General features: G+C 47.2%; 13 protein-coding genes across 15 annotated transcripts in view; 5 read left to right on the forward strand and 8 right to left on the reverse strand.

Moving 5' to 3' along the window:
• Positions 1-3,150: 3,150 nt before the first annotated feature.
• ret (ret proto-oncogene receptor tyrosine kinase) lies at positions 3,151-22,630 on the forward strand. Its single transcript, XM_068741765.1, has 20 exons — positions 3,151-3,214; positions 13,028-13,264; positions 13,480-13,773; positions 14,006-14,244; positions 14,355-14,550; positions 14,644-14,843; positions 15,913-16,195; positions 16,399-16,527; positions 16,881-16,991; positions 17,103-17,216; positions 17,356-17,600; positions 17,684-17,831; positions 17,913-18,020; positions 18,097-18,311; positions 18,694-18,816; positions 18,905-18,975; positions 20,531-20,668; positions 20,789-20,888; positions 21,440-21,587; positions 22,473-22,630. The coding sequence occupies exons 1-20, from the start codon at positions 3,151-3,153 to the stop codon at positions 22,628-22,630; spliced, it is 3,321 nt and encodes a 1,106-aa protein (XP_068597866.1).
• An 8,133-nt stretch (positions 22,631-30,763) lies between these two features.
• Positions 30,764-38,815, forward strand: csgalnact2 (chondroitin sulfate N-acetylgalactosaminyltransferase 2). 2 transcript variants are annotated; one of them, XM_068740934.1, is made up of 9 exons: positions 30,764-30,814; positions 32,879-32,941; positions 34,457-35,283; positions 35,378-35,594; positions 35,678-35,779; positions 35,876-36,054; positions 36,147-36,241; positions 37,567-37,648; positions 37,722-38,815. In XM_068740934.1, the coding sequence occupies exons 3-9, from the start codon at positions 34,629-34,631 to the stop codon at positions 38,012-38,014; spliced, it is 1,623 nt and encodes a 540-aa protein (XP_068597035.1). In that variant the 5' UTR covers positions 30,764-30,814; positions 32,879-32,941; positions 34,457-34,628; the 3' UTR covers positions 38,015-38,815. The 2 variants fall into 2 exon arrangements, with proteins under 2 accessions (XP_068597035.1, XP_068597036.1); XM_068740935.1 differs by lacking the exon at positions 30,764-30,814 and having other exon boundaries at positions 32,824-32,941.
• A 26-nt stretch (positions 38,816-38,841) lies between these two features.
• sec23ip (SEC23 interacting protein) lies at positions 38,842-47,797 on the reverse strand. Its single transcript, XM_068740933.1, has 19 exons — positions 47,665-47,797; positions 46,447-46,931; positions 46,153-46,360; positions 45,087-45,280; positions 44,904-44,993; positions 44,700-44,820; positions 43,351-43,440; positions 43,139-43,280; positions 42,565-42,773; positions 42,381-42,478; positions 42,112-42,264; positions 41,935-42,030; positions 41,604-41,774; positions 41,371-41,526; positions 41,011-41,113; positions 40,744-40,926; positions 40,216-40,378; positions 39,667-39,757; positions 38,842-38,981 (listed from the first exon to the last, which is right to left on the reverse strand). The coding sequence occupies exons 1-18, from the start codon at positions 47,795-47,797 to the stop codon at positions 39,676-39,678; spliced, it is 2,877 nt and encodes a 958-aa protein (XP_068597034.1). The 3' UTR covers positions 38,842-38,981; positions 39,667-39,675.
• Positions 47,798-48,265: 468 nt separating this feature from the next.
• On the forward strand, positions 48,266-53,886 carry mcmbp (minichromosome maintenance complex binding protein). Its single transcript, XM_068741267.1, has 16 exons — positions 48,266-48,447; positions 48,915-49,006; positions 49,098-49,238; positions 49,328-49,369; positions 49,438-49,527; positions 49,950-50,088; positions 50,183-50,328; positions 51,029-51,126; positions 51,203-51,369; positions 51,484-51,607; positions 51,691-51,808; positions 51,886-52,051; positions 52,270-52,403; positions 52,980-53,147; positions 53,250-53,338; positions 53,709-53,886. Exons 1-16 carry the CDS (start codon positions 48,390-48,392, stop codon positions 53,836-53,838), a joined length of 1,902 nt encoding a protein of 633 aa, XP_068597368.1. The 5' UTR covers positions 48,266-48,389; the 3' UTR covers positions 53,839-53,886.
• A 402-nt stretch (positions 53,887-54,288) lies between these two features.
• On the reverse strand, positions 54,289-66,016 carry inpp5f (inositol polyphosphate-5-phosphatase F). Its single transcript, XM_068741275.1, has 20 exons — positions 65,920-66,016; positions 64,570-64,650; positions 63,640-63,776; positions 62,714-62,842; positions 62,424-62,591; positions 62,274-62,330; positions 60,822-61,020; positions 60,564-60,743; positions 60,335-60,402; positions 59,999-60,123; positions 59,793-59,870; positions 59,424-59,544; positions 58,109-58,237; positions 57,913-58,030; positions 57,634-57,832; positions 57,494-57,565; positions 57,344-57,417; positions 57,091-57,219; positions 56,908-57,001; positions 54,289-56,761 (listed from the first exon to the last, which is right to left on the reverse strand). The coding sequence occupies exons 1-20, from the start codon at positions 66,014-66,016 to the stop codon at positions 55,636-55,638; spliced, it is 3,381 nt and encodes a 1,126-aa protein (XP_068597376.1). The 3' UTR covers positions 54,289-55,635.
• Positions 66,017-68,124: 2,108 nt separating this feature from the next.
• bag3 (BCL2 associated athanogene 3) lies at positions 68,125-74,943 on the reverse strand. Its single transcript, XM_068741150.1, has 4 exons — positions 74,764-74,943; positions 70,543-70,869; positions 70,063-70,431; positions 68,125-69,986 (listed from the first exon to the last, which is right to left on the reverse strand). The coding sequence occupies exons 1-4, from the start codon at positions 74,941-74,943 to the stop codon at positions 69,216-69,218; spliced, it is 1,647 nt and encodes a 548-aa protein (XP_068597251.1). The 3' UTR covers positions 68,125-69,215.
• Positions 74,944-79,968: 5,025 nt separating this feature from the next.
• Positions 79,969-87,806, forward strand: tial1 (TIA1 cytotoxic granule-associated RNA binding protein-like 1). Its single transcript, XM_068740959.1, has 12 exons — positions 79,969-80,141; positions 80,577-80,672; positions 80,915-81,020; positions 81,403-81,457; positions 81,571-81,658; positions 84,366-84,441; positions 84,683-84,791; positions 85,281-85,376; positions 85,450-85,534; positions 86,257-86,380; positions 86,602-86,777; positions 87,614-87,806. Exons 1-12 carry the CDS (start codon positions 80,113-80,115, stop codon positions 87,735-87,737), a joined length of 1,164 nt encoding a protein of 387 aa, XP_068597060.1. The 5' UTR covers positions 79,969-80,112; the 3' UTR covers positions 87,738-87,806.
• Positions 87,807-93,594: 5,788 nt separating this feature from the next.
• pkd2l1 (polycystic kidney disease 2-like 1) lies at positions 93,595-98,224 on the reverse strand. Its single transcript, XM_068741557.1, has 15 exons — positions 97,966-98,224; positions 97,477-97,590; positions 96,662-96,789; positions 96,315-96,568; positions 96,009-96,233; positions 95,692-95,920; positions 95,434-95,604; positions 95,181-95,362; positions 94,962-95,082; positions 94,784-94,882; positions 94,586-94,707; positions 94,385-94,502; positions 94,100-94,233; positions 93,872-94,013; positions 93,595-93,714 (listed from the first exon to the last, which is right to left on the reverse strand). The coding sequence occupies exons 1-15, from the start codon at positions 98,222-98,224 to the stop codon at positions 93,595-93,597; spliced, it is 2,418 nt and encodes an 805-aa protein (XP_068597658.1).
• Positions 98,225-100,763: 2,539 nt separating this feature from the next.
• On the reverse strand, positions 100,764-101,195 carry atoh7 (atonal bHLH transcription factor 7). Its single transcript, XM_068741558.1, has one exon. The coding sequence runs from the start codon at positions 101,193-101,195 to the stop codon at positions 100,764-100,766; it is 432 nt and encodes a 143-aa protein (XP_068597659.1).
• A 4,824-nt stretch (positions 101,196-106,019) lies between these two features.
• mypn (myopalladin) lies at positions 106,020-124,181 on the reverse strand. The gene is made up of 21 exons (XM_068741559.1): positions 124,167-124,181; positions 121,498-122,502; positions 117,014-117,189; positions 116,614-116,665; positions 116,197-116,520; positions 116,045-116,132; positions 115,827-115,968; positions 115,698-115,721; positions 115,252-115,368; positions 114,635-115,175; positions 111,534-112,538; positions 111,319-111,442; positions 109,695-109,772; positions 108,573-108,794; positions 108,345-108,494; positions 108,170-108,249; positions 107,933-108,059; positions 107,635-107,842; positions 107,384-107,549; positions 107,170-107,303; positions 106,020-107,087 (listed from the first exon to the last, which is right to left on the reverse strand). The coding sequence occupies exons 2-21, from the start codon at positions 122,499-122,501 to the stop codon at positions 106,924-106,926; spliced, it is 4,926 nt and encodes a 1,641-aa protein (XP_068597660.1). The 5' UTR covers position 122,502; positions 124,167-124,181; the 3' UTR covers positions 106,020-106,923.
• Positions 124,182-126,423: 2,242 nt separating this feature from the next.
• On the reverse strand, positions 126,424-129,798 carry cacul1 (CDK2 associated cullin domain 1). The gene is made up of 8 exons (XM_068741400.1): positions 129,353-129,798; positions 129,106-129,232; positions 128,852-128,954; positions 127,634-127,729; positions 127,431-127,533; positions 127,113-127,202; positions 126,905-127,043; positions 126,424-126,818 (listed from the first exon to the last, which is right to left on the reverse strand). Exons 1-8 carry the CDS (start codon positions 129,585-129,587, stop codon positions 126,779-126,781), a joined length of 933 nt encoding a protein of 310 aa, XP_068597501.1. The 5' UTR covers positions 129,588-129,798; the 3' UTR covers positions 126,424-126,778.
• A 401-nt stretch (positions 129,799-130,199) lies between these two features.
• Positions 130,200-135,439, reverse strand: sirt1 (sirtuin 1). Its single transcript, XM_068741562.1, is given in 10 exon segments — positions 130,200-131,444; positions 131,543-132,037; positions 132,121-132,304; positions 133,193-133,272; positions 133,353-133,500; positions 133,574-133,726; positions 133,804-134,039; positions 134,107-134,226; positions 134,543-134,935; positions 135,418-135,439. Coding segments are annotated over 10 exon segments (2,157 nt in total). The 3' UTR covers positions 130,200-131,118.
• Positions 135,440-135,445: 6 nt separating this feature from the next.
• dnajc12 (DnaJ (Hsp40) homolog, subfamily C, member 12) overlaps positions 135,446-137,728 on the forward strand; it is a 3,264-nt gene continuing 981 nt past the window's right edge. Inside the window, exons 1-5 of one of the 2 annotated variants that reach the window (XM_068740939.1) lie at positions 135,446-135,646; positions 135,985-136,063; positions 136,329-136,468; positions 136,548-136,683; positions 137,688-137,728. The exon at positions 137,688-137,728 is cut by the window's right edge and continues 981 nt beyond it. In XM_068740939.1, the coding sequence (XP_068597040.1) occupies positions 135,569-135,646; positions 135,985-136,063; positions 136,329-136,468; positions 136,548-136,683; positions 137,688-137,728 (474 nt within the window). In that variant the 5' untranslated portion in view covers positions 135,446-135,568. The remainder of the gene's footprint in view (positions 135,647-135,984; positions 136,064-136,328; positions 136,469-136,547; positions 136,684-137,687) is intronic. The other variant, XM_068740940.1, reaches the window with a different exon arrangement.

Genomic DNA, 137,728 nt, shown 5'->3' on the forward strand with positions numbered 1-137,728 from the left:
AGTCAGTTGCCATGGCCACTCCTTCGTTTCCTGTGCGTGTGTGTGTGTGTGTGTGTGCGTGCGTGTGGGCCGATAGCATCTGCTGTCCGGGTGGCAGTACTTTAATAGGGGTCAAGACGCACAGCTCACAAAGGAGTGTCATTAATGGGACGGACACCTCCTGCACTCACCGTAATAGCAACTCAGGGAAACAACAGGAATGCAGTTTATCAGGGAACAGCGCTGAGCTAGCTAGCCTGGCCACGCTTTGCACGTCGCATTTCATGCACGACGCTGCCTAAACTTCCCGAGAGGGGGCATTTCCAAAAAAAAAAAATGTCAAAGTGGCCCAACAGGTCAGCTGAAGATATTCATGGGAGCTACACGACAGTGTTGAGCACGCTCCGGAATGAAACGACCACTTAGTTAACGAAATGAAACCGCTCGTCTCCTCCCACGGTGGGATCGCACCACGCTCTCGTTACAGGCCGTGATGCTGCTGCTAACAGGGCGTCGCGTCTTTAGGAATGCGAGCGAGCAGCGTTTGCCGTTTGAATCCCTGCATGCATCCCAAACGACTGGGGGGGGGGGACGACACATCTCTATTCTGTATATTCTTATAATGAAATCAAGACAAAGGTCTAAAGATACATTCTGACTCGGTACAGGAACGGTACTGAAGCCATTACCCGTCACAAAGCAGGATGTCCGGGTGACGGGGGGGTGCGGGGGGGGGGGGCGGTTTCTGCTGCCTGTACTGTCAGGCAAAGCCCAGAAGACACCGTTGCGGTTCCTCACACCACGCCCGCATCGCCACATTTCCTTTGGCTTTATTGATTGTCATTGAGCGAATGTCTCCGGATACCGATGCTCTGTCATGTGGAAATTCTATCCCTGATAAGATGTTCCCTCCAGACTGCTCGGATTCTCTCTCTCGCCCTCGAGGCGGCGTTTATCCTCCTAATGTAGCGTGTGTGAATACTTGAGTATTCTGTTAATGTACTACCATCATTACAGCCTGAAGAAATTCTTTACAGACATGCATTCGAGCCGTAACTTCATTTTTTTGAGAGTGCGTGAGGTTTACGTTGGCTGCTCTGTGGAGTGATGAAGAGGGAGGCTGCTCTGTGGAGTGATGAAGAGGGAGGCTGCTCTGTGGAGTGATGAAGAGGGACGCTGCTCTGTGGAGTGATGAAGAGGGAGGCTGCTCTGTGGAGTGATGAAGAGGGAGGCTGCTCTGTGGCGTGATGAAGAGGGACGCTGCTCTGTGGAGTGATGAAGAGGGAGGCTGCTCTGTGGAGTGATGAAGAGGGTGGCTGCTCTGTGGAGTGATGAAGAGGGAGGCTGCTCTGTGGAGTGATGAAGAGGGATGCTGCTCTGTGGAGTGATGAAGAGGGAGGCTGCTCTGTGGAGTGATGAAGAGGGACGCTGCTCTGTGGAGTGATGAAGAGGGACGCTGCTCTGTGGAGTGATGAAGAGGGAGGCTGCTCTGTGGAGTGATGAAGAGGGACGCTGCTCTGTGGAGTGATGAAGAGGGAGGCTGCTCTGTGGAGTGATGAAGAGGGTGGCTGCTCTGTGGAGTGATGAAGAGGGAGGCTGCTCTGTGGAGTGATGAAGAGGGTGGCTGCTCTGTGGAGTGATGAAGAGGGACGCTGCTCTGTGGAGTGATGAAGAGGGACGCTGCTCTGTGGAGTGATGAAGAGGGAGGCTGCTCTGTGGAGTGATGAAGAGGGAGGCTGCTCTGTGGAGTGATGAAGAGGGATGCTGCTCTGTGGAGTGATGAAGAGGGACGCTGCTCTGTGGAGTGATGAAGAGGGAGGCTGCTCTGTGGAGTGATGAAGAGGGAGGCTGCTCTGTGGAGTGATGAAGAGGGATGCTGCTCTGTGGAGTGAGGAAGAGGGACGCTGCTCTGTGGAGTGATGAAGAGGGAGGCTGCTCTGTGGAGTGATGAAGAGGGAGGCTGCTCTGTGGAGTGATGAAGAGGGATGCTGCTCTGTGGAGTGATGAAGAGGGAGGCTGCTCTGTGGAGTGATGAAGAGGGTGGCTGCTCTGTGGAGTGATGAAGAGGGACGCTGCTCTGTGGAGTGATGAAGAGGGAGGCTGCTCTGTGGAGTGATGAAGAGGGATGCTGCTCTGTGGAGTGAGGAAGAGGGATGCTGCTCTGTGGAGCAAACAGTGTCTGACCGGATCAGTGGAATGTCTGGAGGAGGAAGAATGGTGACTCTGCTCTGCTTCCTCAATCACATCGAAACTTGCAGCGTGTGAAGGGTACTACAATACACAACACTACAGTACTACAAAATACTACACAACATACAGTACTACAAAATACTACACAACACTACAGTGCTACAAATACTACACAACACTACAGTACTACAAACTACTACACAACATACAGTACTACAAATACTAGACAACACTACAGTGCTACAAATACTACACAACATACAGTACTACCAATACTACACAACACGCCAAGACTGCATAACATTACAGTACTTCAAAAATACTACACAGAACTACAGCAGTACAAAATACTACTGTAAATTCACAACATTATAATATAAACTGCCGTAGAACAATCCTTTTATTTATCCCATTATTTGTTTGTTTGTTGTTGTTCTTGTTTTCATTAAATCGTTTTTTCCAGTGACCCGAACGTAGAACGGGAGTCGAATCATTTTGCTTTCAACTCCACGAACTAAACTGCTGCTGCGGGACAGTTACGTGAACTTATTTCAAAATAAAATGCATGCTTTTTGAAATAACGCAGCGGTGATTAAAGTGAACGCACCTGGTGCCGCTTCCACAATCAGCGCCTGCACCTTTAAAAAAAAAACACCATTACGCATTTAATGATAGTTGCTCACTCCCCCCCCCCCCCCCCCCCCCCTGCAGAGTGTTAATGAGATGGCTGACCCGCTGTTGAATTATGCTCTTACATTTCCTGATGATGCTGCCCCCCCCCGACCCCCCCCGGACATGCAGCCAGTCATCCCAGCAGCAGCCGCTGGAGCCGCTCAGAGCTGCGCGTCTGCGGGACACTGAGGACTGCGTGCGGCTCCTGCCTTAACCGGCTCAATCGCTTTGATCGGCATCATCCGACGGTCAAAGGAACTTTTTGGAAGCTCGATTTCCTTCACAAACGTTCACTTATGATTGGAGAACATGGGCTCAAGCTGTGGTTTCCGTCGCGGAGCCGTCGCGCTGCTGCTGCTGCTGCTGCTGGACGGTATGATCATCCTTTCATCTTTATCATTGGACTTCAGGGCGCGCACGATGACGTCGGAAATAATTCGGAAAATATATGTTTGTGGGAAAAAAAAATGTGTCCAATCATCAAACATAATCAGGAGAATCGATCTGTTTGGTTTAGTTTTGAAAGCTTCTTCTCCGACTCTTCTTTCAGACCGAAATTCAATTCTTATTTGTTAACTTTTCAATTATACGTTTCAACCCTGCGAAACTGGCAACCGTGGATTTAAAAGGGGGGAAACACGTGACCGGAGTTATTGGCTTCAAACGGAACACATGCGCGCGAAGCTGAAGCTGAATTGGATGAAGTATTTTTCTTTATCTTGAGATGGCGTGAGCGCAGCCCCCGACAGTTTAACTTGCATTGCATGGAACGACACCCTGGAACAGAGTCAGACGAGCGCAGCCATATATCATAATATTATAATCCCGTTCGCAATCCCACAGCCCAACTGTACCAACACTGCGGTTCTATATTTAAAGTGTCCCTCATAGCTCAGGGGGGCACAGAGGTGATGCTCCAACAAAAATAGGACAGACAGGAACTCATCGGGGATGAAAGTAAAAAAAAAAAGGATTGTGGTGAGAACCAGGGTTATTTCATTCATGCAAAAACTTAAAAGGAACAGTGTCCTTTTAAGTGTGTGTGTGGGGGGGGGGGGGGGGGTAGTTGCATGATCTGCGTTCAGTGTGAGTTTTCAGGTGCACATCGGCTGCAGCATGTGTGACTGAAGCAGCCCTTTCTTTCCCCTGACGCTTGGATTAGTCCAATTTCATGTGTCAAGGACGTGCTGGTAATTAAACGGGTGCTGAAATCTGCCCCCCCCCCCCCCCCCCTGCACCTCTCACCTGCCCGCTTGTCGCCACAAAAGGCCTCCAGCGAGCCGCGGGCAGGCGTGCAGCGGCTGCTCCTATCGCTGGGCAAACACTGCATGTTTGCTTTCTCCAAGAAAATATCGCCTGTTATTGCATCCGACGTTAAACGGCTCACAAAACGGCCCATCAGATTCTCTGTTCATGCTCGAGCAGGTGAGGATGAGGATGAGGAGGATGAGGATGAGGACATTCTGACTGCTGACCACTGAAATACAAAATAAAGTTCCTCTTTAACGCCAGAATTACCCAATTGGGTTTTCTAAACGCCAGTCCTCGTACTCCCGGTTCCTGTTGTGATGCAGTTTTTGTGTTTTTGTATTTTTGTTGTTTGAAGCCGCTCACGCGTTTGGCTGCTCCGTAATTTGCATCATCAGCGTTACGGGTTACTGATTAGTTCAGAGTTTCTGGCCGAGGTAATGAAACAAAGGAAATTGGCAATCGGAGCTCCCTGCGAGGGTAATGAGCTTCTTTTTTTTTTTTTTTACGTGGCTTCACTCGCCAGCAGAGTGAAGCAGAAAAGGCAAATTAAAGGGTTCAAGACGCACATCAGAGTGAATTAGGAGCCGCGACTCATTTCTAAACTCACAGACATGGCGTCGAGGCCCCGACGCTCCTCCACAGACGCGTTCTGCTTTTGACGAGTCAATGCATTTAGTCTTGCAAACGCAAAACGTGCACAATCGGACACGCGCAACAGCAAATTGCAAAATGCGTCACACAGAATAAAAAGAAATGGCATAGCTGACAAAAAACAGAGCATTTGGTGAAGTACGACGTAAATGGGAGGTTGTCTGTTCAAAAGCTCAGCTGTCAATCACCATAACCCCGCCCCAACACGTGACGTGGGCGGGACAAAGCCGCCGTTCTGGTTCAGAAGAACTCTCTATATGTTTTATCTGTTAAGGAGTGAACTTCTAATAACGACTAATTAACTAAAAATGATCCGTGTGTTTTTTGCGGCTTTAATTCGCACACATTTGGCTGATATTTCCGGGCATTTAAAGATATGTTTGCACCTGCGGGACGTCCTGTATTTGTCTCCGAGGCAGGACATGAGACGCGTCCTTTGTGTTGTTTGACAGGCACGTTCTGCGCTTCTGAAACGAGCTGCGTGCGCCGCTAACAGTGTTTGCGCAGCAGGCCGAGTCAGAGCAGCGTTAGCGTTGTGTTTGCTCAGATCTTTCCGTTTGTCGTTCATTAAAGTTCCATTTTGTTCTAATGTTTTCTTGCACTTGAAGAATACTTGAAAACATGGAAGTCACACAATCATGACTCATGTCTGGACTTAAACATGTATCTAAGGAACTTCTTGAAAGTATGTTGTTGTTTTTTAATGGACGCTGACTGATGACATCGCAGGATTTATGCCCATTTTAGGGCAACAATGAAATGGTTCCTGTTGAGACCAGCCTTGTGAAACACTTGAACCAAATCCTCCTAACAGATACTGTACTTTTGTCGAATCTATCGCTTCCCCACAAATAACCACAGATGTTGATCCGTTTTTTCTTGCTATTGTAGCTCGGACTCTATTTTGACCTCTGACCTTGACCTTAAGCGAGAGGTCATCTCCAGTGACCCCACCGTACCAGAGCAGCCTCCTCAGCTGCTCCTTGTCCTCCTGGCATTATTCATCAGCACCTCCTGCTTGGAGAAGGACCAGACCAATAAATGCTATCTGTAGCACGCTGCTATTTGATTTAGCTCCTTATTGAGGGAAGCTTCTGTGCTGCCTGGATGCATATTTAATCCTGTCAGTTTTCCAACTCTTGCTGTCACTATGTCTGTTTCAGTCACGTTTAGAAACGATAATGAAACGTCTTCATGTGTTTTATTAAATTTTGTGAGATAATTATCTTTCTGTCAAAGGTGCTACGAGCCAAAATAAATCGTTTAATTTATTTTGGCTCTTCAAGAAAAAAAAAGATTTATGTTTTCTGGGTAACAAGCAAAAAGAAATAATTTGCTTCATGGAAATGCTTTTGTTCTTTGGTTATTTTCAGTTTATAGATTTTTTTTTTTTTAATGAATTGCACATACAGCACATCTTACCAAGCGATACAAAACCATCTGGCCTCATCTTTCCTCCCCCCTCCCCCTTAGTCCCTAAATCAACTCTAGGCTAAGAGAGGCCAGTGCTATGAGTTATTAGCATTACCATTAAAATTGCAATTCACTTTGAAAACTAATTAGCATTGGTGCATCTGCCAAAAGATTGGGCAACTGTTGGGACGAGCCTTAAAGGTTCAATATATTTTTCATTCAGATTGGAGAAGCAATGTCACATTTTTGACATTTTGACATTCAGTTCCATCTTTTTGCCAGGTTTAACTATTTCTAGTCGTCAGCAGGTCTCAATCAAACGCTTACTAGCATTGCGTTACATTTTAACGTAACTTACCGGTAACCTTTTATTGCCAAACGTTTCTGATGTCCTTTTAGGATTTTGGGACTTCAGAAGTTTGTTTGTCCCCGAAAAAGCTGATAGATACAAGCCAACACATGCATCTTGCAAAAGTTAAATAAATAATAAACATTATTTCCTGAAAATCAGTGTTCTGACGATCTCTTCATGGTGCGGGCGTTAAAGGGTTAATTAACCAGTGCTATATTTTGACAATATGTTGTCCCAAATCAGATCATAATCCAGTTCCTGCTGATCAGACAGGTGTAAATGGTCCGATCAGAATTTGTGTGTTTTTCGTCTAACGCTCACATCAAAGGTCAGCGAGGACAGACGAACAGGAGACAGCAGGTTGTAAATTTAAGAGATAAAAGGAGAGACGTCTTCTCCGACGTCAGTCTGGAGCGCCGACACGCCGGCGGCTCGCAGCCCGTTTAACGCCCCACTGCTTTATTTACTGCGATGTCTCACTCTGTTGAGATGTGACTTCCATACAAAGATGAAAGAGGACAGTCAAAGTCCCAAGATCAGAAAACAAACCGGCAGCCCATCCTCGGGTCGCCCTCGGCGGCGGCGGGAGCGTATCCTGCGTCCCGCCCGCCGAGCCTGTGCCGCTGGCGGCGGCTGCTCCTACCTGTCAGAGCGCTCTGCCTGATCCTCTAGTCAGTTCGGGGTCGCGCGTCGCTCCTACGCATCGCTGTGGAATCTAATTTGCGGTGGTGAAAGAACAGGGAGACACGGCCCTCGGGGCGTTTGGTCGTTTCCCTTCACTCGGGTCTCGACGAGTTCTTTTCCAGTCGCCGAGCCGCGCATGCCGCGCACACCGTGTTTAGCAAAGAAGGAACAAAGGGGCCCGGGCTCATTTGACGCCACACGGCCATGTGACACCGATGGACTGGAATGCGGGCGAATGTTGTGTTGCTCAAGTTGTTGGCTGTGCCCATCTCTGAACTCGCACGCAGACTGTCTGCAGCCCAAAGCCCTGAAACAACCGTCAGAATGTGGATTCTAGAAGCAGCCCAGCGCTGAGATGCAGGCAAAGTGAAACACACAGTACAGCAGGAAGCTTTTCTCGTGTGCTCGTAGAAAAATACCACAGAAATAATCCCTTTAAACCCTCCGGAGTCCAAGCTGGACGGGGAAAGGGAGCGAGCGCTGGTGTGATTCAGCTTCTAATGCAAGACCAATAGCAGGCCAGCACCTGCTCAGGTGCTGGCCTGTAGAGCCACAGTGCAGCCGCAGTCTGGCTTCAGGAAGCTGCGGCTTTGGGTCTAAATACTTTTTTTTGGGGGGGGGGGGGTGGTTGGATTTATTTATTTTTCAGGAGGGTGAAACGGAAAGATAAGTGATTGAAACAGTGACCCTATTCTGGGGGCTTTTCACCGCTGCTGCAATGAGAATGAGAATGTCCGCCCGCTGCGCCCCGGCCCCCCGCATGGAGCTCTGTGACGAACCGTGTTTTCAATTTCTGATTGCAATTTCATTCCCACAAGAATTCCTAAAATGAATTTGTGCCTGCAGCTAATCCCCGAGGAGACGTCCCATTCGGTTTCCTGATGACTGATGAGCATGGTTCATTGCATCTCGGCTCTCCTGCTCTCGGAAGGCTAATTGGATTACACCGCAGAGTAATTGATTATTATGTTACGGTATGCATCACGGTGAACTGAGTGATCTACCTGGAGCCCCCCCCCCCAAACTGATGTCAGATATAATCAAAGCTGTGTCATCATGACCGGAAATGACTTTCTGCCCTTTATTATTAGCTCTCATTGTTGAGCGATCGAAAGCGCCATAATCACAGCTACAATAAATCCTGGAACCAGTGCGATATGCGGGAGAAGACGTACATGCTGGCAGAGCAAACCCAGGTGGAGACATTTAAAACGGCTGCGATCAATAACAGGCGTCATAAGTGGCGTTACGGCTCAATGCGCCGGTTTTTAGCTCATTGAACCTTTTTTAAAAGGTAAGAATTCACCTCGCTTTTACATCTCTGCAGAGTTATCGGGCGCCGCTTCAGAATGACTGAAATGCTCCCGAACCGGTTCGTAAACCGGTTCCTCTCAGATCCGGGTACTGATGGTGACGGCGCTGTGAAATCGAACCCCCCCCTGCTGATGTTTCTGCAGCCGAAACAGCGGGATCCATGATGAGCGACGCAGATTATAGCTCGCAGTATCCAGCCCCCCCCCTGCCTCCCATCGGTGAAAAACAATCAGCACCGCTGTTGATTAGCACGGCTATTGATTGATCTGCAGCCGGATACAAAGCCCCTCCAAAGGGTCGTCGTCAGGCAACGGTGACCTTGAGGGAAAGGTCATCGGGCTGAGCTCTCAGCCGCGAGGAGCTCCAGTCTATGAGGAGGATTAGTGAGGGAGTAAATCACACCGCTTCCGTACCGGCTCACTTTTTCCGTGCTGCTGGTGAGGATGCGCGGCGACGTCCACGACGTTTCGTCTCCTTTAATGCGGGACATGAGCTCACGGCTGGTAAATCTTTCATCCGAGGCACGCGTTGAGCTAATCGAGTTCTTTGTCTTTGTCTGGGACGGCGCAGAGGGCGTCCTGACCTCCCAGCTCAGACCAGTCGCAGACGACACGCTGAGGTCTGTGACTGACTGAGCGCTCGTGTCCTTTCTGTCCTTCCTCAGTTAAAATACGAGAGACAACAGACGCAGGACGCGAAAGAAAACTGTTGCCATCCAAGAAGAGCAAAGGTGGAAGATGACGAAAAGCCCCCCCCCCTGCTGTTGTTTTAGTTTCGCCAAACAGTCCATGTGTGAGTTCAGATTTGCCGTCCACTCAGCTGGACATGATGTCTTCTGTAAACAGCAAATGTCCCCCGGTTCAAACATGGGATTTGTTTGCAAAATTACTTTGGCTTTTCAAGATAAAATATTGTGTGCGGCAGCTCGGCGTCAGTTTTATAGGTGTTTGAAGGCTGTAAAATGTCAGCTTATGCGTACATTCGGTGACTTATGTGGGGGGGGGGGGGGCGGGGTCACAGAAATAGTTTGTTGCTAATGTCAATATTAGACGATGAAAAGAACATTAGTCGCCGTGAATAAAAGCTGCGTCTGTCATTTTAAAAACCCTTCTCCACGCAGCCATAAGAGATGAAATGTTACTCATGTCTGGATTTCCATCACTCCACATCATTTAGAAAAGTTGATGAGTCATGCTTTGAGAAAGACTGAATCATGCTTTCACAAATCAAATATGCCATTTGCCCAAGAGAGGCCGGCACGATCCATTCGATTAATTCCTTTTGATATAAACTGCTTACTTTCTGTTGGCCTCAGTCCTGGAAAGAAATTGCATTCTGAATGAAATCAACAAATTGTGTAGCATAAGGTCCACCATCATAACTTTGAGCCTGGTTAATGTATGCAGCCCCCCCCCCCCCCCCCCCCCCCTGCTGCCGTTTGATTCATGATGGTGTCTCGGAAGTTGATTTGGACGATAAAGGGATTTACGATGTTGGACTATTTTTCAAAAGGGTTTGAATACTATATAGTTAGTATATAATATATACAGTCATGTGTTTTGATGTCTGCCACCGCCCGCCGGTTTTGTTCCTGTCATTTAAGTAATGGCTCCCTCTAGTGGCCATTCTGTGGACACTGATTACGCCATGCATGGATGTGTTGCGTTCTCTGACACAAAAACAATCATTCTGTTATTTTGCGCTCGCAAATGTATCCTATTTTTGATCACCAACAGAACATGTGTTGTAGGACAGATACATACGAAGTTTTATATTTACATTTATCAGTTACTTGAGGATGCTGTATTATTAATAATAATAATAATATTAGCCCATATTTAATGTTTTGTTTCAGAGCTCTACAGTTTGGTAAAATGAAAACAATTAAGTTAATTAAATCAGCAAAAATAGAATATTTTGAGTATTCAGAGGTGTAGTGTCAACTGTGTAAAATGTCTTCATCTCGTCTCTGGTACTAACTACAAACAGTAAAGTGAAATAGACTGGGCATGATGAAAGAACGCAATAGATTAGATTTGGGCAATCCTGCTTGCAAACAAACAAATAAATAAACTAAATAACTAAAACTAACAATTTAATTTAATAATATATGGTACATATGATAATGATTTTTTTTTAAACAGAATTTTCTTCTGAATTGATTTCCAGATTTTCCAAAAACTGTTAAGTTGCTGAGAACTAAAAGATCCAGACAAATGTAAATACTTTATAATTTTTAGAAAAAAAAAAAAAAAATAGTCTAATTATACAGAAAAATGAAATCATGATTGATTTGTAAAGAAAGCCCTTGTGGAGTATATGAGCCAGAACATTACTGAAACATGGTGAACAGAAATATATCTTCAGACAAAGTTATTTATTTGTTTATTTCCATTCTAACCAAAAAAAATTCAATTACTTTCTTTTTTACGCAAATTGTGACACATTCACATCCTCTGGGAAAATTCTGTACCTTTTCTATCAAGATGAAACAGATCTGTGTCCAACTGTTGCGTCTCAGGGGAGGTGTGTGCTCTGCTCTCTGTAGTTTATAGATTAGCCCTACAGAAGATCACATCCACAGGAAATTAAAGCGAGTAGTTGTTGTTGTTTTTTGACAGCAATAAGAACTGATTTTGATTTATTTAAATAAATGCGCGCAAACCACAAACTGAAGAAAAATATATATTCAAACGTACTAAATAAGGCTTGAGGCCGTTTTCAGCGATTCCCCTGCTGGTTCTAAGCGGCTTATAATGGGCTAAAGGAGATGGAAAGTCTTACCGAAAACGTGAGTCATGAGACGGATTCTTGCCAACCCAGCAGGGTTAATATACAAGCAGCCTGCTGTGTGTTTACGTCTGGAGAACACTTTTAATAAAAAGCGTTCCAGCCTCCCTAAGCACCTCTGCATCCTTCAGGAAGGAAGGCTACGCTTTATCCATCATCTCGGCCTCCTGTCATCCAACCCCCGCAAAATTAAATCAATGTCTGAAACCAGAGCCGAGGCCTCGACTGCACCAACAGAAATAGAAAATCCAGTTGTGCTGTCTGCTAATGACATTAGTGCATTCCCTAAATGGTCGCCCACCATCGTCAAAGGGGAACCTGACAGGGATATAATTACAGTGGAAACACTCACGTCTCCACTTTCCTGTAAAACACGCAGCCTGCTATTGTTCTTTATGGATTATCGCCACACACGCGCACACACACACACACACACACCACACTCCCGTCTGACAGGTAATGATGTATTTTTCTAGCATATCATGTTATCCCTTGTAATTAAACTTCTCAAGGTGAACCCGAGGAACATCGGAAACCACGTTATTGACCAGATGAGAAAATCATTAAAAGAGCAGCAAAGTGTCATTTGAGCCCTCCTTTCAATTTCTGCTAATGTGATGGAAGACTTATTAGAAAAGAGCCTGTCATATTTAGGGTCGCAAAGGGGCGGAGCATTTCCATGGCAAGTTAAGCTGGGAAATGTTGGAAATATTGAGGCCTTGGGGATTTCTTTTTTTTTTTTTGCACTTTGCAATATGCTGCTGCGTTTTTGTGACATTCTTCACGCACGTCTGATCACAATATTTACACACATACACAGACTTTCCTTGAACATTAACCTGGTGTGAAATGTCTTCACGCATTGGATAGTGGCATTTTTCTGTAAAGTCAGACAACAGCCTGTAAGAATACTAACGTAAAGGCATGAACAGATGTATAAATAGTGAGGCGAGCTGAACAACTGGACTGATCTTCACAACATCTGCAGGAGGCAGAACACAGCATCACATTTGAGTAGCTAGCATCTTTATAAGATATATATATATAAGTGATGCTAGCTATGGCTAATTTAGCATCTAGCTTATCAGCTAGCTCTCTAATAACTAGATGAATACATTTGTACTTGATATTTGCAATTTAAATATTAAATAAATATATTTTCCCATACTATCCTCAAAACTTTCTTCACTTGTCGTTCACCGGCTCAAATGTGTGGCTTCAACAGTCTTTGCTTTGGGCTTAAAAGTGTGTTCCAGTTTCTAGAAATCATCTGTGCACGTGATGGAGGAATGCACAGTGCATGTAGGGGGCGTGGTCTCAATAGCCATGCAGTAAGCAGTGTGCTACGTGCACGTGATGGAGGAATGGCATGGATATTCAAGCGTGTCTGTTCTTTTTAGTCAAGATTATGCTAAAATATACTTTCCCCAACTATATTTAAGTTCACTGAGTAGTAAAATTCCCATTTATTCCCATATATTCCCCTTTATTCCCTTAAATTCCTGTTCATTCCAATGACAATTTTCCATCTTTTAAAATTCCCAGATTTTTGCAACCCAAGTCATATTCCACGTGTTTCAATTTCCACTCAGTGCCCAGATAGCATTGGCAGAGGGTCGCGTTGTCTGAAGAGCTCCTCTGTAATCGGGTTTCGTCAGTTGTCAATGAGGTTTACCTTAATGGGGATTTCTACCTGCTTATTGTTAACACCCACTTCTGTCCTTCTTACAGGAGCGCTAGGTTTGTACTTCCCTCAGAACGAGTACATTGAGACAGTGTACGTCGGCCAGCCTGCTGGGACGCCAGTCCTCCAGGTCCACGCCATGCAGGACAGTGAATCCGAGCAGCCGTATTTTTACCTGTGCTGGATCAGACGCCCGGCGTACAGCTCCTGGTTCACCATGGATATCAACACTGGGATCGTTTCCCTGAACAAAACCCTGGAGGAGAGTGACTTCGCTTTGCTATGTGAGTTGCATAAAGATGCTCTAATGGTAATGTACGTTCCCATTTCAGTGCCAGCCGTCCTATAAACATATAATGGAAAATCCATTTGGTGATGGCTGCCGTTGGCATACTAATGAGGCTCCTGCCTTCAGGAGGATAATGTAATAGCATAGAGACCAAAAAGAGCTCGGTCATCAAAAAACAGCACTGTCTGAAAAAAAATGTTATCTCCTCAGATCAGAAGTCGTGGTCTGTGAAGAAGTTGTTCCTGCAGGCCATGGTGCTGCCAAACCTTTCCAGGAATTCCCAGTGCATGAGCAGAAATGCTCCACGGATCACGCTGGACTTTGTTAATGCCACCATGCCTCGGTGTGCGCAGACAGACATGAAGGAGCTGTGCTTCCCACACCGAGACACCTCCAACCCGCATGTCATGGAGAACAGGTTCCCGGGGGCCCTGCGCCAACTCCGCCGTCTCACCAGGATCAACGTGTGCCCCAACTATACCATCTCCTACCATGTGGAATCAGGTTGGACATATTTGAGTGACTCTTTGCAAGATGAATTCCTCCATTGACAAACGGGTGCTTACTTTGGTCAATGTGAGCTTTTGCTCACGAACTATTGGTGTAAGTTAGCGTAACTCCATGGCTTAGCATTTTGTCTATAAATGCTATCGCTCCCTGACCGTTGTGCATGCAAAGCTTAGCCCAGGCTGCACTTTCTGCAGACGACAACTTCTGCAATCGCTTCTGTCTGCAGACACGACGGCACCGTTCGCTGTAAATGAGAGCACGGCGGAGCTGGAGGTCACCGCCCCATTGGACCGCGAGGAGAGTGAACGTTACAGGCTCCTGCTGGTTTGCACGGTCCGGACAGAAACCCTCATCACCAAGGTGGAAACGTCGCTCGATGTCTTTGTCAACGACGAGGACGATAACGCTCCGTACGTGAACGGGACAGACACGGCGGATATCGTGATCGGCTTCAACCGGACTAGGGTGCGAAGACTTGCGTCGCACCGATCGTATCAAACTCAATAGTTCGTTCGTTCAGTTCATCGTCTTTTACGTCAGGATTCAAATGGCCCGCCTTCCTCTTTCTTTTCCAGGGTGGCTCCTTCGGCACGCTGTTTGTCTTTGACCGGGATCTGACCCCCATCTATCCGATAGACCAGAGTCACAACAAGTATGTGGGGACTTTGCTCAGCAGTGATCCATGGATAAGGGAAACGTTTGACATTAAAGGCACATTCAGCGAAAAGAAGGCAGCTCACGGAGGCATTCGAGAGAGCGTGCACATGTACCGTAAGTACGGGACGTGCCGATATTCCGGAAATGCTTGTGAATTCTGCACTTTTTTTCTGCGATACATTCTCATGGCGTGCCCTTTGATTCTAGAGCTCGTCCTGAAAAGGAACCTCGATGTGACAGAGAATACCACCCTGCAGCTGAAATACCTGTTGAACGACACCACCTACCCCGGCCAACAGGGGGCAGTGTTGCTGCACTTCAATGTCACCATCTTACCAGTCCACATCCGATTCAACAATGTCACGCACGTGTTCCCGGTGACGCGCAGAGCATCTGTTTACGCACAGGTATTCATGGCTTTTTAACAAAAAGCGTATTTACGCTCTGTCCGCTGCAAAGGGGCACAAAGTTGCAACACGGGGATCATTTCTAGAAAGGTAGCTACGCCCTTTAACCCTGGAGAATCGTTAGAGCGACGCACTGGCGATGCATCCGAGGTGTGCCCCGCCTCTCGCCCGTCGCAAGCTGGGATAGGCTCCAGCAACTTTCCTGGTTCTCACAGGGAACAACAATTGGTTCAATGAATCTTTTCCTCTTCGTCAATGTTCCGAGAACAGCACAGCAGTACCTTGACTTACGAGTGTAATTCGTTCCTGGACTGAGTTCGTATGTCAAATACATATTTTCCCATATGAAATAACTGAAATTGGGTTTTTTTGCCGTTCCGGCCATATAAAAACTCCCAAATCAACGCTAATAACAATGAAACACAAAAAGGCTGGAAATATTATTTAAATGTTTCTGCTTCATTTCCTCTGTGTCCTGTAATGAATGGAGGTCAGTGTCTCAAGCAGAGACATCGGATAATTATTCACTAGAATGACATTCTCTCCCAATACGCCATCCTTGTTTTTTGCTTCAGCATTGTTTTAGTTTTACCAACACAGATCTTTGTCAATTTGAATTAGAGATTAAGGGGTACAAAATATGTGTTCTCCTGTTCAGGAATAACTGAAGCTTCGACTCCTAAACAAGCCATGGAGGAATATCTGAGAGTTAGAGGCTCTGTCAATCACAGTTCATTGTGTTGCGTTGGATATAATTTTTAACGGGCAGGGGGGGGGGGTGTAGAAAAGGAGAAAATGAGTCAGAGCGGTTGCAGCCCATCTTCCCATTGTGTTCAACTTAATAAAAAAAAAAGGTCGTATGCTCTGGAACACGCTATTGCAAAAATAAATCTCTTGTCTTAAAATAAGTCATCCTAAACAAAGTAAAGGTAATTTTGCTGATAAGAAAAATAGTCAAAACTCAGAAACGGAAGAAAAGTTTCAATTCAGGTAAAGTTAGACTTCATTCTATTGACACAACGGGTAATGCTGACTCACTGTCAAGTTAAACTTCTGATGCGCCTCTAAGGTTGGCAGAGTCTGCGTGGAAAACTGCCAGCAGTTTGATGGCTTCAGTGTCACGTACCGCCTCGAGGTGCCAGACAGGAACGTTTCTGCTGACGTGCAGTCCTGCTACGCGGCCGTAAGCATCACTCAGGCCCACGGCGAGATGTGGGGGCTGCTCTACGTGAACGACACGGGGGCGCTCCGCAGGCCCGGGTGCCGGAACCTGCAGTACGCCGTGGTAGCGCAGGAGGAGCACACGCAGCTCGAGGCCAGCACGCTGATCCAGATCATCCTGGACTCTGTAGGTGAGACAATGTGTACTTCACAGCACCAAAGACAGACGGGATACGTCCCCGCACCTCGTCCAGATCTACGTGTCTGTCCAGAGATCAGATTTCTGTTCTGCACCACCGTGGGCCACACATGAACTCTTTTTACTGTTTCAAATGTTTCAATGGAAGGTTTGGGATGTTTTTTTTGGTGTGTTTTTTGTCCTGTTATTTAGCAGACAAGACCATTCAAGAGAACCAGCAGCTCCTGTCCTGTGCAGAGAACAGACTAAGAACAGACTGTGAGTCCGCGCGAGGCGTGGGAGCGACGGCTGGGAAATGCCAGTGGAGGCAAAACACTGAGGAAGGTATCGTTGCATTATGATCGTCACTAAACCCGTTAGACAGGCAAGCTATGTGCATTTAAATAAATCCCTGATGGCATTAGCGGATTATCTTTCCATGAGACAAGTGCTGCATACCGGGCTGTTAAATGGAACGGGAGAAGTCGCTCTACTTCATTTCATACCCACAAACACACCTACGACGAATTAGGAATAGAAATGACACCCCTTTGCCTTCGTTCCTCAGACAGTCAGACAGACAACAACCTAAATCGCTTGCTTGAGTCCAACTCGGCTCATGGATTTTAAAACGAGTTCTTCAGATCATTTTACGTGAATCCCTTCATTTCCGGCTTTCCTTTCTGTTTGCCTTTCAGTGATATCTGAGAATTACTCGACCTGCTCCCCCGACTTACGGACATGCCCGGATAGCTTTTGCGACGCAGTTGAAAGCAAAAACACATCGATATGCCCGCAAGACTGCACAAGTAAGAAACGCAAATGCTTTGGTTGTCGGTACACAGACAAAACCCAAAAAAAAAAAAAAAAAACAAGACCGCTCTACCTGTTCCATTTACCACGTTCATCTGTCCCCATAGAGGCATCCGTGACTGGAGGTCATGAACGGGGCTTGAGGAACGGCATCCAGGCGGGCTATGGAACGTGCTACTGCTACACGGAGAAATGTTTCTGTGAGAAAGACAACATTGAAGGTTACTTTTAATAAATCAATAACATTACGTGAACTACTGTCCCCAAAAGGCCGTATAACGTGTCCCATCAAGAGTCAAGCAGATATGGGTGGCTGCCATGGTGATGAGTGACACTGTTGTCCACCACGCTCTCCTTCAGAGGCAATATGTGACGACATGTGCAAGACCATCATCGCGACAGCTCTTCTCCTCTCCTTCATCGTCTCCATCCTCTTGTCTTCGTACTTCATCCACCGGTACCACAAGAGCTCGCCCAAGCCCCCGATCGCCTCTGCCGAGATGACGTTCCGAAGGCCAGCCCAGGCTTACCCGATCAGCTTCCCTGCTAACAATCTGCGCCGGGGGTCGCAGGACTCCATTGAGACAGACGCCTTCAAGATACCCGTAAGCTGCTTCCTCCGGCAGGCGGCGGGGCTCATCGCCAGCATCGCATGTTGAACTGGTGAAATGCGTGTGTTTTTGAACAGGAGGACCCAAAGTGGGAGTTTCCTCGCAAAAATCTTGTACTTGGCAAGACTTTAGGCGAAGGCGAGTTTGGAAAAGTCGTTAAGGCAACAGCCTTCAGGCTGAAAGGGAAAGCCGGTTACACCACGGTGGCCGTGAAAATGCTTAAAGGTAAGACAAGTCGGAAAAGTTGAGAAAGTAATTGAGGAAAGGGTGTTTGATGACACGAATGGTTCTTTTTCTACTTGGCAGAAAATGCCTCCCACAGCGAGCTGCGTGACCTGCTCTCCGAATTTACCTTACTGAAGCAAGTCAACCACCCCCACGTCATCAAGATGTTCGGAGCGTGCAGCCAAGACGGTAAGACCTCAGGCCTCTCTCGGGACACGGTGCGCGCCTCACACACGGAGTCTCAGTGCAGCACTCCTTTGAATAGGCCCGTTGTATCTGATCGTGGAGTACGCCAAGTTTGGTTCGCTCCGCAACTTCCTGCGTGAGAGTCGGAAAGTTGGCCCGAGCTACATGGGAAGGGATGCCAACCGAAACTCCAGCTACCTGGAGAACCCTGACGACAGGGCCCTCACGATGGGCGACCTCATCTCATTTGCCTGGCAGATCTCTAGAGGGATGCAATACCTGGCTGAAATGAAGGTATTCCTAATCTCTGTCATTTTTACAATTAACATTTATAAATACAGAGAAAACTGCAAAAACAAAAAACGGAACAAACGGAAATAGCTCAAAAAGTGGCCGTGCCGAAAGAAGTTCTATTTCAAGTTCGATGAATGAATAAAATGTGAAGTTCAAACATCATTCAAAATGTTAGTTTGGAGCTTCGGTCCAAGACGTTAAATTATCTGTTTTCTTCAAACAAATAGATTAATTAATTCTAATAGAAATCGATATTGAAGTGATCGAGAAACAACTTAATTTAGCTGACTGAAAGTATCAGCTACAATTGTGTGATCTAAGGATATTGGTATGTTGGCATCACACCTGAAAGGCGTGTTAAATGAGCCGTTTGATCTGATAGCTTGTTCACAGAGACCTCGCGGCACGAAACGTCCTCGTAGCCGAAGGGCGAAAGATGAAGATCTCAGACTTTGGCCTTTCCAGGGATGTGTACGAAGAGGACTCGTACGTCAAACGGAGCAAGGTAAAGAGGCGGAAACGAGCACATTTGTGTGTTTATACAACAATAGCGTGGCTCAAGTTTAACAAGTACCGCCTCTTGTGTTTTTCAGGGCCGCATTCCGGTTAAATGGATGGCGATAGAGTCCTTGTTTGACCACATTTACACAACACAAAGTGACGTGTGAGGACACATCATTCAATCGTTTCTCATGACAGGACATGCACATATTTGTTTTCTTGGAGAAGATTGACGGGACAACCAGCAGCCTGTTAGCTTAGCATAAAAGTTGTTGTGAAGTAGCTAGTCGATTATACAAAGGTAATTGAGGGATGCTGGTTCCACGCCATGGAAATCCTTGAACGTTGAATCTGACGTCTGTTTAGGGTTCAAAGACATTAAACCTATTCTAAATAACCAGCGGCAAGTACAGTGGAGCGTCGGTTCTCGATCAGAATTAGTTCCGTAATATAGTTTGAAAAGCGATTTGTTCAAAAACCAAAACTATATTTCCCATAGGAAATAATGTGAAGTAGATAAATGCCCATTTATATGTCTGCAGTCGTATTAATGTGTAACTGCGTGTCTCTAAACAGATAACACATAAAAGTGTAAATAGTACGGAAAACAACATAATAAAAGTTAATTTAACTCAATTCTGCATGATTTACAAATCGTTTTGGCTGCGCTGTTGGGATCGAGGGGGAGGGACAGAAGGAAGGGGGCGGGGTTATTCCTTTTAAAATACTGGGTAACTGCCCTTCTGGGTTTTTTCCCTTTTCTTTCTTTTTAGCCTAGCTTTCTCATGAAAAGTTGAATCGTTGATTTCTCCACACTGCAGCAAGACACGCGACGCCATTTTCATATTTGTTCCCGCTGCTTTCCTTTCCTTTTCCAGGCGCCTTGCTGCTGCCCGTTTCGATCCATGACTAAGAGCTCAAAAGAATAAATCCGAAACAAAACGCACACGAAGCGAAAAAGGCGCTACGGCAGATCTACTCGCATGAACCGACTCGGTTAGGCTCTTCGGTGCGCCTCGGCTCCTCTCGTGTGTTAGAATCCCAAAAATCTGTTTGACTTCCGAAGCATTTTAGACGCCTTTTTTTTGTTTTGTTGCAAAACAGTTATTCGAGAACCGAGGTTCTGAGTGGAGTCCCGGATTAAACTTCCAAAGGTTGAGGAATGATCTCATCAGCAGCTCTAATTGTTCTGTCTCGGCTCATGTTGAATATTAATAGGAATTGTTACTCCCTCAGAGTTCAATCAAGGATCCACGTCGTTCTTTGGTTTTTAACAGCCATTTATTTGGACAACAGGTCTTGAGCTTGTCCCAATAATGTCACAAGATGTCCAAACAATGCCGTCAGAACTAAAACAAGATAAAATATAAAGACATAAATTAACTTGCGGATTAGAACTGACATAAAATGACATATAAATGCGCATTAAACAAATAAGCACAAATATAAAATCACAGGCTTAACGATTGGCTTCACATGGCATCACATGAACACTAAATACAGGGATTAAATTAACCTTTTACACTTCTTCATTATGATTTAACAAATTAGACACAACTATTGATAACTTGGCTTTAAAAGTTGATTTTCTCATTTGGCTCAAGAAAGCAAATAAGCGTGTTCCTAAAATGTTGCCCTAATCCTTTCAAGAATGACACCGATTATCAAATTGTCTTTTTTATTGAAATATCCTCATGAACTCATGTGTTATCTTCCAGTTGGTCCTTTGGTGTACTGTTATGGGAGATTGTGACCTTGGGGGGAAATCCATACCCAGGTATTGCTCCTGAACGCCTCTTTAACCTGCTCAAGACCGGCTACCGGATGGAGAGGCCAGAGAACTGCTCTGAAGAAATGTGAGCTCCACTCCACTCGCGTCTCATTCTTGCTGAGTTCTGTAACTCTCCTGTGCCACATTAAGGTCACTCATCTTACTGTAGCGATTAAATTAACTGATTTCACTCATTCATCTGCAGGTATAACCTCATGGTTCGATGCTGGAAGCAAGAATCGGACAAGAGGCCGATCTTCTCAGACATCAGCAAGGAGCTGGAGAAGATGATGGTGAAAAGTCGGGTATGGGGAAGCTATACGTAAAAAGTTTATATCCTTCCACGGGAAAGATGCTCCAAGTAGCTATCAGACTATTTCCGTGCATTAGTGGTAAACACCCAAACAGAACTACGGCGAAGTGAACATTGACATCTGTCATCAGACAGTTTTTTTAAACTTTCCACTCCTTTTCTTGATCTTCAATCTTGAATCTTTTAGATTTGCAGCTGGACCAACAGGAACCCCCGCTGCTAGTCGACAGGGCTTATCTGTCAGTATTGCACAATGCTTCAGAGGCCAGAAGTGCAGTTTAAAAGCAAAGCTAAGGTCCGGCCTTGAGCAGCGTAATCAGACAGTCAAGTAGCTGAATGTACTTTATTGGGCTGCAGGCCTGTCCGATTACAGCAAGCAAGTCCCTCAAACTAATGAATATATATCTGCCAATCTCGTTGGGATATTTATCGGGAGACGTCACGGTACTGCATGTCTCTGGCCTTTAGCACACTCAGTCTGAGCATGGCGACCCCCCCGCTCCTCAGTAATCAGCTTAATCCACCTTCATCTGCTCCCATCAGGATTACCTGGACCTGGCAGCGTCCACGCCAGCGGACGCGCTCCTATACGACGACGCCCTCTCTGAAGAGGACACCCCACTAGTGGACTGTAATAACGCCCCTCTCCCTCGAACCCTCCCCTCCACATGGATTGAAAACAAGCTCTATGGTAGAATCTCCCATGCATTTACTAGATTTTAGAAACAGGAAATGCAACACAAGCTCTTTTTTTTTTTTTTGGCAAGCTTTTCTGTAGTCAAGTGTGTGTGTGTGTGTGTGTGTGTGTGTGTGTCCGTGATCTAGGCATGACCTTCGCCGATTTGTGCTGATTTATCTCCCATTTCATCGTAAATGAGAGGCTCAGTGGGAGAAAAAACCAAAACCAGATCTCGTGTCTTGACCTCTGGGTTGTGTGGACCTGCTTCTAATGTACATGAGTGCTGACCAAAAACCCTTCATCGTTTAATACTGGATGCAACCTTCATTCCGAGTTACTTCATTCATGTTTCATCTGCATTTTTATTTGTTAATGTCCATTATTTCATTTTTTATTTTTTTTGGTCATCATTTCATGATGTCTTTGCATTGGAAGGAACAGCGTGTGACATTTGAAACAGGTCCCTTTCCCGATCAGTCGCTCGGTGTTGTCTTTTTTTTAGTCCCGATTGTCTTCGATCTCCTGTCTGTCCACTGTGTACTGTGTATTAGCTATTCATCCATGATGATTTCACAATGCTGAAAAGAGGAACAGTAAGGCTTTCTAAAGGAACTCTCTGGTGAGATGGAGGGATCGCAAACGATATATTGGAGCAGTGATTTGTTTGCGCTTCTTCGCAACAGAACATTTAAAGTTTACGAGTAGCAATATGGACTTGATGCGTTACCCAAAGCAACTATGAACGATAAATGGCGTTTCGCTTTGAGGCCATGCTTACACACTGCTAAGAGTCAAATCAGAGAGGCAGAAAGTGCAGAGTTTGTTTCGGAAGCCTTACTGTCGGCACGCTGTTAATCTTTTTCTGAGTGCAGAACAATGACATGTTCTCATTTTTAGGCATGTCATACCCGAACTGGCCCGAGAAGAGCCCGGTACCGCTCAACAGACACGATGCCACTAATCCAGTCTTTACAAGATATGCCAATGATAGTGTTTATGCAAACTGGATGGCTTTGCCTTCTCCCGCAAAAGCCGTGGACAAGCTTGATAGCTAAAAACAAACCAACACTGTAAAAAAAAAAAAAAAAAAAGGATGACGAATTGGGAGATATGTATATTTCTAAAATACTGTACATATACAATCTGATGCTGAAGTTGGTTCCCTTTTATTTCTGTTGCACTGGTGTTTATCATTTAAAACTCGGGTGCTTTTTGGCAGATGGATAAATATAGATATGCTTCATTCAGATATTCAATATGTTAGTTATTACCTCATGATGGCCGAGTTGTACCACTGCATGACTATTGTACCAGACTGTATGCCAGTGTCGGTGTCTTTTAAGTGCCTGTGTCTGCAATATTCTCAAATGATTCAAGTGCGACTGTGACGATCCCGTTCCAGCCCAGGAATTTAAGGGGGAGGCCTTCACGCATCGCCTGTTGTAGAAAGCTGGGATTGAGAGGACGCTGAAAAACAAGATGCGTTTACTTTTGATGATTTTGCCTCTAAAACTGTATAAAGGCCCCTTTGTGTTGCTCCCACAAGACGTCTCAAAGCTTGCCAAAGAAAAGTAACTCGGACATGTTTAGTGAACGGTTGTCTTACTTCTGTTTTAGTGTGAGTGTGTGTGGGGGGGGGGGGGGGGGTTGTGTCTGTTTTTTACATGAAAAATAGCAACTCATGAGTGATGCTCCCGGGTAACAGACATGAGACTTCATGTAGTTCGTGGCCATGTCTTCTGTCAGACTACAGTTGATTCACTGTAATTGCAGTCTTTGTGGGAAAATTATATTTTCCACAAAAATCCATAATTATTTAAACCGATGAGTGTTATGTTATTGGATTATGTTCTGATTAATAATAAACATCAAAAATGTGCAGTATGTCTTCTCAGCCGTCCAATATATAAAGTAAGATGTCTGGTTCCTTACACTATACACTATATAGTTTTTTTATAATGCCCAAAATAATAATAATAATAATGTTGGTTAATCAACAAGTTAAGTCTCCACGGCTTGCATGGAGAGCTCCAGCGTTAGACGCCGACTTGAGTCGACTGTTGCCAACAGTACCTCGTGGATTTCTGCACCCACATGCCAATCAATCAACCAATAGGCAAGCAGTTCAACCCAAGACACACTTAAGACCGCCCCCTCATTTGAATAACATTTTTGTTATTGTTCCAGACGCGTTTCAGGAGGTGATTACAGACCGACCCAAACTACGAAGGGTTGACTGGATGGTTTGTTTTGCTGTTTTTGGGTTGATAAGGACCCAAAATCACCGGAATAATGTAGAAACATGGGAAAAGTGTGTTTTTCATCATATGGGACCTTTAAACAAAAGAGCCAGAGGCTCAGACTCCAGCGCTGCGTTTCAGTCCCAGTCCGCCCCTGCGCTGCAACCATCCACTATTATTCATAATCCTTTTTTTGAGTTGGTCACCTAGATCTTGATTTGTGAGAACATTATTATAGCTTCTTCTTTTTTTGTCCTTTCAACACTATTTAGTCAGAACTACTTATAATGACATTGGAGTCAGTCTAACCCAGGCATGGGCAAACCCAGGCCCGGGGGCCATATGCGGCCCGTTGGTCTTTTTAATCCAGCCCGCCAAACTTGTCCAAATTATATCATTAAATAAAATTGTATTATAATTAAACCTCATTCATTTTCCCTTTTCCCTGTAATGCTACCTGTAAAAGGCCAAATCCTTTTATGCAATAGCTTTCATTTGTCATTTATATTAGCTCACACAAATACTCCATCCATCCCATCTGTTCTTGGTCCGGCCCCTCTGTCAAATTTTAGAACCTAATGTGGCCCGCGAGTCAAAAAGTTTGCCCACCACTGGTCTAACCCATGCACCAACATGTCTCACTGAGATATCAATGTGTGTGTGATGTGTTGTTGTGTAGCAATCATCTCTGCAGAGGACTGTATTGTTTGTTTTCACTGCTTTTGGTTATTCTTCCGGTCTTTGATGAGAGCAGACGTTCTTTTTTTCCCTCTCTGCTCCTTTCGTCCCAGCTTGCATTCTTTGTCTCGTCTCGTCTGTCTGCTTTCCAGGACCCGCTGCGTGCTGAGCTCTGGTTTACTAAATCATGGAATTTATTAACTGGTCACTTAGTGCAATTGATCACATTTTTTCACCCAAGCATGGGACTCCGGGGGAGCCCACCTGTCCAGACGGGACCCACGCAGCAGGCTACACCATGGACCCCTGGGAGAAATAGAGAGTGGTTTGTCTCACGATCCTATCTGTAGAGGATGTGGAAGATATTTGGCTGTTTGGCTTTATTGGTGAGGGGGCATCTGCTAATTGGAACGGGAGTTGCGCTGGTGTACCGGAAAGTCTCCAAGACGGCGGCTTTCAAAGTTCTGGATAAATTGACCATGGAGCTAAAAGTGCTCTTCGGTGCTTTGGGGGACCGTGTGGTGGCTCGAATCGAGGACCTGGGCAAAAAGCTCAGGGATTGATCTGGGGTGGACCGGCAGAAACTGGATCCTGATACAAACCCTCGAGGTAGTAGTTTTGCCATCACTGTAGCACCTGTTGAAAGGAGAGTGGAGTCTGTGAACAGAAGAGAAAAGAACTTACCTGAAAGGGCGTGCTTGTATTGTGGTGCTGGACATAATTTGGATGTTTGCGTTCAGCTGGATAAAAGGCCGCAAGAAGAAAAGATGTCTCTTTTGAAGAGAAACAGGATGTGTTTTGGCTGTCTGTGCATTGGGCACATGAGCAGAGATTGCAGAAAACGTTTGACGTGTGAAATATGCAATCTGAAACACCCCACATTGTTGCATGTCCAGTCCAAACCAATGCAAACAAGTTCTACGCAGACTAATGGTGGCTACAAAGGGGCCAGAGTAGGTGCCGGGGTGTCTGTTCAGTCCAGTGGCTTAACTGGGGCCGGCAAACAGGACTGCGCATATACTGTATACTGCCTGTGCAGGTGAAGAGCAAGAGAGGACATGAGACTCTGGTCACTTATGCGTTCTTGGATCCGGGAAGTACTGCTTTGTTTTGCACTGAACGTCTCATGAACCGGCTTAACCTCCCCGGAAGGAAGACCGAGATTCTCCTCAAAACAATGGGGCAAGAGGGAGTTGTGGACAGCAACATGTTGATGGATTTGGAAGTAGCCGACCTGGAATCCAACCACTGTTGTGATTTGCCTGAGATCTTCACACAGAAGATCATACCTGTGCACCGGGGAAATTTTCCGCAAGAAAAAGACCTCCAACGCTGGCCACATCTGAGGCACGTACGACCTGCAGAGGTCAAAGCGGATGTTGATCTGCTTATTGGCACCAACGTACCTCAGGCGCTGGAGCCCTGGGAGGTGGTCCGTGGAGTGAATGGAGGCCCTTACGCTACTAGGACCATCCTGGGATTGACGGTGAATGGTCCACTCAGAGGGGATTACAAGAGCGACAGAAATGGAACGGTGCTCAAAGGGACTTCGTTCCCGAGGACGTCATAATACTTGTGGATAAATGGCACCACGTACTTCATGGATTACAGGAAGAGTTCTGGATGCCGTATGGACATTTCTATTGACTGGACTCTGACAGCCTTATTATGGGTCACTTTGTCCATCCATCCATCCATTGTCTTCCGCTTATCCGGGGCCGGGTTGCGGGGGCAGCAGCCTAAGCAGAGAAACCCAGACTTCCCTCTCCCCGGCCACTTCCTCTAGCTCTTCCGGGGGGATCCCGAGGCGTTCCCAGGCCAGCTGAGAGACATAGTCTCTCCAGCGTGTCCTGGGTCTTCCCCGTGGTCTCCTCCCGGTGGGACGTGCCCTGAACACCTCACCAGGGAGGCGTTCAGGAGGCATCCTAAATAGGTGTCCAAGTCACCTCATCTGGCCCCTCTCAACGCGGAGGAGCAGCGGCTCTACTCCGAGCTCCTCCCGGATGACTGAGCTTCTCACCCTATCTCTAAGGGAGAGCCCAGCCACCCTACGGAGGAAGCTCATTTCAGCCGCTTGTACCCGGGATCTCGTTCTTTCGGTCACTACCCAAAGCTCGTGGCCATAGGTGAGGGTAGGAACGAAGATCGACCGGTAAATCGAGAGCTTCGCCTTTCGACTCAGCTCTCTCTTCACCATGACGGATCTGTGCAGGGTCCGCATCACTGCAGACGCTGCACCAATCCATCTGTCGATCTCTCGCTCCATTCTTCCCTCACTCGTGAACAAGACCCCGAGGTACTTGAACTCCTCCACTTGGGGCAGGATCTCCTCCACGACCTGGAGGGTGCACTCTACCCTTTTCCGGCTGAGAACCATGGCCTCAGATTTGGAGGTGCTGATTCTCATCCCGGCCACTTCACATGCGGCTGCGAACCGATCCAGTGAGAGCTGGAGGGCACGGCCTGATGAAGCCAACAGGATCACATCATCTGAAAAAGCAGCGACCCAATCCTGAGGTCACCAAACCGAACCCCCTCAATGCCCTGGCTGCACCTAGAAATTCTGTCCATAAAGGTTATGAACAGAATCGGTGACAAAGGGCAGCCCTGGCGGAGTCCAACCCGCACTGGAAATAGGTCCGACTTATTGCCGGCAATGCGGACCAAGCTCTGGCACCGGTCATATAGGGAGCGGACACCCCGTATGAGGGGGTCCGACACCCCATACTCCCGGAGCACCCCCCACAGAACTCCCCGAGGGACACGGTCGAATGCCTTCTCGAAATCCACAAAACACATGTGGACTTGTTGGGCAAACTCCCATGCACCCTCAAGGACCCTGCCGAGGGTGTAGAGCTGGTCCACAGTTCCACGGCCAGGACGAAAACCACATTGCTCCTCCTGAATCCGAGGTTTGACTATCCGGCGGACCCTCCTCTCCAGTACCCCTGAATAGACCTTACCGGGGAGGCTGAGGAGTGTGATCCCTCTGTAGTTGGAACACACCCTCCGGTCCCCCTTCTTATAAAGATGGACGAAGTCGATCATCGAACTGCGGCCTAGGGTGTCCTGGTGCCAAGTGCACGTATGGACACCCTTATGCTTGAACATGGTGTTTGTTATGGACAATCTGTGACAAGCACAGAAGTCCAATAACAAAACACCACTCGGATTCCGATCAGGGGGGCCATTCCTCCCAATCACACCCCTCCAGGTCTCACTGTCATTGCCAACATGGGCGTTGAAGTCCCCCAACAGAACGAGGGAATCCCCAGAAGGACCACTCTCCAGTACCCCCTCCAAGGACTCCAAAAAGGGCGGATACTCTGAACTGCTGTTTGGACCATAGGCACAAACGACAGTCAGGATCCGTCCCCCCACCCGAAGGCGGAGGGAGGCTACCCTCTCGTTTATTGGAGTAAACTCCAACATACAGGCACTGAGCCGGGGGGCAATAAGTATTCCCACCCCTGCCCGGCGCCTCTCAGCAGTGGCAACTCCAGAGTGGAAAAGAGTCCAACCCCTCTCAAGAAGAGTGGTTCCGGAGCCCTTGCTGTGTGTCGAGGTGAGGCCATCTATATCCAGTCGGAACTTCTCAACCTCGCACACCAGCTCAGGCTCCTTCCCCGCCAGAGAGGTGACGTTCCACGTCCCTAGAGCTAGTTTCTGGAGCCGAGGGTCGGACCGCCAAGGTCCCCGCCTTCGGCTGCCACCCAGCTCACATTGCACTCGACCCCTCTGGTCCCTCCAATGGGTGGTGAGCCCACGGGAAGAAGGTCCCACGTTGCTTCTTCGGGCTATGCCCGACCGGGCTCCATGGGTGAAGACCCGGCCACCAGGCGCTCGCCATCGTGCCCCGCCCCCAGGCCTGGCTCCAGGAGGGGGCCCCGGTGACCCGCGTCCGGGCGAGGGAAGCCCAGGACCATTTATTGTGTTCATCATAAGGGTTTTTCGAGCCACCCTTTGTCTGGTCCCTCCCCTAGGACCTGTTTGCCATGGGTGACCCTACCAGGGGCATATAGCCCCCGACAACTAAGCTCCTAGAATCATTGGGACACTCAACCCCCTCCACCACGATAAGGTGGCAGCTCAGGGAGGGGACTTTGTGCCCTTGGTATATGTTTTTTCTTTATCCTATAAGTTAATGGTGATGGGTAATTATTATCACTCAATAATTAGGGGGCCAGAATGTAAGAACCAATGTGTGCGCTCACCTGTGCGGTGTCAGTGTGTGTGGCCTTGTTTTGCTGGTGGGGTGAGCGTGGGGAGAAACTTTTTGTTGACCGCATGATCATAAACGCAGGATATGCAGGATAGATGTGACGGAAACAACAACAGATTGCACTGGCGCAATGAGGTATTTACTGCCAACCATTACAACCGCCAAAGTGAGTCCTCAACCTGTTCTCTCTGCGAGCTGCGTGTGCGTCTTTAATGTTTTAACCCCTTTGACTTAGCCCACCGTGGCGTTTGGATTAATTTTGATTTATACGCCACAATAAATGTAAAATAATAATTGTTAAAATTATGTGGAGATATTTACGTATCTCACAGGCTATTATATTGCTAATTTTAATCATGTTAAATTATAAATCAAATGCTGACGTACATATTTGGGTGCGCATCATCGATCTTGTTTCGTTGTCGCGCTGCACTTGATGTCATGTTCTTATTCTGTCGTCATGACAATGACAATAAAGGCATTCCATTCCATTTCAGCACACTGACAACTAGAAGAAAAGAGCAAAAAAAGAGCAGAGCAACACAGAGCTGGTCCCGCTTGGGTGGACATTTGTCGAGGGTGAAAACGCGATTTCATTGTGTGTGTCGGCAGATGATGATTAATAAAAAGCATTTCATTTCATTTCTGGTGTGAATATAATTGACAAAACATAATAATAATAATAATAATACATTTTATTTAAAAGGCGCCTTTCTCGGCACTCAAGGACAACGTACAACACATGTCAAGAATAACATATCTAAAATAAGAATGCAACAGAATATAAAATAAAATAGTAACTTCAAAATAAATTTAACGGAAATAAATTAAGATAGTGATATGGTAATGAGAAATAAAAATAAAAAAATTAACAGTTGGCATCATATAGAGTATGCAGTTTTAAACAGATGTGTTTTGAGTTGTGCTCTGAAATGGTGGAAAGAATCAATGTTTCGGAGTTGGGGAGGTAATGAGTTCCAAAGACGGGGAGCATGCAGAGCGGCTTGAATGCTCTGCTCCCCACCGTGATCAGATGGGCGGAGGGGACAAACAGGTGTATGGAGGAAGAGGATCTCAGGGTGCAGGAAGGAGTGGGGACACAAAGAAGGTCGGACAGATATCGAGGGGCGATGTTGTGGGTGGTCTTGAAGGTTAGCAGAAGGATTTTAAACTGGATAGGAAGCCAGTGAAGTTGTTGGAGGACAGGAGTGATGTGATGGCTGAAAGGGGTTCCGGTGATGATACGAGCAGCTGAATTCTGGACTAGTGGAAGTTTATGGAGGGATTTGTGAGGGAGGCCAGAGAGAAGAAAATTACAATAGTCCAGACAGGGAGGTGACAAGACTGTGGACAAGAATGGCAGTAGTGTGGGGGGGGGGGTGAGGGAGGGGCGCAGACGATTGATCTTCCGAAGATGGAAATAGGCAGTCCGGTTGATGCTATTGATGTGCGATTGGAAAGATAACGTGCTGTCAAGGATGACGCCCAGACTCTTAACCTGAGGGAGGGGTGAGACGGAGGAGTTATCAATTGTTAGGGAGAAGCTGTCTGATTTGGATAGAGTGGATTTGGTGCCAATGAGGAGAACCTCCGTTTTATTACTGTTTAAAACATGACAGTAAGATCAAGATACAGTATAGTCGAATACAAATCCAGTCATCATTGATCATTAAGGGAGTTGAAATCTGATGAGTTGCGGAGTGGATTTGTAATTATTGATAGTTATGCGCTCAGTAATTAAAGTGTACTCTAAATTCTTGAATGAAATAAACCCTATTAAAAATGGAAAATAAAGTGCTACATTTATCAATATTAACACACCTCGATGTGCACGTGCAAGATTACTATTTGTAAAAGTTAGCCTTTGGTTTTGTTTGAGACGCAACATTTGAAAGGAGAAAATCACGGTCTGCGTGAACGCCGCGTCGTCGCGCGCGTCCTTGAGCGGACCCTGAAGGCGACGCGCGTACGTTCCGACGCTCTGATTGGTCGGTTTTGGCCCGGAAGTAGACCAGGACCCAGACCCACTCCTCTCGTCTGCTCCGTGGCATGCTACAAAACAAGCCGCCTTGCGACGGAATGAGCCGCCGTGGAAACCGGTAAGCGCTGGTTTTACTCGCTCTGCCGGTGTTTAGTCAGTGGACTCTCGGGAAGACGTCAAATGACGTTCACGGCTCCGGACGTCTCCGAGCGAGCTGCGCAGCGCTTTGGAAGACCGGTTGTTGTTTTTCCAAGTAACTGTTTGCCTTCCGCAACGGAGGAGGGGCAACGGAGGATAAAATGGTGTTAGCTTCCGGACGCAAGCGGAGCGTGATGTCGGACTCGGATTAAACGGCGCATTCGATGAAGAGTAGCCGCAAACAGGGAGCTGGAATGTGGCGCCGAAGCGTCGCGACTGACTTGTGTTTGCGTAGAGTAGAAGAGAGTAGAAGAGAGTAGAATAGAGGAGAGTAGAATAGAGGAGAGTAGAATAGAGGAGAGTAGAGTAGAAGAGAGTAGAATAGAGTAGAGTAGGAAGGTAGAATAGAGTAAAATAGAATAGAGTAGAAGAGAGTAGAAGAGAGTAGAATAGAGGAGAGTAGAATAGAGGAGAGTAGAGGAGAGTAGAATAGAGGAGAGTAGAGTAGAGGAGAGTAGAGTAGAAGAGAGTAGAATAGAGTAGAGTAGGAAGGTAGAATAGAGTAAAATAGAATAGAGTAGAAGAGAGTAGAATAGAGGAGAGTAGAATAGCACTTTGTTGTCATTCCACACGGTGACGCAATGAAGTTAAGCAGGCTCTGCTCGGTGCAAAGACAGTAAAGGTGCAAAAGTACAAAGGACAATCGATCAATCAATCAAATCTTTATTGCAGACACAATGGTCCAATTAAAAAGCACACTTAACATTTACAACGTTTACACAGTAAACACAGTAATCCTATAATAACATCAGGTACCAATGACACCAAATACCTGAGTTAAACTTCACAGCACTTAGGCTTGGCTGAGTCAGTGTTCTGATGATGTCATTCCCTGAGTCATGCAGCCGACATATAAACCTGCATGCAGGTGCCTCAGCTGAGCATTAAGGGTGTTAACCCCGACACCACAGAACATCTCACTGGCGCTGGACCATCTGGGCTTCCTGAGAAGTATCCTCATGCAGCCATTGTATGCCACCCTCAACTTCTGCATGCTGGCCTGTTTGTACTTGATCCACAAGGGGGCGGTATAGAGTGGCGTACAAAAGGCCCTGAAGAGGGTGACTTTGACCGCTTCAGAGCAAAAACTAAATTTCTTCTTCAGCATGTTGGCCTGCGCATACAGCATCCGCCGCTGTCTATACATGTCATCATCATCATCATCATCATCATCATCTCCCAGCTGGTCGTTGATGATGTCATCATCATCTCCCAGCTGGTCGTTGATGATGTGGCCCAGATATTTAGTTCTGCTGCAGACAGACAGCACTTGCCCTGACAGATAAAAGTTTGGGAAGTCCAAACCCTTATCCTCTCTGGTTCTGCAGACCATGACGGCACTCTTCTTGGCATTATACTTTACATCAAACCTGATGTAAAACCTGGGTGGGTGGGTAGGTAGGTAGGAGGGAAGGTGGGTAGGTAGGTAGGAAGGAAGGTGGGTAGTTAGGTGGGAAGGAAGGTGGGTAGTTAGGTAGGAAGGAAGGTGGGTAGTTAGGTAGGAAGGTGGGTAGGTAGGTAGGAAGGAAGGTGGGTAGGAAGGTAGGAAGAAAGGTGGGTAGGTAGGTAGGAAGGAAGGTGGGTAGTTAGGTAGGAAGGTGGGTAGGTAGGTAGGAAGGAAGGTGGGTAGTTAGGTTGGTCAGAAACGGATGTCCAGATATTCTCCTCCAGGATGTTTCTGCTGGAGAGCAGAATTCACGGTCTCATCAGTTCTGGAATGTCGTCCAGGTCGTGGACGTGCACCTGGAGTAGGTTTTGGTAGGCTGAACTCTCCCAGTAAAGTTTGCTCCCTTTGTTGATGGATGGGTGGGTGGAGCCTAATAAGGGGCGTTGTGATCCTGCCTATACCAATAGATGCCGATGAGTCCTCTCCTAGCTCTTGGACTCCTATAGATCGTTGCATGATTACGTTGCTCTCTGAGAACTCTTCCGGCCTCTTCCCTTGGTCAGACGGCTCCGTTAAAGGCATTTCTTGATTCCACAGGTCTGGCGGCGTTCGGGTCTCTTGAACTTGCACTGGAGTCGAACAGAGAGGACAACGGGTCAGGTATGTTTGTGTAGCGCTTTCCCCTTTTTCTCTTTACTCTGGTTATTAGTTCCAAATATTAAAATTCATTTGTCCTTCTGAAACGTTTGTACGAGGTGTGTTAAGTTTGCGTTTTTGCAAGTTAACAATAAACTGGAGGATTTATTTTCCATTTTGACCCACAAGTGAAAGAGGGGTCTGTACCATTAGCCAGAAAAGTGCAGTGTTCAGGACAGAAATGCAAATGTTCACTGTTGAGCAACAAAAGTAATTTAAGAATCACCAATTGTTTTTTCTTTTTATACATGAGAACAGGACTTTCCGGCTGTCCAACTTGTTTTCGCTGGTTGTTATTAAAAGCCAGCAGGTGAGGAATGTTCGCGTTACGCTTGAAAAACTTCCGTTGCTTTACAATCTGAGTGCTGCTTGATTCTAGTTTGACCTGGAGAGACATTTGCTCCTGGTATGTAGTGGGAGAGAGAGCGATAATTAAGAAAAAACAAACTATTTAGATTTCGTGCCAGACACACATGTCTGTCCACAACACAGATCTCATCAGCTAGAGCAGACCTGGGCATTGTACGGCCCCAGGGCCGCATGTGGCCCTTTGGTTGACTCTGACCGGCCCGTGTAAGGTTAATTGGAACACATTTTCTAATTTTCCCTCATGCATGGACTAAAGCTGCATTCAGTGACAGTTTACTATGATGTATCTTTCCTAATGAGCTCAAAGACAATATTGTGAAGTCTTTAGGATGCTGAGAACATTTATATATACCTTTATAATATACCTTTCCAGTATATTAAACTCAAAATGTGTTTTAGAGTGAATGTGAGTGAAAATGTTCACTAATACGAGTCACAAATGGTAAAACGTTCACATTTATTTTACCATTGTTTTGAGAAATGTAATTGAATAAATACACTTTCTTGTAAGGCCACCTCAATTGTTAATTGCTTAATTATAACATTCTTACAAGCTTGTCATAACGATACTATTTACTGCCTAAAAAGTACAATTAATATAATGCAGGAATGGAGTTCAGCCTTTTGGCCCGGCCCTCCAGAATATTTCCTGTTTCTCATGTGGCCCCATGGAAATAATAATTACCCCCCCTGAGCTAGATGGATAAATTAGATCGATAGATTAGATTGATTCCTTTCTACCTACCTATGTGATTTCCCAATCAGGACAGAATATCAATTTCTCAGAAGGATGCGGTCGCCTCATATTTGTTTCCTGGTTTACTGCAAAAATTCCTCTTGGTCACCAGATTTTGAAGAATTGTCTTTTATTTTGAAAGGTAATCCGTCAAACAGGAAGTGGGTCATGGTTAGCTTGCTTCTACCTTATGTCTGCCAGCAGTTGGTCACTGCTGTTGCTTTGCTGAGTGCTAGCTGCTGCGGGTGTAGCTAAATCCCTTTGATCTCTTGAAGATAGACAGAAACGGCTTTTGCTCATTACCTGGCTTGATATATATATGATCAGTGAAATGGTGTTTTGTCTTTTTGTGTCTGTCTGTGGTTGTCCCCTAGATGATCATCGCATCGATTTGTAACGGGCCGATGCATGAAGACACGGATCATTTTGGGCCGAGGAATGACACCTGCAGAGTGAAATGACAAACGTGCTTCATTAAATTTAAACTAAATGCAAATGTGAGAGGAAAAGAAATGTAGACTCGACAGGAATAGCTTTTACGCGAGTATGCCGACCAGGCGGGGGTTGACGTTCCAGAGCCGGCTCCGTTGGCTCTTTCTAAGCTTCCTTCTATTGCTGGTGCTTCTGCTGTTTGCATACCTTCATGAGTGCAACCCTGCAGCAGACATCAACCCGGTTCTACCTGGCCAAGCGGGGGAGGGCTATGGGAAGGAGTACTACCAGGCCCTCCTGCAGGAACAGGAGGAACGCCACCTTAATCGTGCCACCAGTCTCAAGCACCAGATCGCCCAGCTCAAGCAAGAGCTCCAGGAAATGAGCGAGAAGCTGAAGCTATTGCAGGACAAGCAGGAGCTTCCCGGTGCGCAGGGCGTGGCCGAAACGAAGGACCAAGAGCCAGGAGACTTGCTGGAGTATCTTCATTCTCAAATCCGCAAGGCCGAGGTCAATGCGGGGGCACGCTACGCCAGCGAGTATGCCCTGATCCCGTTTGAGAGTTTCACCTCATCCAAGGTGTATCAGCTGGAGATGGGGCTGACGCGCCACCCGGAGGAGAGACCTGTCCGCAAGGACCGCAGGGATGAGCTGGTGGAGGTCCTGGAGGCTGCGCTGGACATCATCAACAACCCCGACGAGGAGGACGGTGTGGAGGAAGACGTGCCGATGCAGAGACAAACCTACACAGAGGATCACTTTGCTGAAGGTGGGACAGACAGACGGACCACACAAGGACGACGGCCGTCTCAAATGTGTTTGCTCAGCGCAAAGTCTTGTTTTTTTATATTCTTGTCTCTCAGGACTGTACAGGACCGAGCGAGACAAAGGGACACTTTACGAGCTCTTCTTTGCCAAAGAGGATTCCAGCAGCTTCCGCCATGTCACGCTCTTCAGGCCCTTTGGGCCCTTAATGAAAGTCAGGAGCACGTCGGTAGAGATGATGGGAATGATTATCAACATCATCGTGCCGCTGGCAGGCAGGGTGGAAACATTCCTGCAGTTTTTAAAAAGCTTCAGGTATGCATTGTTCACCTCCAGTGTCTTTTATTTTTTTTGTTGTAATTGTCTAACACTTTCAATGAATAAAATCCTCTTTTCAGGGAGGTGTGCATTCGGCGGGACAGACGCGTCCATCTGACCGTGGTCTATTTTGGGCAGGAAGGTCTGCAGGAGGTTAAGTCTTCTTTGGAAAAAATGTCAAGGTCTGTCATTTCATTGAGGAAACAAACCGCTATTGACATTTCCTGTTCTCGTTTTACAGGTGGATTTTAAATCTCCTGCATTTGTTGTTTTCCCAGGGAGGAGAGCTTCTCCAATTTCACTCTGATGCCAGTGGACGAGGAGTTTTCGCGAGGGCGCGGTCTGGACATTGGAGCCCACGCCTGGAAGAAAGGCGACGTGTTGATGTTCTTTTGTGATGTTGACGTTCGTTTTACTCATGAGTTCCTTAACTCCTGTCGCCTCCACGCCACTCCCAGTACATTTCTACTGTTATTGGTCATATATACTGACATATATATATATATATGTCAGCTGTACCTTTAACTTTATGTACTCTTTCTTTTATAGAAAAAAGAGTCTTCTATCCAGTGGTGTTCAGTCTGTACAATCCTGCCATAGTATATGGAAATTTAGAGCTGGCTCCTGCCATTGAACTCCAACTGGTGAGTGGGAGGAGCTTATGTTGTAGTCCAGGTCTGTTTAGATGTCGTCCCTAATCATGGAAAACCACTGAGCTTCTCAGAGCGTGTGCTGCGGAGGACGGACTCGAGTTGTATACAGTAGTCCCTCATTTTCCGCGGGGGTTACGTTCTAAAAAAATCTTTTTTACAATTATTATACATGTACATATATATTTTAAGGCTGTAAAACCCCTCACCACACACTTTATACACTTTTAACAGTCAGGCATTAATCTGCATAGATTGTTTCAGTATTATAGAATCAAAACCTGTTTTCAGAACTAAACATTTGTTTGAGGAATAAAAATATACTGTACAATAAATGTTTTCCTATTAATAAATATGATAGCTTTTAGAAATAACAAATTTAATTTTAGTGATCAACCTACGAGGTTGAACACATAAGAAGTTATTAATAGCGTCTCGTGCGTATTTCACAGTCCCCCCCCGACCGCGCCTCTTCGTCCTTGCGCCGCTCCGCTGTTCCGCTTTGAAGCTTTTGTACGGATGATGTTGGTCCAGCATAATGTTCTTTTTCCTGCAGTCACTGATCCACAAAGCTAAAGCAGACTCCGTCCTCACGATGTTCTTGTTGCGGGCAGTTACAACCCTTTTTGCTTCCTTGTTAAAACACATTGCTGCTGTCTTCCTTGTGTTATCTTCCTCCTTTTTTATGTAACGGACCGAAGACTCGTTTATTTCGCAATGGCGCCCTACAGCCACGTAACTTTTACCTTCCTTTAGCATGTCCAGAAGTACAACTTTTTGTGCGATGGTTAGCGTCTTCCTCTGCCTTTTGGATGCGACCGCAGGCGCCTTTGTTTCGTCGGCTTTGTGGTTCGTGCAAATACTGTATACATACACTGTGTACAGTATACAGTACTCTACTTCAGAGTCACACTGCTGATGTCAATTTGGCTAGTTGAGCGCATTCCGTACTGTACAAGAGACGCAAGGAGATTGATTGACAGTGGCACAGTACAGTCCCTTAGCCAATCAGGACGCAGAACACGTACAATGCGCGTTCAAGTGCAGAAAAAAACATGCAAAATTGCATTAAAAAAGTCTGCAAAGCAGCGAGGTCGCGGAGGATGAACCGCGTTCTATCGAGGGACTACTGTACTGGTTGGCTTCTGAACCGTCTCGTTCGTTCACATTTTCAACTCCGATTGAACCTTCAGCAGATGAATGGGAACAGCTCATGGCTGTCCTTTAAATTAATTCCTAATCTCATTGTATATCCACTATGCAATGACAATAAAGGCTTTCTATAATTGTAATTCAATATTTGCTTCTTTTTTTTCTAGATTCACAAAAAAGATACTGGATTCTGGAGAGATTTTGGCTTTGGAATGACGTGTCAGTATCGCTCAGATTTCCTAAATATCGGTAAGAACGGATGAAGGGGTTTCTTCCCACTGCGACTTCCCGTTTTACAACGCAACCGATTTTTATTCCCCAGGCGGCTTCGATCTCGAAGTGAAAGGCTGGGGCGTGGAGGATGTCCACCTCTACAGGAAGTATCTCCGGAGTGACCTGATAGTGATTCGGACACCAGTGTCCAGTCTCTTCCACCTGTGGCACGAGAAGCGGTGTGCCGACGAGCTGACCCCAGAGCAGTACCGCATGTGCATCCAGTCCAAAGCCATGAACGAGGCCTCTCACTCCCACCTGGGCATGCTGGTGTTCCGTGAGGAGATCGAGGCTCATCTACGCAAGCAGGCCTTCAAGAGTCACGGCAAAACCGGAAACTGAGCTGGCCTCCGCGCAGCCGGCGGCATTCTGATGCCACGACTGTAAGATGCTGGCGTTGGACAAAAGACGGCAAAGACATGTTTACATGGAGCTCATTTTGCCGCAGCTGTAGACGCATGAATGTACAGAAAGGTTGTGTATAATTTATAGGAGTGGTCAGAGCGGGACCTTTGTGTTTGGACGCTCGTCCTTGGCTGGCGATGTAAGCGATCAGTTCAATATAGGAGCCAGAATGATGCCCAGTGAAAATCCCTCGCAGCACTGATCCCTAATGCTGGACTGTCGGTCTTGTAAATAGTTTTCTAATACTTTGTGTATGGGCTTGCGTATTGTTAACAGTTTCTACTGCAATCATGGCTTCTCGTAAGACGCGGTTCCCAGCAGAAGTTCTGCATCTTCCGCTCAGCGACACGCAGCAATTCAGCCAGAAACTGTGCAAGGACACATTTTATTTTCACTTTATGACCGTGAACTGAGACTTACAGTTGGATTAACTGCCTATTTTATTTCTGCAATCAGCTTTGAAGAATAGTTTTAAGGAAAACTGGACCAGTTCTATAATTTATACTATAAAAGTCATCAAACCTGCCATGAAGCTCATTTGTTTGCCTCTTAATTTAAGACAAATTGAATAATACAATGGTATTAATCATTCGCATACAATGAAGTACAACAGAAAATAAAAGAGCAGAAGAAACACCCCAGAGTAACAAATACCTTTTGTGTTTAGGTAGAGGCCTCCGTCTTACTACCCCAAGGACATGGACTAATAAATACATTTAACCTAACGAGGAAGTTCTAACCTAGAGGCAGTGAACTCACCAAGAGGAGGGTGGAGAGAGAGGGAGGTAGAGAGAGAGAGAGGGAGAGAGAGCTTCTGTAGAATATGCTAAAGAAATGGTATGTAGGAGAACGGGAACCGGTGAATGAGGCTGAACGGCCGCAGGACTGGAAGATCTTCTGGTGACTGGAAATAAACGGAACAGAAAAAACATCAACCCTCACACACACATGCGTAGGGAGTACATCACACACCCAACGAGAATATGTACGCACGGCCGTTTGCACTTACAACGAAACGCTACGTCACGGGCCGCTAGTGAAGCCCTAATGCACACGGGGAATAGAATCTGCCATGACGTTATCGCTACATAGACCAGGGACGGAGCTGGCTAGACCCCCACAGAGACCAGGGACGGAGCTGGCTAGACCCCCACAGAGACCAGGGACGGAGCTGGCTAGACCCCCACAGAGACCAGGGACGGAGCTGGCTAGACCCCCACAGAGACCAGGGACGGAGCTGGCTAGACCCCCACAGAGACCAGGGACGGAGCTGGCTAGACCCCCACAGAGACCAGGGACGGAGCTGGCTAGACCCCCACAGAGACCAGGGGCGGAGCTGGCTAGACCCCCACACAGAACAGGGACAGAGCTTGCTAGACCCCCCCAGGGAGCTCAAAATACTGGAAGCCATGTGAGAACACAGGCTCCGGCTCCTGAACAGAACGAGATGCATAGCCAGTAACGGCTACGCAAGGAAGTAGCAAGAACCTAAACTTAAAAGAAAAAAAAGCAGAACAGAAAGACACCGCCCATCTCTCACGCTCACTCAGACGTAGGGAATACATAACAGGCATTTTCATTTCGTGTACTTCATCGTTTTAATGTGCGACCGGCTCCGGGTGGATCCCTTTGGACTTGTAGATCTCTTTGAGAAGCAGCAGAGCCGTGTCTTCAGACTCCCTACGAAGATAACAGAAGCATTGATACGAAGTCGATTGGGTAAAATAAAAGATCCACAGAACAGGCAAACATGTCCAGCAACAAACCCGACGGACAGACGGACACATTTCAGCTCGCAGCCTTCGTCGGGGTCATCGTTTTACAACAGTTTGAAAAAAGCGTTTGAAAAAGGACTGAAATTCTACTCCGCGTCCCGGAACAGGGGAGGAAACGGGATCAAGTGTTTTGCTGGGTAAAAGTTAAGCAGGCTTTCTAATGATCGAACCGACTTCTGAGAACCTTTCTAAGAACCAGAATGCGAGCTGCACACCTGCACACCTGCAACGCCACAGATTTTAATGAATGGCTCCTGCTACGCTAACCCTTCGGCCACCTAGACAGGTCTATAAATCCTGCGTGTTTGACTGGATCGTTTCCGTTGACCAATGGCAGGCCAGAGCGTCGAGCTTTAACTGTACCAGTAGCAGAGATGACTCTGGAAGGCGAACAGGTACTCGTTGAAACTCTCGATGGGCTTCTCCTGCAGGACGTAGTCGATGCGATTCCCTCCATTCAGCATCCCCACTTTCACCTGAGGCTCCTCTTCTTTCGGCAACTCTGGGAGCTCTGGGATCTTGTGCTCTGTGACAAAGCGATATAAAAAAAACAGAAAACGCACTGTGCAGGCTTTCTAGGCAGAGTAAGTTCGCTAGAGGTGAGCAAAGAGGGGGAAAATCCAAATCAATATCTGGGGGCCACGCCCTCACTCAGAGGGTTCCTGACATTGGCTGAAAGTTAGAGGTCATTGACCCGCAGAATAAATCTAGAGCCAATCAGACGGCTCCCTGGTGGGACTGTGCAAGGAATATTTATCTGCCTGTATGGGTCATCACCGAGAACATTAATCTGACCGTATCTGCAGATTGTGGTCAGATTAACGGTTGTTTTCTTCTATGAAAACAGCCTTTTGCCCAGCACGATTTACGGGGGGGGGGGTCAGAGCTCACCCTCCTCCGCCTGCTTCTCCTGCTCTTCAATCTGATTGGCTACGATGGCCAGCTCAGCCTGAAGCTGGGCCGATGCGGTGTGCGCTCGGGCAAAGTCGTTCAGCGTTTGCCACGCCGTCCTCAGGGAGCTGATGAAGCCCTGCTTCAGGTCAGAGCCCATCCTGGTCAGACTCTCCTTCAGCTCTGAAACACAAACGCGAGCGAGCGAGAGCACAAATCATCCGGCTGTTTGTGGTTGTGCGAGCAAGACTTCGGTGAGCGGCGTACCGAGATGAAGCCTCTTCCTTCCTTTGTGATGTGGAATCAGAACCGGCTTCAAGTCCAAGTCCGGGAGTATCATGGGCTCAATCCTGTATGCCACTGGGTCCAGCTGAAAGGGGGGAGGGGGGGATCCGTGATGAAGCCATCGCGAGGAGCCAATCAGCTCTCCTGCTGTCCAGTTTGTATCCCTTTTGTTTCTTATAAATGTAGCTGGTTTGGGCCCCCAAGTTTGAACTTAAGCATTAGAAATGTGATGAACTCCTTTTAAGAATTTAAGTGTGGCTGAATGAAACACACTAAAATCGTGTTTACAGATTTATAATTAAAGTGCTTTTATATCTGGCTAACGCGGACCAAGCCTCATACCGGATGGTAAATGTTGAAGAACCCCTTGCATGTGGGCAGCTGGTAGGACTCCTCGATCTTCTCCAGTCCCCTGACTGTCAGGAACATCCCGATGGGAGAACCCAGGGCAAAGAAATTCACCGGCTCAAAGTCCAGATTGTGGTAGACAACCGACACCTGCAGGACAGCGATGTAATAGCGGTTAGGAAATGACACGCCCGAGCGCGTCGCCGTCAGCCGTCAGCCGCGCCTACCTGCCCGGTGCCGACTTCAAAGTAATTGTAGTTGACGTGGATGGAGGAGACGGCGTTGCCAGCTGGGAGGCTCTTCAAGGGACCAGGAGGAACTTGGGCTGCCGGTGGAGGAGGAGGAGCACTTTGACTGACCTCTTTGACCCCCGACTGATCAGCTGCCTGATGCTCAACCTGCAAACATTAGACAAAGGAAGACTTGAAAAGGTTTGGGCACCTCGCTGAGGCTGCATCATAATTTACCGAGGCGAGATCCAAAGTGCCGCTCCGCTGAAACAGATCCTAGCCAGGCTAGCCCGGCTGCCGGATCCAGGTCCACCTCTAACGCACTCACCCGCTCATGCACTCGTTCCTTGACGAACCTGGCGATCTTTTTGCGGGGGCCCAGTGGGATGCCCATCTCTTTCAGGTCCTCCGTCGTGCACATGAGCTGAAAGAAGGACCGAGTCTCACCTCACGTGAGAATAAGACGAAAAGCCTCTCTATGAATCGACCGGTTTATGCGTCTTACGAAAGATTCAATATCAATCGCCTCATCGTCAAAAGTGCTCTGGTACTCGGACAGGCCCAGATGTTCCAGCACAGCGGAAAGAGCCTCGAACTCCTCCCCGTCTTCTTTGGGCTCCTCTTCCACAGCTGGGTGGTGCAGAGCCGGCGCGGCCACCTTATGTGGAATAGAAATGACTGTTAGTTGCCACTTCGTTTAGTCTGGGATCAGTCTTCACGTCTGTGTATTAACGGATCATTATTATTTTTTCAGCAGCGGGACATTGTTCTGACCTGTTTGGCGTCTCCATTCGGGGCGGGTGTGTCTGACGGGGACAACGCTGGACCGCCCTTCGTCTGGTTTGACAGCAAGTCAAAGAGGATCAGGGAACCTGATGGAACGGAAGGAGAGCCGTCACAGCAGGGCGCAGCCGGCGGCGCAGCCGGCGGCGCAGCCGCTCAGGGGCAGAACTCGTACCCAAGCTGTGTCCGCAGACGGACGTGGCTCCTCTGTAGTCTGGGTTCCGCTTCGAGAACAGGACGTAAAGCCTGTTGATCTCCAGGGCAACCGTGTCCATGATGGTCTGGCAGTAAGTGGGGCTGTTGTAGAAAAGCACATCTAGGAGAGTCTCATTCGCAAAGTGGCGTAAACGGCCAGTGCTGGGCAAGGTTATCTTCTTTATCCGCCTAGAAAGGAAAAAGAAAGAGATTCGGCCATTTTTAAGTCCATTTAGTTACAATTCTGGTGATTCTCACTTTTTTTTCTTATTATTGTTAATAAGCACTATGAAGAGACTGAAAGTTTTATCTTCTGACAAACGGCCTGTTCAGACCCGCTGTTATTATTAGAACATAAACGGACTGCGCTACATGAAATAATGGCGCCAGCTGCAGCTCGCCTTGATTCTAAAGGGAAACGAACAACACCGATTGGCTTAATTCTTACGTTAAACAAAACAACTATGACAAACGAAAGAACTGAATACACGTCTGCATCTCGCATCGTACCCAGATGGGTATTAGACTTTATGCACTCTCATCGGTTGAACTACCTGTCCACGCCGGTGGTGTCCCCGTGCAGGGCCGTGTGCCACCGGACCGGGAGGAACTCCACCCTGCTGATCGAGTGCTCGTCCAGCGTCCGCCCGAAGTGACTGTGCAGCAGCTTCAGAGACACGCTGCGGAAATCGTCCACTGAGAGATCGAGGAGATAAATACTGAATAAATAGCATCGCCGTGGAGAGCCCGACTGTACGACGCTCACCGCACTCAACCATGCTCCGAAACCTCAGGTCACAAACGGGACCGATTCCATGAACCATGAAGACCAGATGGTCCACCTTCGGGAGTTCACCTGAAAACGGAGAACGGAACTGTACTTTAATCCTCACGGTCTGCTGTCGCCGACGGCAACACGCCGCAGCATGTAGCTAATGATAAATATACATTATATTAACAACCACAGATTAAAATATAGTCCCAGTTACATCCGATCTTATTTCCCGTACTACAAAGATTATAACTGCTGGCAGCTTCTCTATTGAAATTAATGACTTAGCTCACCTTAATAATCCCAACCAGCAAAGGGCACTGAACGCCCCCCCCCCACACACACACACACACACTTAAAATCTCAGTTTACAAAAACTAGAAAAGCACTCGGAAAGCTCAGACTGCTCAGCTCAGCTCCTTATATTGTGATTTAAACAAAATATAACGGCCCTACATTTATTTTCTTTATATTTTCAGATTCATTAACAATATAAACAAACCTTTAGCAACCGGATTCACATTGGTAGCATTATTATCTTAGACGTTATTCACTGAAAGCACGCTTTCAGTGATGGTGGATTCTTCTGGATCTCGATCCAGAGCTTTTGAAGACGCAACAAATCCGTTTGTCCACCACTAAACCCACAGTGTCTCCAGAAACTGAACCTCCTTTGTGGAGCTAGAGAGACATTATTGAAAGGGTCCGAAGTGTGAAAATCTACCCCGATTTCAACTGGGTCTGTCTCCTCAGGATTTAGAGATAGAACTAATCCGTCGAGCTGCTCCGATGTGGAATCGACTCAGCTAGAAGACGACGCTTGTTAGAAATGTCTGTCTCTAATATTTAATGCAATGTAGGCCGAAAATGCAATTGTACCCCACATTTTTCCAAAGATCTTGATAATACCTGCAATCCGGATCCGATCCGGATGAAATTCGGAGGCGAGATAAGAGGTCGTCGTTCCATAAGCATTGTAATCAAGAAGTAATCGACCAAGAGATTGAGGAACAGATCCCAACGTAAATGTCAAAGTGATCCAGAATCCAGGATCAGGATCAGATTCTCTTTCCTGGTGACATTCCCAACACATCCTGAAACTTTCGTCGAGATCCCGCTGCAACCTTTTTGAGCTACGTTGCTAACAGACGGACAAACGGCGGCATAAACAAGCAAACAGCTTTAGAGCCACGTCAAAGCACACCAGAGGCCTTCGAGAAGATGTGGACAGACCCCCCCCCCCCCCCCCCCGTAGGTACAGCGGATCGACGATCGTTACTCTCATTTCTATCTGGATCATGTGTTTGAATAGCTGCGTTCTATACAGCAGAGACGTCGACTACCATCAGGCACTTCATCATGGTCATCGTCGACCCCCCTCTTGACCACTCTGGGCCGGGTCTGGCCTTCCTGAGTCGCGCCCCACTCATCCGGCATCGAGGGCGGCTGAAACTGCACGATCACCTGCGGAGTCAAACGGAACACACCGTGTGGGATCGCCATCGTAACGGCGTCCATCGCTCGACGCGGAGGAGGCGAGCGCTCACCTTCGGGTTGTGCATGACGATGGTCTCCCCCGACGAGAACTCCAGCCGGCGGTGCCACTGGTTCGTAGACACGGCTTTCTTGTATTCGGTCTGGAGTTAGAGACGCGACGCAGAACGTTTCACAGCGCAGGAACCGACGCGGAAGCGTCAAGACGCGTTCTCTCCGGTCAGAGCGGCACGAACCTCCAGCTTGTCGCTGAACTCCTCCGAGTAAGGAATGAAGCGACTGTCTGCGTCCCCTTTGTAGAACCAAGTGCAGCGCCGCACCTCCGTAGGCTCCTCCTCCCAGTAGACGGCGGTCCGGACGCGATCGTAGAGCTGCACGTCGTAGCGGCCTCCGTCAGTTCGAACAATCACATTTTCAGGGTCCGGCTGAACTGCAAGGACACACATTCACCGTGACGATCGGTCCAAAATGGCGTGGAGGAAAATGCATTTAAATAAAACATAAAAACTTTTATCTTAAATAAACACACAGTAAACGCCGAACCAAATACGAGGACATTCGTTGTGTTTCCATCATCAGGGATGGCAACAAGAAAAGAACTACGAATGCTGAAACGATGACGAGAGCTTTTCAGCAATTTATACCTGATTTAGAGGGAAATTATTGATAAGAAGAAACTAATATTTCAAGAAAAGTTTACTTATTTTGAAAATATATACTGTCGGCGTTTTCCGTCAATGCTTTGCAGCTCAGTTACAAATCACATCACGCATCTTCTCCCAGGCCGACCTCTAACCCTGGCAGTTCCCTCAGCGTCCTTCTCCCCGTCTTAGGATACACTTCTGCACTTCCTGGTTCCACCACCAGGTGGAGACGCTGAGCCATCCATTGACAAATGAGCTAAAGTTTTCTCTGTTCATGGTAAATGCATCCTGCCGTCCATCTGTTTTTCCACGCAAAGAAACAAAACAGACAAAGTAAAAAAGGTTGCATTTTTTTTTAGCATTATTTATTTAACCAGGTCAGTCAATTAAGAACCAATTCTCATTTCCAACAACGACCTGGACCTAAGTCGCATGTTTTTGGTGCTGAGAGGAAGCTGGAGAACCCGGAGAGAACCCACGAAGACCCGGGCAGAACACGCAGACTCCTCACAGTAAGGCCCCGTGCTGGATTCGAACCTGTGACCTTCTTGCTGTGAGGCCACAGCGCTACCCGCTGTGTCAGCGTGCTGAGAATAATTTAAACGTTCTATATTCATGGCTGCGCTCCAGTCAGAATAGCGTTACCACGGTTACATACCCGAGTTAAAGGTCTCCTCCAGCTGGAGGGAGTCGATGATGCTGAAGGGAAGCCACACCCTCTTTGACTCCACTTGCTTGCGGTAGAACCAGTGAGGCTGGACGGGCTCATACACGTTGTAGTGGTGTGGCATCGCGGGCCCGGCGGGAACCATCGCTCCACCGGTGCCGGCTGGGGGTGGGGGGGCGTGAACCTGCGTGGGAGGGGGCTGAGGAGACGAGACACGAGAACCCGATTCATTAACGTCACGCTTCATTAAGCCACCGAAGTGTCGGACATTTAGCGGGCGCCGACCTTTGTGAACGTGGGTCCCGACATCGGCGGCACCTGCGGGGGGGCGGCGCCGAGGCAGTAGGGGTTCTGCTGAGGCGTGTGTGTCGACGGCAGCATCTCTGGCGCTGGGATGTAAGGGCTCGCCCTGCTGCTGGTGGGGGTGTGTCGGTACGGGTTGTGGGTCTGCGGCTGCGCCTGGGGAGGAGGCGGGGCCACGGCGGCGGGTGGAGGAGTGCGACGGCCGAGGGGGTTCTGGTAAAGCGCACTGCCAAACGCTGGAGGAGCGGCGTTCACCTGCGAGGCGGGAGCCGTGGCGACGCTGCTGGGAAACGTAGGCGGGCCGGCTGCGGGCGGCGCTGCCGGCAGGGCTGGCGGCTGGCCGATGGACGCGAACGGGTCGCTACTGGTTACGGGGTTGGAGAAGTAGTTGAACATTGAAGGCGCCGGCCCGTTCCCAGAGATCTGACCTAAAAAGCTGTCTTCTTCTCCAACGTCAGTGGAATCGTCTGCCAGAAGGAAAGAGCAGAGCGGTTAGACGGGAAGACGGGAAGACGGCGAACCCGCCAGGGAAAGACTGAAAGAACATCTGGAGGGAGAAACATTCAACATTTGGTTTGATGGCGTCGTCGATTTATCAGCTGTTTGCGAGGACCAAGTTTAAAACCGCTCGATGCACGTTTCAAAACATCCGGGAGAAGCTCCGCATCGAGCGGAACCGGCCGAGGTGGTCCAGGCATCTGGTCCGGATGCTCCCCGGGCGCCTTCCGAGGGACGTGTCCCGGGCGTGTCCATCCGGGACAAGACCCAGAGGCAGACCCAGAGGCAGACCCGGGTCCCGCTGGGGGGATTACACCTGTCGGGTGGGTGGGCATGCTCGGGATCCCCGCTGGATTGGATGGGGGGGGGGGGGGGCAGTGTCTGGGCTTCCCTGCTCGAACTACTGCCCACGTGACCCGGATCCGGACACGCGGCGTTGAATCGAGAACAGCTGTGTTGTAATCAAGCCATTACATTTGTTTTTAACTTTGTTATTGTAAACAGCTAAATAAACAATGCTTATACATAAAGATAAACCTAAAACACCGAGGAGCGTGGAACTCTTAAAACGTTAATAACACGACAAGGCGCCGTTCGACAGAAGTCCAACAGGTTTGTCTCTGCTTATTGAACCATTAATGACCGGTTAGCTTGTTAGCTTAGCCTGCTGGGACTTTCTGCTGATAGCTAGTTTCGTCTCACCTCCTGACAACACCGCAGGGCCGGTGTCCTGGCTCACCGGCATGAAAGGCAGGTTGAAATTGAACTCCGGAGCGCCGCTGAACAGCAGATTCGCGCTGGTGCTGGGGACATTGTTATTTTTCCTATCTGCCATTTTCCCTAGTATTACACGTCGCTGCTACCGGATTCAGGCACTAGTTGCCCGGACAGGTCTTCCGCACACGCTCAAGGATTTGACCGATCTCTAACGCGTTATGTTACTTGGGTAAACGGTAAGACAAGCGCCACATCATTTGTAGATCTACGAAAATCAAGTTGACTCATTCGTTGGTTGTAGAAAAAAAACTAAACACTTCCTGTCATTACTGCCACCTAGTGGCTAAATACTCACAACATGACATTATCTCCTTACAAGTTTGCTAAAATAAGAAAAGTACATTTTCAAGGAGGACTTTAAAAATATATATATTTATAAAAAATATTTTTTATTTTACTGCTCACCTAAAATAACAAGAATAATCCCTGAACAACGTAGTAATTCAACCAATTTCATCGCCCCGTACGACCGGACGGCCTCGGTAATCAAACCGAACGCACAGCGCTCTTTGTCTGGTGACGCACATTTCCCGCCGTCAGTCCTGAGCTGCTCCTGCGTGTGCGTGTGTGCGAAAGTTAACAAAATAGCGGATTATTATTTTAAAATCAGATTTAACGGATATTCTTCGGACGTCTGTGACCGGCCTGTGATGGCTTCCGCCCCGGACTGGATTAGCAACCCCCTCGGGGTTGTTGACGGGATGTTCGGTAGGCGATGCTTTAGCTTAGCGCTAGCGCTAGCTTGTCGCCAGCGACCGTGTTTATAGCGACAGTCGTGCTTGTGCAAATGTCCCGGTGGTAGGAACTGAAAGTACTAACAGTATTACTACCGCCCGTATTCACAAGAGTATTTGTATTTGCCTCTTTTTCCTGTCTGCCAGCAGCATTGATCGAACTTCTCTGAACTTGTGTTGCGTTTGTGTCATAAAGAGATAGAAAGCCACATTTCATGACCATTTCTTCCCTTTTAGCCCCGCCCAGCGCTGTGACGAGGCGAACGGGGTCGCTCGTTTTACGCACCGGAGGACCGTGCCCGTTTTACGAGGAGCATCTCGTTAAAATGACGCTTTCTTTCTATGTTTTTAGCTGTAAAGTGGAACTCTGTGCTTTTATTAGAGAATCTATTTATTTCACTCACTTTTTGTTGCATTCTTGTTTTGTTTTTTCCCTTTTAGCTGCTTCCCAGAGCGATCTGAACTCTGGATGGGAGGCTAAGGTGTCTGAGTTCTTCAAAGATCATCTCAAAGAGGAGGATTCTCGTGCCTTGGTAATGATTCTGTTCCAGAGAGAGACGCCCCGCGGACGCCGGCGTCCTCGTCTCTCGCTTGTAAACGTCCCCTGCCTTGGTTTCGGTGCAGGTGTCGTCTTTGAACGATGTCCCTCTGCACTACCTGAAGCCCAACAGCTTGGTGAAGTTCCGCTGCTTCATTCAAGACATGTTTGATCCGGAGTTCTTCATGAGCGAGTACGAGACCGTCCATCCGGCCACGACTGCTAGAGTGAGCGCTTCCTTTTCCTGGTTCTCTCCGGCGCCGCCGTCTCCGTAGCCGCATTGTGAGTGTAAATTAACCACCCTGAATATTCCCAGGTGTTGCATTGTGGGAAGTACCTGGATGTGACGGAATGTGGGGTAAGACTTCCGAGTCGCGTCCGGAAATCCATCGATTCAGCTTCGCTAATGGGGACATTCGCTTCCAGGTGGATTTTCAGTCCAAAAAGACGGCGACTGCTGAGAGACAGACGTTCTACTGTGTGCCGATCCCAGGAGAGAATACCTGGGTGAAAGAGATATCCTCCCCTCGTCCCGACCGTAGCGTGGCGTGGGTCCTCGGGGCGCGGGTCCTCGGGGCGCTGGTCCTCGGGGCCCGGGTCCTCTGGGCGCTGGTCCTCGGGGCGCTGGTCCTCGGGGCGCGGGTCCTCGGGGCGCTGGTCCTCTGGGCGCTGGTCCTCTGGGCGCTGGTCCTCTGGGCGCTGGTCCTCTGGGCGCTGGTCCTCTGGGCGCTGGTCCTTGGGGCGCTGGTCCTCGGGGCCCGGGTCCTCGGGGCGCTGGTCCTCTGGGCGCTGGTCCTCTGGGCGCTGGTCCTCTGGGCGCTGGTCCTCTGGGCGCTGGTCCTTGGGGCGCTGGTCCTCGGGGCCCGGGTCCTCGGGGCGCTTCGTGTTGACGTGTTGCTGAATGTCCCGCCGGCTGCTTTTCCTTCACTCGGTAACACAGCTATGCCGCCTCCAGCCGAGCGCGGGTGGTTCCTTCTACCTCCTACGTGCCGACGAGACAGAAGCGCAGCTACGAGGACGACGAGGACACGGAGGACATGGACACGCAGCCACAGAAGCAGAGGGAGCCGCAGTCTGGTATGAGCGTAGGACAGATGCACGGGAAAAGGGGCGAGTGACTCCATGTTAGGAGGAGACGTATATCAGGACGTGGGTCACTGTCTTCCTGTAGGTCCTCAGAGTCCCACAGAGCAACACGGCAACGGAGACTGCAAGCGGCAGGAGACGGAAGCTCCCTCCAGTCAGGCGGCGTCTGCCTCCCGGCTCGACCTCAACTTCCCCCTACCTGGAGAGAAAGGCCCCTCCTGCCTCGTCAAGGTGCGTCTCTGTCTCTGTCTGCGTCTGTCTGCGTCTCTGTCTGCGTCTCCGTCTGCGTCTCTCTCTGCGTCTCCGTCTGCGTCTCTGTCTGCGTCTCTGTCTGCGTCTCCGTCTGCGTCTCTCTCTGCGTCTCTGGCTGCGTCTCTGTCTGCGTCTCTGTCTGTGTCTCTCTCTGCGTCTCTGGCTGCGTCTCTGTCTGCGTCTCTGTCTGCGTCTCCGTCTGCGTCTCCGTCTCTGGCTGCGTCTCTGTCTGCGTCTCTGTCTGCGTCTCTGTCTGCGTCTCTGTCTGCGTCTCCAGCTGCGTCTCTGTCTGCGTCTGTGTCTCTGTCTGCGTCTCTGTCTGCGTCTCCAGCTGCGTCTCTGTCTGCGTCTCTGGCTGCTTCTCTGACTGCGTCTCTGGCTGCGTCTGGCTGCGTCTCTGGCTGCGTCTGTCTGCGTCTCTGGCTGCGTCTCTGGCTGCGTCTGTCTGCGTCTCTGTCTGCGTCTCTGTCTGCGTCTCTGTCTGCGTCTCTGTCTGCGTCTCCAGCTGCGTCTCCGGCTGCGTCTCTGTCTGCGTCTCTGTCTGCGTCTCTGTCTGCGTCTCCAGCTGCGTCTCCGGCTGCGTCTCTGTCTGCGTCTCTGTCTGCGTCTCTGTCTGCGTCTCCAGCTGCGTCTCTGTCTCTGCGTCTCTGGCTGCGTCTCTTACAGGTGTGTGTTGCAGGTGTACGAGGACGGGGACAGCTTCAAGCTGAACGAGATGCTGGAGGTGTTTGGGATCCTGTCTGTCAGTCCCGCCCTCAGCGCTCTGGCAGACGACAAGTAAGGGGGGAGGGGGGGGGGGGGTGTCTGGCGCCACCTGTGCGTCGTCGCCCTCATTCTTGGCGTCTCCACGCAGAGATGGCTCCTCCTCCTCCCTGGACCCTTCGGCGTCGATGGAGACGGCCGAGGAGCAGAGGGTCCACCGCCCGCCGGCGTCGCTGGTTCCCCGCCTCCACATGCTGCACGCCAGGCCGCTGGCGCACAACAACCCGCTGCTGCCCCCGGCAACCACGGGGGACGACGGTAAGGAAGGAAAGACAACGCTGCTTCCTGACCCGCATCGCCGTGGGGGGGGGGGGGGGGGCGTCCGGACCTGCCGTAGCCATAGCAACGTGACCCTTTGCCCTTCCTCCTCAGCTTGTTCTTCTCCCCCGGCTGAGATGGCCGCCGTCAGGGCGGAGCTGCTCTCGTACTTCACTCACATCCTCCTGGGGGACGGCCTGGCTGCAGAGTACCTCGTTCTGCATCTCGTGTCTAACGTGTACGCTCATTTTAGTACTTTTTGCTGAAGACAGTGGTAGTAGTACTACTAGTAGTAGTAGTATTTTCCCGATTGTCTCGCAGGTACGCCAGACGTGACGTTCTGCCGCTTGGAAAGTTCAGCCTGAACCTGAGCGGCTGTCCCGCCGCCGCCTCGTTCACGCGGCGCCTGTACCAGATCGTCCAGCAGCTGGTGCCCTCTGTGGGTGACCTTTGACCCCTGCGAGCCCACGGTTTGTTGGTTTTTGTTCTTTTAAATGACGGTTTCTCTCCCTGCAGTCGTTCTATCTGGCCATGAGCCTCCAGAACATGAACCAGATGCATTTGGTACCCAAGAAGGATTACGTGGCCAATCGGCTGGCGAGCGGGACGCTGCAGCTCGCCAGGAACACGTCCCTCTTCCTGGACGAGACCCAGCTGGAACAGGGACACCTGGACGCCGCAGGTGAGACGTCAGGGGACGCCATGTTGCAAGGATCGACCTGCAGACGCGTTGGGTTTCGCCCCGTGTCCCGCCAGGCTAACCGTGATCACGCCACGCTAACCGTGATCCCGCCAGGCTAACCGTGATCCCGCCACGCTAACCGTGATCCCGCCAGGCTAACCGTGATCCCGCCAGGCTAACCGTGATCCCGCCACGCTAACCGTGATCCCGCCGTGCAGGTGTGCGGAACGTCACGGCGCTGGGGAACCTGATCCTGTGGCAGAAGGTGGATTACGACTTTAACTACCACCAGATGGAATTCCCCTGCAACGTTAACGTGCTGGTGGCGTCGGAGGGACGCTCGCTGCTGCCGGTGAGGACACACACACACACACACATCATTCCGAGTGAGGGGGTGGCGGGGGGGGCAGGGTTCTGGCTCGAGAGGTTGTTTCTGACCGCCATTGGTCGGACGCAGCAGGCCCCTCCCGCCAGCAGCTTTTGGGGGCGGGGTCTCTCGGTGTTGCCAGCCGCCCGAGGAATGCGCCGTGTGCTATTCTGGTGTGTTGATCTCACCGGTTGCCATGGCGGCAGCTGTATGCCGTGGGAGGAATCCTGGGACAGGAGTCTGCCCCCCCCCCCCCCGGCCATTATTAGCGCTGTAAACAGCTAGCGGGCGTTTGTGGTGAGCGACCTGAGCTCGGTCTGGCCGGAGAATTCAATCGGCTCCAGCTTTGTAATAAAATAAAAATAAAAAAGAAAGTCAACCTGGGCATGTAAACGGCAGGCAGGCAGGCAGGCAGGCAGGCAGGCAGGCAGGCAGGCAGGCCGCTCTGCCTGCTGCCTGCCTGCGACCGTCTGCACAGCAACACCTGTAGTAAATAGACCCGGTGGCACGCGGCACCTCACTGTCCCGCGACGGTATTTGTCTTCCTCTCTCGCTCCGCAGTCGGACTGTCGGCTCCGCCTGCAGCCTCAGGTCAGCCCCGCCCACATGGAGGAGTACCTCAGCAGCATCCACCTGCATCCGCAGGCCTCGTCCCAGCTGAACAAGTTCAGGACGTACCTGAGCACGGCGCGCCGGCTCGACTACGCCATCTCCGACGAAATGACCAAGGTGAGACGGGGACGGGGACGGGGGACGGGGGGGGACGGGGGTTCTGTTCATCCGCCTGCTCCCATGTCTTTAAACCGTTTGCCCCTTTTCTTGTGTCTTCAGGCGGTTGAGGAAGACTTTGTAGATATGAGGAAGGACGACCCGGAGAACGTGTCGGCGGAGGACCTCCACAGGCTGCTCGTCGTGGCCAGGTGGGCCGCGATCCATCGCTGTGATCAGCTTTAATGCAGGGTTGGCGGGTTGGATCGTACGCCCGGCGCCGAGTGGCCCAACAGACCGACCCAACGCTCCTATTCGGGCACATCCGGGCCTCACGGAACATCTGGCCCCGCCTCTGGATTAATCGGGAGCTTTCTGTTCAGAAGTGAAGGTTCTGTGTGAAAATAGCTCTGAAGCTAAAGAGAGGCCGTTAACTCTTCGGATGTCGCGAGAAACGGTTTACCGGGGGACGACGGGACGGCATAAATATCGTTGAATACGTAAACACAAGCGTTATTTTATACGCTGATGATGGATCAGAGATCTAATCAGGCTGCGACGTGTCTCTGCGTCTGTCCGCAGGTTGCTGTCTGCGAGCCAGGGACAGACGTCCCTGTCCAGAGACGTCTGGCTGAGGGCCAGACACACGGACGCGCTGAGGAGGAGCCGCATGGAGCCGCCGCCGCAGCGCGTCGACGGAAACGAGCCTTGATCAGACTGTTATTTTGATATCCTGAAGTTTGTAATAAAAATGTTGATGTGCCAAAATTCGGTCGCGTTTTAATCCGTCCTCAAGTTGGGAGAGACGATTTCTTTCCATTTTCCACGCTGTGGAATGTTTGTTTGTGTTGCTAAACATTACGTGTTTATATTTATGCCCCTCCCACAGGACGCAGATCGATTCTTAGCATATACTAAACCCAGTTTCTAAGTATCAGGACTATTCGATAATGAAACTCATGAGACACATTCGTGTACTTTCTTTATTCTGGAGTATTTTCCTAAACAAAAAGTGTACAATGCGCTTCATCAAGTAAACACCCGAAAGAGGCTACGAATAAATAGGATACTTTAATATACAATCTCAGGACAACAGCTGGGAAAAGACGAGCAGACGTTCAGACGGGCGAGCGCTAACGCTAGGAAATGTGCGTCCTGTTGCATATAACGCACACACACACACACACACGGGTCTGTCAGGAATGTTGAGGATTATTGATCCATTGGTTTCTGCTCTGTTCCAGTGTTAGTTAAGATACACTTTTAACTCTTTGCCTTCCAACCACAAACTTACAGCTTTGTCAGAACCAGCAGGTTCCATAAATAGAACGTAGCGCTCAAAGGGGTTCCTGCTTAACGACAGTTAGATGGTATGAAGTAACAAAGATATTCAACGTGCCGACGTGCACGGCCATTGGGTGGACGGTTCAGTGATCTCTTTCCTAAATGTTCTAGCGATGTTCTCATCGGGTTCTCACTCACAAGTAACTAATGCAGAAACCCGAGAAAAACGGAACCAGAGGTCGGCCAGTCGAGTACCTCCACGCAGTCGGCGACGTGTACACACGCAGTACATGAAATACCCAAGACAAAACGCGTTGACATACATTAACCCCCAATGCCAGCTTTTATACAGTACACCAAAAGTAACACGATAGATTGGACTGATCTCCCATAAATACCTGATATATATATATATATAATTCCACTTCAATCCTCATTAAGGCAGTATGCTTCCAGCCTGGAGTGCGTCAAGCATCAGCTTTCTAATGAGGTGGGGGGGGGGGGGCTGCATGTACCCGCTACATGCTGCTCCTCTGGACTCAAAACAAACCCTCGTATAAGTACAATATATTTACCATGACCAGCTGCAGCCAGCGGCGACATTGACGGAGACTTCTTTTACACTCATGAGGCGTTGAACAGACCGCCACACTACCCATTGACCCCCCCCCCTACAGCAGTACCTACAGCACACGGTAACACGCAGCTCCCGCTGACCTAGAGCGTCCCGCTTACGCTTTATTTGGTCTCTTCCATGTTCCTGGAATCATCAGATTAGAGCTCGTGCAGGTTAGATGAAGACTGGAGATCAAAGGTCACGTTTCTGATTCAATCAAACATGTTTTATGTCGCCGTGTTTTCCTGCGTCTTCATTATTACATTTGGCTTTTTGAAAAGTCCTCCATCGCCTGCCAGAAGTCTGAAATGATGTCATTTCCATCCAGAGAGAATTTACTGACGATCATTATCAGTGATTATTGATTACTGATGAATTATTCAATCGTAAAAGGAAAGAAGGTCTGATATTTTTAACACTCAGATGTTTGGATGCTGAAGAGGGATGTAAAGATAGATGACCCTTATATCAGACCAGTCGGTGCTCTCTTAGGTGGGGGGGGTGGGGTGGGGTCTCTCCCTGCTGGGCTGCAGCAGAGGAGCCGTTTCTACTGCTACCATCACACGGCGGTTCAAAATGGACGCACAAGGTTCTGCTACGAGGACGGCTCTAGATCTGGATGATTCTGGTCTGGCACTGCGTAAACATCGCCTTCAGCTCGTTCTCTTGGGCTCCGGCCACGCCGTCCGGCTCGGGGCTCTTCTGCACCTTCGCCACGGCGAAGCTGATGCCCTGGGTGAGTCCGGCCTGGGTGAGGCTCGCCACCTGGACCATGGAGCTTTTGATCTTGGCGAAAGGGGAGACCGCTCGGCTTCCGTTGCTGTCGGCGGGCGAAGGGCCGAGGCTGCCTTCGAGGCTCCTCTGGGAGCCCCCCGAGGCCGCCGAGCTCGGTTTCTGGACCGCGAGGAGGTTGGCGCCGGAGGCCGAGGACTCGAACTCCAGCTGGGACGGCCTCGGGAGCTGCGGCTCTTCCCGGTCGTGCCGCGCGGCGCCCGGCTGCTTGTCTGCGCAGGCTCTGGCAGGCTCGGCGGGGGCGCTAGCGGCTAGCGGCTGCTCCCCGAACACCTCCACATGCTGGGTGTGGGCGTCCTGGGCGAACTGCTGGCAGTAGGCATCGATGGGAGTACCGAAGTCAATGAGGAGGGCTTCCTCGGCCACCGACGCGGCCCCTGGCGACTCGTCCTGGAAGGGGCTTTGCTGCTTCCCTTCGCAGCCGGTGACTCGTATCGCGGCGGGGAGATTTAGCTCCACGCTACCGATAGAATGAGAGCGGCTGCCCAGCCGCGGGTTCGTCGCTACGATGCCGCAGCTGGGCAGCACGTAGTCCACGTCCTCTAAAGACCCGCGACGGGGGAGATCCGGGTCCGAACCGTACGAGTCAGAGTCAGAGGAGTCTTCAGAGAGTTCGCTGCGGACGTCTTTGTCTTTGCTGTCCGACTTCTCCAAGCTGCTGTCGGACTTCCACAGGACGGCGTGCATCGACGGCGTGGGGAAATCGAGCTTCACGTCGGGCTTGGGGAAGTGGCCCGACCTCCCCAGAGGCCTGAAGGGGCCCACGTTGACGTTGGGCCTGCTCTGCTTCACCCTCTGGTTGAGGGAAGAGAGCTTGTTGAGGAGGTAGCTTCTGCCCTGCGCCAGGCCGGAGCTGCCGGAGCTGCCGGAGCTGCCGGGGGGGGCCGGGTCAGCGGGCCTGCTCTGGAGGCCCATTATGTCCTCCTGGGGTTTGCTCTGCCGCCTGCAGCACAGACAGAAACAGGAAAAGGCTTTCATTGGGACTAAATGCACCTTCATTAGACTCGTATGCGGGAATGTGAATCTATAATAGAGCTTTACACACACACACACGCACACGCACGCACACACACACACACGCACGCACACCTCTCTAGCTTCTTCACCTCCCGGACCGTGAGCATGTCCAGCCCCATGGCTTGCCGAGTTATGCAAAGCATCTCTGCTATGCATTGCAGCGTGTCTGAAACACATCACAGCGTAAGTTTCGCTTCGCTTTTCTGTCCATCTAAAACAAATAAAAGAAACACATTTCCCCCCCCCCCCCCCCACCTTTCCCGTCGTCCTCGGGGTTCCGGGTCGCCGCCCGCAGCGTGTGAAAGTAGCCGCTGGTCTCTCCGCTCCTGTAATGCAAACGCATGCAGCAGAACTTCGGCTTCCCGAACAGCGTCGGCTCTGGACCTGCAAAAGAGAACTCATTATTCCGGACGACGTGCTTCCGCTTTCACGATGACTCAGGGAGCCGCTCTGTGACGAGAAGCCGATGACTCACCCCCCCCCCCCGGCTGCATTCAGACCAACTCACCGATTTCAATCTTTTCCAAGCCCTCCAAGCCGAGCCGCTGGTACTGGTCCACTTTATCCGCCTCGTCGTCGTAGCTGCGAGGGAACAAAGGTCAGCGCCCGCGGAGGAGACTCCTCACTCAGACTCACTCAGACTCGCAGACGCCCTTACTAGGCGATGTAGTAGGCTTTGTCAGAGAGCAGCAGCAGCACGTCCACGTCTCTGTTGGTCGCCTCGACGACGCTGGTGGGGAAAGGAGCACGCGATGAAGCGAGCGCGCGCCAGAGAAAACGCCGACTGGCGCCGCTGACCTGATGTCGCCGCTGATCAGCGCCCAGCCCCCGTGGAACTGCTCGTCGTCGGGCAGCAGCAGCTGCATGTAGGTCTGCAGCAGGAGGCCCAGCTGCTCCTGCACGCCCCTCTGGCTCTCCTGCTCCTTCTCCTCGTGCTCCTTCTCCTTACTGAAGATGGAGTAAAGGTCCTCCGTCACCGGCAGCCCCATCATCAGGTCTGCAGAGGAGGATTCAGAGCGTCGGCCGGGATCTAGACTCCAGAGCAACACGCTATTTTGGGCCCTCGGGTCTCCGTACCGATGACGGCTTGTCTGTAAGCGTCCCTGAAGCGGTTCAGGTAGTAACGGTTGGCCGAGTTCACGCCGTCCTTCATCACACCGGCCAGTTTCCTCTCCCCCGTCCTGGTGAAGTCTCCCTAGTAGCAGAGCGGAAGGAAAAACAAACATGGAACTTCACCGTTGGTTTAAGGACGTGCAGGAACGGCGGCGCTCACCTTCAGCGCGGCTGTGCCCGCGTATTGTCTGCTGATGGTGTCGCCATTGTTGGCCCACATGATCTGATAAATCCGGTAGCATTTGGGAGGCAAAGGCTGTTCTGGAGGCATCACCCCCAGTTTCTTCAGCTGTGTGAGGAAAAGAAAAAAGAAAGAGAGTGTTTGTCCGTGTTTACTCTGTTAGATCAAGTCTTTGATCATTGATAATGGTCCGATTTAAAAGTGTCAGCGTGTACACTTATTTGTATTTGCTCCTTAAATGCAATCCAAGATGAATATATAAAAGCGGAAATTATTTTTGGGACAAACTAGGATTGTATTGGAGTGAACTGAAGATGAATTATATTTACTACTATTTAAAATCTTTGGCGCCAATATTACCTCCGCCATGGTTGTGTTTGTCCGTTTGCTGTTAGCAACGTAACTCAAAAGGTTACAGATTGATCGCGATGGAATCTCCAGGAACACGCGATTACATTTCGGTGATGATCCAGAGGAGATCCTGGATTCTGGATCAGTTTGAATGTTTTGTTAACATTGAAGTAAATGGAGCTTCAAAATGTGATTGATTATCAATTGATTATTGACGATGTTTATGAAAGTTGACAGTCATGTGGGGGGGGGGGGGGGGGCTCTACCTCGCCGCCGAGTTCCATCCAGATCAGATATCAGGATTGTGGATATTATCGAGATTCTTTTTTTAATGGGGGGTGCACTTGACGGGTCTTGGTCCAACTTAGATTCCCATTACATTTTAAGAGTGATCCGGAAACCCGTCAGGATACCAAAGAATAGGGATTTACGCATTTACCGGTACTTATAATTGACACTATTTCGAGAGAGAAAAAAGAAAAAGAACAAAAATCGGATCTTTTCAAATATGCATTCAATTCACGCACCAAAGATCAGTCATAAAGGGGTCCGATATGAACTATCATGAAAAAAATCTTCTGGATCTGATCCAGAATGAGGTCAGGAAATAATACATTTTAACATTAAACCCCATTTATGGATTCAAAATCAATGCATCAACTCTGATTCACTTTTCATGGTTGGTGTATAAAGATACCAAGAACAATCTAGAACCTTTTGGTGATGATCCAGATCACCATGTGGACGGAGTAAATCCAGCTAGGAGGGGAACGAGCTGCTTGGCAGAGGTCTGTGCTCTCTCTCTGTTTTTCTATCTTTAAGTTGACAGGAAACGAACGCAGCGTAGAGATGGCGCCGTCCGCATGTAGACCGCCATGCCTGCATAATGCGACCGCCGCATGTTCCTTCTCTAGCCTGGACCAGGACACCGAGCAGCTCTCACCTGTTGCTCCATCACCACCCGAGCAAGAGCAGCCTGGACCACGTTGGTCCTGTCGAGACAGTCCATACAGTTGACTCTGAAGATGCCCTCCTGCTTGCAGATGACTCCTGCCTGATCCACCCTGACAGGGGGGGGGGGGGGGGAGCACATTCATCTTAGGACCCACGCCTCGGATTCCCCCCTTCGTGCATGCATTTCATCAAAGAAACACAAAAGTCTGTCGCTGACTGAAGGAAATACGGCCGGGATGGCGTGCACCTGGAGCGGCCTTCGTGTATACGGCCATGTGACATAATGGAATACTCTTTTTCCTATTATCCTGCTGCTAATCCACCAATGAAAAGAAGAACATTCCGACAGGACACTCACCACGCCCACTTCATGTCGCTGACTATATCCGAGATTGCATCCGTCAGTATTTGCACGTTCTCAAACTTCATCCCTCGGCTGAGAAACCAGATTTAAAAAAAAAAAAGGACGACAAAGCGGAAATGAACGTTTTGTGGCGCGAAACAAACGCGTCACATCCACATTCCGTGAGAGCGGTTCGCCACACAGGAGCATGCTTCTCTTACCAGTGCTCGTGGAAGTCAAACGAAACATACGTGAGCTTCGGGTTGTTGTAAAGTAAGACTTGCTTCATGTACGAATCACCAATTATCTTCTCCCGCCCACTTTGATCCACCAAGTTAATGATGACCTGATAAAAGAGGAAGGTCATTTAGCCTCACCTGAAACAGCTGAAACATAAAAGACACCTTCAGTCCGACCCGTCTTTACTAAAACATGACGAATGAACATTCAACATTCAACCCGTTTGCTGTAAACACGGCGGCGATACATTTTTAAAAGCAACCCGATGACCCCCCCCCCCCCCCCCCAGTCCGGAGCAGCGCTGAGCAAACACCGACCTGCGTCCTGTAGAGCTCGAGCTGCTGCTCAAAGTGGGCAGCGAAATACGGCATGGTCTCCGTCTCTCCTGAAACACACACAAACTGGACGTTGGCGATAGAGGCGCCGTTTCCTCAGAACATCTGGACAGGTGGACCCGAAGGCCGAGACGAGAGCCTGGACGTTGGACGCTCAGCTAAAACTAGCCGTCGCTAACGCTGCATTGCAAGTTCACTTTGTGCCGCTGACCTTTCTCCAAGCGTGGCCGGGGGTTGTAGCGGTACCCGGCCTGGCTCCAGAACACCGGCACCGAGCCGCGGGTCTGCACGAAGGACAGCGTGTGGCTGTGCACGTGGACCAGCTGCTCCGTCTCCACGTAGTTCGCCACGTGACCATCGGAGTCCACCCCTCTGCGTTTGTACCGCATGCCTGCACCCAACAGCGTTAACGGTCGCCATTAGATGCAGGAAACGCTCCATCCAGCCCGAGAGGAGCGGCGGCTCTCACCTGCGCGGTGGCGGCTGCGTCTGGAGATCAGGGCCACAGTGAAGCGGGGATGGATGTCATCCACGCAGGTGACCTCCTGTGGGGGGGTCTCGGGACTGCTCCTCTCCTCGTCAGGCGTCTCGTTGTAGTTCACCACCAGTTCCTCCACTTGCACGAAGCCCTGGATGATGGGCATCACCCAGTGGTCCACCGCTGGGACCTGGAGCATCCCAAATGTAAGGCACATGTGAAACGCTGCTTATCTGGTTGGTTTAAACACAAAGAAGGACAGAAGTCACGAAGCTATGGGCCAATCAAAAGGAATGTTTAATGGCCAAGTACATTTACGCCTGCAAAAGAGTTGCCTTGGTATCGTGGTGCTCTCTCTCTCTCTCCGTCTCGCTCTCTTCATATTCACTGTGTCCTAAATCAGGGGTCCCCAACCACCGGGCCGCGGCCCGGTACCGGTCCGTGAGGCATTTGTTACCGGGCCGCAATGAAAGAACAACTAATGTATACAATTTCCGTTGTATCGACTATTAGCGTCTAAAAGGTGTTTTATTTTGAAAAACGACCGGATTTTCTCCAACGTAACAATCGCGTCTTGATACGTTGCTAAAAAAAAAACAGCCGTGAACTCGCGAAAATTAATAAAAAGAAACAAAAGTCTTTGGAGAGCTTCTTTGCTAAGGAGAAAAGTCCAACTGAGGAGGAAGAAGAGGAGGAAGAAGAGGCGCCGACGACCTCCAAGAAGAGAAACCAGGACTAAGACTTAAAACTCGGGTAGTAACAGCTGACTCGCTCCGTTAACGACACAATGAAGGGTTAAAACCTGCTTCGGCACATTGAGACCAGAACCCGGATTAAAAAACAAGAATGTGGAATTTATGAAACAAAAAACCACGAAGGACAGAAGTAATTATTGGGACCACAATTTATGGTGAGTAGATATTGTGTAACTATTAATTATTTATTTAATAGTTATTACAAGTGCATAATATAAAGTCTATTGGTAAGATTACATGCCTCTTTTTAAATGTAATTACCGGTATACCCCCGCCCGGTCCGCGAAAAGATTTCACTGCATGAAACCGGTCCGTGGCAGGAAAAAGGTTGGGGACCGCTGTCCTAAATTACAACAACCATCATCATCATCATCATCATCATCATCGGCGGTCTCTCGTAGTCGAGCATGACTGTCCTCCTTCTTGGTTCTTGTGGGTCTTCAGGTGGGCATATAGGCCTATTCTGGACCCAGTTATTCTGGTGCAGTATGGGCAGGGGGATGTAGTGGTGGTGGGTTTGGGTTGACAAGCAGACGACCAAATGAACAACAAAGCAGGAGTAAAACTAGAAACGGCTTGGCGAAGGTAAGAATCAGCATTTCTTGATGTCATCACCGTGACGACCATGGCAGCGAGTAAACATGCATTCGGTCCATTCAGAATGAGACGACATTTAAAAATGATTTACCTGGAGGTCAATAAGGTCTTGGATCATATGTTTGTTCCAGAAGAAACGGTCGTCAACCTTCCGCAAAGAATTTAAAATAATGAATCACAATCACAGCATGTGACGAAGGGCAGAACAGCCCGACTAGCCGCGGCACGTCGCTCTGCTAACCCGTTTCCACAAGGGCAAACCGGACTCGTCCAGCCGCCCTCGACGTTGCACGCTGTTCGTCAGGTCGTAGGTCACGCTGTAGTAGAACGAGTCCGAGTCCATGAATATCTTATAGAGCTCGTCCAGCAGCCGCCTCTCCAAGCGCTCCTTCTCTTTGTTCTCCTTGACCTGGAAGGCAGGCGATTGGGTGGGTGGATAGAAGAGAGCAACATAAGCTAACAAATAGATCCGATCACAACTATGAGCCCGTCAGTTTGGCAATGGCAGAATACGTTTTCACATCTAAGTACCTTTTTCTTGATGGGCACCGCCACGTTGGATTTGATCTGACTGAGCGTTTTCATCAAGAACTTCGACTCGTCGGGAGACGGGGCCAGTTTCTCCGGTCTGTCGATCCCAAAGTGATGCTTCTTACAAAGCTGGAAAAAAAATATTTGTTTCATGCAATATTGATGACATTAACAAAATGTTGTATTTTGTTCAGTATCACCAAAACAAGGCGTAAGAAAAACATTCATCGCGACCCACGACAGACAACACAGCAGCCGAAGGGTTCTAAGGGCCTATCCTGCAAAAACACGGCACGACAGGGGCGGGTTCTAAGGGCCTATCCTGCAAAAACACGGCACGACAGGGGCGGGTTCTAAGGGCCTATCCTGCAAAATCACGGCACGACAGGGGCGGGTTCTAAGGGCCTATCCTGCAAAAACACGGCACGACAGGGGCGGGTTCTAAGGGCCTATCCTGCAAAAACACGGCACGACAGGGGCGGGTTCTAAGGGCCTATCCTGCAAAATCACGGCACGACAGGGGCGGTTCTAAGGGCCTATCCTGCAAAAACACGGCACGACAGGGGCGGGTTCTAAGGGCCTATCCTGCAAAAACAATCCTTTTATTTACTCACTTGAAAATATTCCGTCTCATCGATGCTTCCCTGAAAGACTGAAAGTCTCAGAAAAATTCAACTTCTGTGCAGTATGTGTGTTTTTTTTTTACAGTATAATTTAACCTCCAGTAACTACAAATGAGGAAGTGAGGATAATACTGTTCTTTTAGAGTTAAAAAAACGCTTCATTTGTGCTTCGGTCAGCCCATCAGAGGTGAGTCACACTCTTACGCATACAAGGTAATTAAAAAACCGATGAGGATCCTCCCACTGATTGTGAGGAGGCTGAAGCGCTGAGTACCCCCCCCCCATGTCTCGGCACACACACACCTCCAGCTCCAGCTCCTGAGGCTCTTCCTCAGACAGAGGAATAACAGCGATCTTGGTGATCTTGTAGACGCTGTGGTTCCCTGGTAAACAGCCCACGAGCGCTTTCTGCCGGATTAATACCAGGCCGAGAGGAAGATCTGCCAAGGAGGAACAGAAGCGGCATTTTGTCTTCCAAACTGCGTGTTTTTTTTTAAACACTTTAATTTGAACACTCTCCCCCTGAGAAATAACTCAATGCTTGCTGTTAGAAGCGTAAGATCAGTAATGACTAATAAGTCTGATAAGTACCAGGGCAGGGAGTGGCCAAACCCAACGCCTGAAGTTTATGCTGCCTGCTGCCTTTAAATGAGTCTTGTTTTCCTCGTACAACCCATTAAAGAACTTTATCGTGGACATGCTGGGTTCCTTTGTCTCTCTGTAGGAGGACAACCTGTCCAAGAAGACCACATTATGACCCGAGTCCCTCGAGTGGTCTTCTTAGGCGGGCTGGTCTGGATATGATAAGAGTCCAACGTCTCTGGACACACCTTCTAACCCTCCCCTTATGTCCACGTCATAGAATAGAGTTCATGTTTAAAGCATCTCGTGCAAGCAAAGCTAAATGTTTCAGACTTTTTACCTCGCTTTCGTGCATCTTTGTACACCGCTGTTCAAACGCTGGCTGTGCACGTGGCTAAAAGCAGCCCTAACTGTAACACTTCCCAACCTGAGGCCCTTACAGGCATCAGAATAATCATCCTGCATCACACTCCTCCTCAGAAGTACACACGTTTCAAAGTACTTTCACGCCTTCCCTTGTGAGCAACAAACTGCCGAAGCACTGGATGATCTGGCGACTCGAGTGTTCGGTGCACACAGCAGGAATCAGACTGGCAAGCACGTGCACGCGCCGTGCAAAAGAAAGCTACCTGTTCATTATTAGACACTCACCTGCGTGAAGTTGTATTTTGCCAATGACGCCTTCAACCAAACCCAGGCACACTGGATTCCACGCCAACAACAAGTCAGTCGCTGAAATCAAAGAGAACATTGAGATGGAATAGAGGTGGAGAAAGACAACGGGGCCGCTTTAGGGTAGACATACCCAGAGGCTCAGAGATTCCATATACACATACATCAGGATCAATGTGTATCATCTGTACAGTATAAACGGCCGACGCAGATATAAACATGTCTTAACAACATAAAATGTGGGCCACGTTGCCGGTTAAGGGGGGGGGTTAGCGACGGGGTCTTAGCTAAGAGGCTAACAGCTCAACCTACGCGCAAATCAATCAAGAATTAAAAAATATTTATTCCAGCGCATGTTCCTTAACGGTTATTAATAGCAAATGAAACACGGATAACCTCAAAAGGAATGGAAAAGTATTGCTTTAAAAAGAGAACATCCATCAGCCACCGACAGAATCACAAATCAATGAACACGACATCGCTACTTCAGATTACGAGTCTAATCTCCCAGCTGCTTTTATTTTATTTATTTTACCAGCCTGTTGTCATTTCTGTCCATGATCTCAGTGAATCGGGATGAATCCCGTAGTTCTGCCAATCTTCACTTTAGAGTGGAAAATGCCAGTTATTGGACTCAAAACGATCAAATATCATCGGAGAAGTGATCTGATAGGAGAGAGAGAGCGATTGCAGCAATACACACTCACTGTGTGAGTTCCTTACACACCGGCCAGAACACTCCATGTACGGTAACAGGGAACTGGTTGGTGACAGCCCTACGGGAAGTAGTAATACCACAATGCAGGATTTGTAGTACTGTGGAAGTACTTCACTTTGAGCCAGACAATGGAGTGGAAACCATTTTTTCCAATTAAATAATGAAACAGCCGTGCAACTAAAAACCTGTTTTGGATCTCAGCACAGATATTTAAACTTCAGCTGACACGGAGGATAACACACACGCACACACACACGCACGCACGCGCGCACACACACACACACACACACACACACACACTTCTTTAACCTCCTGCGGGGAACGTGTGATAGCAAAATCCAAAGTATTTCATGCAACAGGAAAGCATGACCAAATTGTACCTCCCAAAACGATGAGTGTTTTACGGAGCCGGTTTTACGCGGCGCGTTTACCGACTCCGAGCCGGTTTAACGCGGGCTGACGGATGAATGGCCGCGGAAACGACGTGGAGCTGCACATGCATGGCGATAAAAACAATGTCGGTCACCTCCAAAACAGGGTTATACAAGTCGATTTGTATTCGTATTATTTTTCCTACCACACCCTCCCAGCCAACAATGTTGTGAACGTACCCGGTCTGACGGCCATGGTCCCGTCTTTCCGGCTGCACCACAGAGCGCTGTCCCCGCTCTGGAGGATGTACTCGTCTTTGGCTTGAAACAGCTCCATTTGCGTCCCTTTGTGTCACACAGCAAGCAGGTCGAGCTAGTTGTCGGTGTGGGTCGACTGTAGCTCGCCGCGGTTAGCTCCTTCCCCGCGGGCGGCTGCGCTCCAGCAGCTAGCAGCTAGCTACCTAGCGCCCCAGCAGCCAGCTACCCAGCAGCTAGCTACCTAGCGCCCCAGCAGCTAGCTACCCAGCAGCTAGCTACCTAGCGCCCCAGCAGCCAGCTACCCAGCAGCTAGCTACCTAGCGCCCCAGCAGCCAGCTACCCAGCAGCTAGCTCCCTAGCGCTCCAGCTACTAGCTACCCAGCAGCTAGCAGCTAGCTCCCTAGCGCTCCAGCTACCTAGCAGCTAGCTCCCTAGCGCTCCAGCTACCTAGCAGCTAGCTCCCTAGCGCTCCAGCAGCCTAGCGCGCTAGCGTCTCGGACCGGTGTATTTCACTCCTCCTCATGCTGATAGTCCAATAATAATATCTCTACTGCAGAAACGTTCCTTCCCACGTTGATGGAGATAGCAGGGTTCATCCCAGCAGCGGCTAAGCGCTCAGGATGTGACAGCTTCCTGTTCTAAACAACATCACGTGATCAGAGCCGGGCGCGTCACCGCTGGTGTGCAGGGACTGCCTGCCTGTCTGTCTGTCTGTCTGTCTGCCTGTCTGTCTGTATGTCTGATAACATTAGAAAGTTACGGACGGATCTTGAAGACATTTTCAGGAAATGTTGGGAACGTTACCAGGAACAGATGATTCCATTTTGGTGATGATCCAGAAGAGATCCTGGATTCTGGATCACTTTGAATTTTCATTGGGATCAGATCCAGTTTGTGGATTCCATCAAGATATCTTGCGTTTCGGCCTACTGTGCACTTAATATTAGAGATAGAGATTTCCAATAATTGAAATCGCACACCCCATTTACACATTATAAAATCAGTTAAAGGTCCCATATTATACCATTTTCCCACCTTCAAACCGCTTTAATCCGGGTCGGGTCGCGGGGGCAGCAGCCCAGACTTCCCTCTCCCAGGTCGCTTCTTCCAGCTCTTCCACATTCCCAGGCCAGCCGAGAGACATCGTCTCTGCAGCGCGTCCTGGGACTTTCCCTGGTCTCCTGCCGGTGGGACGTGCCCAGAAAATCGCACCGGGAAGGCACCTAAATAATATGCTCTTCCTCCGACCGTAGGTCTCTTCCTCCCCTGACTTCCATCCAGTGTTTGTTATACTTGCTTTTCATTCTTCGATAGATGGAAAAGCATATTTATCGATAATACTTCATTTCCTCCTGTGTCCATCATTTATCCAGGTTGTGGCATGGAACAATTGCGAAATGGACTACTTTTGCGGCGTCCTAGAAGAAGGGCGCAAATATGCTCTCATTGATGGCCCACTGCTGATATGAAGGCACGGAACAGCTGTAGATTTTACCATTGAAAACGTCAGCAGAAAAAAGCAGCTGCAAGACAGCTGAAGGTCGAGTCAGGGCCTCAAAGCCGCATGCAGACTTGTGAAGCTCTAACGATGGACTGGAACTTTGAGATTCAAGTGCAGGATACTATGTAACTTGTGCAGTGTACTGTGTAACTTGTGCAGTGTACTGTGTAACTTGTGCAGTGTACTGTGTAACTTGTGCAGTGTACTGTGTAACTTGTGCAGTGTACTGTGTAACTTCAAGAATACAATGCTCAGGATTCTGTGCATGTCATTGAAGTTAAAGGTATGTTAAATATAAATGTTAAAGGTATTTGTCTCTTTTATATGCTTAGAGAAATAAATATTATTACTCACATATCAAAATTTCATTTCATAAATATTATTTTCATGACTCAAGACCTTCATCTAAGACAAATCCCACTTAGAGGATGCGCCTAAAATCCAACTCTATAAGAAATGCAAATAACAACCCCGAATGTCAGGACTTAATTGTGTTGCTAAAAAGTCTTGTGAATAAAGATATTTCCGCTTTTGAGTTATGCTCGGGACGTAAAACGTCCATTTCCATCTCCTCACTTTGTGGGACGTAACTGAAGTAGACATTATTTCTAATGCTTTACGACACAACGCTAAAGAAAAGTCAGAGCTATGTCACAAAGAAATCAAATCAATCAGATCAATGAAAATCAATGTCAAATATATTTTATTTTTAACCATATCAACGTCGCTTGTGTTCAACAATGAATCAGCTGCACGCCTCAGAAACTGATTGGCAAAAAGCTACAATCCATAATCTGTTAAAGTGTTAGAAAGGGAGCCATGGCTTATGACCTTGACAAATCACAAGGTCAAACAGAGCGGTCGTGTTGTCTTGCGCTTCTGTTTGTGAATTGGGCATTTTGCTGATTTCGTAAGGCTTCGTGCCATTTTTTACAGTGTTATTATGCAGTTACTGTGGTAACAATCCAATGACATTCTGGCTATCTTCAACTCCTCATTTAGCATCAAGCGCTCATCGTCTAGGATACGCATCTCCATTTGTCATTACAAATTCATAAATGTACCAAAATACTATATATAATGATATGAATACTGATTTTTAAAAAAATGCTTTGAAGTAACGAGTAAAGCAATGCGCATACACAAAAACGCTCAAACACATCAATCAAAACTCGTGTGGGTTCGATGCTTCAAATGAAGCGCTTGCTGATCGTTTCAGCGCGATTGATTTCAAATGATCGCAAAGTGCAGACGGCAAAAATCGGCATGTGCACCGAAAAGCAGCATCGAATAGACGTCTTCTCTGCGTGACAGAGCAGCGCCCGGCGTGATCTCGTGGGTCTAACAGGGCAGAGGCGACTTACGGTATGCGCTGACTGGATAAAGGAAGGCTTCCTAGCATCTCAGCAAGGCGAAAGGCAACTCCACAGAACATTTCTCAAGAAAATACTTCAGCCTCCGTTGCTCTCTTTCCATTTTTTGTTAAAGGCCTCTTATGCAAACTTTAAACTGACTAGAAATGTTACGACAGTTACGACAGCCGCCCCGTCGCGGAGACGTTGGCGCGACGCAAAAAGGCGACAACATTGGCTTGAAGAAAACAAGAAAAACGTAATTTCACCGAGCAAATATGTGCTGAATGGCAGGAAATAGCGACGCTTGTTAATCGATGCATGCAACTTCTATGAAGGCCGTAGACAGAGGAGGGCGAAGCCAGAGCAGACCAAATATACAGCATGTCATCCACCTCTCCTCTGCGTTAGGGAGAGTGCGGCCATTATGAGATCTCCCTCGCCAACCCCACATCCTCCTTGGCGAGCGTGCCGGGCTCGCCTTTCTGCATCGAACCGTCGCCCTCCGTCGCCGCCTCGCCGGAGGGCCCGGCCGGTTGCTCCTCCAGTTGCTCTAGTTCCTCCAGTATGGTCTGAACGCGGCGGACGCCGTCCCGTCTCGCCTGCCGTACATCCGCGCGACCCTCTGGGTCAACGGAGTCCAGAGCTAAGAGCTCTTTGGTCAGCAGCTCCTCCAGCAGCAAGTACTTCTTGCCATTTTTCTTCCCGTCGAAACTCCTCACCTCCTGCTCCAGCTTAGCCACCCGCCCCACTATTTGCTGTACCTTAGCCAAGCCCGGGTGCATCGGGCACTGAGCGGCCTGATCAGCCTCGACCTCCGCCGACTGGACCTCCGGGGGGGCATCTGTCACGTCGGGGGCTTCTGCTTTGGCGGGTATTTGAACCGGGATGTCGGCGGTGCGTTGCTGCGGTTGCTCTGGTAACGGCGTTAAATGTTCCGGCTGCTGCGGCTGTACGGATGTCTGGGGTGGCGGCTGGTGGAACTGTTGAGGTTGCTGAGGCGGGGGCTGTTTGGCCGGCTGAGGTTGCTGAGGCGGGGGCTGCTGCTGGTGCTGCTGGGCTCGCTGAGGCTTCTGGACTTCAGCTTCTCTGTGCGCCGGTTGGAGGAGCTGCGTGCCGTCGGGTTTCTGCAGAGCGCTCTGCTGCTCCTGCTGCTCGGCTTTCTGGGGAGGGTCTCTTGCGAGGACGTGCTGCTGCTGAACCTGAGACGTTAGAGAAGACATTCGTAAGGATCCGTTACGGTCCGGATCAGCGCATGCCGAATGTGGAAACGAAAGCAAACCGCCGGGTTACCTGCGGCCTGACGGGCGACTGACTTCTGACGTGAGGTGGGAGGTGAACAGAGTCGCGATGCTGAGGAAGCAGAATCGGAGAAGCTCTTTCCCGGGGAGTCTGAACGGCTGACGAGTAGCCGGGCCAGTCGTCGGCCTGGATACGATGGAAGGGCTGCTGGGGCTCCGAGTAGGAGGAACGCTGAGCGTAGACCGAGGGATTCAACTGAGCCTGTGGTTGTGTTTGGCCTCCTCCTCCTCCTCCTCCTCCTCCTCCTCCACCCTCGTGGATCACAGGGATGGGGATGTAGCCTGCTTGAAGGGTGGAGCTGCTCGGCCGTGGGGGTTGGTGATGTGGGACAGCATAAACCTTAAATATATAAATAGAAGGTAAGCAGTGAAATCTATGATGAAAATATTGTAGTTTATAAATGAATTAAAGAATGTCCCAGAATGTGAACGTTTGGTCTTAATCACCGACCTCTGCTGCCGGTGAAACGGCCACGCCGGCCTTTCCAGGCTCCGTGGCGCCGCTGTCTGAAGGCCCGCGTAGCGGCGAGCGGGGCCTGCAATGGAGCCCCAGCGTGGGGGAAGGCGTCTGCCCACCGGGCCGCAGGTTCTGTGCAGCGCTTGGCTGGATGTACGAATAGCATGGATGCTGCTGCTGCCTGAGTTCTGCGCCGTCGTGGAAGACCGGGATAGGAACGTAGCCTGGGCGGAGAATGGGGCGCTTCATCTCCCTCACAAAGGTCTCCGGGGGGCTCGGTTCCGGAGGGGAGTCCGGGCCATTCGCAGACACGTCTCTGACCTGAAACACAGCCAGGAGTACAGCTCTGTGATTTATGATGAAAAATCAAGAATCAAACTTAAAGACGTCTCATTTTATTTTATTTTACAATCAGTGTTGATGTATATATATATATATATGGGCCATTCTACCGAATTGGTTCAAATTGCTGTCCCACAATGAAAATCATTGTTAAACAAACAATAAATTGTTCAGACCTTATATACATACTAATATCATGTTATGATCTATTCTAGCAGACATAAATTGAGATACCATCAAATTTAATACATAAAGAATACTATTTTATATGTCACTTTCTATTGGGAGGTGGCCGTCCCAACCTCTGACTCCTAAATTTAAATTCATGAAAATAACATTGAAATGATTTTTGAAATTTTCCTAAATATTTTATTTTAATAGATCTTTTGGATTTCTATTAAAGGGTAGTTGGAATTTTAGATTGATTTTGTAGATTGTTTTAAAATGAACATTTTTCATGCAAAAAAATCCTGTCCCAAGTTTTCATGTCACTCCCGAAACACAAAGAGTTTCAGCATGTAGGCGGGGCTTGGTTTGAGATACACGCCCAGATATTTCACCAAGGAGAGAAATTACATTCCCGTTCATTCCTGGCCACATGGTGAGTAGTTCCTTTACAGTTTTTAAGTCGAAAAATCAGTGGCTGGTTTTAAGGACTGTCACCAACAAACACATAACTTCTGCAATGAAATCAACACTTTTGATTTTAATGCTTAATGTTGTGTTTTCTATTTCTGTACACATGTTCAAAACTGTTTTTGTAGCCATGCTGTGCCAAGTATTGTTGAGTTATGCCAAAAACTAGCATAAAACGTCACTACGTCATTAAAGTAAGTCTTACATAATATAATACATCTCTCTCTCTGTCTATATTATATATACCGTATTTTCACACCCATAGGACGCACCTAAAAGTCTTAGATTTCTTTCAAAATGTGCAGCGCGTCCATTGGTCCGCGCGGCCTATTTGTTGTTGTAAGGCGGACTCAGTCAGGCGCCTGGCGGAGTGATACGCTCCAACGCGCATCACCACAGTAAACTATTATGGCGTGTTGACGGAAGTGGCTGCCGAGGCTGCCGGTCCCGCAGCAGAACACGGGAATAGAGCAGCGGGGAGAGAATCCAGCATTAATGAATCAATGGAGGAAGAGGAGGAAGCAAGAAGACGACTTGCAGCAACTCGGCTCCTGAGATCTGCGACTCCGTGCGGGCCGATCTCACCGATACGGTCTAAACCGGAGTGAAGCAAGCTAACGCGCTAACGGGCTAACTAGCAAGCTAGCTTATCATCGTCATCCCCGGTGGATTAACCAAAGAACTCCAACCGTTCAACGTTAAACTGCGGGCTGCGTGGGAGCGCTGGGGACAGAAGGAGAACACAGTTCCACTCAGAGTGGAAGGCAGCGGAGCGCCACCGTTTGACTGGATTGTAGCTGCTTCGGCTAACTGTCTGCTAGCATTGTTGTTCGAGCCTTCACAGAAGCCGCGGCACGGCACGAAAAGAGACTGACAGTGAAGAAAGAGGCCGGCATGTTTGACGGAGATCTAGCGCAGCTGTTCACTACAGAAACAGAGGATGAGGACTTTGATGGGTTTGATTAATGACTCTGTTTTGCTCCGGCTCTATTTCTTAAAACGCGCACCAGTATGCTTGTTTGATTGATGACGATTAAAGATGCGAGTACCAAACTCAGTTTTGCTCCTGCTTTATTTTGCGCACCTATCATGCCGGCGCCTTTTGATCCGCGCGCCCTTTGTATGTTTGAAATACCAAAAAATCAGCTGTTAATGAGACTGCGGCGAATCACCAGGTGCGTCATAAGGTCGTGAAAATACGGTATATAATAATAAAATGATATATTGTATAAATATTCTGTATATTTCACCACAAAATATAGTTTAGACATTTTGGTGAATGTTGGTGAAGAGTTAGAAAGAAATAGTACATCTTAATATCCAGTATACACAGGAGGGAACTGTTTTTAACCCTTTAGATCCTGTGATATAAATCTCCAGGAATTGATTGACTTTCATTTTTAGATTGATTTTTTTCTCTCTCACACACCACGAGACGAGCGCAGGTCAGAGATGAGCGACGCAGGGAGGATAGTCAGTCAGTGACTCGAGACAACTGCATGTCAAATGATTAGAACAGGATTAAAACTCTTTGTCCTGACGTAAGCAAAAGGCTTCTCTTTTTCTCTGAATGACACGTTTGTCAAGAACTCCCTGGAGTCCAGGCGGTGAATGATATTAGGGGAAACAGGGGAGGGTTTCTGTCTCTCCATCTCATTTTGTTTCCAGAGCATAACTCAAACAAACATTTGATTAGTTTTGTTCCCAACAAAACTTTCTACGAACAGCCGAGTACTAAAGTGCTTCTTACCCGTTTTATTTATCTTTTCTTCTTTTCTAAATTTCATAGTTACAGTTTCATAGTTTGGCTGATTTCTTTTAGACATTAGCAGGATCCTCAGCCTCCTCCTTGTCAGACTGTTGTGTAGAAGTTTGGGGAAAGACACATAAAAAGTTCTCTGCAAGCAGTATACATACTTCAGAAGTGAGCCATATGGATGATCAATAATGCTGGATTCTTATTATTTTTAAAATCAAGAATACTAAAATTTAAAGATCATGTGGACCTGCAGACATTACTGATTATATACAAAGCAAGAAATAATTTACTTTCCGGACATCTACAAGCAATGTTTTTGACAGAGGGGGGGTTACAACCTGAGAGGAACGTTCTAATATTACTCATATACGTATTACTCAAAAAGATTCAAGGAAATGGTTTTTCAAAAGTACAAACATGAGGAATGGCGTTAACAAAATAAGAGTACAAAAATTGTATTGAGGTACAAGTGTAGGTATTTGGTTGGGTTTGTACAGTGTGTACATGCATGTATCATGCATGAATATATATATACATATATGCATGCATTTATAGTAAAGATATTGATTATGTGAGATAATTTCATAGTGACACGGGGGCAGGGTTAAATAAGTTTTGTTTTCTTCATCCTGCTCCTTTTCGAATGGAGTACTGTTTTAAATACTACGTTTTGTTTGTTGTTGTTGTTTTCTGAATATCCTTTGGTTTCTCTCATCTATGTTCAAAATAAACGTATTCAATTCCATTGTTAGAATAATTTCCACTAACCGAGGTACTAGTATTAGTAGTATTAGTATTATTTTCGTATTAGTGTATAAACGCGATGACGCAGGAGCTGCTGCTGCCCCCCCCCCCCCCCCCCCCCGTCAACGACCCTTTGCCCTCCGCCATTTCAACACGGGACACGCCGCGTCACCCGCTGCACCACCACACCCGTCTGATCCCGCGACAGCTGCGTCCTCGGGACAGCAACGCGAACCTATGCGCGTAAAGAAGCGATCGCAGCCCGCGCGGGGCTTCGCGGGGCTTCGCGGGGCTCCGCGGGGCTCCGCGGGGCTCTGCGGGGGTCCGCGGGGCTCTGCGGGGCTCGCCCCAGGCCGGAGAGAAGCGGGCGAGCCTCAATCCTTGTAAGGGAAAAAAGTTTCCGATCCGCGCGGCGCCGCGGGGGGTCACGGGGGTCCCCGTAGGTAGCCCCCCCCCCGCACATGCTGCAGAGTGAGTCATCGAACACTAATAGTGTTAGATCATGACACGGAACATAACGGGACTGATCCCCGGTATACCGGGGGGGGGGGGGGGGGGGGGGGGGCACCAAACCAGGCCCAACTGTTGCGGTCAACAAGATTGATTGAGAAAGCGTCGCGTTTTTACCGATTTAACCTCATGACGCACACGCACACGCACGCGCCGCCACTGGCTCCACTGGCTCCACGCAGCTGCTGGAGAGGTGGCGCTGCGGTTAGCTCCAACTTTCTCACCTTGCTCGCGTCGTGGCGTGGGTCGCTCCAGGTGGTCGCGCGGTTATTGTGATCCACGAAGAAGGGCCATCCCGTCTGCGGGTCGATCTTCACCTCCCAGCCGAAGGGGAGCGGGTCGTGCTCGTGCTCGTGCTCGTGCCCGTGGCTGCCCGCCGGCGGCCGCGTCTTCACGCCGTTCATGTTGCTGCGCTGAAGCGTTCCACGCAGCGCGACGGGCGCTTTAAAGATCCCTTCGAGTGACGTGGAACAAAGTGGGCTGGAAGTTTCTCCAAATAGCCGGGTGAGTGTCGGGGGCGTGGCCGTCTGGAAGATTCACGATCGATCCCCACGGACGCGTCACGCACAGGAATCCCGCACCGAGGAAGAAAAGGAACGTTCCGGATCCTGTCCCGCTGAGGGGGAGACCCTAACCCGGGGGGGTTCCTGCAGCCCCCCCCCCTGAGTGAGAACACATTTCTGTGCATAGAAGGGAATCCCAAAGCCCCAAACCTTTTCACAATAAAAGCTTCCCCTAATGAATGTACTGCCCCCCCCCCGCAGGTATAATGAACGAGAAGCGCTGATATTCATGGTGTTTCCATAGCGCTCAAATTCAATTCAAATATACTATTGATCAGCAATTAGCAATGACTAGATCAACATCCGGTTTAACTAGGGCAATACTACACTGCCCCCCCCCCTGCAGCTCTGAATGTCTAGTCTGGAGTTCCAGATACTCGACGAGTTTAAATCTTGAAGCTTGAAGTCCAGTCGACTTAGGTTAGGTTAGGTTAGGTATTTATTTATTTCAGGCAATGACAAAAAGCACACAAAACAAAACAACCCGTGCCACATCGCACGAGCCACATTTAAACAATAAGTAATAAGCCAATTCAGCCTGAAAGGGAGTGGGAAGAAGAAAACTTATTTAATCCCACCCCCATTTCTCATAACATAAACATAGTAAGCTCCTCTATTTCAAGCTCCAAATCATATCAACAACAACTATATACACTGTATGATTTCGAAAAATACAACAAAATATCGGATGAAACTCGCGAAATTACAAAATTATATATATATATATTATTATTTTTTTTATTTTTTTTTTTATTTTATTTTTTCCATTATGGTGTTACCACAGGTAACATGACAGTTTAGACAGTCATGCCAACATTAATAATAAACAATACCAGCAATGGTAACAAACATATACCAACAATGGTAATGGAAACAATAAATACCTTCAAGACCCTCTGTTTGAATATTGCGAGTAAACCAGCTGTCTATATACTAGCTTAAATTGATGAATACCTTGACATTGCTTGTGGTGTGTATCCAGACTGTTCCAAAGTTTAACCCCACGTACAGACAAACAAAAACTTTTGAGTGTGGTTCGAACTTGAGGAAGTTTAAAAACTCCAAATCCTCTCAAATCATGAGCAGCTCTTCGAACAGTAAAAAAACGTTGCAGGTTAATGGGTAATGATTTGTTAAATGCCTTGAACAGAACTACCAGAGTGTTGTATTTCACAAGATCCATAAATTTATGCAACTTTGACTGAAAAAATAAGTTATGAGTATGATCCCGAAATCCGACCTTGTGAATGATCCGTACTGCTCGTTTCTGTAATATGCATAATGGATTTGTTGTGTTCTGATAAGTATTCCCCCACACTTCAATGCAGTATGTAAAGTATGGAAGCACCAGCGTGCAATACAAGGTACGGAGAGCATTCACGTCTAGGTATGGTTTTACTTTGTTCATTATTGAGAGACTTTTGGAGATCTTAGTTTTTATATGTCCGACGTGAGGTTTCCATGACAATTTATTATCAATAATAACACCCAAAAATTTGATCTTATTTACCCTTTCAATTGGGATACCTTCAATAGTTATTTGCAGTTCTGAATCCATTTTTAGACGACTAAACATCATTACTTTAGTTTTATGAATATTTAAAGATAATTTATTTGTGTCCATCCACTTCTTTATTGCACTTAGTTCCTTGTTCACTGTATTTACAAGCTCTTTATAACTGTCACTACTATAGAATATATTTGTGTCATCCGCAAACAGGATGAGTTTTAATGTTTGAGATACATTAAAAATATCATTTATAAATATACTGAACAACTTTGGACCCAAAACCGACCCCTGGGGGACACCACACGCAATGTCAAGTGTATGAGACAAGCACTGCCCCATTCGCACATACTGCACCCTTCCTGTCAAATAACTTTTTAACCAGTCCCCAGCCACCCCTCTTATCCCATATTTATCCAGCTTATTGAGTAATAATGGGTGATTAATGGTGTCAAATGCTTTTTTTTAGATCTATAAAGATACCAGTCGCATACTTTTTCAGCTCCATTGCAGTAGTGATTTCTTCAAGGGCCTCAACTATCGCCATAGAAGTCGATCTATTTGTTCAAAATCCATATTGACCTTCATTTATAATGTGATGTTTGTCAAGGAAGTTATCAAGCCGAGAGTTGAAGAGTTTCTCCAGAATTTTCGAGAATTGAGGCAACAAGGAAATCGGTCTATAATTATTGAAACAATGTTTGTTATCATTTTTGTATAGAGGGATTACTTTTGCAGTCTTCATTCCTTTTGGAAAACAACCGGACTGGAATGATAAATTACAGATGTGAGTGAAAGGCTTTACAATATTCAGAATAATTTTTTTGACCAACGTCATGCTGATATCATGACAGTCAGTGGACAGCTTACTCCTACACTTGTGGACAATGTTGATCACTTCCTGCTCAGTTATAGCTGAGAGGAAAAGAGACGATGGATTATGTTTAATTTTCAAATCATATTTATGATGGCCTTGGTCTGGGATTTGAGCAGCTAATTCAGGGCCAATGTTTACAAAGAAATTGTTGAACTTATTTACAATGCTGCTTATATTCTGACACTTTTCACCATTTTCATCAGTAAAGAAATCCGGATATGTCGGTCTTGAGTAGCCTTGTTTAATTAAACTATTCAATGTTTCCCACGTTCCTTTTATGTTGTCTTTATATCCATATAATTTTCTTTTATAATACAGCTGCTTACTGGTTCTTATAATGTCTGTTAATTTATTCCTGTACTTCTTATATCTTTGTTCCATTTCAATTGTATTTACTTTAATAAATAATTTATAAAGAGTATTCTTCTTTTTGCAGGCATTTAATATTCCTTTTGTGAGCCAAGGGCTTTTGATATGTTTCTTCTTTATACAGTATTCCTTAACCGGACAGTATTTATCATACAACTTGGTGAATATATCTAAAAATGTACTATAGGCACCGTCCACATCAGACTTAGTATAAACTGCACCCCAGTCCTGGTGGGCCAAACCGTCGTTTAGTGCACTGATTGTTTCTTCAGTTATAGTTCGTTTAAACTGTATTTTCATGATATCTTTTGGTTTTGCAAAATCACAGTCGTAGAGAGTAAAAACAGGTAAATGATCAGTGATGTCACAAATAATTAAACCGCTGGTGCCCTGATTTCCCATAATATTAGTAAAGATGTTGTCAATGATTGTTGCACTATGTGAAGTTATTCTGCTAGGTTTCGTTATTGCTGGATAGAGAGACAAACTGTACATTGTATTAATGAAATCATCAATCGTATTCAGTTTAGATGGATTTAACAAGTCAATGTTAAAATCACCACAGATAAACAGTGTTTTTTGGTTTACAGTAGAAAACAATTTATCCATCCAATCATTGAACATTTCTATATTTGAGCCAGGTGTTCGGTATAAACAACTCACAATGACATTTTTCTTGTTTCCATTTTGAATCATCACTGTCAAACATTCCATTAGTCCATTAATTGCTGTGGTCATATTTGTCAGAACATTTTATGATATAGATTTATGAATATATATTGCTACCCCACCCCCTGTTTTATTAACTCTGTTCATATATTCTAATTCATAATCATTCAGACAAAAATCTATGCCTTTATCAATATTAAACCAGGTTTCCGTTATTGCAATAATACTAAAGGGTTGTACAAAATGTGTTAAATACTCCTTGATAGCCTCAAAATTTTTGTACATGCTTCTGCTATTAAAATGTATTATTGACAGTTTCCCTTCTGTTTTCACACAGGTCTCATACTGTTCTTGAGTAAAATAACTACAGTTACGGACAATAGAAGATAACCGTGTGCTCCAGGTGTGCTCCAGGTCCATCACTATCCCCTTACTCTGGAGGTAGGAATCAACCTGTTGCTCCACCGAGCGCACCTCCAAGTAGTTACTTAGTTCAACACAGAGAACACAACATGCTGTTTTGTTTTACTACAGCCACATTACTCAAGTCTCTCATGACAGTTTATTCTATTACTTTGTAGAGACCATTTAGCTGCATTGTACGGCCCATTGGTTGACTCTGACCGGCCCGTGTAAGGTTAATTGAAAATTAAAAAATACACACATTTTCTAATTTTCCCTCATGCATGGACTAAAGCTGCATTCAGTGACAGTTTACTATGATGCATCTTTCCTAATGAGCTCAAAGACAATATTGTGAAGTCTTTAGGATGCGGAGAACCTTTATATATACCTTTATAATATACCTTTCCAGTATATTAAACTCAAAATGTGTTTTAGAGTGAATGTGAGCGAAAATGTTCACTAATGCGAGTCACAAATGGTAAAATGTTCACATTTATTTTATGATTGTTTTGGGAAATTTAATTGAATAAATAAAAACAAATTTTAAGGCCACCTCAATTGTTCATTGCTTAATTATAACATTCTTACAAGCTTTTCAAAACAATGCTATTTACTGCTTAAAAGTACAATTAATATTATGCAGGAATTGAGTTCAGTCTTTTGGCCCGGCCCTCCAGAATATTTCCTGTTTCTCATGTGGCCCCATGGAAATAATATTCCCCCCCCCCCCCATATTATGGAATATCTGAGACAAGATATCTGAGACAAGACATTCTTTTCAGGCGTTCTTTTCAACAGCATCTAAACAATACACGTCATAGTCGATTAAACATCATCACGCAATGTTTACAGGGGTTGTGTAACATTATAAAACTGATGTTCGCCATTTGTAGTCAGTAACTGACCAATGAAACATCGTTGTCGACAAGAACTACAACATCATTTTAAAGGTTCACATTGTAAGCCTTTTTACTTCCTGTCGCGTGACCGCGGCTCCTCCGAGCCGCGCGCGCGCCGCGCACGTCTCCGGACTCCAGCGTCGCCGTGACGCATGTTCTCGCTCAGCTAGCCACGCAGCTAGTTAGCTACTTGCTATAGTTAACCGCGTACACTCGAGTCGCTAGACGTTTGCTAACTAGCTATCTAGTAGCACTTTCTGCCCGGAGACCCGTCAGCACTGGCCATGGACGACGAAAGCCACCCTAAAACCCTGTGAGTGCTTCTAGCTGTCGTATCAGTTAGCATCGGCTAGCGCTAGTGAAGCTAACTGGGAACCGGCAGCTAGATAAACAAGTTAAAAGGCGCTGTGCCCCCCCCCACGTATAACCAGGCAGACAACAACGTCTCCGGTTGTACCTATTTCAGGTTAACTAACATAATGTTAGCTATTTAAATAACAATCCTGTTTAATGATCGTGTTGTTTCCAGCAGCAAGGTTGGGCCGCACTGAAGACTAGCATAAACCAGTCCCGCTGCCTTTATGTAAACGGCGTCATTTTAATATGGCAGCACCGCTAAGCCTAATCGAGCGTTAATGTGCGAAATAAACACAATTCGTGCTCCTCTGTCTTTTAATCGAGACCTTAAGAGCCTCATAAATTACTTCTAGCGCACTGATAGCAGCTAACCCTGCTCTTTCACTCCCAGGTACGTGGGAAACCTCTCCAGGGACGTAACGGAGATTCTGGTTCTTCAACTCTTCACGCAGATCGGGCCTTGCAAGAGTTGTAAAATGATAACGGAGGTAAGCAGCCATCGCTCTGCTCTTATTGACGGTCTTTGCCTCTTCTTCATAACATCGCCATCTTAGAGATATGGAAACGTGTGGCACCTGTTGTGTTTCAGTAGTGTCCACTTTGTTTTTTGAATATTACCCTCTTTGGTTTGTGTTGCTGCTGACAACAAAAACTTATGCCGTAAAGTGAAGGGCGCGTTGATCTTTTGATCTGTTTGACTTTGCCCCCCCCCCCCCCCCCCCCCCCCCCCGTGCAGCATACGAGCAACGACCCCTATTGCTTCGTGGAGTTCTTTGAACACAGAGACGCTGCCGCAGCCCTTGCAGCCATGAACGGGAGGAAGATCTTAGGAAAGGTATGATGATTGATCTGACTTTAACCTCCCGAATGGTAAATGTGTCTGGTACTGTGCAGAGGGGCCCGTTAGCCGCCGCGGGCAGATATGATGCGTATTGGAGCGTCCGCTTCTGGCAGCTTTCTTTATGTGACGTAGCCACCTTCTTAAATTTCCAGTTTGCATTTTGTTGCATTGGAAGTCATTTAAAGTAACATCTTGTGTTGGATATGAAAAGCAAAACTCAAATCTACTGTTACAAACAACTGATAAATTGTAGGTTTCGGCAATTTAACTACAATTTGTATTTTTTAAATTCCGGGAGGCTTGAATAATTTTCCTTCCAGCTGTAATTCCTGGATTCCCATGAAGCCAGGTCATGGTTTTAATTGCTCTCTTTCAGGAGGTCAAAGTAAATTGGGCCACAACTCCAAGTAGCCAGAAGAAAGACACGTCCAGTAGGTGTTAAGCTATTTATTATCTAACACGCTTATGGTAATGTTTAACAGATAATAGTAAGTAGGAGCTTTCCTTTCCTTTCTGTTTTGTTTCTGTTTATTTTTGACTCTAGATCACTTCCACGTGTTTGTGGGTGATTTAAGCCCAGAGATTGGCACTGAGGACGTCAAGGCTGCCTTTGCACCTTTCGGGAAAATCTCGTAAGTTTTTACTCAAAGGCTATTTCTTATTTTATATGCAGTACAATAATTTGAATTCTAAAATGAAAATGTATGGATTTCTCTAAAGTTAGGGCAATGTAGCTGCTTTGTAAAAAAACAAACATCTTTGACCGTGTTTACATGCATCCAGCATAGTTACTTATTTATAGAACTATAGGGAGATGTGTGATGGTCATTTTTCTATTTCCACTTTACAATGCTATGTCTTAGCGCCAATATTTTCTTTTGATCTGCAGAAAAGATAATGATTTAGTATAAAGTATTAAACATAGGAAAGAGGGGTGTACTCTGTTGTCTGGGAGTTTAAGGGGCCAACTAGAAGTGCAACACGCACCGTTTTCTTGCACGTCATCCCAAAACAGTCTTAAAATGTCCATGAAAAGTTATTAAAGACCATAAATAAATCAGTGTGAGAGGTGATCAATCTGTAATGGGAAACAACACCTTGCGGTACTCAGAAAGATAGGCCTGCTGACCTGTGTGCATTATGTGACTAAACCGTAAAAATAATAATACTAACACCAGAGGCAGACTAATATACCTAATATTATTTGTCATTTAGTCTGCGTTTTTTTAATCTTGCATTTAAAGCAGCAAATGAGTGTAATATTATATTGTTTGTGTGCCACAGATGGTTGATTATTAAAGTGAGCGCATGTGTCGCACAAATAACCTTAAGTTGCCGCGAGGTGTGCACAACTTATGTAAGTGTGTGTTCCAAGCTCTACATGACGGTCGCCACCAAGGAGGTTAAAGTTTATGTTTAAAATTTAAATGGATTCATATTAATTAGGTCTGAAATGGAAGCTAATTGAACTATGTAATTACAGTACTAAACTATTTATAAATGTTTTGTTTTTTTTAAAGTTTGTTTAAGGTTATCAGTTTGTATCTATTCACCATGAAAAAAATTATATTTGCGGTACACATAATTATACTGGACTCTAAAGTACGAGCAGTTATTTTCTAAACAGATCTGAAGCGTGTGAACAAATTGAAATGAGATTGATTGTGAAATGGAGCAGAAGCATTTGAAGTCAGTTACAGTAATAATATTACTGACAGTTCTGGTGAGGTTTGATCTACTGATAGAGCAGCTGCACAGATAGATGGTAATTTGTTTTATTTAATTATTATTCAGTTTATTATTGTCATTAATTATTATTTTTGTGCATTCAATTTATAGTTTTATACTGACAGTAAAAAATAAGAACGATGTCTTAGACAGCCTAATCTATGAGCGGGAATTTTTTGGGGGGGCTTTGAACTTAAATGTGTAATTAAAAATAAAAGTGAAATACAATGGTAAAAACATTAACTCTTTGAGTGCCAATAACGTCTAAAGACGTTTTTTATAATCCAAACATTCGCTGCCAGCCCTGACATTGAAATCGGCCTCTTCAACGGTCAATAATTCCGGAACGAAAAATGGTAGGAACACACTTTCTATTTCTGATGAAAAAACATCCTTTAATCTTTCGTTTTGTAGGTTTGGGGTGTGCATAGTCTTATAGTAATGAATATTCTGTGGGGCTTGAAAAAATGCGTGAAAACTGGGCCACTCGGCATATATCTGAGCTGAAAATGTCTGGCACTCAATGAGTTAAGAATATGTGAACAGAAACGGACAGTTCAGGAGAACGTTCATACCAGGTCTCGACATTTTGCACCGATTACACACTGCATGTAAACAGAGTCGATGACGGGCTGCAACGAGAAGCCTCGTGAAGTAAAGTGTCCTTACCCAGATTTTATGTCACGGCTCTGTTTGAAGGACCGAGGAGTCGCTTTGTAGTCTCCTCAGGCTCCTGTTTACATAGTCAGGTTGTGGTAAGTCAACTGTTTGTATGAACCTAAACGGCTTGTAGCTGTGGATCTCAGTGAAGTAATAGCATTTTGGTTATTTTACAGAAATGCTCATAGGATTGGACAGGAGCTTGAAGGCTAACAGCAAGGAACTGTGCACTCTGGAGACTCGGATGTAGTTTTCTTCTCTATTTATTCCATTCTTTCCATGTCTTTATTTGTAGATGCTATGTGTCACCATGATCTAGCTTGGATGAACAAATTCCAGTAGTCAATGTCTTCCTCTAAATCTATGTGTCTCATTTTGATTTGTATAGTTCTTGTTATAGTGGAATGGTTCTCTTCCAAAATTTCTGAAAATGTCAATTTCTCAAAATTTGCAGCTACCCAAACTCCATACTCCATTGACCTGGAAAAATAAAGAAATCTGTTAACAGGCCATGTATGCCTTTTAATTCCTTTTTTCTCTTTTGATATTTTCCATTTTTTTTCTGCTTGTAGGAAGAGCACCAACATCAGATTTTAAGAATGCATGGTAATCCATATAATCTGTTCCTTTGTGAATTTAAATCAATCGACGACTGTTGGAAAAGACAAAAAAAAAAGTGGTGCTCTAGTTGCAGAGATCCATTAATGAATCTATGAATCTAAAATTGTATCAAATATAGGCTGCATGTATTTGTACTAGTTCTTTTTTTTAATTTCCAAGTTTTATCTTGAAATGACGAGTCAGTGCTCAGAAGGACATCGTCGTAGCTAACGTACATTCCTGTAGGACAGTGTTGAAGATTCACAGTTCAGTGTGTTTTTCGTGGTTCCTTTTAGTTTGGAGCATTTAAACCGTGAAGTGCACCGACTTTGCTTTCATGTTTCCTCCCAGGGATGCCCGTGTTGTGAAGGACATAACGACGGGAAAATCAAAGGGGTATGGATTTGTGTCCTTCTACAACAAACTGGTAAGGCTCCAGTGCAAGAACACAGACAGAAGGTTATTTCTATTTTCTGTTTATTACTCTACTTTTTGCATTAATTAGAATATAATCACAACAACTTCGTGTAGCATTAAAGTGCTTCTTGTTTACCATCACTAGATCTAGTTTTAGATTAAAATCTTTGTCTTAATAACCGATTATAATCCCATAATTCTTCCGATTCATCAAAAACAACGGGTTCACTGCCTTTGATTTCCATTTGCAGGATGCAGAAAATGCCATTATTAACATGGGCGGGCAGTGGCTCGGAGGACGGCAAATCAGGACTAACTGGGCCACGCGTAAACCGCCAGCTCCGAAGAGTTCCCAGGACAGTGAGTTTTAAAGGCTCCATGCTCCCGGGGGGTTCTCTGCGTTTTTCATGAGGAGAGCTCTTCTCTGTCGTCGGACCGACTGTCTTGTTCATACTCGTGTTTTAAGCGCACAGTGTTAAAATGCGTTTTCGAACTTGCGCTTTTCCTTTGCTCGAATGCTCTCCAGTAGGTTTGTAAGTGATGGAGGGATTGGATTGGATTTATTCTTGATTCATGATTGCACGACAAATCGGTAGAACCCCGTTAAAATGTTCATTTCAATGCGTGGATCTGATTATTCCAGAAGGAGAAACATTCACTGTTCATTTTGTTATCAGCAACAAAACACGTAATCCCTTACAAAGCCAGCCTTTAGCTTTGGTGTATACAATCTGATTATAGCCCAAAAATTGAAAGGGTAAAAAAAACCCATCTCATTATAGGTGTCTAAAAGCTGTGACTGTAAAGTTAGGAACATCCAATCACAGCTGTTCTTTGTTTCTGTTTCAGATGGCTCAAAGCACTTGAGGTTCGACGATGTGGTGACGCAGTCCAGTCCACAAAACTGCACCGTGTATTGTGGAGGGATCCAGTCAGGACTATCAGGCAAGTGTCCCACGCTATCGGTTCATTATTACGGCCTCAGAGAACTAACCGAGCTCACCTCTGGTTCTTACAGAACACCTCATGCGACAGACCTTCTCACCCTTTGGGCCAATAATGGAAATCCGTGTTTTCCCGGAGAAAGGATACTCTTTCATCAGGTAGTGTTTTAGTCAGTGGCAGCGAGCAGCCTCTAGATGTCGACACAAGCACCAGTCAGGACTTGACTCGGCGGCAGCGCCTCGGAATGGTGCATTTGTCCCATCTCACTGCTATGATAAGGGATCAGTTGTCTAAACTTTTAAAGGGGACATATTCTGAATTTGTTTTTCCACTTTTCTCGTGTTTCTACACTCACATTTTGGTGGTTTTGGGTCATTACCAACCCAAAAACCGCTAAATTAAACCACCCAGTGAATCCTGCGTAGTTTGCGTCGGTCTGTAATCAAGTATTTAATCACGTCTGGCAGCACTCGTCCCCGTTGTGATGTCACATCCGGGGGCACGTTCACAAGATGTGCGTGCCCTCTCCCGGTGTCTGCGCTCCGTACATGCACGCTCTACCTGAAGAAGAAGAACAGAGTGGATAAAGTTTCTTTTTGGTCGTAATGTTCTGGGAAAATTGGCAAAAATGTTTTAATGTGTGCTAAAAAAGTCACCTCACCGGTTACCATGGTAGCGTGCATCTGCGCCCCCGCTATCAGAGGCATTTCTGACGGAGCTGTTTGAGACAGTAAAGAGGGACACTGTCCTGCAGCATCTGTTTGCTGTTTTGACCAAAGACTGTCACAGATATGTCCCCTTTAATATTGTTTATTTTATTAGTTTCATGAGTTGTTGTTTCTTAAATCAATGACTGCTAAACCTTTGTCTTCCTTTAAAGGTTTTCCTCCCATGACAGTGCTGCCCACGCCATCGTTTCAGTAAATGGGACGGCCATCGAAGGTCACATGGTGAAGTGCTTCTGGGGCAAAGAATCTTCTGACATGACAAAAAGTCCACAGCAGGTAAGGAAAACGAGACTGATGGCATTTAAAGTCACAATAGACGAAGGTTAACGGTTGTGGATTACAGAAATTCAGGAGTCGTCATTTATTGCCTAAACTTGAACACAAATGGAATCATTAGTTGAGTGAATCAAATTGCTTAAAATATTTTTTGAAGTACTGTGTTCATAAAAGAATAGTTGGTAACAAGGTGTTGACTTGTCTCCGATGGTGCTGCTCAGGTTGAGTACGGTCAGTGGGGACAGTGGAACCAGCTGTATGGGAGTCAGCAGCAGCAGCAGCAGCAGCAGCCGCCGCCGCCGCAGCAGCAGTATGGCCAGTACGTGGCCAATGGGTGGCAAGTTCCCTCCTACAGCATGTACAACCAGACGTGGAACCAGCAAGGATTTGGAGTAGAGTGAGTTTTTTTTAATCTCTCATCTTGGTGTTCTTGGTGACGCTTAAACCTTTCAGCGAATGTCTTCAAACTGAAATGGTTTGCAGCCGCCTGGGGCTGGAACATAGCTGCTGTTAATGGTTTATTGTGTCTAAATACTCTGCTTGTTTATTGGATTTCTGTTACTATTGTCTGGTGTTTTTTTTATTTAGCTTTAGTCCTGTGTCAAATGTCCGAATAAGTTTTTATTTTCATGTTTAGTCTAAGCTTTTTTGTCACATTTTAATAAAAGTCTCAGGATCTTAAATTTCATTCAAAGAAAACGTTTTTTTCCCCCTATACTTTTAACAAATAAATCTTTTGAGGTTATAAGTAGTAGTAAAATCAAGTAGTAATTACATTTGTACGTAGTTGAACTGCGTTTTAATCTCCGAGCCAGTGATCCTGGGTTCTTTTCCTTTTTAAAGTAGCTGCTAGCTCGTCTTTCGGCCCTTCTCTCGGTTTGGACTTACCGATCTATCTGCACATCAGGGCTGCTGTTGGCCTCCAGAGTACAGCGCACCATCCTTTGGGTCCTATTACACACACTCCCCTCCTCAACAGGGTGTGTGAGAGGGTTGCAACGCAGGAAGCAAAACGCCTCCTAATGCCATCCAATGAACAGAATATTATTTTTATGATAAATTCCCCTTTTTTCATGTTGATGGTGTCTCGTACTCCAAGAACTAGCTCAAAGCTTCACTGCATGAAGGTGATGCTTGGATTTAAAAAAAGACTCGATTGTGTTTTACTACACCGCTGTAGTAGCATGCATGTGATCGCAGTTATACTAACTCGTGATTCTGCCGTCTTTGCAGGCAGTCCCAGTCGCCAGCCTGGATGGGGGGCTTCGGAACTCCGTCCACCCCGGCCACAGCGCCGCCTGGCCCGGTCATGTCCAACTTGAGCAGTTACAGCATGGCTGGCTACCAAACACAGTGAACTAAATGCAGCACCAAGAGGATGTTTATATCCTGCTAGGCTACACAACACTCTTTCATCTGGTCAGCCACTGTGTTAGAGAAGGGGGGGGGGGGGGCATATTCACAAAGTCTTTGTAGCCAATAGTTGCTCTTAAAAGGCAAGTATAGCAGTCATGTTTGAAATAAGTGTTCCTTCACGCTTGGAAATGCATCTAATCATTTGTAGCTGTGTTATGGACGAGTGCTTTTAAAGCCAAAGCGAACCTTGAAGTCAGACCTGCCAACTCGAGTGTTCCACATTTTGCTTTTCAACATCAAATCACATTTAATGATTTGTTACTCAAAATCAGCCGAGTCCAGACCTGATTGCAAAGAGGACCAGGTTTGGCGAGGTGAGAGTGTGTGAGGCCCAACCTTCAGTGGGAAATTCTTTCAACTATTGGCATTAAATGCAAATAAACTATTTAATGACATTTTTATTTCAATTGGCATTCTTTAAAATTTTTTTAAACCAAAATCACTGTGTTTTTCATATTTAAAGGCCAAAGAAAAAAGAAGCTTAACCATATCTTGGGTTCATTTTAAGCATTACATGAGATTCACTATTAAAATTCTGGACATAGGAACAGGAACATAACATTAACAGTAACTGATTGTGGTTTAAATATATATTAATTCATTTGAATTTGTAGATTCTCATTTCATTTTTTTACAAAAAGGTTGGCAGGTCATTCTTTCACTGACATCCTTTCTTAAGTTGTTGTTTTACAGATGTTTAGATAGCGTTTCATGCAACTATATTTATTATCATTATTCCAGCCAGACCTGATCGTGGCAGAATGGAGAACGCACTATTAGTACTGGAATCCGACATAATTACAATTTTGAGCTTAGCCAACAAGGCGCTTCAGAAGATGCATTCTGAAGAGGCGACGTGCATTATTTATTGGACCTTCATAATGTGTGCCTCGTTATAAGCCTCACTGATTGAGATACTCAGTTATTACATATCATGGAGATCCTGAACATCAAATTGGGTGTTCTTCACAAGTATTTTCTTGTTGTCTTCATAAGTGACAGCTAATGTATGTTACAACAAAAACAAGTCACATTTTCTGGAATAATTTAATGCAAATCGCTGAAGCACTCATTTTGTTTAAGCGCGGCTGTATACAATGAAAAGGGAACCCAAAAAAAAAGAGGAGATGGACTGAATCTTTTGTCTTTTGCTGCATATTAGAATATACCGCTTCCACTGGGCTGACATCAGATTATTCATACATGCACAGGAACAACTTTCCATTACTGTTTGTTGAGTCCTTTCTTTCATTTAAATACTTCCTGTTGAGAACATGACTGTCTCGTTTTCTGCCTTCATTCATTATCATTCACTTGTGGCGTTGAGTTGGTTAATGGCTGTGTTGAGGGATGTGAATTCGATGCAACGTAACATGTGATCCACGTTGGCAGGTCTGATCTAAGTTTAAAGGCACGTCGACCTTAAACGATTTGGCATTTTCAAATCGTATGACGACGTGTGACGAGGAGTCCTTGCGACGATAGCGAGTGTACTGGATGGCGACAGAGCTTTTCTCGAATCGCACACGGTTCTGTTGACGGCAAAGGTCAGCCCTTCAAAAAGTCAACCCCCCCCCCCCTCCATGAAAATCTGAGAATATTTTGTTTCTAAATATCCTGAAATGTACAGATCGAGCTAATTTAATTAAAGAACAAGCAACTGACAAAGGATTTAGATTAATAATTCATGATTAAACTATAACAGTAGCTGCTCTCATTTTGCCAACATATTTAAAAAAAAAAATTGTTTTATTTAAAAAAAAAAAAAAATGTTACAGACTTAATTGCTTTTTTTTTTGTCTTTTCTTTTTTAAACTATAACTGACTAACATTTATATTTAAACGGCATACTGGAGGGTCTTTATAGCGAAATCAAGCAATAGCAACGTGAACGGGACCCCGCCCCCCCCAATTCATGCCGTCTGTATGGAGGCTTTCAGTTGACGTTCTTCTCAGTTTGCTGCAACCTGCTGCCGTGTTCAAGCACATGTAAAAAATGTTTTCGTCCACACCACCTCGCCCTTTTTATACAAATGTCGATTCCACTGCTTCTGACTCTGAGGCAGAGCAATCCCCCTCCAACACACACACACACACACACACACACGGTCAGTTACCTTGAATTGGTGCAATGAACTGTACAAACCAACCCACTAGAATCTGTCTGTGTTTGACTTCGCCACAGAGCCAGCTCTCTAGTTCACAAGCAGTTGTGGCTTTAAGGGAGTCTCACGTGAAGTTCTATCTCTTGGGTAACTTTGTGTACTGTGTGTGTAAAGTGTACAAAAATGTTGCCCACTCGGCACTAAATGCAAATACTATGTTTTGTATCAGAGTGATCAGCATTTTCTTTGTGGATGAACTTTCAGTTTAAACTTCAGCATAGTTGGGAGTCATAATAGTTTATCTCAAAGGAAATGCTAAAGCACATTTTCGCTGTGTAAGGAACAGACTAAAATAGATTAGCCCTCAAACGTTGATTATGGGGCTGGTTTCCTCGAATAATCTTGAATATTAAAAATAATATTTTCTTCCGTCTTCCTCTTGATAGCCTCAGCGAATTTATCGTCAACTTAAACTTAATTTAGCACCCAAACCAGCCCCTAATCATGTTACATTCTGTTTCATCATCGTGAATGCTGTACATGAGTCGCCTGCCTGTGTAAAGGCAAAGTCCATTGTTTGTGGGGATTGTTTATTTGATGGTGATTCCTCAAAAAAGTGGAAGGAATCCTGATTATTTCATCGGCTAGTTTGGCTCTTAGTTTGCCTCTGCTGGTTATTGCATTTTACTCGGTGTTTGTAGAATACTTCAATATATACAAAGTAATTTTGTTTTTGTTTTTTATGTAAAAAGTTACAGTGAAGAGGCTTTCTGGCCATTTGATTTGTGTTTACATTTCCCACTCAGTTCAGGGTCATTGTAAATATAAACCTTGACCACAAATCTTCATTAAACCAGAGAAGTAATGTACATAATGTAGGTAGAATGATATCAAATTAAGTCATTCAATTTCAGCAATATAAATTACAAATGGGCCTTAATCGATGTGTCACTGAATTAAAAATTTGTATTTGCAGAATCTAGATTCTTTGTCAATGTAAATTTCCCCCATTCTTATGTTTTTGTGCCATTTTCAGGAACTAGCAGGAAGCAGGCGATGTTTCAGCTTGAGCTGCTCACTTGTCTAATTAATTGTTTGCTTAAAATACTGAATGTAATAGCAACTTTTAAAATTAACAGGTGATGTTAAATAATGAAGAATGATGAAAACAGAAAAGTCATTTCAAATAAAGAATCATTTGATGCTGGTTTTTTTTCCATACATTATTATTACTCACTTTAAATCTTTATCTTTTCGCTCATCTAAACAGAGTGAATCACGTATTTAACCTTTATTAAACACAGTTGTGCAGTCTGAATGTTAAATAGACCTTGCAGTATTTGTTAATTTTTCATGCATTTGCTCAAAGTCCACTCTTAACCCTTTTTGTCTGAGGGAATGTTGCAAAGCATTAAATGGGAATTGGGACTTTTGTTTTTTTAATAGCATTCACTCCATTGAGTACAGATGCACCTCAAAAAATGGAATAACATGGAAAATATTTTTTTTTTACAATAACTTAATTCAGAAAGCAAAACGTTTATATATTTTAGATTCATGAAACACCTGTAGATGACATGGACCTAAACCATCACTGACTGTGGACACTTGACACTGGATTGTCTCTACATCCTGCCTCCAGATTGTGGGTCCTGGATTTTCACACGAAATGCAAAATGTACTTTCATTTGAAGTTTTGAACACTGAGCAATCGTCCAGTTCTTCTTAAGCAAGGTAAAATGGTTCTGGTCTTGTCTCCGTTCCGTTCCGTTCCGGGAGTGGCTTGACATTAGAAATAAGGCATGTAGTCCATTTTCTGGACTCTGACTGCAGCCTCAGCCCCCTCCTGAGGAAGCCTCCCCAGGTTCCTGAAAGGCCTTTGCTTGGCAAACCTTTATTATTACTAATTAGTAATGACCTGTCCTATTTAGCATCTCACACAACATTCTAGTCACCACGTATTAAGAAGCGCTGCATACATTTCCACTGCTACGCAGATGCTGTTAGTTCAGCCGTCAGTTCAGGGGTTAGAATTCAAATATGCCTTTAAGACATTAGATCCTGGATGACCAAGAACTTCCTGTTATATTATCTAAATGGAACTGTATTGCATTGTATTGGTTCTTGGCCCAAAACATCTTAGAAATGTTTGTTATAGAGATGCAGTTGACCTAGACGGCATCGCTGTCAAGAATCTGGGGGTTATCTTCTATCACCAAGCTGCCAACTCTAAGTTGGTTTTCTACAAGATGAAAAACATACCTCAAGCAGAGCTATGAGTACAACATGCCTTTTATTTTGACTTGATACAGTAAGCGTAACGATACTTGACTAAGGATAGCATAATGATGGGCTTTGCTCTTCCTCGGTAAAATGCCCCTGTGGCAGGGCTGGAAATGGGATATTTTGATGAGGTGCTTTTGTCACTGTCAGTCAACACATGTTCATGCTCATGTGAGGTTGTGTGAGCTCAGGGGTTAGACAGGTGATTAAAACTGTGTATAATATACACACAAAAAAAACTTTGTGAATTATTATTCAGATGCGTCTCAACAAACAACTGGACTAGAGCATGAATAGTCGACGACATTGAGTGACTAAAGCAAAGCAAGCATTCGCCTTGGCAGCTGTTTGTGGCATACGCAATGTCTAATATTAGATAATAAGTGAGTACATTGGTTAAATACATTTATATTGCACAACACAATATGCAGATGCACATTTCCACCTACAAAGTGCCCTGTATACAGCGTCAACTTAAACTATTGCATTCAACTAGTAAGAATTTCTTTACACTATTTACATACCACTGTGAAATGAGTGTTACAAGCACCTTGTAGCACTGCAATATGCATATGAATTATGTAATAACACCACAATTTGTAATAACTTGCCGCATTTTGTAGCAAAATTCTGACGAAAATATAACAATTTGGTGCATTATGTAATAAACCGCCAAAATGACATATATGCTGCATTAACATAAATGGAAGTGGAATGAAGTTTATATTTATTTTTGTGTGTGTCTCCTGACATTACAGTGCACTGATAATGTTTGTGTGCGTAACATGCATTTTGTGCACTTTTTTCCTCTGAACTGTCAAACACACTCTGTATTATTATAATAAACAGTTACACTTGAATAAGTTTTGACTAATAAAACCTCTTACTAGTTATTAAAAGTAGTCTCAGCTATGAGTCATGATATAATGCTTAAAATCAATGTTGTTCTAACATCGTGTTTTTCTCAAATTTAGACATCAATTTTGGTGTTTCTTTACATAACGCACCAAATTATTGAATTTTCTTCTGCATTTTGTAATAACCGGTGCAATATATAACAATTTATTACAAAATGCGGTGTTATTACGTAATGCGGCGCTACACACTTGGAGCAGATGCTTGTAGTTCACGCCGCTGTGCTTTGCTTATCTCTTTGATTAGAATTAATTGATGACTTTCATCGACTCAGGGTTTTAAATTCAGCATGGCAGCAACTTAATCTGGATCATTAATGTGATGAGAGGTGATTTGGGTCTATTGGAGTTCTGATGTAATCCACATTTCTCTTTACTCTTTGCTCCTGTTCTGATGTAATCCACATTTCTCTTTACTCTTTGCTCCTGTTCTGATGTAATCCACATTTCTCTTTACTCTTTGCTCCTGTTCATCCTTGTGTTTCTCAGAGGTTAATCACATATGACAGTCCTTCATGGAGTTGTTCCGATCTGCTGATCTCCTCGACAGTGTTTCGTCTTTCATCCCTCTGTCCACGCCGGCCTGGAAGCTCCCATCAGAGGCGCTGCCATGACTCTAGGAGGGGTGATCAAATTTGACATGCTCATTGCAGCCCCCTGCATTATTAGCCACACGGTACGTAGTTTCGGCACAAGGTTCCAATCGAGATGAGAAAAAAAATCATTCGATTTTTAAGGATTTAGATGTATCTGTAGATTATGTCCATACTCACAACGCGACTAGTCGCAGTCTGTTTCCCTGAGACTTCATTCCTTTTAGCTTTCTCTTCTAATTCCAGTTTCTCTGTGATCGACAGGGTCCTGGCTGTGAGATCTTTCACAGCGCTTTCAAGGTGAAGAACTTGTCTGGCCAGTCTTTAAAAGGGAAAGAAATGTAATCGAGTTTTTCGTTAGCCACCATTCACTGTTAAATTGGCTTGTTTTTTAAAAGCTTTCCCTACCTTAGAAACTGTTCCCCGCCCTCCAGACTATGACCGGAGATGTTCCTCTGCTCACTGGATGTCACGGGAGGCTTTCCCAGTAATCCTGTCCCATAATTAATTCCAAGATTGTTCAGTTCAGCAGAAAGCGCATCCTGACAAAAACGGGATGAGCGTCATTAAACACAGCTTTGTCTGGATTCTCCTTCTAGCATGTATTATAATTTAAGGATGGGGGGTGTATTCTGTACAAATAGCACATCGTCGTCACATTTCATGTTGAGCTGCGTAGAGAATTAAACAAACCCTCTTTTCCTCCAGGTCAATTTTCATCCTCTCTTTTTCGTGCTTGTCTAGGATTTTGTTCCCGTCGCGGTCAAACCTGGAGAACGCTGCGGATATTTCATGATCAGCATGCCCCATCCTGCGAGATGAGCAGAGTGGTGTGCGTTACCCGTTTCACTCCAGTTTAGCGTGTACTCCTCTGTTTGATATTTATTCTCTTACTCTTTCAGCGTTTCTCTGAAGTCTTTGAATTCAATTTCTCCAGGTCCAGATCTTAGCGCTTTCTGAACATCTGATATTTCCTCCTTTTTAAGTTTCAACTTGATGAATGTCTTCATGTAGCTCTAAATGACAAAGAAAATCAATTTGCTCATATCTTGTAAAAGCAGCCATAGATGGCTATGTTTTGGGGGTTTTCACCTGTTTGATGATATCAGAAATCTGTAGCTCGTCTTTTTGAGATGAGAGTTCATCCTTAACCTCAGAATATGTGTCATTTATGATGGCCAGGAACATGTTCTGAGAGACAGACACACAAAGAGATGATAGATATCTAAAACCTCCGGACTAAATCCTCTTTTGCAGTCGACCCACTTACCAGTAGAACAAAGAAAACAAAGAACACGTAGGTGACAAAGTAGATTGGCCCAAGGACTCTGTTAGCGCGATCAATGGCATTGTAATCAAAGTCTCCAAGAATAATCCTAAACTGTGTGAAGCTGCGCAGAGACCAAAGGAAAAGCGACGATTAATTCATGATCAATCATCCCATTTACACAGTTTTGCGCTTTATATTTCCCGAGCCGTTGTTTCTCACATGCACTTGGCGAAGGTGCTAAAAGATTCGACCTCGCTCCCAAAGAGCAAGTATCCAAGTTGAGCGTAAGCAAAGAACACGATGAAAAACATAATGGCAAAACCCAAGATGTCTTTAGCACAGCGGCCCAGCGTGGAGGACAGCTGAGTCATGGTTTTGTTAAAACTGATGTACTTGAATACCTGCAGAAAGAGAGAGAGTGAGTGTTCGAACGAGAGCGTTTTATGAGAAAGCTTTTGAATGTCTCCTTTACCTTAATCCACGCAAAGAACAAGTTCACGGCGTTCATGTTGTTGTACTGCGTTTGCCAGAAGGCCAGAAACTCAAAATCGGCATAGATATCAGGTTGTTCCAGCAACTTGCCAAGCAACTTGTCCACTTTGACAGTTCGGAAAACGTTGAACACGATGGCGACGGTGGCAAGCTACACGGGGGGGGGGGATAGGTTACTTCCTTGAGGTCGCGCAGAAGAAGAGATATTTGAGACGAGTCAGAATCACATTTTTCTCACCAGTATAACGACGATGTCCAGGATGTTCCAGATGCTTTTGAAATAGGAGAACTTGTGTATGCGCAGCTCAAGGACTTCCTCCACTACGTAATAGAGAATGAATACGCAGAAGACCATCTCACAGCCGAGGATGAAGTAATCCCAGTGGGTGATGTAGCGGATCAGTTTCACTGTCCTTATCTGGTAGGACGGGATCGCTCCACCGGTTGCCAGGAATTCAACCACCAACCTTAAAGAGGCAAGCAAAACTTTGGCGCGCCAACGTTGTGGGCACTCGCAGCTGGGCAAGCTCTCCATTGCCGATTGGCCCTCTTTACCTGATGACGCAGAACATGTTGATGTTTGCGTTGTACGTGGAGAAGTCCACGAAGACTCCTCTGGTCCCTCGGTCGAGCCAAAGGTTGTCCACCAATTCCTTCAGCAAGACGGCGCTCTCCTCTTTGACCCGTGCCAAGTCTAGATAGTACCCTGCGCCGCTGTACGAGGTCAACAAGCCCCAATGAGACGAACCTCGGATCTCTTTCTCCGTGTGATAAGTCCAGCTGTGGAGAAGCGAGACACTTTTTTGTTAATCTAACCTCACCCCAGAAGTAACCCGGTAAGGAGAACATGGAGCATCTTACGCGGTGCCATTGACGAGGCCAAAGTCAAGATCGTCCTCCTTCTTGTCACTGTAAACATCAAAACATCCCACGATCTCTTCTTTGAAGTCATTGTGGACCTTGCAGGAGTTGTTCAGAACCTTGATCTGCCTCATTCTGGGGACTCCCAGCAGCATGTTCTCGTAATAGATGAAGGACTGGTCTCCGCTGTCCAGGGACCGGTTGTTATACCATTTAGTCCAGTAAAGACCGTCCAGTAACGGGCCCTGGGCGTACTGCTCATGCAAGGAGAGGATGGAAGCCGTTTTTGGATTAAATTAAAGAGAACTTTTTCAACATGGAGGGAATGAAAACAGAGGAAGACTCACGGTCCAGAAGTCGGCCATGGTGCCAATGGACTGGAACTTCAGCCCGCGTTCTCCGGCTGTGTTCACAAACAGGTCTGTCATGGCTTTGGTATAGTAGTAGGTGCTCGAACTCGTCATCCCATAAGTCACTGGAAGGCAGTGCGATCACAGAGTCAACGCACCGTCATTGATTCTCTAGAAACGTTGCCCCATTCAAAAGGCAAAGATAAGACGGCTCAGGCGCAGACACGACGGGCCTCAGTGAAGATTGCTGTTCGGCTGTGTTTACGCCAACGCAGCCGAATAGAACCAGATTCGGGGCCGTCATTTGTTTGCAGAGAGGACAAGCGGGCCTGACACAAATGGCCTCAGCAAACAGTGTAAATCTAACCCGGACAAAGCAACAAAGGACGCGTCCAAATGCTCTTATCGCTAAAAGGCCAAAGCAAAGATGCCCATGTGGCTTTCAGTCCGAATGCTCAGCGGCACAAAGACTTTCCGGCAGACGGTAAATCAGCTGTCAAAGGTGAGCCGTATACAGTAGCATCCAAACGATGAGCGCTTTGAACAGGTGGGTAGCAGCGCTGGAACAAAACGTTTCATGAGGAGACGCGAGACACATCAACAGCAGCTCATCAAACAAAATGTGAGCGACGTGAATGCGCTTGAATTGGGTAAAGTTTGATGCAGGATTTTAAAATCTCTCTTTGAATCTTTAAGGTGCACGAAACAAAATGGGAATATAAGACGGACCAAGAATGACATGCAAACGCTGTTCAACAATGGTTCTACGGGTGTCGGGAAACGACAGCGGATTGTACTAGCAGGGAACGTACGGAGGCATATGTCCACCAGGAACACCAAATACACCAGCAACTCTCTGAGCGTGGTTCGGACGAACAGCTCTCTGTTGTTGGAAGTGTTTTCTGTCAGCGTGGTGGCCCACAAGCCTAAAGGGGGGGGGGGGGGGGGGGGGGGTACAGTGGAAGATATATTTCATTTTCAACTCTGGGTTCAAATAACGCAGCACAGTATGAATACTCCATCCTCAAAAAAACATAAAATACATTTACAGTATCATGTCATCTCAATCCACTAAGTTATATTTTCCCAATATAAAGACTTTTGATGATGCAAATAAAAAAAATGCAACTAAGAAATCAACTTTGTATTCTAATAAAGGAAAACATTATTTAACATAAAATATTATTTTGTAAATTCACATTACGTGCATTATTTAAAACAGACCCCATATTTTAATATAATTAGGCATTCTCTGTATCCATGGAAACACAAAGCGAGTTGTAAACTCATCTGACTCCTACTTTTGATCAACCAGCAGCAGCGTCTCTGTTTCTTCGCCGGCCGTCGGTCCGTGGCGGGCGGTTCCAGGTCATACGCGCTGTCCACGCTGGAGCCCTGGAAGGGGGGCTGGGGGTTGTAGATGGTGCTGATTGCTCTGGGCAGAGGTGGAGGGGTGCCACCGAAGCCCCGGTTCACCCAGGCCCCATTGCCCACGCTGTCCAACTCACACTCCACCTGCCCGGTCAGGTGGCTGTCGGCGCGATTGTTCAGGCGCTTCATGCCGTTTGGGGTGCGTTTGCCTGAGCAGACTGATGCTCTGCGGGGCAGAGGCGTGCCGGCAGCTTTTGAACACCCGCTTGGATGACGTCGCTTTTGTTGAGGGAGGAGGAGCCACTGGTTCTACAGCGCTGACTTGAGATCTGACTTTACCTTCAGTCAATTCAGCCTGTAAATGATCTGGTGGCATCCATGTGTCAGTTGTCTTGCCCAAGGACACTTCGACATGCGGACAGCTGGGATTCGAACCACCAACCTGCTGATCACTGGACGGCCGGCTGTACCAACTGACCCACAGCCGCCCTCAATAACTCAAAAGCTGTTCAATATTTTTTTCTCCCGACTGTGTGCACGTCTTCCGTACGCCATGGAGCGGTGCCTTTTGATATTCAGCGCATATTTATTTATTTATTCCGTTTTCTTTTACTTATTTTACTTTTCCCCCTCAAGAATTGTATTAACAAAAATGAAAAATGTTTGAATGCTGAATTACTTGGCGGTGGGATTACATTTGAATTTGTTTGGCCCTTTCTGGTCCTCCTGAGTTTAAGCATGCTGGTTTTTTTTTTTTCTATCATCATTGATTACCAGCAACATTTACAATGAAGTTCAATCACTGGAATCGATTAACTGCCTGACATTTTTCTTTTTGTCACCAACTGCTCTGTGGCTGAATCAATGAAGAGCTTAATTGCAGTGTCTCTCTGGGATCTCCCTTCCCTTCCCGTGATGCACTTTGACCTCTGCCATCTATTCATTTCTGACATGCCGACTGTCAGGAAGCCTTTATTGGGCATGCAAACACCGAATCCTTACGACCCTGCGTCGGCGTTTGGCCTCCTCAGCTGAGCCTCCTGCAACACCCATCAGGGAACAGTGTCAAAGTGCTGTTGGCTAAAATCAGCAGCAAGTTATTGAGACTCATAAAATAGATTTCATATCGATGGCCAAAACGCGAAACCTGCAAAATACTCTTTTTTTGAGAAAAGTAAAAAAAAAACGTGTTTTCTTGCAGAATGCTGTTTTTTAAGGATACTTAATGCACAATACACTGATCTTAGACTTCATTACTGTATCATGTGTAAACGATACCGACTCAGTATTGGTGCCTTGCAAAGTGTACATAGAAAGTTTTCCACTACTTTTTCTGGATCATTTTGCAGATAGGAGGTTTTGCGTTTCGGCCATCGATATGTCCTTCAGTTTGCTCTGATTTCTACATAGCCTGTTTATTCTAACACGATTTGTTTAGTGTATTTAGAGGTACCTGAATACTAGATGTCATAATTATATAACACTAAAGAATCACATATATGATCAGCTCTATTATCGTTCTTATCGGTCGGGCAGTGCCCGGCTGAGTTTGGGCCTGCAGCTACAGGCGTTCGTGCTTCAGTGACTCAGAACAGAGCCGTTACACACAGCCATTAACGCACAATAGTCTTTATTTCTGCCCCCCCCCCCACGGGCTTTCTTAATTTGCTGCGGCTTGTGCCACCGTGCAAACGTTTTCAAATCTCGAACAATGACTTTCAGTAGTCGATGATCTAATCTGTCGCTGCGTAGGTCAGAGAATGGACAGTTTAAGATCATAAACTGTGCCGTACTGCAGCAAAGCCGGATCCATGTAATACTTGTACAATTACGTTGTATTTTTTTTTTTATAGAATAGATGAGCTAAATGTTGGTTTCTCACTGACGTAAGAATGTCTTATCTCTGAGCGCAGCGCCTTCGGACAAAGGGAGGATTTATCCCCCAGGAGGCAGCGCGAGGGCCTGCAGGAGACTTGACCTTTCGTTATTCAGAACATGGATCAGATGCGAAACAAGTCAAGTGCTGCAAATGTTCTTTTATTACTTTATCATCCCACACAAAGAAGAAGCACAAGCGCTAATCAGCAGCTTTCTAATTATTAAAGTGTGCTTTTATTCAAATGTGGAAGTACAAATTAGTACTGTTCTACGAAATATAACTTGCAAATATTGCATAATCTTATTTAATAGATGTCATCGGTTACCATCGTAATTTGTTGTGACTCATTCCAGTAGAGAAAATAAATAATATAAATTATTTTCCCCCCAATTTTTTTTTCTTTTATCAAAAAATACAATAATACAACAAAATAGAGGTCTGCATATGAAAAAATATTCGCTGTGGTTCATTTCATATTTACATAAAACAGTTGCACATTAACTTTGAGTCAGAATCCTTCGAGCATTGCACAACATTTTCAGGCGCTTTCAAGATAACTGGTGAAAACACACCATCGTCCGTATCCCAGTCCAGACTGGTGTTCGTTGTAAAGACGCTGCACGTCTGTCGTTGCTACATTTCGAACAAGAAAATGCTCAACGGTGTATTTTTCTTTCTAAAAGAAGAGACTTCAAAGTAAAATGAAATTCATCTGAATCGTCATACAAAGATTAGATAAATACGCAAAGAAAATAAAACAATACAAATGTATTTACTGTCTCCTAGAGCAAAGAGAAAACTATATTCACATCCAACAACAGGACTTTTCATCCCCTAGGTGGCAGCAGCTCATGTGTGGAGCGGATGTCCGTCATACTGGTAGCAGAACGATGGGGGGACCGGCTCCTGGCCGGTCCCAGAGTCGTACCTCGTGAGGCAGGGGTAGCTTTCAGACTGCACACAGTCCAACTGCAGGTCCAGCCACTGCCTGCGAGGAGCGTTGTGCCTCCGGGCATCTGTCAGGATCCGGTTCAGGGCCATGATGTAGCTGAGGGCCATCTGCAGAGTTTCGTACTTGGACAGTTTTTTGTCCTGGCCCCACTGGGGCACCACTTTACGCAGGCGATCAAAGGCGGTGTTCAGGCCCTGCATCCGCTTCCTCTCCCTGGCGTTGGCAGCCATCCGTCGCCTCGTGGCAGGCTCGTGTCTCTCCGGCCCGTTGGAGTCTGGCTCCGAGGACTCGGATCCGGAGTCGGTGCAGCTGGGCCGGCGAGACTTCATGATCTGGAAGCGAGCGTCCTCGGGCACGAGTCGAGAGGGACGTTTCCAGCTTCCAGTTTCAGCTTCAGCTTCAGCGTTTCTCAGAGGCCCGTCACAGCTGGGCCGAGGTCCCGGTCGGTTGTGGGACAGTGGAGGGACAACGTGTCTGTGATCCTGCAGACAGTGAAGGAGCAGCTTTTATATGATGGAGCAGATGAACAGGTGGCAGCAGGTGGAGTCCCTACCCAGGCTGCACACGCACACACACACACGCACACACACACACACACACACGCCCACTCGCACACAAAACCTTAATGAAATTCCAATTATCTTGGGCTGGGCTATCCGGCCGTGGCTTCACTCGGAGCCATGTGTCACAAACACCAGAAGTACCATCTGGTCGCATTGAATTCAGTTTTTTAATCTGCCAGAATATTGGAATATATTTACAATTACCAAAAAAAAAAGAAAAGTAAAAAAAAAAATCTAGAACGTGTTGCTAAAATGTAATTTAATTCTGAGCATTATTAATTTAAATGCCCCCCCCCCCTTTCTATTGGGAAACATGCACTCAGACTGTGTATCTCGTTGTGTTTTATTTATTTAAATTCTTAAATAATATTTTATGCATTAAAAAAATCTCCCACCTTCTAATTATATCATTTTTAAATTGAATTTGTAAAGGAATAAATCTGTGACTCAGTCCTTGTGATTATATTTAGCTGCTGTTACTATATACAGTATATATATATATATATTATATAAGAACTGGCTGACTATCCTGTGCATTAGGTTTTATTAAGCGACACAAAGATTTCCCCTTTCACTTCTCGTGGGATAATAACTATAATCTGAGATTAGCCTGAGGCTGCAGATCTGGAGTGAGGCCTGTAACCTGAGGGATTTTAACAACATCGGGGGATTATGGCTCTCAGACATATTGTCCCAATGTGGAGAGCTTTTTTGTAAAAAAGCTTTTGCGTTTATGTTTACGGTCGTAATGAATCGCAGCATGTGGGATACATTAGAAATAAATAATTGATCTGTGTATTGGGCCAAGACAAAAAAAAAAAAAAAAAGACAGAATAATTAGTCTGCCTGTCCTTTCCCCATCTGCTGTAATCCATGAGGATTCACACACATTGGATTATCAGCCAAGCATACGCAGAAACACTCGCTATCCATACGGAGCTATTGCTGTACAAAATGCCAAACAATGGTCTCTGACTGGTGGTGCAAATTAGATTACACCGTGAGTATATGTGAGTATATTACATCGGGAGTATATATGTGCGTATATTACATCGGGAGTATATATGTGCGTATATTACATTGTGCGTATATTACATCGGGAGTATATATGTGCGTATATTACATTAGGAGTATATTACATTAGGAGTATATATGTGCGTATATTACATCGTGAATATATATGTGAGTATATTACATTAGGAGTATATATGTGAGTATATTACATTAGGAGTATATTACATTAGGAGTATATATGTGAGTATATTACATTAGGAGTATATATGTGAGTATATTACATGTGAGTATATATGTGAGTATATTACATTAGGAGTATATATGTGCGTATATTACATCGTGAGTATATATGTGAGTATATTACATTAGGAGTATATATGTGAGTATATTACATCGTGAGTATACATGTGAGTATATTACATTAGGAGTATATATGTGAGTATATTACATTAGGAGTATATTACATTAGGAGTATATATGTGAGTATATTACATCGTGAGTATATATGTGAGTATATTACATTAGGAGTATATATGTGAGTATATTACATTAGGAGTATATTACATTAGGAGTATATATGTGAGTATATTACATTAGGAGTATATATGTGAGTATATTACATGTGAGTATATATGTGAGTATATTACATTAGGAGTATATATGTGCGTATATTACATCGTGAGTATATATGTGAGTATATTACATTAGGAGTATATATGTGAGTATATTACATCGTGAGTATACATGTGAGTATATTACATTAGGAGTATATATGTGAGTATATTACATGTGAGTATATTACATTAGGAGTATATATGTGAGTATATTACATGTGAGTATATATGTGAGTATATTACATTAGGAGCATATATGTGAGTATATTACATCGTGAGTATACATGTGAGTATATTACATTAGGAGTATATATGTGAGTATATTACATCGTGAGTATACATGTGAGTATATTACATTAGGAGTATATATGTGAGTATATTACATTAGGAGTATATATGTGAGTATATTACATCGTGAGTATACATGTGAGTATATTACATTAGGAGTATATATATGAGTATATTACATGTGAGTATATTACATTAGGAGTATATATGTGCGTATATTACATCGTGAGTATATATGTGAGTATTTTACATTAGGAGTATATATGTGCGTATATTACATCGTGAGTATATATGTGAGTATATTACATTAGGAGTATATATGTGAGTATATTACATTAGGAGTATATATGTGAGTATATTACATCGTGAGTATATATGTGAGTATATTACATTAGGAGCATATATGTGAGTATATTACATCGTGAGTATACATGTGAGTATATTACATTAGGAGTATATATGTGAGTATATTACATCGTGAGTATATTACATTAGGAGTATATATGTGAGTATATTACATCGTGAGTATACATGTGAGTATATTACATTAGGAGTATATATGTGAGTATATTACATGTGAGTATATTACATTAGGAGTATATATGTGAGTATATTACATTAGGAGTATATATGTGAGTATATTACATGTGAGTATATTACATTAGGAGTATATATGTGAGTATATTACATTAGGAGTATATATGTGCATATATTACATTGTGAGTATATTACATTAGGAGTATATATGTGAGTATATTACATTAGGAGTATATATGTGAGTATATTACATCAGGAGTATATATGTGAGTATATTACATTAGGAGTATATATGTGAGTATATTACATTAGGAGTATATATGTGAGTATATTACATTAGGAGTATATATGTGAGTATATTACATTAGGAGTATATATGTGAGTATATTACATTAGGAGTATATATGTGAGTATATTACATTAGGAGTATATATGTACGTATATTACATTGTGAGTATATATGTGAGTATATTACATTAGGAGTATATATGTGAGTATATTACATTAGGAGTATATATGTGAGTATATTATATGTGAGTATATTACATTAGGAGTATATATGTGAGTATATTACATTAGGAGTATATATGTGAGTATATTACATCAGGAGTATATATCTGATTTGCTTTTTTTGTGAATGTTCCTTTTTTTGGACTCCACTATTTTGACACTTGTCTGCTGGCTTCAGTTACTGTGTGATTGGGGCTTAAGAGTTAAGAGTTTTACACACATGATAGTAAAATACGATGTATTGTTTTTAAACTACCCAACAATACACATCTCAGTTTTTATTGCTGCATCATTAATAAAATATATATTCTTCCATCCTTGCCTTGTTACTTTCAGCTTTTTAACAACAATGCTGATATTTTTTTTTGCTGTAGATCTAAAACATTTATTCCACCTCTGCTTTATTCTCTGGTGTCGAGCGAAGTCAAAGCCGGGCGTGGAGGCAGGTTATGAATGATTAAATGCCCGTCTCTGGGACGGGGTCACGGACACAAGCTGAGGCTGTCTGGTCACTTTGGGATGGACTGGTTAGCTGTGCAATTAGGCATATAATCCCATCTACCAGTTGGTTCATTGATTACAGATTGGTGTAGTTTGCCAGCTGCTGCTTGTCGTGTCTGAGGGCCTTGTCTCAGACGCGGCCCGGCCCTTCGGGGTCTTCCTCCTCCTTTGATTGGCTTGTCTGAGTGCCGGTAGCTGAGCCATGTCCTCTGTCAAAAGCCATATGTCACCGCTGAGGAGGGACCCCCCCCCCCCGTCTGCCCTGACAGGGACAAGAACTCCTCAGTCTTTCTGACAGAGGCTCTCAGCTTTATGTTTAAGTAAATGTGTGCTTGGGTTTAAATCTCATTAGCATCACAGGAGCACACTTTTTAACAAACGGTGCAGAAACACACACCGGCGCCAGCAGCTGGCCAACTGAGGGTTGGAGCACAATTAGGTCACGTAAGGGAAATGTAATTTTATGCCTGTTTGAACTTTCTTCCCCTCTAATTGGACTGATTGGGAATGCTTAGTCGGCTGTCATCTCCGTTTTGGATTTGGGCCCAGTCTAAGCGACCGGAGCTCTGATTACATCATCAATAGCTCTGCAAGCTAAAGCAAGTCCAAGAAGGCCGGCTCTGAAATACGTGCTCCAAATATTAGAATAAATATAGAATAGAATATTTCATTGAGCTCTTTTAGACTAAACAGTGGGATTTATTTATTTATAACAGATAATACATTTGTACAGTATTATCAATAACATTTACAACTGGTTTTTAATATTTTTTTTGATATTGGACATGAGTTATTAGAATATTTTATATTATAACGTTATTATAATCTTATCCAACCATCAGTTTAATTTACTGGATTTTTTAGCAGCCAATCGTTCAAACCTGATGGATCCAAAAATGTCATTTGTTTGCGTGCGCTATTTTAGTTAGCATTTCATCCTGAGAGACATAAATCTCACAATTTTATAGGAATTGAAGGAAAAAGAAAACGCTGCGTCGACCGCTTTACACGGATCCACACCCAAATGTGACGAGGTTTCTTCTGGCCCATGAAACCTCCTCTCGACCGGGTTTCATGGGAATTATTTCCTGCCGACAAACCAACAAAACCAACAAGGAAACGTATCAAACAGAATAAATAGAACTTTATTTTGAGAAGGAAAAAAAGCATTTTAACAATGTGCAACTTGCGTGCTTGCAAACCTTTCTTGCATTTCTCAGAATAAAAGAGATGAAAAACCTCTGCAGGAAACCACAAACAAAGAACCGTCTTTTCCCGTTCCCGGCTAATTTTCTGCTTCGCTCTATCCAACTGCGGCTCCAGTTGAAATTCATCTTTGTCAATGCAAAGCTGAATAAAAATCACCCCGAACGCAAAAATAACAACTTTGAACGAGACTCGGCTAAACGGCGTCTTCCTTTTCTTCTGATTGTGAGTCAAAACGTTCATCTGCATCATCCAGTGGCATGAAAACAACAAGGTGCACAAATCTGAACCGGGGATGAACGTCGAGAACGTTTTCAGACAAATCAAGGAGATAAAAAAAAATGTAAATTTAAATGAAACGTTCTATGTGGCACATTCAAATGTCTATTAATATACTCCGTAGCTATTTCAGATGATTATTAAACATCAACAAACAAAACCACAACTTCAATGAACTTTAAATCAGCGGGCGTGTCGCTCGTACCGCTCTGAGAATAGCACTAATACTTTAGCTGTAGAAAAACACGAGTTATTCAAACCAGTCAGAGGAACTCCTCCGACCTGCCGGCTCGTGAGCTAAGACTTTTCAAACCTCCTATTATTTTTTTGCCTGTGAAACATTCGTCATGTGATTTGAGTAAATAGGAATGGTGACAAACCCGCCGTCAGAGTCGGCAGCTTCAAAACAGCAAATTCCCAAATTCTATTATGAACGCATCGCACAGGTCGCATGGCAATCATTCCTCCGCTGGTTTGACCTCCGAAACGTGCCGTGGGCGGCGCCTTCTGAGGGTCCCGGGCGCTCGGAGTCGTCGGCGGGCCTCTCACAGCTCGTCGCTCTCCAGCACGGCCTCCGGAGGGGAGCTGGAGAAGAGGATTGGGCTGCTCTCTGACTTAATGTCGAGTCCCTGGCCCGCGAGGGCTGCGTAGCAGCCGCCTGCGTGCTGAGCCCTCCTCATCGGCGCCGGGAGGTTCTGATGCCACTGGGCTAAAGGTGCAGCAAATAGCCGGTATTACTACTCGCGGCACGCATAAGAGGAACGCGGCACACAGCGACGCAGAATATTAACCGTAGATATCGAGCCTGCAGGTGCAGGCTGCAATTCCAGCGTCGTTTTTGGCCGACACCGTGTACCAGCCGGCGTCGTCTCTCGTGGTCGGCTGGATGAGGAGACGCACGCGTCCCGTTGCATCCTGGGACATGCTGGAAGTAACCGACAGCGTGGAATTAGCCTCAGCTGTAGAAATATCTCAAACCACAAGGGCTCCAAACTCCTTACTGACCCAAATCTGTCCTTGGTTTTAGGAATGGTGTCATTGTCTTTCTTCCAGAAGATGGCTGGAGGGGGCATTCCCAACACCCGGCACTCCAGCCTGACCGGCGTTCCTTCGGGAATACCCACATTCTGCAGCTTCTCCAGGAACTGGGGCGGGTGCTTCAGCTCTCTCTCTAAACAACAGGGTTCGGATCGCTGAAGCTTCAAGACGAGACGAGGAAGATCACGTGAGACCCGTCTCCGTTTCCCGGTCCTTACCCGCAACCTTCAGCTCCAGACTGAAGGAGCTCTGCCCTGCTTTGTTGCTCGCAATGCACGCATATATGCCGGCGTCCCTCTGCGTCAGAGGATCGATGACCAGGGAATGGACGCCGTTCTCTCTCACCAACATCTTGTGGTGCGCGTCTGGATAGATCGGCCTCCCGTTGACCAACCACATCAACTCTGGGCTGGGCAGGCCGCTCACCTGCGAACCAAAGAAGCCTGGCGTCAGGATGAGGCGCCAACGCCATCTTTCTTTTTACTAATTACGTGACTTACCTGGACGTCGGCATACCTTACAATCCAGTCGACACAGTCTCCCTTCATGGGCGAGCAGGTCCCCCGGAGCTTCCAGGAAGTGAGGCTGAAAAAAGCGCTCCTGGGTTCGCTCGCTTTCGACTTCCTGTATCCGGGCTCGCACCCTGAAAGCGTGAAGGCGAACAGAACAGTTCCGTCATCCTACGTCTGCCTCTGTCACAGAGCATCCTGCCCCCCCCCCCCCCACACACACGCACAGACGACCCCTGCTCACCGCTGAGAATGAACAGGTGCGACTTGGTTCCGGGGGGGCCCCGTTTGGACTATCAAATGTCCTGAGCAGCTGATTCGTCCCTAAGAATCATTCAACATCAAATGTAATTCACCATCTGAGAAAAGAGGCGTTGATTACATATAAAAAACCAAAAAGGAGCCTGCCGCTGACGCGCCTGTGGATTCGCCGCCATGATGGTGTAGTTGCCGTCGTCGTCGTTGGACGTGGACTCGATATGCAACGCACAAATCCCATCCCCGTCCCTCATCTTCTTGTAACGGGTGTTCTTCCTCACAATCTGCTTGCCGTCCTTGAACCAGTAAACCTGAAATGAGAGATAGGCGGCAGGGATGAAAGCCGAATGTCAGCCGAATCCGTTGACCCCCCCCGACCCCCCCCTCACCTTGGGAACAGGGATTCCCACCACTTTACATGAAAGCGTGACGGGCACACCTTCCATGGCCCTGAAGTGCTTCAGCTTTCTGCCAAATATGGGCGCGATGCATTTTCCCGTCGGGACGTCGTCGTGCTGCACCTCGTCATCCGACTCCTCGACCGGCGTTCGTTCCAGACGGAATTCAATCTCACTCATTAGTCTCTGCTCAAAACTGGACACTTTGTACGCCTGGAAAAGGGAAAACCACCACGTGAAGGGGATCACCGTAATATAATATATTATATAAATATATATATATATATATAATATAAGGCGTTTGAGGTCTTGAGAGTTGAGGAAAATATGAAATAGAGCAAGCATGAAATACTCAGGACCCCCCCCCCCCTTGTTATTTGTAGACCTGAGGGTCCATTTTCAACGTCTAAAACAAAATAAATAAATCGCTTAAAATGACCCAAAACATCAAAGGGATGCTCCTCATCATTATTTGTTTTTGTGAAAACATACTGAGAGAATACGAGGCAATCCTTTAGTCGTAGTCCAGAAATGATATATTAACCCTTTAAAGCCCGCACCATGAAGTAATCGTCAGAACACTCTAATCTTTGGAAAATAAGGTCTTAATGGAACCAACATAAGTTTTTATACAAGTGCTCTAATTTATGCAAAATCCAGATGTTTTTTCATGGAAAATGCAGACGCGTGTGTTGGATTAAATCTATCAGCTATTTTCTATCAGTCCAAAGTCAAACTGCTAAAGTAGAAGTCTCAAAATCCTGAAAGGCCAAGTGTATCAAATATGTTATGTTTGGCTATAAAGGCTTAATGTTGGATGGAACTCATTTCTACTTCCCCTTCCTTCATTTGTGGCCGGTAATAACAAACGAAGGCTGCAAACGTCCGATGGGAAAATGGGGTCGTTACATTAAATTAGTTTGTTTTTAAATCTGAATCCGACGGCCTTCTTCCAGACGGTCGGTGCAGGTTGTTAGTGAACATAAGGCTTAATGCTTGATGACAGACACAGATGAATCACGGTGCTTCGGTGAGCACATGAAACGATCCGTTTCCTCTGGGATCATCTCAATGAGCGTCTCAAAGCGGCGTGAAGCTGCAGGATCCTGGTACCTCATCATAGCTAACGACAGAAGCAGGAATGTTTGGTCCGTGGGAGGCGCCCGCCGCTTCCCGCGCAATGCTCAGCTTCTACAAAGAGCACAGGGATGGATGGATGATGGTGAATGGCGACAGCAGACACACAAACACACACTGATGGAACATGTTATGATGGTGGATGGGCGGCCAATGAGGAACGACCACGAACGACGAAGCGCGGAGTAACGGATCACTTCTCAGTCTGTTCGGTTTAAGTACGAACAGGCAGCTGGTTAGCATGCAAGCAAGAGCATCCTAAACAGCTTGTATTAAAGGTCACATTATACTCTATGTCCACAAGTTAACGCAGTACTCAGACACTGAATACGAAATATCTGTGTCAGTCTTTGGTCAAACAGATGCTGCAGGACAGCGTCCCTCATTTCTGTCTCAAACAGATGCTGCAGGACAGCGTCCCTCTTGTTTGCCTCAAACAGATGCTGCAGGACAGCGTCTCTCTTTTCTGTCTCAAACAGATGCTGCAGGACAGCGTCTCTCTTTTCTGTCTCAAACAGATGCTGCAGGACAGCGTCCCTCATTTCTGTCTCACACAGATGCTGCAGGACAGCGTCCCTCATTTCTGTCTCAAACAGATGCTGCAGGACAACGTCCCTCATCTCTGTCTCAAACAGATGCTGCAGGACAGCGTTCCTCATTTCTGTCTCACACAGATGCTGCAGGACAGCGTCCCTCATTTCTGTCTCACACAGATGCTGCAGGACAGCGTCCCTCATTTCTGTCTCAAACAGATGCTGCAGGACAGCGTCCCTCATTTCTGTCTCAAACAGATGCTGCAGGACAGCGTCCCTCTTTTCTGTCTCAAACAGATGCTGCAGGACAGCGTCCCTCTTTTCTGTCTCAAACAGATGCTGCAGGACAGCGTCCCTCTTTCTGTCTCAAGCAGATTCTGCAGGACAGCGTCCCTCTTTTCTGTCTCAAACAGATGCTGCAGGACAGCGTTCCTCATTTCTGTCTCAAACAGATGCTGCAGGACAGCGTCCCTCATTTCTGTCTCAAACAGATGCTGCAGGACAGCGTCCCTCATTTCTGTCTCAAACAGATGCTGCAGGACAGCGTCCCTCATTTCTGTCTCAAACAGATGCTGCAGGACAGCGTCCCTCTTTTCTGTCTCAATCAGATGCTGCAGGACAGCGTCCCTCATTTCTGTCTCAAACAGATGCTGCAGGACAGCGTCCCTCATGTCTGTCTCAAACTGCTCTGTCAGAAACACCTCTGAAAACAAAAACGAAACCAAGTTCGTTGCGTGCACGCAGTGTGTGCACGTTTTCGTACTGTGACGTCACAGTAAGAGGGATTTCTTCCAGAAGCGTTTCTGTGCTTGATTACAGAATTACACAAATGAAGAAGGATTGACTGGAGGGTTTGTTTTGCTGTTTTTGGTTTGATAGTTTTTCAGAATGTGTCCCCTTTAAACTAGTTTGCAAGTGTTATTTAGTTAGTTTAGTTTATCTCCAAGTCAACATTTATTAGCGTTCATGTGTGGGCGGAGCTAAATTGTATTTCGTGTATCGCTTGTCAAATCGCTGCAATCGACTGAGAAATAAACCATAGAGTCGGGGGGGGGGGGGGTCAGTACCTGCTGATGTGCAAGATGGGGGGTAAATCGAAGCTTTTCCTCCAAGTCGTGGAACAGACTCGCCTTGCTTTCAGGAGCGCCCTCTGCTGAGTGGAGGCGGGTCTTCGGTAATTGTCTTTTCAGCCTTAAAGGAACAGAAGAGAAGCACCGAATGAGAACGTGTGATAGCCCCCCCCCCAATCTAACCAGCCTTATCGTGCATCAGCGAGGCCTACCCCAGAGGGGCCCCCTTGGGAAGGCCCATCGAGTTGGTGGGCGGACTGAGAGGAAGGGACGGCAGGACGGAGCTTAGGAACGCCACCGGGTTCTGGATCGGGCTGGGGGTCGAGCTGCTGGAGGTGGGAGAGGAGGTTTGGGGAGGGGACTGGCCTCGAATAAACAACGCGCTGCTGAGGAACGCCGCCAGCCCCGGCGTCGGCGAGGACACCAGGGACGGGGGGCTGGTGGGGGACTTGAGCACCCTGGTGGGGAAGAACCTGGGTGGCTGGGAGTAGAGCGGCGGAGCGGGGGAGTTGAGCTCAGCGGCGAGCGCGTGGAGCAGAGGGACCGGCGATTCTGTGGGGGGGGGGCTCCTGGCGGGGGAGAACATCTGAGCAGCTATGAACTCTCTGGGCCTGGCGTAATTGAAGGAGCGGGAGGTGGGCGTGAGGTTCGTGAGGGAGGCGTGGGTGCTCCGCAGGAGAGGAGCAGGAGAGGTGATCTGCTCAGAAGGAGCGGCGCTGGGCGTTAGCGCAGGAGGCGCGGAGGAGTTTGTTGTGGGTTCACTTCTGGAGGGAACCGCGGGGGGCGGACCTGCGTGGAAAGCGTGGATGGCGTTCACCCAGGTGGCCGGGGCTATGCTGAGAGGAGGCGCTGCTCCCGGTTGTGGGACACGTTGAGGGGGGGTCACCAGCGAACGAGTAGTGGACGCCGGGCCGCTGAAAGGAGGCGCGGGCGATGCGTGGAGATGGGTCGAAAGGGCGTCGACTGCAGAAGAAGAGCTCAGGAAGGAAGCGGGGGCAGTGGCCGGGAGGGGCGGCTCCCGCGGTGGGGGCACCGTGGTGTCCGGGAAGGACTGCAGAGGCGCTGAAGGGGGCTCCTGGTGCATTCTGGGTGACCACAAAGGTTCTGCGCGTAAGCTCTGGACTTCGGGCTGGATGGCGGTTTGGGTCTGAGGGCCGCCCTCCTGCCGCTGCTCCATGAGGACCTGGTGGTGCAGGAGCTGCAGCTGAGCCGGGTCCCTGTGGATGAACACAGCAGAGGCGAAGATGACGAAGACGAGCGAGGCTCAGTGGAGCCGCTGTCGTAACTTATCTCCTCGCAGGAATGAGCCAAAGGCAGGGCGAAGGACGCTCTGCCCTTTTATGGGCGCAGCTTCCAAACGAGACGCTCCGAACTGCATTTATTTACCTTCTCAATAGAGAAAATAACAACGAATCAAACGCACCCTCATCACCATCAAGGACGTACCTCAATAACGGCGTAAAGTAAAGCACGCCGTCGTGTTTATCTTTCTCCCGCATGTTTAGGTTTACAAAAGCAGCAGCGATTAAAAAAACACACGAGAACCGAGTCGCGGGTCAAATAAAGGTCAACGCACGGAGGCGACACTCACAAATAGAAAACGCCATCCTTGGTTTTTGAGAGCTGCACGGTCCACATTTGAAGTCTGCACGCATTCACTAACCGGTTGAGACTGCTCGTCTTCCAAGTGGGAGAGGAACCGCCCACTTCTGGATACAGACCATGTAATGCGCAAAGACGCCAGACACAGACGCCTTACGCAGACGCCTTACGCAGACGCCTTACGCAGACACCTTACGCAGACGCCTTACGCAGACACCTTACGCAGACGTCTTACGCAGACGTCTTACGCAGACGCCTTATGCAGACAAATATACGCAGACGTCTTACGCAGACGTCTTACGCAGACGCCTTACGCAGACGAATATACACAGACGAATATACGCAGACGCCTTACGCAGACGAATATACGCAGACGTCTTACACAGACGCCTTACGCAGACGAATACACGCAGACACCTTACGCAGACACCTTACGCAGACGAATATACGCAGACGCCTTACGCAGAGAATATACGCAGACACCTTACGCAGACGTCTTATGCAGACGTCTTACACAGACGTCTTACGCAGACGTCTTACGCAGACGCCTTACGCAGACAAATATATGCAGACGCCTTACGCAGACGGCTTACGCAGACGAATATACGCAGACGAATATACGCAGACGCCTTACGCAGACGAATATACGCAGACGTCTTACACAGACGCCTTACGCAGACGAATACACGCAAACACCTTACGCAGACGTCTTATGCAGACGTCTTACACAGACGTCTTACGCAGACGTCTTACGCAGACGCCTTACGCAGACAAATATACGCAGACGCCTTACGCAGACAAATATACGCAGACGTCTTACACAGACGCCTTACGCAGACAAATACACGCAGACACCTTACGCAGACGCCTTACGCAGACAAATATACGCAGACGCCTTACGCAGACAAATATACGCAGACGTCTTACGCAGACGAATACACGCAGACACCTTACGCAGACGCCTTACGCAGACGAATATACGCAGACGCCTTACGCAGAGAATATACGCAGACACCTTACGCAGACGTCTTATGCAGACGTCTTACACAGACGTCTTACGCAGACAAATATATGCAGACACCTTACGCAGACGTCTTATGCAGACGTCTTACGCAGACGCCTTACGCAGACGAATATACGCAGACGCCTTACGCAGATGAATATACGCAGACGCCTTATGCAGACGAATATACGCAGACACCTTACGCAGACGTCTTATGCAGACGTCTTACACAGACGTCTTACGCAGACGAATATACGCAGACACCTTACGCAGACGTCTTACTCAGACGTCTTACACAGACGTCTTACGCAGACGTCTTACACAGACGTCTTACGCAGACGTCTTACGCAGACGAATATACGCAGACGCCTTACGCAGACACCTTATGCAGACAACTTATGCAGACGTCTTACACAGACGTCTTACGCAGACGAATATACGCAGACACCTTACGCAGACGCCTTATGCAGACGTCTCACGCAGACGCCTTATGCAGACGAATATACGCAGACGCCTCATGCAGACATCTTACGCAGACGAATATACGCAGACACCTTATGCAGACATCTCACGCAGACGCCTTACGCAGACGCGTTACGCAGACGTCTCACGCAGACGCCTTACGCAGACGAATATACACAGACGCCTCATGCAGACGTCTCACGCAGACTATTCTACTTGCTCCCTCTTTATTTTTGCTCTACTTACAGTTTGGGTTTAGCCCACACCGGTGGGGGCCCTTTGTTGGCCGACACCTGCGTGGCGTCTTCGTCAGATGGAGCGGATGTGTCACTTTGTTCTTCCTCCTCATCCTCGGGCAGCTTGAAGTGCACGTGCAGACCGACTCTGGAGCTTGAGCGAGGGTCTTTGTGGTTCGTCAGGGCACCACCTGATTTTAGGCAGGAGTTGGGAGGAGGGTCAGGGAGGGGCACAACAACAGGGCCCCCATTCTGTGGGGCTGAGGTCCCCTTCAGTTTGGGACTTGCGTCTGTCGAATCCTCCGAAGGTCTGGACGCTTCCTGTTCAGACGAAGTCTCGATCACAGTAGAGGAGGAGGAGGGTTTGGGGTTGCAGAGCTGGTCTGGGCGCAACGTCCCAGCGATGAGGGGGTCCAGACGAAGAGCGCTGACGTGGGGCTCCACGCTGTTGGTCACAGTAACCTCTAACTGAGTGTTTACAGTGGAAGCTGGTGGGGGGGGCTCTTTGGTTAAACTGGTGACGGGCCTCACACCGTTGGCGTTGCCATTACCTGAAGAGAATAGAAATATCCAACGCACGTAAGAACGCATGAGTACCGGAGGATCGGTGTGTTTGTGGAGAATTACCTCGGACCCTCAGTGTAGCAGCGCAGGACGCCGTGCCGAGCTTGCTGCTCGCTGTGCAGGTAAACATTCCAGAATCTTCAGGGAGGACCTCGGCGATGACCAGAGTGCATATGTCCTCTAAAGGTAAAAAAAAAAAGATGGCTACTCACGTATTTACCCGCGTCACATTTATTTGAAGTCTTAAAACTGCTAGCCAAGATACACGACTTGTATCTAAACGCCGAGGCGTGACGATCCACTGGGCCTGAGGGTCTACTAGCAGCCTAAGGCGGGTCGAAACGATCTGGCATGGTGGTTTGATGCAGGAGGAGAGAGACTGCCTTATATGGCCCAGAGTCAGGGACACTCCGTGTAAACACTGACGCTCACCGTGCAGCGTCGTGCACGGGCAGCCAGGCTGCTTTGTGTTTCACACTAATGACCAACAATCAATGACATCAATGCACCTGATTCAGACGGCGATCTGGGCCCTGAAACAGAAACAAGCGCACGGCAGTGAGGACCGGCGGGCGGGCAAGCGTGAAACCTCTTTGGCATTTCAGTACGGCAGCGTTTTGAACAGCAGCAGCGCTCACTCTTCTGCAGGATCCTGAACTCCGGGGAGTCCTCGATGAGCTGCGCCTCCCTGTACCAGTTCACCCGAGGCGAGGGCACACCCTTCACACGGCACTCTAGCACCACCAGCTGGCCCTCCGCGGTGAGGAGCTCCTGCAGGCTCTGTTGGGACAGGCAGACGTCCTCATCAGACAGCGAAGGGGGGGGAGCACGTGCACAGGATTGTGGGAATGACTACCTTCGTGAATACCGGGGCAGCCGCGATTGGTTGGCTGCTCAACCCTCGTAGATGGTTGCGGTTGGACGTTTGACCCCGAGGACTCTGGAAACGAGACACGGCGGGCATGTTGGCGAGAACACGCTAAAGGAAGCATCTCAATGTGGTTTGGAGGCGGTGGCGTTTCAACCTCAGGCTGGGAGGCTTGGATCGGAGCCGGCGCAACAGGCAGGACGGTCGATGGGTCCTGGGTTTCCTGGGTCTGTGTCTGCGTCGTCTCCTCCCGATCAGGGCGTGTTGCAGGCTCTTCAAAGCTTTTAGAGAGCTCCGGGGCCGCGGCGTCTGACGTCCGGACCGGTTGCGGTGGATCCGGAATAACTTCCGGAGTTGACAGAGTGGCGAGCCGCTCCGCCGGATCCTCGGAAGGTTCTGCCGGCCGAGATGACACTTCTGTAGCGGGAGCTTGGCCCGATGGGGAGGGAGATGTCCCCTGCGGCCTTTGACAAACGCAAAACCAATAAAGGAGTCGTGCCACTCAGTATTTAAAGGGCCACGTCGACATTTTTAACGACAGGAGGGGAAATACTCACCGAGCTACGTGTTCAAAGTGTTGCTCTCCGTCGGAATCAGAGGAGGAGGCTCCTGTCGGTTGGCACAAAGACACGCTCCATGACTACCAGTGTTTAACGACCTAAAAAAAATCGCTTAGGGACGAAATGACTATAAAACAGATCCTTGTATATTTAATAGCAATTAACAGATTTGAAGTCTCCAGCTTTGCTTGTGAACGCTTTTCAAGGAAGGCCTTTTCGTGACATCATCACTTGCGATAAGCCAATCAGGTTGCTTTTGAGCCCTTGTTGAATTGAATGCCAACAAGGACCCGGGACCGGATCACGGCCGTCTGTTATGCTAAATGTTTGTCGGATCATCTCATCAGTCTCTGAAGCAGCGATGCCCCGATGTCAGTGGCAAAGAGAGCAGCATCACCTTCAACGTAGATCTCGGCTGAGGTGGAGTCGGTGCCATAGAAATTAGACGCGAAGCAGGAGTAGCGTCCAGTGTCCTCCTCGAATGCCTCTGTGATGACCAGCGAGTGCAGCGCCCCGTCGGCGATGATCTGGAGGTCGGGGCTGTTCTCCAGCTCTTTGCCCTCACAAAACCACCTGGAAGACACACACACACACACACACGTCCCAAGTCTCAGTGCATTTGATTCTATGAAATGCATTTCTATGTGCAAATGAGCCGAAGAAGCTGTGTTTAACCCTTTAAAGTCCGCCCCATGAAGTAATCGTCAGAACAAAATAAGGTCTTTATGGAACCTTTCTGACAAATTTGTCAAAATCTGTAATTTCTTTCATGGAAAATGCTGATGCGTGTGTTGGCTTGTATCTATCATCTTTTTTTTGGGGGGGGGGTAAACTTCTGAAGTAGAAGTCTCAAAATCAGGGGTGGGCAATTATTATTTCCATGAGGCCACACGAGAAACAGAAAATATTCTGGAGGGCCGGACCAAAAGGATGAACTCAATTCTGCATAATATTAATTGTATTTCTTTATAAAAAAGAAACAGTAAATAGCATTGTTTTGACAAGCTTGTAAGAATGTTATAATTAAGCAATGAACAATTGTAAGTTGCCTTACAAAAAATAGAATTTAATCAATTACATTTCTCAAAACAATGGTAAAATAAATGTGAACGTTTTACCATTTGTGACTCGTATTAGTGAACATTTTCACTCACATTCACTCTAAAACACATTTTGAGTTTAATATACTGTTGGAAAGTTGTGTGAAGCTTCTTAGCATCCTAAAAAAATCACAATATTATCTTTGAGCTCATTAGGAAAGATGCATCATAGTAAACTGTCACTGAATGCAGTTTTAGTCCATGCATGAGGGAAAATTAGAAAATGTGTTCCAATTAACCTTACACGGGCCGGTCAGAGTCAACCAAAGGGCCGTATGCGGCCCTGGGGCCGTACAATGCCCAGGTCTGCTCAAAATGCTGAAAGGCCGTGTGTATCAAATATGATACGTTTGGCAATAAAGGGTTAAACTGTCGACCTACTGTTAGTGTAGACCGCCTGCACGACGGCGTGATGTTTCTCCGAGTGCTCGATGGATCCACAGCAGTAAAGAAGAGGACTCGTTTAGGAGACGAGTCAGTGACGGTGTCTCATGAGTTAGAAAGAGCAACACTCAGCCATTACCGAACATACACTGTAAAATCAGGTCAGTTAGAGCAACTCCAACAAATAGAAGATCTATTACTCTATTGCATACAAATGCAAAAGCACACAACGGTAGATCAAGCATACAAAAGCTCTGATCAATCTCTGATCAATAGATCCAATATAAGACAAATACAAATCATTTAATTCATTGTAATTCAAACACTTTTTTGTTTTGTGCAGTGGTATCTCAAATACCGAAATAGCCTAAAAGCTATTTTGTGATGAAAACTACAGCTTCAAACCAATTCAAGCCCCTAAATATCTCTTCTACGGGCAAACATGTGTAGATTAGATGCTGTTAAACACCGTCCCAACCTGCACAGACCTACTTTAGCAGGACAGTCCTAAAGTTCAAGAACAAATGTACAGCCTTCGGGACTGAACTCCAAAGCCATCTGTGAGGAGGCTGAACAGACAACCATCCAAATCCTTTCCTCCAAGTGGACCGAGGCTTGGTTTCAGAAGACGTCATTCTGGAGCGGGCCGCTGTTCACCCGATACAAACCACACAGAAAACTCTCTGGTGGGATTCGAAGGAGGAGGTTTCAACACGCAAAGCATGAAACTCATGAAACGCTTTACCCGAACAAGCTCATTTCACCCCACCCAATATTAATCAGTTGTAAAAGCATTGACCAGCAGCCTCTGTGTGAACTACATGTATTCTATTTTGAGCAGGTAGGAAGCGTGATGCTTTCTGAAAACAGCCAATAAACAAGCAGGAATGAGATGACATGTTCCCCGCTGGCCGGACATCCTCGCACACTCGTTAGAATAAATACGCAGGCAATCACCTGAACGTCCACAAAACTCCAGAGTAGGAAAAAAAAGCAAATCACAACACAGTCAAATTTAAAATGTACATTCCCAGTGACTCCAAACCAGCCGGACCATTCGAGAACAATTCACTTAAATGTTGGTATTTATTTAGAGACAGCTCGACAGGGCGTGGAACATGCGGCCCTGGTGCAACACGAGCCGAATCATTTCTAACGAGTAAGGGTCTAAACTAAAAGCATGAGTGGAGGGGCTGGGTGGGCTGTGAGGCAGATACCCCCCCCCCCCCCCCCCCCTCTAGCTGCACCTGTCGGGGCTATTTTCCTTCAGGATTTCGGAACCAGAGAGGAGATTCCCGCTGGAGTCCAGTGGCTTTGACTGGCTGACCCAATCACGTACGCTTGCACGCTAAATATAGTCCCTGAATATGCACTAATGTGACACATCAGAGACGGGAAACATGAACCACGTTAACTCTGCTTTCGTGCCTTTATTTCATATCCGTAACGGTGCTGGCGCAGAGTGTAGCGCAGACATTCAATGGTAGCAACTGCACGGTAACGGAACACACAATGATATGGAAGGTACTTCATTGAGGTAAAATAAAAAACACTCACAAAAGAGCCCAAAAATAAACAAAGATCTCAGCAAAGCAACGACTTCAGAAATGATCTTACCAAACGTTTCATGCTTCTGTCAAGAGCCCAGTGAGTTCCATTATCAGACGGGACAGCAGCTCGCTGTGCCAGTCCGCTCTATAAATGGCTGAGAGCGACAAGTGTGTGTCAGTGGCTGGACAATGCCCAGCAGGGGCCCACCAGCCAAAGCCCCCCCCCCCCCACACACACAACGACACCTCAGGTCCAGCCAGGCCCCACGAGCAATTCTACCAACGCCGCTAGAAACACTTCAAGAAGAGCGTGAGGTGGAAAGATGGCAAAATGTTCACGTCCTAAAATATTTTTTACATATTTCACTGATGGCTGCTGTCAAATCCCTTGGGGGGGGAGGGGGGGGGGATTGCTCATTACTCATAATGAGTAACCACAGTGAATGCTCTTTACTTTGAATCATCAGCTCGAAAACACCGGGCAGAAGCACAACACAAATATCCACACCCTAACCCTATTATGCATCCATTTCCTGATAGACTTCAAACAGGGAAAACATATTAATGTCTAAATAAAGAGATGAAGGGATGGAATCAGCACTGGGTAAAAGCATGGCCAATGTGCCGTGGAGGAGCCCATCACGCTCTGGAGCTCTGGATCTCCGGGTTGGTGTTTCTGGTATGATGGGCATGCTGGAGCACCATGGAGCTATTATTGGAAACTGAGTGGCCTTCACGGATGCGATCGGCTGTTTGCATGAAAATATTCTCAAAAACAAAACTCTTTTCTTGCATTTTGGCCCTCTTTTGTAAATGAGGCTATGTGAATACAGATGTTTTAGAAAACACGACTGCAAAGATAATAGTAGCAGCAACAGCAGCAGTACTGCAAAAATACAAATGGTGTCGGTTGTTACATGACACAGAATAATTACCTCCAACATGGAGGTTTGGTTTTTGTTCGTTTGTCTGGTTGTTACAGAAAAACTGCTGGATGGATCTTGATGGAAAGAAAATCCTGAAGTTGAGTTTTGGTCTAACGATGAGATTTAGACAGTGATCCGGATACCCATCTGGATACAAAAAATAAAAATGAAAAAAATTGGATTTCCCAAACTCATAAGGGAGGCTTTTTCAAAAAAAAAAAAAAATACATTAGATTCAGTCACCAAAAATCACAGTCATAAAGGGGTCCAATAAATGTCTTCTGGATCTGATCCAGAATGAGGCCAGGAAAGAAAATACAATTTGAACATTTGAACTCCATTTATGGATTCAAAAATTTGTTAAAAATACACATCAACTCAGATTCACTTTTACTTTTCCTGGTTGGTGTATAAAAGACACCAAGAACAATCTAGAACCTTTTGGTGCTGATCCAGATCACCATGTGGATCCAGGAATGTTTAAATACATGACCAGGTGCATTTGTTACATCACTTCCTTTGCCAAGGAGGTTCTGAATAACGACTGAACTAATGATGTCACTGTGAATTAGGTTAAGGTTTTTTTAATGCTCATTTAATCTAAAAATATAAATAAAATCAAAACAAAACTGTCATTTTTGGTGTAAATCCAATTACGAGGGGACTGAGCTGCTCGGCGGACGTTTGTGCTCTTCTAGTGATTATCACCGTTACAGTGTGTTAACGTAAAAACGTTTTTAAATGCTGCATTATATAACATTATCGTATGTTTTTAATGCACAATTAAAACCTGTAAAGTAACTCGAGCGTTCAAATAAATGCAACGGCATAAAAAGCACATCACTGTACACTTGTCCTTTGTGTCCCTGCCAATCAAGGAATGGACTGAACCTGACCTGAACCGGTTTGGGTTTGCCTTACCGGACTTCAGGTGCGGGGCGTCCTCTCACGATGCAGTCCAGCTGGACCTTGCTGCCCTCGGGAAGCTCCCTGCTTCTCAGTTTCTGGGTGAAGTGGGGCGGCTCAGACTCAGGCTCCGCCGGGGGGGGGGGACGACTCGCAGCATCCTTTCCCGCCTCCTGGGAAACAGAGTCACGCTGCTCCTCCTCGGTGACTCCGCCGTCCTGAACTTCTACATGGCCAATCCCCGATGCCAGCCGGACCTCCGTTTGGTGGCCAGCAGCAGGGCCGGGTCCCTCCGTGGCCTCCGGCCTGGGGGGAAGCGCGGCCCCATCGCCCTGGCCCTTGTTCTGGTTCCGGCTCCTGTGGGATTTGCACCCTCTCTGCCGTATCCGCTTGGAGCTGTTAGCCTTGAAGAGAGAGGAGAGCTCTTCAATGAAGTCCGCGGCCTTGTTGAGGAATTCCTTCTTGGACTGAGTCTCCGGACCGTAGGGAACATTCCTCCCGGCCCGGTTTATGTCCTGAGACTCTTGGCTTCTCCCGATTGGGTCTTCCTGCCGTGCGGTTGCGTTTGGCTTCCTTCTGTCCGACGGGAAGTTTGTTTGCGTCGCCGGCAGCTCTTTACATTCAGGGGTCGCCCGGGTAACAGGCAGAGCGGAAGGGGCGCGAGCCGGGTTAACCACGGAGGAGGGTTCCGAGGGAACACGGGTTGAGGCGCTGCTGGGGGGAGACGATGGCGTGACCTCTGACCTCTCCTCGTGAGGCCGGTGCACGATGGCCTGGCGGGCCAGATTCACACTCGTGTCCAACTCCTCTTGGCTGAGGAAAGCCGAGAGGTCCGGGGGTCGGGGGTCGTTGCGGCCCACTGGGTCTTCAACTTTGCCTTTGAACGACCTGTAGATGCGAAGGCGTGAGGAAGAGGCGTCGGGGCGGCCATGCTGCTGCTGATTGGCCCGGGCCTCCGCCAGGTAGCTCTCTCTCAAGAGCTGGGACAGGGACTTTGGCTGCTCCGCGTTGTCTTGCATGCTGGAGGAATAATCACAAAGGAGTCGATTACATTCCTCCCAAAATCACGTTTACGTCAAAGCAATCATTCGTGAAGCATTTGTTGAATTCAGAGACAACTGGGGGGATAAATTATTAATCGGCTTTATCTCGCCTGATTCCAGACTGGACAGCGAATCGGCTTCGTGCACTGATACCGGGCGCTTCTCCTTTACCCGCCTCAGACCGGCGTTCCTCCTTTACCCGCCTCAGACCGACGTTCCTCCTTTACCCGCCTCAGACCGACGTTCCTCCTTTACCCGCCTCAGACCGACGTTCCTCCTTTACCCGCCTCAGACCGACGTTCCTCCGTTACCCGCCTCAGACCGACGTTCCTCCGTTACCCGCCTCAGACCGACGTTCCTCCTTTACCCGCCTCAGACCGACGTTCCTCCGTTACCCGCCTCAGACCGACGTTCCTCCGTTACCCGCCTCAGACCGGCGTTCCTCCTTTACCCGCCTCAGACCGACGTTCCTCCTTTACCCGCCTCAGACCGACGTTCCTCCTTTACCCGCCTCAGACCGGCGTTCCTCCTTTACCCGCCTCAGACCAACGTTCCTCCTTTACCCGCCTCAGACCGACGTTCCTCCGTTACCCGCCTCAGACCGGCGTTCCTCCGTTACCCGCCTCAGACCGGCGTTCCTCCGTTACCCGCCTCAGACCGACGTTCCTCCTTTACCCGCCTCAGACCGGCGTTCCTCCGTTACCCGCCTCAGACCGACGTTCCTCCTTTACCCGCCTCAGACCGACGTTCCTCCGTTACCCGCCTCAGACCGGCGTTCCTCTTTTACCCGCCTCAGACCGACGTTCCTCCGTTACCCGCCTCAGAGAGACGTTCCTCCTTTACCCGCCTCAGACCGACGTTCCTCCTTTACCCGCCTCAGACAGACGTTCCTCCTTTACCCGCCTCAGACAGACGTTCCTCCTTTACCCGCCTCAGACCAACGTTCCTCCGTTACCCGCCTCAGACCGACGTTCCTCCTTTACCCGCCTCAGACCGACGTTCCTCCTTTACCCGCCTCAGACCGGCGTTCCTCCTTTACCCGCCTCAGACCGGCGTTCCTCCGTTACCCGCCTCAGACCGGCGTTCCTCCGTTACCCGCCTCAGACCAACGGTTCCTCCGTTACCCGCCTCAGACCGGCGTTCCTCCTTTACTCAGACCGACACACAGGATCAGTACTTTGACATCTTTTATTTTATTGAATATAGACGTCAGGGAGGCGACACAGATGCTGCCGACACTCAAATCACGCAGTTCAGAGACGCAGCAATGCCCGTCCGTCAGACCGGGGGCTGCAGCTGTTGTGTACAGTAATCCTTAAGCCCACCAAGTCATATCTAATAATAGGAAGGGGTCAGTTTACATGAAGAACCCCCCCCCCCCCCCATCCAGAGTGTTTTAATCAGCCACAACAGACAGTAATCAATTTGTTCCTACAGAATTAGAATCATCAGGAACTGTGGAACCCTCACGGACAAAGGGTTCCCGGTTCAACGCCCCCCCCCCTCCCAAGCAGGTTAGGCTCATTCACTCAGACGCTGCGGCTCAATGTCACCGACTCCCTGAGGTTGGGTGAGGACGATGCCAGCATGCAGTCAACAGGACACTGAACAACACTTGCATTAGGGGGTGCTGTGTTTTACCTTCAGCTGCCCCCCCCCCCCCCCCCGTCAGAGCCGGTAAATCCTCCTCAGGGTGCACCTGTGCTCGGTTCCGTCTTCTGGTTCCTCTACCTGGGGGGGGGGGTCCGTGGACACTGGCAGCTGCCCAGCCTTCGTGCTGTTACCACAGTCAGCCTCAGCGTTTACAGGCGAATACAGAGGCGAGCAGCTCGGGGCAAGTTGCAACGTTCGTCAGCACGCTAGTCGCAGGTTATTTTAAGGAGGCCAGGCCCATGTGTCTGGGTGGCCCCCCCACTAACCGGCCAAGGGGCGGGGGGGGCACCAGTGATCCGTCAGGCCTTCAGCCCACAGAGTTAGAAGCTCCTCGTTCACACCTTTGTTGGGCCGAGAGAATTTAAGGTATGGAGGACCAACACTGCCACAATTAGAAGATAAATATAAAGGGGGGGGGGGGGGATACAACAATTATATATAATTATACATAAATAAAGAAAAACGGTTAATACAAATACAAAAATTATAAATACAGTATATAATATATATACACATAAATAAATAAAAACCGTTAATACAAATACAAAAATATAAAACAAGATTCAAAAATTAAAAATATATGTGGAAATAAATACGAAAATGAATTTATAAATATAAATAAATAAATAAAAGCTCTCTGCGCTTATATTTATTTTTCTCATGCTGCAGCCGAAACATTGTATTCAAATGAGGGGGGCGGGTCTTATGTGTGTCTTGGATTGAACTTGTCTCCTATTGGTTGATAAACATGTGGGTGCGGAAATCGACGAGGAAGTCGCCACACGACTCTCAATGGCAGTAAAAATGGCGACAATCTCCGCCCGTTACCGGATGTTGCTGATAGTTTACGAGACTTTTGCGAAGTTGTTGAGCAACTAAATATTTAAGTCGCAAGTTCTGCTGGTCGTCTAAGACGTGGAGACTTAACTTGTTGTTGTTGTTCATCAACCAATAGGCGAACAGGCACACTTAAGACCGCCCCCTCATTTGAATAATATCTTTTTGCTGCATTTTTCATCTTTAGCATGAATAAAATAAATATAAGAGTGGAGAGCATGTATTTATTGATATTTAATTAATTTTCACATTTATTTCCACATATCTTTGAATTTTTTTTTATATTTTTGCATTATATTAACTGTTATTTTATTTAGATATGTATATATTTTGTTCCCCCATTGATATGTATTTTAATTGTGTTAGTTTTGGTCCCCCACAATTAGGATCATGTATTAATGTGAAGCTAGGTCTGCGCTGGACATTAAAATGATCGCAGGTGAACAGACCGTTCTCTCATTTAAGCGGTAAAACTGGATTTCCAGATTGACACTGGGGGGTACGTACGTATTTGTGAAACTGAATTTTATTCAGAATCTCTCCCTCTCGTTTGCTCTGGAAATGAGCAAAGTGCACATGCGACACCTGAAAAGAACGTTTTTCCTCCTTTGTTCAGTTGAAAGCAATCTTATCGCTTGAGCAAGTGATAAGATTTAAATTCTTAAATATTGAACAAACACATGTGACTCACAAATATTGGAATGAGTTGATTTAAAAGAGACTGAGAAACATTTCCAGGACCCGCAGGCGGTAAACATTTGTTTACACTTAAAACGCTTGCATCAGAAATCTTTATTCAAATGGCTCATTCAGCAAGTGCATCTGTGACAAACGTCAGCGCACCCCCCACCCCCCCCTCCCCCGTGATCACACCGTGGATGTAAACGTGCGCCGAGACACTCGCATAACATTTCCTCAAACCCAAAATGCATTAGCTTGTATTTACGTACACTTTAGGGAAGGTTAGGTCGTCAAAAAAATAAACCTGAAGCTACGATACAAAAATGTTCTTTAACAGAAAGGTCAAAGACTATTGTGTGTTTGTCTAAACTAAACAGTCGTACACGGACTAGCTCATCCGACATTAAAGGCTAACGAGCCGCGCGGAATACTTCAGTAAACATGTTTTTTTAGGGATTGTGGAAGGAGCCACAAATATACTGGAAGAAGACGCAAACTACAGAGGATCCCCAGTTGTAGATGACTCGACGGCTCTTTTGCCGTGTTACCGTGGCAACGCCAACGCTCCATATATCCATGAAGAAAGAAAAAAACGACAAGCGCTGCGTATCGTCTTTGGCATTTCGGAAAAATACAATCTGGTTTACCGACACAAACAAGTCAATCTGAAGACGTTCGTCGGTGCACCGGCGTGCTGAATGAATGGGGGGGGGGGGGGCGTCAGATCACATGGACAGTATTATTAGCAGCAACAGGAAGTCTTGTCAGGGCAGTTTAAGACCAAAAAAGAGCCACTTCCGTTTTAAAGTTCAGAAAATAACTCCTCCTCAGCCCATCTGGGCGTTCAGAAGAACGGGCGACGGAGCGTGAAGAAGCCCCCACCTCGGCAAACGCAGCGGGACCCCGGACATACGGACGCCCGGCGCGTCCCGGTCAGAGGAAGTCTTTATCTACCGCAGCGAGACGACGCCCAAACACCAGGCTCTCCTTGCTTTTCAGTTTTGTGACCTTCGAGGTCGCCGTCGTACCGAAGCGGCGTGAACCTCGTTCCGAGACGGGTCTGCAGACGCCTGCCGCCGTCATCAGGAGTCGTCGCTCGCACGTTTGCGAGACTGGTCCCCTCTAGGAAAGAAAACAAACATTTTCTTTCAGGCGAGTGCAAATTGAGGCGTTTCCACCCGGCCTTGCGACGACCTTGGGAGTCTGACCTTGGAAAGCCGTTCATGGAGAGCTCCATCTGCAGCTTCTGGTCACGAGCGGCGTAGTCGGGCAGCAGGGCCTCCAGGGCCGGGGGGTTGAGTTGGGGTATAAACGCCGAAAAGAGAGCCGGAGCCAACCGGGCCCACTCTGACGAGAGAATATGAAACACAAATGAATATTCTGAACCCGGCGGAGAGGAAACGAGGTGAGCTTTACCTGCTCGGAGGCTGTAGAGGCCTTTCACCACGCTGGCCATTGTCGACGGTCGCACTTGGAAGGGCATGGTATGAGCCTCAATAAGAAGAGCTGTGCACGCACGCGCACACACACACACACACACACGCCATTTGTATTAGCATTGAATGAACTCTTCTGTAGGTACGACTGCAGAACGTAAAAACATGCTGTGCCTTCCAGGACACAGAAATGTGCCCTGAACGGCATCATTTCAACGTCACACATCAGAGGAGGGGCGCAGAACAAATGCCCTTCCAACCATCGGGGGGGGGGGGGGGGGGCTTCGGACGCACTCACTCATCAATGTGTTCACGTGCTTTTCAGCGACCTGATCAGCGAACAACTCCATCAGATCCTCTTGCAGGTCTCGGTTCAATTTAGACTCGATGTAGAATTTATTCTGGAAAACGGAAAGAAAAAAAAAAAAAAAACACATTTGAGAGCAGAAACCGAAGACGAGCGGCAGATTTAACTGCAACGTCCAGAACGCAAGTGCGTACCAAGTACATGAACACGGGAACGATACACTGAAGGGACGACGTGTATTGTGTCAGCGCAGCGTTGAAGTGTTCGACGATGCTCTCAGGCGAGCTGTCCTGGAAGAAAGAGCACAGCCGTTAGCGTGATAGCCTCAGCCGTTAGCGTGACAGCCTCAGCCGTTAGCGTGATAGCCTCAGCCGTTAGCGTGAAAGCCTCAGCCGTTAGCGTGAAAGCCTCAGCCGTCACAGCCGTTAGCGTGACCGCCTCAGCCGTTAGCGTGACAGCCTCAGCCGTTAGCGTGAAAGCCTCAGCCGTCACAGCCGTTAGCGTGACCGCCTCAGCCGTTAGCATGACCGCCTCAGCCATCACAGCCGTTAGCGTGATAGCCTCAGCCGTTAGCGTGAAAGCCTCAGCCGTCACAGCCGTTAGCGTGATAGCCTCAGCCGTTAGCGTGAAAGCCTCAGCCGTCACAGCCGTTAGCGTGACCGCCTCAGCCGTTAGCATGACCGCCTCAGCCATCACAGCCGTTAGCGTGATAGCCTCAGCCGTTAGCGTGAAAGCCTCAGCCGTCACAGCCGTTAGCGTGACCGCCTCAGCCGTTAGCATGACCGCCTCAGCCATCACAGCCGTTAGCGTGACAGCCTCAGCCATCACAGCCGTTAGCGTGACAGCCTCAGCCGTTAGCGTGACAGCCTCAGCCATCACAGCCGTTAGCGTGACCGCCTCAGCCGTTAGCATGACCGCCTCAGCCATCACAGCCGTTAGCGTGATAGCCTCAGCCGTTAGCGTGAAAGCCTCAGCCGTCACAGCCGTTAGCGTGACCGCCTCAGCCATCACAGCCGTTAGCGTGACAGCCTCAGCCATCACAGCCGTTAGCGTGATAGCCTCAGCCGTTAGCGTGACAGCCTCAGCCATCACAGCCGTTAGCGTGACCGCCTCAGCCGTTAGCGTGACAGCCTCAGCCATCACAGCCGTTAGCGTGACCGCCTCAGCCATCACAGCCGTTAGCGTGATAGCCTCAGCCGTTAGCGTGACAGCCTCAGCCATCACAGCCGTTAGCGTGACCGCCTCAGCCATCACAGCCGTTAGCGTGACCGCCTCAGCCGTTAGCATGACCGCCTCAGCCATCACAGCCGTTAGCGTGAAAGCCTCAGCCGTTAGCGTGAAAGCCTCAGCCGTCACAGCCGTTAGCGTGACCGCCTCAGCCGTCAGCGGTCTTCGCGCGCGGCGCCGCTCACTTGTAGACGGAGGGAGATCTGCTGCAGGTGACTTGTTATTTTGGACGTCAGGTCGTTGTAGAGCAGCTCAGAGTGCTGCTGGCAGACGCACTTATAGACGTAGCTGCAGAAAAACAACAACAACACAGGATTAGACAACGATCGATACACAACCCTCAGCCCGAGATTCCTCAGGGACACCGACAAACACTGTAGAACCCCCCCCCCCCCCCCACACACACACACACCTGCACTGTAGACCCCCCCCATCTCACCTGTATATCTGCGCGTAGGAGAGAGAGACGTGGTCCGTGGGGTTCTGGATCAGCAGACGGTCGATCGCCTTCTCCAGGTTCGGCCAGTGGTTCTTCCGGTAGTCTTCTTCAGCCATGGCATTCTGAACTGAGTCCCCCCCCCCCCAATAAAACCATCATGTCAGAACATCAAGCAGGCGGCACCGGGTTCATCAAAGACACACAAAGACACGGCGGCGGGCCCGGTTTCCGCTCTAACGGAACTCACGGAACTTTGACGTGGACTCCAGAGGGAACCTTTCCTCCCCCGCGGCCGCCGGAGCGGAACAGTCGCTCTCGCTGACGTCGCTGCTTTCACTACCCGAATCCGAGTCCATGAACTTTGACCCCCCGGAGGTTCCGGACCGCACTTTGCCGTGCCGGACGCCCGGCTGGACCGACACCCGGCTGCCGCTGCTGCTAGCACGGTGGTTGTGGTTGTGGTCGTCCTCCATGTCCTCCATTCTCACAGCTTCGCGTCACCGCGGAACATTTTCACCGCTCAGGGACCGAGGAAGAAGCAGCGAAGCGTCTTCTGTAGCCTCATCGCGTTTTTACGACGTGTCGGGTCGAAATAATACAGGGAAATGTAGTTCCGAACGGTTTTACAAAAAAATCAAAACAAACTACGCCTCGTTTGAAATTATTTAAACCTAATTCAGCCTATAAAGGTTCCTACAGGAACCACAGACTGTCTCTGACTGACTAGCCTTGTGGCTAACGAAGTCCACACACGCGCATGCGCAGCGGAGGACAACAGCCATGACGTCACTCCGGATACTGCTTTAGATTTACTTCCGGTATCTAAGATAATGACATAAAATCTAATTGCTTCCTATTTTAAAATATTGTTAAAGGAACATAAATGTATGTGAAAATAAAGAAAGTTGACGCGCAGCCCTACAAACTGTGAAGGTTAGCAGAATGCAAAGTTCTGAACATAGAAACGAAATAAATAAAAGTTGGAGATCCAAATGATAAACGGTGGTGATATTTGAATTCAATTCCATAATCCTCCTTAATCTGGCTCAAAAGGAGGGATGATAGCAGCAAGAAGAGTCGTCAGCATTGCTCATTTTTCTTTTTTACTACGAAAACAAAAAACAATTATACAGACGTAAAAAAACAACAACACATTTCCTCGAACTGTAAACACCGCCTTGGAACCTGTACGCTAAACACGTTGGTACGGACATGATCGGTCCTTTCGTCTCACTTCATCTGTATTCTGGAACACATGGAACCGTTTTAACTTTATATATATACTCAGAAAAGTGATACGAGCAATAAAAAAATAAAATAAAAAATGCTTATAGGATGGGGAAAGTGCAATTTTCAAGTGAACTCAAGGAATATATTCCTACAGATTGACATGACATAAATGTGTACAGGCAAAAACAACCTTTTTCCTATTTGAGTTACGACAATATAAAAATAAAAGGCTCGACCCCAGAAGTAGCTGCCAGACGTCAGAAGGCTCACCTTGTCAACAGTTACAGGTTTTCAAGGGTTAAACATACAAAGATTAATGACAAAGGAGAAACGCGCCGACAAAGTTTTCTTTGGCTTCAAACTGAAAGAGGACCGTTCACGAGTTCCAACGCTTTCCCTCACGGGAGGACAGAGCTGAACGTCTTACAAGCATATGAACATGTACTGCATGTCTGATTCTCGGAGCAGGCAGCAAGTTTCTCCATCCAACGAAACGCATCGAGTGTCGCGTTTGTGCTGCGTCCCAGTAGACGAGAGCTTTAGGCTACATTTCTAACAACGTCAATGCAAAAATGAGACGAGCACGTGGAAAGAAATTAAAAAAAAAAACCTGCCGTGTTCTACCCAGGAAGTAGTACGCAGCTCTGAGACAGAGACATAAAAAGAAGAAGAAGCTGTGTTATCAAACAAAAGCATCAATCAGTTTCACCTTAATGAAAGATAATGGAGTCAAAAATAGAATAAACACATTTGTGTATTTATACAACAGACGGCGCTCTCCGTTTAAAGGTGTGTGGTGTTCCGAGTCTCCTCAGACGTGCCGTCTGCATGTGCGCTCGATGCGTTCTCGCCGGTGAAGGCGTGCTGCGTTTCGCCTCCCAGGCGTGCGTCCTCGTCTGCTGCTGCTAGCGCGCCGGCGTCCTCTGGCTCGCTGTCTGCCTCCGTCCCCTCCGTCCCCTCCGCACTGCACTCGGACTCGCCGCTGTCGCTGTCGCTGCCGCTGCCGCTGCCGCTGCCGCAGGAGCTCGACAGGTCGTCCTCGGAGTCCGAGTAAACCTCCGCTCCGTGGAAGACGTAGTGATTCGGTGCTTGAAACAGGTACTGCGCTGCTGCGGGGAAACAACGAAGAACGTCAAGGAAAACGACCGTCGATTCTGCTGCTGCTAACCCACCAGCGCCGCCTCATCAGCCGCGGCCTGAAGCTCACCGTCGAGGCGTTTGCTGACTGGGCTCCGGCTGATTCCGCTCAACCAGCATCTTCTACGGAACTCGAGGTTGGCCGTTCGGCTCTTTTCTTCGGCGACTTCGTCTTTCGCCGCTTCCTCCGGAGGCAACGTGGAAGACTCTGCCGTCTCTTCCCCGGGACAAGGCTCTAGAGGTGCGGTCTCACTACCAGAAGTCTCTGTGACATGTGGACTGCGCGTCTCCTCAGAAGACTTTGTCCCCGAGTCCACACGGTGCTGCGTCCGCTCTTCCAATAGCGAGGCCTCGCTCGGCGACCGCTCTGCTAACCGCGGCGGCTTCTCTGTGATCTCACGGAGCCTCGCCGTGTCGTAGCACAGCTGCTCAAAGTCCCCGCCCAGCCGATGGCAGAGCTCATTGACAATAACGTCACAGTCTCCAAGTAGCTCCACGTCAAAGTTGAGGTGCGGAAGCTGCTCCCTGTTGATCAACACCTGAGGCACTTCATGAGGAATGGAATCTGAACGGGATCAAAGAGCTGTGATGAATATTTGCGTTACGTTTTGGTTCCTGCACGTCTTCGGAAGAAAAACAAACGCGTACTTGGGATGAGGGCAACGGGTCGGACTTTTAGCGAAGAGCCAATGACAATCAAGAGGTCCACCTCGTCTTTATCCTGCTTCATGGCTCTATGGAACATTTCTGGAAGATTCTCCCCGAAGAAGACGATGTCCGGTTTCATGATCGCCAGAGGAATACCTGGACAGCGTGGACAACGAGGGACAACCTGCGGGGAAGATTTATACAGTTAGCATCCAAGACAAACACCGCTGAGAGTAGAATAGACTGCCTGAAACACCGGCCCGCTGGAAAACACTAACAACACAATTACTGTACAGCAAAAGATGCTTCGTCACCACTAGGGGGCACTAAATCCCACTTGCTGGACCCGTAACGGCGTTTCTGCTGCTGAGGGTCTCAATCGCAGCGAGGAAAACTAAAGTTGTCCAGTTTGAAGCTAAACGTTTAAACTTCCATTGTGCTGGAAAAATCTAGTATTTATCACGATCAAAAATCACACGTCTGTGCGTGGCTGCAAAACAATATCCTCGTGGGGAACCGTATCCGTCCATGCAGCCAGTCTCGTCTGCAGGTCACGGGCGAACTAGAACTAGGTCTACTCTCTAGTGCCGGGGTGGGCAAGCTTCTTGACTCGAGGGCCACAATGGCTTCTAAAATTTGACAGAGGGGCCGGGCGAGGAACAGATGGATGGAGTGTTTGTGTGAGCTCATATAAATGACATGTAAAATCCATTACATGAAAGGATTTTAGCCTTTTACAGGCAGCATTACAGGGAAAAGGTAAAATGAAAGAGGTTTAATTATAATAACATTTAATTTAAGGATATCATTTGGACAAATTCGGCGGGCCGGATTAAATAGCCCAATATTATTGATTATTGATTGATTACATTATCAATATTAGAGAATGTTTATTCAGCTTCTCCCGGGTCAGATTGAAGCTACGCGTTCACCAACACATGGATGGATCTGATTTCCAGTCGGTCGTCTGCAGGCAGCGCACGCTTTCACTTCAGACTCTCCTAAAAAGTAATCATTTATGTTTAATTTACGTTTCGTCCGAGTTTATTTAAGTTTGCGATGAATAAAATACCTGGTTAAAGATGTCTTCCCTTACAGCCTCACAATCCACCTTGTGTTTGCAGACGAGACAGGACGCCGTCGCAAACGAACCTGGAATAAAAACGATTATTACCGACCCAGGAAAGAAGAATGTAATCAATAATCAATACGCCCGCCTGCAGATGCTCTACCGTGACACTGGATGACCCGCCGCACGCCAGCCACCTGCTCCAGCGTGTCGATGTTTTGCGTGTAGTTACGCAGCAGCTTCTTCTGCTTGTCCAGCATGGAAATGAACCTATGACAGGGCGAAGGCTGGAACTGCCCGGGGTAGATCTCCTGCACGGGGGCGGGGCTCCGTTAACAGCTTCAAAGGCGATCAAATGACGCGACAAGACGCCGCGACACAAACCTTAGCGAACTTGAAAAAGGGTCTCGGGTCCCGTCTGAAGTATTCGATGTCAAACATCGCTTGAGGGTCGGGAAGATCGGGAAAATCGACGGCCAGCCGCGCGTAGATCCCGTCTCGGGAGCGGAAGTCCGGGATCCCACAGGAAACGGACACCTGCGGGAAAACGAGCGCGCAGGAAGCTCAACGCCTGGCGCGGGTAAAACGCGCGGCGACGCGAGCGCGACCTTTACCCCGGCCCCCGTCAGCACCAGGATCCGCCGGCTGTCGCGGAGCAGCCGGACCACGTCCTCCAACGTGTTGACGTCTTTCCGCTTCTTCCTCTTCGGCGGTTCGGAGATGTTGATGATGATCTGCCACAACGTCATGTCGTCCAGGTCCGGGGGGAGGACCGTCTCGGGCAGCAGGTCCCTCAGGATGGCCCTGGGGTCCGTCTCCCGGACGTGCTGCTGGACGAAGGTGTAGGAGCCTGTCCAGGAACAGACGCAGGTCAGTGTGGGGGGGGGGCTTCAGCCCAGTGGAGGCCGGACGGTTACCTATCGGCGGTTGGGGGGTCCAGTCGCTGGAGCTTGCGTGTGAGGATCGGTCATCTTCCTCTTCATCGATGTGGTCCGGAGTCAGCCCGTTAGAAGGGAGACCGTCATGTCCGAGGCAATCTGAGCAGAGAGGGGGGGGGGGGTGCAAACGCTTTTAAATGAGTACCGTAAACTCGGTGCCGTGAAGGGACGCAGTTACCGGAACGTCCCCGAAAGACGCGCCAGCTTCTCTTTAACGTTCCAGCGCGACATGAAGTTTAAAAGTTATCGTTCCGTAAAACACGCACGCGCGCACACGCACGCACACATCTACTCTTTAACGCGCACGCTGCCGAACTGGCGCGCAGAGCTGATGTTTCAAACTCGCCGGTGAAGTTCGGTAAAACAAGCGCTTCCCGCTGGCTGTGCTGCGTTCAAGGCCCGCCTCTTTCCATACCTTCCTCCTCCTCCTCCTCCTCCTCCTCCTCGGCTGTCCCGAGCTTCGCTGCCGGTTTGCGCGGCTCGACCAGCGTTCCCAGTCCATTGTTGTCTCCGCCTCCCGCAGCCGGGGCCGGGGCCGGGGCCTGCTCTGCCGGCTTCGCCTCCGTCTCCGCTGGCTGCAAGCGATCCACAGCCGCCTCCCGGCTCCCGGTAACTCCCGAGACGCGCGGTAATCGATCCGCTTTTGTGACTTTGAGGCCGCGGTTGTTCAACAGAGTGATTTTCGACCTTTTCGCTGAAGGCTCTTCCATGTCGGAGGCGCCTGAAAGCGCCATTCCGAGACTGCGCTCTCCGTCCGCCGCCATCTTCAGCCCGCAGAGCCGCCGAGCAGATCCTTCCTCTCAGACAGCTGGCTCATTTGCATAGAGCACGTGACTCCGCGCTACGCCAGTGGCCACTTCCGGAACGCGGCCTTTACGTCGATGACGTCATACAAAATATTACCGCGCTTCCATATATAATTATAATTAACAGGAAAGATGAATAAGATGCCATAACTGCACATTTATGAATAATATGCTATCTTGTAGCATTTAAAGCCCTGTCAATCAATTACTAATTATTTTATTATCTAAAAACGTTAATATGTTAATAAAAAGATCGCAGACAAACGCGATATTTTTATTATATACAAATTACATACAAATTTTGACACACTCAAAATGCAAATTATATGTAACAGTCATGAAAAGTACTCATTCCTTATGTTTTCTAATGAAGGTTACATCTGCTTGTATTTCGTGCGTCTGTCGAAACCGCACTTTTCCTTTGACCCCTGAACGCAGCATTCGTCTCGCGCTGACCACGAACCGGAAGGAGCGCGTCACTCACTGGCGACGTTCACTGCCTTCATATAATATCAGTAAAGCGTAAACCAGCGGCGAGCACGGGAACAACACCCGAACCGAACAGCTGGTCCAGGTCGGCAAATCTTCGGGCTCCTACGTCATCAATAAAACACAATATAAATGATATAAATGTCATGGAGGCGCTGATGAACCGCGAAGCAGAGGATGTGGAGGATTACTACGGTTTACTAGGATGCGATGAACTGTCGTCGGTGAGTTCTGGTATCAGTGTCGGATCCTAACATACGGTCAAGATAGCCGAACGTAAAACGATGCTAGCCGGCTAGTCGGATTATGTTCCAGAGGTTAATCCGATCCAACAGAGACCTGTTGATCGCCCGAACTATCGAGTCGTGCCGATCCGATCTGTACACAGAGCCGTAGTATATTAATAACTAATAGTTTATGTTGGTCGTGTAGTACACGCAGCAGAGTAAATAATAGTAATATCGCAGTGCAAAGCAGTGGAGCCGGAATCAGAATAGAAACATAAAATGAATGAACGCTTTAAAAATGAGCTGCTGCTGTTTTCTTCATCTTCACCTTCCAGACTGAACAGATTCTGGTTGAATACAAGATCCGAGCTCTGGCATGTCACCCAGACAAACACCTGGACAGCCCAGAAGCAGGTATCCATGTGGAGGTCACACACCTGTGTGTTATTCAGATGGGATAGAAATGACTAGGAGGAGGCTAGGAGGATATTTACATTATTCATCCCACACGGGGAATTCAGGATTGACTTAACTTGTAGGAGCCTGTCCAGGAACAGACGCAGGTCAGTGGGGGGGGGGGGGCTTCAGCTTTGATATTCGTGTGTCTCTTAGAGACTCTTAACTTCATAGCAGCTTCTGCTTAAAGGTGAATGCACATCTCTTCTTTCTTTTTTGACAGTGGCCAATTTCCAGAAGTTGCAGGAAGCCAAAGAAGTGTTGTGCAACGACGCGAATAGGAACAACTATGACCTGTGGAAACGGAGTGGAGTTGGTGTCTCGTTTCACGACTGGCGGGCCTTGAAGGACTCTGTAAAAACTGTGTGTAAAGTGTTTTTATACTTTGGCGTCCATAACCGTCGACGCTTGCTAATGCAGTATTTCTGCCGTTTGATTGTAGTCGATGCATTGGGCCGTGAGAAATAAGAAAGAACCGATGCTGGAAGCCTCCAAGATGGAATCTCCTGCAACGGCCGGCCTTCACTCTGAGCAAGAAGCTGCAGAAATCTCTTCCCATGATGCCGTGCGTTCCTCAAGTAAGCTCATTTCTAATTGCTCATCCAGATATATTTTGGAATATTTTGGCGGCACCTTAATTATTATTATTTTTTTTTCCATGGCTGTTCTGTGTTTGTCGACCAACATTCAGCAGATCCCAGCTACTGCTTAGATCAGCTCACACACACACTTACCTGCCCTTGGAAGGACGAGGACAGTAATAAAGTAATAAAATAATTACTATAATATAATAAAAACGGCAAAATCAGGGATTTTTTCTTCACTGGTTCAGAATTCTAGTGTTTGATGAAGATGCTGAGGTTCTCCTTGGGAGTGACCAGGTTGGACAGGATTAGAAAAGAGACAATAAGAGGGACAGTGAAGGTTAGACGTTTTGGAGAAAAGGTCAGAGAGGACTGACTTTGATGGATTGGACATGTCCAGAGAAGAGACAGGGACTCCTGCCAGGGAACAGAACTAGAGGACAACCCAGGAGAAGATACATGGACGTAGTGAGGGAGGACATGAGAGAGGCTGGTATTGGGGAGGACGATGCAAAGGACAGGGTGAAGTGGAGAACGTTGATTTGCTGTGGCGACCCCTCAGGGGGGACAAGAAGAAAGAAGAAGATTTAGTACTTGGAGAATTCAACGTATTCATGATGCTGATTAGCATCAAGAATTAGCATCCTATTAAGAATATTGAGGAAAAGGACGTCTTATTTAAAAGGACTGCGTCCCAACCGAGGTTCTGTTCACTAGTCAATCTGATCATTGTAGTGGCAGGACTGTGCCAAGGGGAATTGTTACACTCGGCCGTGGTGGGCTGGAGGCGGAGCCTGGTGGGGAGGCTCTGCAGGCTGGGTGGAGGTGGATTGATTATCCATCCCCTTGAAGTCCACATTTTATCGGGGTCTTGGTGGAGGAGGGCGTCCTTCTACGGGAGGCGGTGATTTCCGTTTACTGCCTAGCAACAAGGTGTGTTTGTGCTTAGACCGTCGTACATGACATAAAATTAAACGCCTTTTTATTGTCATTTTTAGGTGATTACTGCCCGGCACATTTCCGCTGGGCTGCTGACTCG

The sequence above is a fragment of the Brachionichthys hirsutus genome, chromosome 7 (genome assembly GCF_040956055.1).
Source record: "Brachionichthys hirsutus isolate HB-005 chromosome 7, CSIRO-AGI_Bhir_v1, whole genome shotgun sequence".
Classification (NCBI taxonomy): domain Eukaryota; kingdom Metazoa; phylum Chordata; class Actinopteri; order Lophiiformes; family Brachionichthyidae; genus Brachionichthys; species Brachionichthys hirsutus.

Coding starts and splice junctions, on each gene's coding strand:
- cacul1 (XM_068741400.1), bottom strand. CDS start 129,587: ATGGAGGACATGGAGGACGACCACAACCACAACCACCGTGCTAGCAGC. Junction 127,730..128,851: donor AGATCTCCCTCCGTCTACAA/GTGAGCGGCGCC, acceptor TCTTTCTTCCAG/GACAGCTCGCCTGAGAGCAT. Junction 127,203..127,430: donor GCACGTGAACACATTGATGA/GTGAGTGCGTCC, acceptor GTGCGTGCACAG/CTCTTCTTATTGAGGCTCAT.
- mcmbp (XM_068741267.1), top strand. CDS start 48,390: ATGGCTTCCGCCCCGGACTGGATTAGCAACCCCCTCGGGGTTGTTGAC. Junction 49,239..49,327: donor ATCCGGCCACGACTGCTAGA/GTGAGCGCTTCC, acceptor GAATATTCCCAG/GTGTTGCATTGTGGGAAGTA. Junction 51,370..51,483: donor GGCAACCACGGGGGACGACG/GTAAGGAAGGAA, acceptor CTTCCTCCTCAG/CTTGTTCTTCTCCCCCGGCT.
- csgalnact2 (XM_068740934.1), top strand. CDS start 34,629: ATGCCGACCAGGCGGGGGTTGACGTTCCAGAGCCGGCTCCGTTGGCTC. Junction 35,284..35,377: donor AGAGGATCACTTTGCTGAAG/GTGGGACAGACA, acceptor CTTGTCTCTCAG/GACTGTACAGGACCGAGCGA. Junction 37,649..37,721: donor CTCAGATTTCCTAAATATCG/GTAAGAACGGAT, acceptor TTTATTCCCCAG/GCGGCTTCGATCTCGAAGTG.
- inpp5f (XM_068741275.1), bottom strand. CDS start 66,016: ATGGAGCTGTTTCAAGCCAAAGACGAGTACATCCTCCAGAGCGGGGAC. Junction 64,651..65,919: donor GACCATGGCCGTCAGACCGG/GTACGTTCACAA, acceptor CTTTGATTTCAG/CGACTGACTTGTTGTTGGCG. Junction 60,744..60,821: donor ACGCAGCCGCCACCGCGCAG/GTGAGAGCCGCC, acceptor TGTTGGGTGCAG/GCATGCGGTACAAACGCAGA.
- ret (XM_068741765.1), top strand. CDS start 3,151: ATGGGCTCAAGCTGTGGTTTCCGTCGCGGAGCCGTCGCGCTGCTGCTG. Junction 18,817..18,904: donor CGTACGTCAAACGGAGCAAG/GTAAAGAGGCGG, acceptor TGTGTTTTTCAG/GGCCGCATTCCGGTTAAATG. Junction 18,976..20,530: donor TACACAACACAAAGTGACGT/GTGAGGACACAT, acceptor GTTATCTTCCAG/TTGGTCCTTTGGTGTACTGT.
- sec23ip (XM_068740933.1), bottom strand. CDS start 47,797: ATGGCAGATAGGAAAAATAACAATGTCCCCAGCACCAGCGCGAATCTG. Junction 42,774..43,138: donor GACACCACCGGCGTGGACAG/GTAGTTCAACCG, acceptor TTTCCTTTCTAG/GCGGATAAAGAAGATAACCT. Junction 40,379..40,743: donor GGAGAAGCAGGCGGAGGAGG/GTGAGCTCTGAC, acceptor GCTTTGTCACAG/AGCACAAGATCCCAGAGCTC.
- bag3 (XM_068741150.1), bottom strand. CDS start 74,943: ATGAACGGCGTGAAGACGCGGCCGCCGGCGGGCAGCCACGGGCACGAG. Junction 70,432..70,542: donor CCGTTTCACCGGCAGCAGAG/GTCGGTGATTAA, acceptor TATATATTTAAG/GTTTATGCTGTCCCACATCA. Junction 69,987..70,062: donor TAACCCGGCGGTTTGCTTTC/GTTTCCACATTC, acceptor TCTCAGGTTCAG/CAGCAGCACGTCCTCGCAAG.
- mypn (XM_068741559.1), bottom strand. CDS start 122,501: ATGCAAGACAACGCGGAGCAGCCAAAGTCCCTGTCCCAGCTCTTGAGA. Junction 116,133..116,196: donor GAGGTTGAAACGCCACCGCC/TCCAAACCACAT, acceptor CGTGTCTCGTTT/CCAGAGTCCTCGGGGTCAAA. Junction 115,969..116,044: donor CTGCCCCGGTATTCACGAAG/GTAGTCATTCCC, acceptor CTGTCCCAACAG/AGCCTGCAGGAGCTCCTCAC.
- pkd2l1 (XM_068741557.1), bottom strand. CDS start 98,224: ATGAAGCGCCTGAACAATCGCGCCGACAGCCACCTGACCGGGCAGGTG. Junction 96,790..97,476: donor CCTGGTGGACATATGCCTCC/GTACGTTCCCTG, acceptor ACTGCCTTCCAG/TGACTTATGGGATGACGAGT. Junction 96,569..96,661: donor CCATGGCCGACTTCTGGACC/GTGAGTCTTCCT, acceptor TTGCATGAGCAG/TACGCCCAGGGCCCGTTACT.
- atoh7 (XM_068741558.1), bottom strand. CDS start 101,195: ATGAAGTCTCGCCGGCCCAGCTGCACCGACTCCGGATCCGAGTCCTCG.
- tial1 (XM_068740959.1), top strand. CDS start 80,113: ATGGACGACGAAAGCCACCCTAAAACCCT. Junction 81,659..84,365: donor GCACCTTTCGGGAAAATCTC/GTAAGTTTTTAC, acceptor GTTTCCTCCCAG/GGATGCCCGTGTTGTGAAGG. Junction 84,442..84,682: donor TGTCCTTCTACAACAAACTG/GTAAGGCTCCAG, acceptor TTCCATTTGCAG/GATGCAGAAAATGCCATTAT.